Genomic DNA, 144,179 nt, shown 5'->3' on the forward strand with positions numbered 1-144,179 from the left:
CGGGAAGTCGCTACAAAACTAACATTCTTCAATTTCAGCTTACTGAATTCGTCAAATTTCTGTCTTACGTAGGCAATGTATTGGATAGAAACCTCCACATAAAGGATTGCAATCAAGCATTATTAAAAAAGAAATAACATAATACAAAACAAAAACAAGCTGTCTATCAACTGCATATGCAACCATGCATGCGTCCTAACTATTTGTTAATTACACATTAACAGGCACATATATTACAATTTATTATTTGACTTTAGCTTCAACATTGATATGTCATATGTTAATTAAATTTACAATTCACTTGGTAATGTGTCATTTTCATCATTAATTTCTTTATAATAAAAATAGAATAAAGATATGATAAGATTGAAGGTAGTTGAATCCCACTAAACCTTCTGCCCCACTTAATGATGTGTAATAACAGCTATGTTAACTAAATATAACAACTATGTTAAATAACTGATGTATTCTGGTTTGAAGTATGTGATAAGGGAGGATGTGGTACTCGTGTCCCTGTAGTTCCGGGATCAGAATAGGGCTACGGTATCCTCTGCCTGTCGTAAGAGGCGACTAAAGGGGGCTTTCGGGGTTGCGGACGACAAAAGTGGGAGCTCTAACCGCCTGGCTAGCGACCCCGGGAAGAACGATGGTATGTGTGACCTCATACCATCGTACGCTCCACACGGAGTGGCGAGCTTCATAAGCATCTGGACGAAGCCAGACGGGGCCACGCGCCAAGAGGACTCCGGTTGCGTACCTTTGGAGATCCCGGAGTTCTCTACACAGCGCTGAGGACGGTCACCGGGGGGGTTTTAGTGCGGTAAAAGTCCCACATAACCCGTCGTTGCTCCCACGGCGTTGGGTACCTTTTGAAGGTTTCCCCCTCGTCAACAAAAAAAAAATGCTCGATTACTACTTCAATATTGTAAATTACAATTTTTTTATAATAAAGCAGTAGCAGACGAGCATGCAGTCCACCTAATGGTAAGTGGCTACTGGTATGGGCGGTCCCATGGACATCTGTAATCAACCCCAAATAAGATTAGATGTACCTACCTGAGGTCGGCCACAGATGCGCCGCTACCCCTGAGGACTAAGCTGGAACGCCTCTGCAAAGTATGTCTCCCTTACCACACCCTTTAAAACGGAACACAGCTGCGGAACACTGCTGTTATTAGGCAGAAAGAGGTGTGGCGGTGGTGCCGCCGGAGTCGAACCACACAGGGTTCTACCACCTTCAAACTACATAGGTATATAAATCAAGCAAAATGCTTTCTTATCTATACTATACAAAACTATTTTCGTCACTACCGACTCATAAGGTCTGATAATTGTCTCTTAATTGCTAGGAACTAACACAATGCGTTCAGAGTGTTCATTTCTTATCTCATGCGGACAGGTATACAGATTTTGGTTCAGTAGCCTTCAAAAACATTTATGGCTATCCATCCGCCAGAATTGTGTGAGCTCTTTCTCTATTTATCAGAGATCTTAGTGAAAAGGTCACGGACCTGTGAAAAGATCCATTCTGTTTATACTTTAATGGAGTATCGCAACTTCACTAGACATCCAAAAGTTTTCCGCTATTTTCGAGATGACTGAAACATCGGAAGAAATAACAGACATGCGTATAGAATATTATTAGGTATAATTTCAGGCAGATACAGGGTATTCAAAATATTGAATGAGGCCCGGGGCGGAAAGTTGAATGAGGCCCCCAGTCTAAGAAGTTGATCTTATTTACAAGCTTTTACAAATGTCTACAAAGGTAGTTGTATATATTTGGAGGCCTTCCAGGATCAGAGGCCCGGGCCGCAAGTAGTCCGCCAATGAATCGCTTCCTGAGACAATTTTAAATTCCCATATCTTTACTCATTACCTAATGTAGAGTCGCTAGGTTCTGGTTTTAAATAACATGGTTACCAAAGTGAATTAAGAAATAGTTTTTAATTTGTTCGATCTGTTTTCTTTTGCTAATTATCTTTAATAAAATGACTGATTGTAATTATTGAGAATAATTCTAGTATATCTAAGTAAAACATAGTTGAAACGTTAGTTAAGTTATTCACCGATATTACTAAGTTAATAAGAATAGTTACTTTATCTATTATATGGTAATGTAACTAGATTCCTGTTAATTAAGTCGACGGTAATATTTCAATTGCTGTGCATTTAAGTAAGCTAGGGTCTGTAACTTGAGATCTGTACTTTTTAGATTACATACCTTTGAGATTTTTTTATTTTTTTTTATAAATCTCTCAGGTATGCAGGTTTCCTCACGATGTTTTCCTTCATCGTTTAAGCAAGTGATAATTTATTTTTAATACGCACATAATTTTGAAAAATCAGAGTATCATGCCTGGGATTTGAACCTCGGACCATTCGATCTAGAGGCCCAGTTTTTTAACCACTAGGCTATCAGTGCTTGCATACAGTACCTACTTATATTTTATTATTTAAGTATGAAAAATAAATCCCCGTAATAAACATTTGCGGTCTAATTATATTTTTTTGTATTGTACAGAATTAAGTTTTAATAACGTCAATGAAGCATGACTTCTGACGCGCGTAGTGTTGGAAAAGTTTATGGTAAGGTATGTCATATCCGCGTAAATTTTACAATTTTTGAGCTCTAAAATACCACGTGCAAAAAATATTTTTAACACATTTTATTACGATTGGAGTAATTTACTGGATGGTATGTAATCACTGCACACAAGACAGAACAAAGATTCTACCTGATGTTTAAAATGTAGTAGAAAAGAAGTGTAGTCATAGACACGTTGCTAGTTTTGAGAATGAAGATGATCGACTGATATGTGAGTTAGCTTGCAACCACACCCCTCTACCGAAACGCAAGACATACTTCATGCTGGGGGGTTATTACATCTCTTAAAACAATATTATTTTAATCATACTTTTACTTTTTTTGCAGGAAATTTAACTTTTTAAGCAAAATATGACAATTTCAGTTGGTTTTATACAATGGATAAGTGAAAAATTAATAAGGGTTTAAGTTTCACGATTTCATATCTCTTTAACTCCATCCCAGAGGTTGTCTGGAAGAAATCGCTTCCAAGCGATAAGGCCGCCTTTTGTATACTATCTTATTTATTGTTTTATATGTATCCTTAAATGTGGTGTACAAATAAAGTGTATTTGTTGTTGTTGTTTGTTGAACTTTGTATGACGGAATATTTTACTGTTTTAAGGAGGAAATAAAACTTTCCTGAACTATGATGGTTTGGTGGTGGTATTTTCCTACCGAACCATAGCGGTTCCACTGCGTTTATAAATGCACAGTATATTCATTTATTTAGGTATATAAAAACAATAAATCGACCTATTAATTTTGAAAAAAATATTATGGTTCAACATTCCTTTAGCTAGGCATTTGTGGGTATATTATTACAGTTAGATATAGAAATACTATGTACAATACTACAAATCACTTAAAAGCTTGTAGAAATATGAATATTTAATTCTAATAAATCAATATGCAGCCCTACGTATTAAATTATATGTTGCTAAGGTCTAAGTAGGTAATTGTACTTAGCTTAGAATGCTGATTGGGTATAACAAATGCGGTATGCACCTGCGACATTCGAATGACAATAAGCTATTGTGGAGGCGTCAATTACATACAACACAAATAAATAAAGTAATTTTGAAATCAGAAAAAGACGTTTGTGTATTTAAAACTCCGCCAAAGATCGTAGTTTTTTAGGGTTCCGTACCCAAATGGTAAAAACGGAACCCTATTACTAAGACTTCGCTGTCTGTCCGTCTGTCATCGGGCTCTATCTCTAGAACCGTAATAGATAGACACTTGAAATTTTGACAGAGGATGTATAACGGTGACCGCTATAACAACAAATACTAACAAGAAAAAATGTGGACAAACCGCTTTTTCTCGACTTTTTCGCTTTATCTATTGAACCGTAATAGTTAAACAGTTCAATTTTTTAATGTATTTATTTTAGTGGCTGCTATAATAAAAAATACTAAAAATAAAAAAAATAGAAATGTTGGTGGTACGGACCCCTCCGTGTTGTTTGACTTGCACTTGGCCAATTAGTCGTGTTTATAGGATTGTAGTGGTAAACGAGCTTTAAGTTCACCTGCCTGCAAGTGGTCACTGCCGCTCTTTAACTGTGACTAAATATAGGCTTGTTTTATACATAGGGTTTTATCTGAAACCGCCCATAGACGCGCTATTTCTCCCTAAGATAATCGTTCCATGTATAAATGAGCAGATATCCACATCCTTCTGTATGTGGACACCTGCGTTATTTTGCGTTTCACTTTCTAGTGAAACGCAGAATACTAGAAATAAATAAGTGGCGGATATACCTTAATATATTTATTTTTTTATTTTTATAAATTTATTTTTGTAAAAATATATCAACAGAGGTGCCTTGTTCAAATACTCTTATGAGTGTTTCAATTTCTAAATTCCAGGACATTTTGCATGTTTTCAAGTTTTATAGGTTTCTATTTAGGTTTCTGTTTAGTCGAAACTAGCTCAACAGCAAAAGGGCTTGTTCTGGTTTTGGTATTAGCTGAAAAACCAGGTACAGTCGGTCACTAGTCACTACTGAATAATAAAGCCTGCGACAGTCGAGAACCACCTGACCTGAATATTAGCGTCCATGCCTTCAAGTATACGTCACGTATTGTTCCAATTAGCCTCATTGTCTAGTTTCATGTCTACTCGTGCTTAAACGTGTGAAGGTGAGATACTATCTCCGGTGACACATACAAACTGGCAGACCAAGGCGAAGCCCGAGGAACCGACATGGCGGAATTAGGTCAGAGGACGAAGCTTATGCAGTATTAATAAGCAAAGTTTGTTAAAGATTGTACAAATATTCGTGGTTCAGTGGTACGATCGGCATATTTACTTCTGTTGACAACGACAGAGTTGAGCGCTGCTGTGTTTTGGTTTGAAGACGTGGTAAGCAAAGACAGAAGAGCCGAATAAAGGCAGCGCGGGACGCTCACAAATGAGAACGGGAGGTTAAGCCAATCTAATAGTTTTCGTCATATACAACTTAAAACTGCTGCCTTCTGCTATATGGCTGACTGAGCACTAGACAGGACATTCTGGAGTAGTAACGCAAATGTGCCCGACTTTAACACTCCGGGCAGTCCAATCCTATTTGAGAATAATTACAAGAGCCCATAGGCAAAAGTTGTTGTAATATGTATGTGTTGTAAGCTGATTATTCCTGAAAGACTCTCTTATATAATAGAAGATTCAATAACAGATCCATTATTTATTTTCTCTGACAATCCAGTCTAAGTATTCTTATTTCCTAAACAATATAATATCCTTCTTTCCTTTTATATAGTTTCACGCTAGATCGCTAAAATTAAATAGACTCTTATTAACATAAAATAATTGAAATAGTATTGTAATCAAGTATACCCTTACAATGTATATGATGCTATGTTAGTGTTCGTAATATAAACACATAAAATCTAGTCCTTCATTAAGTCGACTACAAACTAAATTAAAATTTTAATTGTTATTTATGGGTACTTAGAAAGAGTTTAATGATTTTAGGAAGATGCAAAACCTTGCAATAAAACTTATTACGCCAATTTCAGACATTCCTTTCTACATTTCGTAAATTGTTTCCTTTTTTAACAGACATTATATACAGGAAGTCATAAGGAAGTGCGTATAACTCGTGTCAATAGAGATCGTAATCCAATATGGCGGAATTCCTAGCTCGTTCTATATAATGCGTGACTGAGTTTCATATACAAAGAAGTCATTTTTTATTATATAATTTATTAAAGTAGTTATACTTTTAAGCAACAAAATAATGAACTATGTTTCTGAGTAGGTATATCTTGAAATCAAATCTATGTTATAAGAAACCTCATACATAACATTAACCAAGGTCAGATTTGCATGTGTTCTGTTCTACTGTTTATCCTAACCCAAGTAAATTATCATCTATTACGAATATTAATTATCAATGTGTCGAATGTGTGCCTTTCTTATATATATGGGAGTACGAGACGAGGATGCAGTCCACCTGATGGTAAGTGGCTACTGCCGCCCATGGACATCTGTAATCAACCCCAGATAGGATTAGATATTCTTACCTGAGGTCGACCACAGATGCGCCGCTACTCCTGAGGATTAAGCTGGAACGCCTAACCTAGGTGTGGCGGTGGTGCTGCTGGAGTCGAACCACAAAGGGTTCTACCACCTTCAAACCAAACCACCACCAAAGATCGAAATTTGATAACGTCTTGTGTGAAGAAATTGTCAAATTTCGATCAATTTCGATCTTGGATAAATTATAAATTACGCGAGTAGAACACAAAGGACATTTCGGGATAAATGTAGCCTATATTCCAGAAGGTATGTGAAGTCATCTAAAAGTATAAATCCCTTCTAAAATTCATTAACTACTTTCCAAAATAACTTTAGTTGTGTAAACCACAGACGTTAAAAATTCCAAACATTAAAAATATTTTTTGAACAATAAAGACATCTACTTTGATTTGTTTATACAATCATCATCATCATCCTAATCATCAAACCATTAATGTACCACTGCTGGGCACGGGTCTCCTCTCAAAATGAGAAGGATTAGGCCATACTCTACCGCGCTGGCCAAGTGCGTATTGGTAGACTTCACATACCTTTGAGATTTTTTTATGTAAGTCTCTCAGGTTGCAGGTTTTCTCACGATGTTTTCCTTCACCGTTTAGCAAGTGATAATTAATTTCTAATACGCACATAACTTTGAAAAATCAGAGGTGCCTGGGATTTGAACCTCGGACCCCTCGATTGAGAGGCCGAGTTTCTTAACCACTAGGCTATCACTGCCATTGTTTATACAATACCGTAATACAATTGCGATAAATTTAATATAAACGGATATAGTTTTGTAGATTTGCAATAAGATTATGTAGTTTAGTCGTGACAAAAAGACGCTGTGCCGCATACCTACTAGGATAAGTACTACGATAAAGGATCTAACTATATTTTATTATTCAGGGCAGATTCCAAGAGTATTTTTAAACGATAATAAGCAACTATAATACTGGTTCTTATGGTATTTCCTCGTTATTTACCCGACTGTGACAGCAGGAGTACCTACCTATCTTTTCCAGTTTTTTATGCAGTCAGTTACTTTATTTCTTTTAAGTAAGAAAACCTCATTCGGTAGGATTTATGACACTATATTCATAAGGACTTTTGAACTCCTACGACTTCTTAAAGTAATTAATGTTTATTTCTTTTTTTTTGTAATAATATAACACTCGTATGCAGTCCACCTAATGGTAAGTGGCTACTGCCCTTCATGGATATCTGTAATCAATCCTTGATAAGATTAGATTTATACCCGAGCGCGAGTACAGATGCTACCCCTAAAGACTAAGTTAGCGCCTTGGATAAATATGTGTCAAACTGAAACACACCAGCGCTTAACACTTATACTTCGTTATGATATGGAAGCCTTTTGTGGTTTGACTCTGGCGGTACCACCGCCATACCTATTTCTGCGTTAAGCGCTGCTGTGTTCTGGTTTGAAGGGAGACATAGTTTTCCAAGGCGTTCCAGATTAGTCCTCAGGACAGCGGCGCATATGTAGCCGACCTCAGGTAAGAAAATCAAATCATATCTGGAGTTCATTACAGATGCCCATGGGCGGTAGTAATCACTTACAATCAGGTGAACTGTATGCTCGTCTGCTACTCGTGTAGCAGTGGTGTCTTCGAAGTAGATCCACGAACATCATTACTTTTTTATATATATTCAACCTAACGATAAAGCAGACGGGCTACCTGATGGAAAGCAGTCACCGTCGCCTATGGAAATTTGCAACACCAGAGGAGTCGCCAATGCATTGCCGGCTTTGAAGGAGAGTTCTTTTTACACCCCTCTTGAAGAGCCCCATGTCATAGTCCTGATTCTCAATAGTAGTCCCTATTGAGAATTTATAAAATGACTAACAAACAATTACGGTCTCGAAGAAAAAGGTACTAAATAACCTAAAGTATGTTAAACAATAAAACAATTGCTAAAAAATCCCGAACTTTAAGCAGGTTACGGGCAGTGTGACTGTAGGTCAGGTTCACGCACGCTCGCCCTTGACATTTACTTCACTTCCTTGTAAGCACTTGATATTTCTTCTGAATTGTATTGGGCTTATAGACTTTAGACTTATTGCACTTTCTTAGTCATTAACCTTGTATTTCGAAAGATATCTATTTCAAATTTGCGGACCGTAACTGGAAATAGTTATTAATTACATATATTTGTTTTATTTTCTAATAACCTATCTATTTACAAACTTAAAATCTATATACATTATTAATCATACCTATTATTAATCATACATATTATTAATCATACCTAATTTATAAAAAAAAATCGTGCTTGAAGTCTGACGCCACAGTCAAGTATTTCTGTGTTAAAACAGTATTGTAAACGTATGACCAAATATTTTCCGAAGAGTTTTGCATCCTATCAACATGTCCGCTGCTGAAAATATCCTAAGGATAACCAATACCCCAAAGAATACAGAACCTCTTTTATTGAAGTCGGTTAAAAATTAGATTCTCGTACTCTTCGTATCTAGAAAAATCGGTAATCTTCTTACTGGAATAGTATACAAAATACAAACAATTTCGTTCGATTATAAATATTTTATAAATCTATACAAATAAATAAAATTTAAGAGCCTTTTTGTAATGTTAAAAATTAAAATATTAAAAAGTATAAGGGATCCAAGCAAATAAATAAAACTCATTAAATCCATTAAAATCCATGACACTCGTAATTAAAAAAGAATAATTCCATGCAAATTCATGACTACTTTAATTTTATGAAAAAACTATCGCAATATTCAATAACAGATAACGTTAAACCGTCTTTTATTATTTTTTTGACAAAGCTATTCTTGGAAATGGCTGCACCGATTTTAACTCTTACGCGGAAGTGCAAGAATCTATTTTTGTCCCCGAAAACATCTCGTATTTTCAAGTATACATCGAAAATTCGAAAAAATACTTAGTTTGGAGTGGGGCTTGCGAGCTTGTAATTACCATAGTAACCTACCATAAGAATGCGTCACTAATTCAAGCAACAAAAAACGAAACAGATCAATCGAAAAACAATCCGGAAGGCAAATTACTAGTAACTCCACTAATTATTAATTTATTTGTAGTTTATTTTTATACTGCAAACGTGGGTAGTGACTGTAACCCACAGTTATTGTTACAACAAAAAGTAGCTTAATACATAGGTTCTTTGTTTTAATCAAGTTATTCTGGATTATAAGGTTTTTTGTTTATTTTGCATATAAATAATTTTAGTACTCGCTTTAAAAACTTGATCTTATTACACGTGCCAGAGAATCAGATGAAAAAAGTTACTTAAATTTTCCACTTATTTGTCGCTTCGTAAAGCGGAATCGTAATTTTTATTTTTATTTTTTCCTTCAGTTAAAATACTTAAGAAGTATCTTAAATAAGTAATAAGGGAGGTCAGTTACGTCGCTCGATGAAAGAAATGTTGTAATACAATTAACTGTTTTCTTGTACTTAAACTTGTATCTTTATTAATAAACAATGTAAAAATCGCCCAAAAAATTGTTCAAGTAAGTGCGAAACAACAATGCACGAATTTTCCTTTTTATTATGTACACAAAAATATTACCTTAATTCTTACCGTTGTACCTAACTAATGGCCTGATAGGCGGATGCCAAGAGCACAATTTACAGCGGCGCAATTCAATGCATTTATTTTTCTAGCATTTTTATATTGCCAGACATTACTAATCTATATTGCCAGAGGACTAAATTTTTAAAACTTTGCAGTTTAAACGAACATCAAGTCACGCCAAAAGAGCTCATGCCCTTAAACTACGACGCAGCTTAAGTCTCCTGATCATAAGCTTAGATTTTTTTCTCTACGCTACTCCTGATGGTTTGTCAGGATTTAACTAAAATTTATCATCAGATCAAGAAGTTTTTATTTAAGATGTGTAATATCATTTAGTAAAATATGTAAATATTGGTAATTTATGCCTTAGGTATGTATGTATTATTATCATTAATAGAAATAAGTCGGGTTTTCCTTCCTGACGCTAAAACTCCAGAACGCACCAACCGATTTCCATGGTTTTACATTCGTTGGAAAGGTCTTGGGCTCCGTGAGGTTTATAGTAAAAAATATTCAGGAAAAAAATCAAGAGAAAAGCAGGAAAACGGAAAATCATTTTTCTCATACAGCGCCATCTCTGATACATAGCATGTACTACAACGGCGCCAGTACGTGGTGTATCCCTCACGAAAATAAGTACGTTTCATTTTAAGTAGATGGCCCCGGTGTGTGATACATTGTTTGACAGCCACTCATTGTACTCTGCTCGGTTAATTTCATGTGACATTTATTATTATGCGCATGTTCTTTCAAACGCTAAGAGTTCAATTGGAAACCATCAAATCAATCACGCGTATTGTGCAAATTTTTATTCAACTTCAACAGCAGGCATTTGTCCTTAAGGTGGTAAGTTGAACTGTGTAAATTATGTGGATCGTGCATTTGAGTTTAAATTCACCAGTCTGTCCATAGTCCAAAATGCCGAGAGGAGGACGTGCGAACATCGGCTGTAGTATTTTAATATGTTAGGCATAAATATTTTTATATTTTCTATCTAGAAGCTGTTTTCAGTTCGCATCACGCAATATCTGCAAAAAATATATATTGCCAGCACCATAGATTAGTAAAGATACTTCGCCGCCTTGAAATTGAATGACGCCGCAAATGGCTTATTATAGTAAGTTCTTTTTTTGAATTCTTGACAAATAAAAACATTTTTAGAGAAAATTTACGAATAAATAACTAATACTGCGTAATTTTCATGATAATTAAATAATTTATAATAATAATTTCAAATATTTTAAGGACACTTTAGCACGGAGACGTGGCAAAACTTTTTTACGCAACTGTTTCAATTCTCAAAACTGGGTACATTTTCTTGTTAGGAGTGAGTAATCTTTACTAATCTATGGCCAGCACAATAAAGTTATTCCCGCTTGAAAAGACTTGAAAAATAAAACATGAACCAGCCAGTCATGCATGTGTACAGCCGTAGGCTACCAGAGACAACCTTGAACCATAGACTAGGTTCAACCTTTTGTTTTTTTTTTGCAAGGCTTAGACCCATTGAAATGTGCGTCTTAACCAGTTTAGGTCTTGGTTTTTTATTGTTGGCGATCCAACTACATCACGAGACATTGTCGTTCAGCGAAGAAGCAATATCATGCATCGTGTAAACGAGACACATCGTTTGTACGATGTGTTACAATATCTAATTACTGTTGTGAAATGAAATAAAAATTTTCCTTTTCAAATATAAAACAAAAAAAAAATTTTTTCTTCATCTTATAATCCCCAAACGAAATGTTACAAAAAACGAAGCCATATCTGGTGGCGAAACGGAGTTTGCCGGGTTTGCTATTTATCATTAAAAATGCCAAATACTACATATAGGTTGTGTAAATGTTTATAATTTTAGTATCTTATGGGTCTTGATTAATCAGATAGGGCAAAGAAAAGGTAGGTAACTACTCGTACAGCGTAGACGCGTGAATTATTGGATTGGCTTTGTTTTGTCTAGTTGCTAGAATTTCAAATATAAAACGAGACAATAAGTAAAAGCTGGTTTGTTCTAGTACCACAAGATAACCTTCTCTGAGGCAAATTACGTTTACGACCGGTGAAAGGAATAGTATAAACCATGTCTTTAAATAGTAAACTTGAAAATAGCATCCAATTTGAAGAAAAAAATCAAAAGAATAATAATACACACCTCTACGTTAAGTAAGTCACTTGGCTATCTAGCCTTGGCAACAGATGCTTTCCTACCCCAGAGAATTAAGTTGGAAATCCTGAGATAAATATGTCTTACCCTTCAAAACAGAATACAGAAGCTCAGTGGCGGACTAAGCTCCCGGAGGCATGGGGCGAAAATGTTGAATGAGGCCAGGGGCGGAAAGCTGAATGAAGACCAGGGGCGGAAAGCTGAATGGAGGCCTAAGGCGGAAATTTGAATGGAGGTCCCCAATCTAAAAAAAATAATTTAATTTCACAAACTTTTACAAATTTATTATAGTGTTAGAGGGTTGACATATAAAAATCAAGAATGGGTATAAAAGGCGGTGCGAGCACGTCGGTCGGCCATTATTATTCAAGACTTTGTGCGGAGCGGACCTCTTGTCAATTTTCATTAGAAATCTATTTTTGTGTTAAATCTTTGATTGTTATTGTTTTAATTACATAATTCATATTAAATATCGTTTAGGTTATTTATCACGTGTATTTTTTTTAATAAAAACCGCTTCTGATAGCTAATATCAGAAGTGGGATAGAACACTGCTCACTTTAAACGATTGTTTATTCTTGTATGAGTGTCCGTAAAGTACAAAGTTGCGATTAATTATCATTGGTAAGATCTTTTTGTGTTGTTGTGCTTCTTTGTGTCAAGGTGTTTCGAAGCAGGTAGAAAATGGGTCGATCTCGATCTCGCGAACGACGTCATACCTCCGGCACCCGCCGCTCACGCAGCAAGCGTTCTGCGACCTATCGTTCAAGCAGTTCTAACAGGGGGTACACCCCTCCGGTAACAGGACGACATCTTACTCGTAGTCCTAGCCGTAGCCGAAGTCGTGAACGTCATGGTAGACGTCACATGCGCCGTGACCGCCGTTATCAGAGTCGCAGCAGCCGCGATCGTAGTTGGAGTCGTGACTACAGTCGGAGTCGTAGCCGCGACCATTATCGCCGTGATCGCAGCCGGCGGAATGACAATCGTGAGTTTAGTGATCGCGAATCGTGGCACACTATTATGTCTCGTCTTCAGGCTTTGGAATCACAGGCGCTTGCTCCACATTTACCAGACCAATTAGCCTCTGCTGAGCCGTCCTACGCGAACGGAACTGAACAGATTGTCGAAGCGATTCAATCCTTGAAATCGGTAAGTACGCATAGCTACTATGTGTCAAATTTTGACCCTAACATACACGACGTGGATTCGTGGTTTGAAGAAGTTGATAGGGCCAAGGTTGCAAATCGGTGGGATGAACGCGAGTGTCTTGCTCGCGTCGGTAAGTGCTTGAAAGGTGACGCAAGGTCGTGGTTGGACGAGTGGGTTACCAATGACCGTTCGTGGTCAAATTTTAAAAGGGACTTCAAATGTTTGTGCGCTAGGAGGGTGGATCGAGCAAGCATTTTATATGAGGTAATGTCTACAAATTCTAATAGTTTTCGCACCTACGCTGAATATGCACGCAGATCATTACTTCGTTTACGGATTGTTAAGGGTCTTAGTGATGACTTGGTTACTGATATTTTGTTGCGAGGTGTTATGGACCCTCAGGTTAAAGCAGCGGCTATAAACGCGAATTTAGCCCCGCAAGATCTGGTAGGTTATTTGGCTACTTTTTCGAAACCAGTAAATGTAGACGCACGTGTAATGCGCCGTCCGGTTGTGCAACATAGCAACAATAAAATGTCAGTTACCAAGCGATGGACTCAGGCCTCTGGGATCAGTGCAAAATGTTATTTATGTGGTGAGTCAGGACACAAGCAGTTGCAATGTCCTAAAAAGCCGAAACCTGCCACCACCGGGTCCGCAATTGAACCAGCTCCGAAACCGACCGCTGCTAAGGTTGATCACTCTATTCCGTGTGCCTATTGTAAAAAACTAGGTCATCACATACGCGATTGCTTTGCAAAGCACCGTTCGGGTTCAGGTAAAGTCAACTTCTGCTCGGGTGGCTCAATTCAAAAACAAAACAACGTGATTGTTGGTGTTATCAATGGGATTCCGGTTGACATACTTATAGATAGTGGTGCCATAGAGGTGTCACTTATCTCCTCAGCAGTAGTAAATCACCTTTCGTGTACCAAGAAACCCACCAGTCAACAAATAAAAGGTGTAGGTAAGTCAATTACGCATGTCAAGTTTTATGTCTCTCTCGTTGTACAACTGGAAGATATTTCACTAGATGTGGACTTTCTGGTTGTTCCTAGCGAGTGCATGAATACTCCTGTCATTATTGGCACCGATGTACTGAATCGAGAGGGTGTGACTTACGTACGAACAAAGGACTCTCAGCGAATCATACGAGCCCCCGAACGCGCTGTTTTCTCTGTGGAAGGTAGTAACCAACTACGCACTTGTAACACTTCCTTAAGTGGTTCTCTCTTGGCCGATCTCAATAAGATCTTGGACGAGTTTTCTGAACACATGATTTCAGGTACGGCTACTTCCACTGTCACAACAGGTAGTATGCGTATTCGCCTGAGGGATGATACACCAGTTCATTACAGGCCATACAAGATGTCGCACGATGAAAAACTGAAGGTACGTAGAATCACACAAGATTTACTTTCGAAGGGTATCATTCGTGAGTCAGAGTCACCTTATGCAAGCCCAGTGTTACTTGTTAAGAAAAAGGATGGCTCTGACCGGATGTGTGTTGATTTCCGTGCATTAAATGCACGAACAGTGAAAGATCGATTCCCACTACCTCTCATCGATGACCACATTGACCGTTTGGGTAAGAGCACCTACTTTACGACTCTAGATATGGCGACTGGATTCCACCAAATAAAGCTTGACGAAGAATCCATACCCCTTACAGGTTTCGTGACCCCTGAGGCCCACTATGAGTATGTAAAGATGCCATATGGCCTAGCAAACGCGCCGATTGTCTATCAACGTATAATTAGTAAAACTTTGCAAAAATTTATTACTGAAGGGAAGGTCTTAGTATACATAGATGATTGTTTGATTTTATCTTCTTCGGTTAAAGAGGGATTGCAAACCCTGCGGGAAGTGCTTCAGACACTAACTAAAGCGGGGTTCTCATTAAATTTAAACAAGTGTTCGTTTTTATGCACGGAAGTAGAGTACTTGGGGCGCGTAATATCTAATTCTTGGATTGGCGGGGTATTTTCGAAAATACATTCCACGGTATTCTACCAGGACTGCTTGCATTGCGCGCCTGATTTGTAAGGACGTGCAGTTTCACTGGACCACGGAACATGAAACTGTACGTCAGGAAATTATAAAGATTTTAATTAGTGCACCGGTACTTGCGATATTTGATCCGAGTTTACCTACGGAGGTGCACACCGATGCAAGCAGCCTTGGGTTTGGCGCGATTTTACAACAGGTTCATAAGGATGGTAATCGGCGTGTGGTGGCCTATTATAGTCAGGTCACAAAAGGTGCCGAACCAAAATACCATTCTTATGAACTCGAGACTCTTGCGGTAGTGAAAGCATTGAAACATTACCGACACTACTTGATTGGTATACAGTTCCAGGTGGTGACTGATTGCAATGCCTTAAAATCCACCCAAAATAAAAAAGACTTGTTACCGCGTGTGGCAAGATGGTGGATTTACCTACAGGATTTTAATTTCACCATTCTTTACCGAAAGGGTACCATGATGCCACACGCGGACTACTTAAGTAGAAACCCATGTAATGTTAACAATATAGAACGCCCGCGTAATTGGGCTCATATTGCTCAAGCAGGTGATGAGGAGACTCAAACTATGATTCGATCGCTCGAACAAGGTGAATTGGACGCGTCAAGGTATGAAAAACATAACGACATATTGTATTACCGGTATACGCCGATTGGTGAAGAGCCGAGGCTTCTTTGCTACATACCGAAGGGTCATCGCTTGAGCCTCCTCCGTATCTTTCATGATGAGCACAGCCATATAGGTGCAGATAAGGTAGTGGACCTAATTTTAAGGCATTTTTGGTTTCCTGGTCTTAGGAAGTTTGTTTCTAAGTACACTTCTCATTGTTTAACGTGTATCGCCCACAAGCGTGTACCTCGAGCACCCTTACAGCCTATTATATCCTGGGACAAATCTGAAGTCCCCTTTGAAACCTTACATGTAGATGTCCTAGGGCCTCTTCCTGTGTCTAAGGGTTACAGGTTTGTCATGCTTGTGGTGGATGCATTTACAAAATATTGTTTGTTGACACCTTTATGTCGCCAAGATTTTGATGAGCTGAAGCGTGTATTTAAACATGTAATGTCATTGTTCGGTACACCTAAGTTAGTTGTGTCAGATAGAGGACGCATGTTCGAATCGATCGGCTTCACTTCTTGGATGAAGATCCTTGGTGTACAGCTTCACTACATTACTCCTGAGATGCATCATGCAAACGGGCAGGCAGAACGCTACATTCGTACAGTCTTGAACATGCTTCGCATCGCTGTAAACCATCGAAAGGCTGAGTGGGCCGAAGAATTGTGGCAATTACAACTTATACTAAACCTGACGAAGCAGAAAACTACGCAGACTTCTGCTTTGAACCTCTTAATTGGCCACGAAAGCGCAACTCCTACAATCCGCATGTTGGTGCGAGATGTCGCGTTGAATTCAAAAACAAGCAACCGAGAAGCGAGGCGGGAAATGCTTAGACAAAGGACGGCCGAACGGTTGAAAAAGAACCAGGTTCGTCAAGACACTGTGGTCAATGAGCACCGAAAGCCTCCTCGTGTTTTCCAGTATGGTGACATGGTGTTTGTTGTCAAGTTTGCTCAATCTCAGGGTAAACTGGATCCTGGCATGCGTGGACCTTATAGGGTGGTACAGGCCCTCCCTAACCACCGATATGAGTTAAAATTACTTGCTGGTTCTTATGGAAAGTCCACTTACGCAGCTGCCCAGTATATGGTTCCATGGAAAGGTGAATGGACCCCTGAGACATGTGAAATGTTTTTTGAAGGTGCGTGCTCACCCTTATTACCTATGTTGGTACCTTGATTTGTTCCTTAGAAAGCTTTTCGCGTTGCGAAGAGTCGTTGGGGGAGTACATACTCCTTTTCCCCCAACGTGAAAGCTTTTCGCGTTGCGAAGAGTCATCGGGGGAGTACAAACTCCTTTTCCCCCGATGTGAAAGCTTTTCGCGTGGCGAAGAGTCGTTGGGGGAGTACATACTCCTTTTCCCCCAACGTGAAAGCTTTCCGTGTTACGGAGAGTCGCTAGGGGGTTTCATGCGCCTTGCCCCCTGGTGTGAAAGCTTTTCGCGTGGCGAAGAGTCGTTGGGGGAGTACATACTCCTTTTCCCCCAACGTGAAAGCTTTCCGTGTTACGGAGAGTCGCTAGAGGGTTTCATGCGCCTTGCCCTCTGGTGTAAAGTTATTTCCTCGGTAGGGCCCATACCGAGGAACCTATGAATGGCTAGGCAGGATTTTGATAATCATGCCTATGTCACATAAGAATTTTGCATGTTTCTAGATGTTTAGCTTGGGTTTGTTACAAAAACCTTAAGTTAAACGATCTGGTCACTATTTCTTTCTTTTATTGTTTATTTGTAACAATCACTAACAAACTAATTTTGTATATCAGTGACATTGGACGCTAGAATAACTTAATCTTTGATTTCAGCATTTGATGATAACATTGATGATGAAAACTTGAATCCAAACCCAGAAGTGATTGACTCCGGTAAGGCGGGGCCATCTTCAGCACCTGACGGGACAGCCGGGCCTGTGTCGCGGCCACTTCCAACATCCTTGGAAGAAGAAGACTCCGTTGAAACAGCGGCCCCATTACTACACTCGCTGCCTCGGTTGATTCCTACATCTTCAGACGACGAAGAATAAGCCTGTCGTGACGCCAGGGTGTCAGGAGAGGCCGTGTTAGAGGGTTGACATATAAAAATCAAGAATGGGTATAAAAGGCGGTGCGAGCACGTCGGTCGGCCATTATTATTCAAGACTTTGTGCGGAGCGGACCTCTTGTCAATTTTCATTAGAAATCTATTTTTGTGTTAAATCTTTGATTGTTATTGTTTTAATTACATAATTCATATTAAATATCGTTTAGGTTATTTATCACGTGTATTTTTTTTAATAAAAACCGCTTCTGATAGCTAATAATAGATATATTTCGCCGACAAATACGTATTTTAGTAACGGTTCGATTTCGACGACGTTTTTTTCAGTGGTATATGCACAATTGATAGATTGTTTGGTTCTGACGGAAGTGTTAGCTACCCCTACGACCAAAGGCCCGGGGTGGACCACCCTTCCCCCCCCCCCCTTAGTCTATTGCAGAAGCGTTTAACTTTGCCGTTATTTGACAGAAATAAGTGTGGCGGTGGTGTACCTACCTGGAGTCGAACCAATAACACAATAAAACATAACTTTACTGCCTGCACTCTTTACTGATTTTCTATAACATACTGAATGATCGAGTTTTCTTTAAAGAATTATTTCTCTGAAGTTGTATAGAGAAACACCTAAGTATACTGTCATGAACAATAAGTGATAATTATTTATTCATGTTGCATTTTTGATTTTTGGAAACTGCGTCATTTTCCGAAAATACGTCATAAAATATGTTTCGTTAAAATGCGTTCTTTTACGGAAATATTTACTTTATCTAAATGTATTTATATAAAAATGACGTAGGCAATTATATGTAAAAGTTATTATATCATTGGATGTAGTAATCCAGAAATATCAATTATAATTTTTTTGGCCTTTCTCTTTACAAATGGTACTTTGATTCGAAACTGGTTCATTGGGTATTTACTTACATACTTGTTGATTATTTGTTAAGCATACGGAAACACGTGGTCACCTTACTTTTAGAATTTCTTTACTTATGTAGATACCTTTTTTTTTTTGTTTACGATGGGGAAACCTTCAAAAGGTAGGTGGCCGTCTTCGGCGCTTGGTGGAGGAACTCCGGGATCTCCGATGGAACACAACCGGAGTCTTCCGAGCGCGATGCCCCAATCGGGGTCTTCCCTGGGGGAGCAGTTTACGCTCCTCCCACACACCTAGTGTTTACAACGGTATGCGGCCACACACACCGTCGTCCTTCCCGGGGTTACTTGCTGGACGGTTCGAGCTCCCACTCTTGCCGCCCGCAACCCCAGAAGCCCCCTTTTAGTCGCCTCATACGACAGGCAGGGGATACCGTAGCCCTATTCTAGTCCCGAGGGACATACTTATGTAGATACCTACTCACTTTTGAGCCGTTGCAATTTACTTACTAGTTTGGAAGTCGTCGTTGGAACCGGAATGACGAAAGAGTAGGCGAAAAAGCAAGTACACTTTAAATAAGGAACAATTTAATATTTAAGTATGCACTATGCAGCCTCAAAAATACCTCGACTGGTATCTCCGAAATTTTAAGCCCTCTTATCTAAATGGACTTAAGAAGGTAGGTACATGATTTTGGATTATGGGGTGGCCTACGCCCCTTGTGGTGTAGGTACCAAGGTAGGTAAAATTCCATAGTTAAACCACAAAATAAATACAGGTTTGTGGTTAAACCCTACCCGCAAACTTGCTAATATTATAGAAATCTTTGGTTCGTACTTACCTAGTGTTGATAATGGAACTTCTAGACCTGGATCCTGTGGGTTTAAAGCTTTTTCTGACCACCAAAGCTTTGCTTGATGTATCACTGGGAACTAACTTTATACTCGTGTGGCAGAGGATGCTTCCCGTAGAACGTACCGTATAAAATGATTACAGGATACAGAGCGATGGGTGATTCGTCGCCTATTTATTTTATTATGTGGGTACTGGGAACCGACAGGAGCTTGTACAGTCACCTGAATAAGCCTCTATATGTATTTAATATACTTGTAAATATAAAAATATAATTAAGAAATATCACAATCACGCCGTAGGGTAGTTTTAAATTGTTTTTCTAGAAGACTGTTACTTAATGAAAAAAATAATACATTTTTTGTTATATCGAAGTAACAATAGGACAGACAGTTTACCTGATGGTAAGCGGTCACTGCCGTCTATGAAGATCCAATCCATAACAAATTCTCGAAAATCAGGGTTTAATCACAGCCGCGTCGGCATCCAGCTGCACTTGATCTGATCCTACATCCACACCTCTACCGCAAGGCCAAAGCTGTGTCACGCAAGAAATAGATGGTACCTACACCCCAGTGGGGATATAACGGTTCTATAATTTATAAATATGTATAAATTTATGTGAAACTTATTGACTGCTAACGGTATAGTAACATGTAGGGTGATCTGGGTGGTAGGTATTTATTATTATTGTGTGCATGTATGCACCTGGTACATACTTCCCGCACCTTTTAAAATATTACATCTTCGTACAAAATATCTATAATTGCATGTTGCATAATTTCAGGCGTTTACTTTCATAAAATTATTAGTTAATCTCTTAAGTATACTAAAATGTTAATGTTATGTTATAAGTAGTAAAGGAATTTGCAGTCGACCTGATGGTAAATGGCAACTTCAGATACGATTGGAGTCTTACCTACTTGAAGTTCATTTCATAACAGATGCGTTGTTACCTCTAGGGACAAATTAGGACGCCTTCCAGGCCTTCACCTGTATTTTCCTCACAACACTTTTTGGGAGCCAGTTCATCCCTTTATCCTCCCCTCCCATCCTCTGTGGTGTTTCCGACGGCGTATCTTTCGGGTCCGGTGGGTTCTTCTAGGTGTCGTTGCTCCCGGAGGCGTGGTGTATTGGCGCGGGGGCCAGGGAGACCCGGTGAAACGGTTTTTTCGCTGGCCGCCCGCCGGTTAGTTGGGGACCCGAACCCGGGTAACACTTAATTAACCTCTGGCCCGGGAGGCTGTCCCGCCAACCGGTGAAAAATCCCGTTGCACGATTGTTCTGCCGGAGTAAGAGACAGGAGTGGAGCCGGTCAATCGTGCACGAGGGGGACCGGGGGCCCTTCCGTCCCCCGCGCCAGCATCCCACATTACCACTGAGAGTACGGCGCTACGAGACCCGCACCTTGTCCCGTGGGGCGTCGAAGCAGCATCGCAAATCCTTTCTAATTCCTCCTCTTTTTTTAACCACCATCATGAAAAGGCATAATAAGAGAAAAGTGTACTCAGCGGCAACCTCCTCCACACTTACTGTGGACATGTGCAACATCAGGGGGCTTCATTCCAATCTTGATGCCGTCCATCACCACCTTGAGACGGCAAAGCCGGCTTTCCTCTTTTTGACGGAGACGCAGATATCACCCTCGGGCGATACATCGTATTTAGATTACCCCGGCTACAGTTTAGAACATGTCTTTAGGCGTCGAGCCGGGGTATGTGTGTATGTTCGGAGTGATATCTGCTGCCGCCGTCTCAGCTGCCTTGAAGACAAGGACCTATCCTTGTTGTGGGTGCGCGTGGATATTGGGGGGCAGACCCGCGTCTACGCGTGCCTATATAGGTCCTACAGCGGAGATGTTGAGACAACTCGACTATTCGAGCACGTCCAGTGGGGGACTGACAAAATGCTGCAGCAGTGTCCTTCGGCGGAGTTGGTGATTCTGGGAGACTTTAATGCCCACCATATTGAATGGCTAAGCTCCCGAATCTCGGACTTCGCCGGAAGAACTGCGTATGACTTCTCCTTGGCATATGGGCTAACCCAGGTCGTACCCGGTCATACTAGGGTACCTGATATAGAGACCCATACTGCGTCTTTGCTGGACCTTCTGCTGACCAACCATCCCGATGACTACCAAGTGATGGTCAAGGCTCCTCTTGGATCTTCTGACCATTGCTTGGTAAGTTCTTCTGTGCCCTTGTCGCGTCCCACGGGGGCTCGACCTCCGGGGAAGCGACAAGTTTGGCACTACAGTTCAGCAGATTGGGACGGGTTCCGGGAATTCCTGGCCTCGTACCCGTGGAGACAGATATGCTTCGTCTCGGGTGATCCTAGCACGTGCGCTGACTCTGTGGCCGACGTCATACGACAGGGCATGGAATGCTTCATTCCAAACTCTGTCGTGTCTGTCGGCGGGCGGAGTCAGCCCTGGTTTGATAGGCCTTGCGCTAAGGCATCACGTCATAAGCAAGAGGTCTACCAAGCTTGGGCATCAGCGCACGCGTGCAAGGATCCTAAGACCTCCGAGCTACGAACCGCACTTAACGCTGCCTCCCGTTCAGCAAAGAAATATATGGCCAAGGCGAAGTCTAGGCACATTGGCAGAATTGGCGAGCGACTACTTGGTTACCCCTCCGGGAGTCGAGCCTTCTGGTCGCTGGCCAAAGCTGTCGAGGGTAATTTCTGTCGCTCCTCACTACCGCCCCTGCGGAAATCAGACGATTCTCTGGCCCACACGGCAAAGGGGAAAGCCGATCTTCTGGGCACCCTCTTTGCCTCAAACTCGACTCTCGATGACAAGGGGGCCACACCGCCGACCATCCCGCGGTGTGAGGGCTCTATGCCTAATATACGCTTTACGCAGAAAGCTGTCAGGCGAGCTCTATTGTCCCTTGATGTCAAGAAGTCGAGTGGGCCGGATGAAATCCCCGCAGTGGTGCTGAGGACGTGTGCTCCCGAGTTGACTCCCGTCTTAACGCGCTTATTCTCACTTTCCTATACCACAGGTCAAGTACCGTCTTCGTGGAAGGTAGCCCTCGTTCACCCGATTCCCAAGAAGGGTGACCGCAGAGACCCGGCTAATTACAGGCCTATTGCGATAACCTCCCTGCTCTTAAAGGTAATGGAGCGTGTGGTTAATACCCAGCTTCTGAGGTACCTCGAGGATCGCCAGCTGATCAGCGATCACCAATATGGTTTCCGCAAGGGCCGCTCAGCTGGTGATCTTCTGGTGTACCTCACACACCGGTGGGCGCAAGCCGTTGAGAGCAATGGTGAGTCGTTGGCGGTTAGCCTGGATATCGCAAAGGCCTTTGACCGGGTCTGGCATAGGGCCCTTCTCGCGAAGCTTCCATCTTACGGTCTTCCCGAGAGGTTGTGCCCATGGACAGCCAGTTTTCTGTCTGAGCGGCAAATCAAAGTCGTAGTTGACGGGTGCTGCTCAGACACAAAGCTTGTTAACGCCGGCGTCCCTCAGGGCTCTGTCCTCTCTCCCACACTATTCATTCTGCATATCAATGACATGTTGCAAAAAACTGGCAGCATTCATTGCTATGCAGATGATAGTACGGGAGATGCTGTGTACACAGGCCGTGCAAATACTTCTCGGACTCTCGTGGAGGAAAGTAGAAACCGACTTGTGTCTGAAATCGAGGACTCTCTGGAGCAAGTCTCGACATGGGGTCGACTTAACCTTGTTGAGTTCAATCCTACGAAGACACAAGTCTGCGCATTTACCGCTAAAAAAACCCCATTCGTCATAGCGCCACGGTTCCAAGGAATTCCACTCACCATTAATAAAAGTATAGGGATCCTAGGAGTTGACATATCGTGTGATGTGCAGTACCGGGGTCATTTGGACGTTAAGGCGAAGTTGGCGTCAAGAAAGCTGGGCGTCTTGAACAGAGCGAAGCAGTACTTCACTGCGGGGCAACTGCTTCTGCTTTATAAGGCGCAAGTAAGACCCCACATGGAGTACTGCTCACATCTCTGGGCAGGGGCGCCCCAATACCAACTTAACCCACTTGACTCCGTGCAGAAACGCGCAATACGAATCGTCAACGATCCGAGGATCTCCGATCGGCTAGAACCTTTAAGTTTACGGAGGGACATAGGTTCCCTCTGCGTGTTCTACCGGCTTTATAATGGTGAGTGTTCCGAGGAACTATTTGACCTGGTGCCTACGTCACCATTCCTCCATCGCACCACTCGCCGAAGGATGAAGTTCCATCCACACCAACTGGACTCGTGGCGGTCCTCCACGGTTCGGTTTGCACGGACGTTCTTGCCACGGACGTGTAAGATGTGGAATGAGCTTCCTCCCGAGGTATTCCCGGAGCGCTATGACATGGGGCTCTTCAAAAAAGGTGCAAAAAGAGCTCTCCTTCAAAGCCGGCGATGCATTGGCGATTCCTCTGGTGTTGCAAATGTCCATAGGCGACGTTAACTACTTTCCATCAGATAGCACGTCTGCTTTATCGTCAGGTTCAACTATAAAAAAAAAAAAAAAAAAAAACACCCTTAAAACAAGAACACAGCAGCGCTAACATTTAGTAATAGGCGTGGTGTGGTGCCTCCCGAGTCGAACCTCGAAGGGTTCCATAAACATTAAACAGTCAAACAAAAAAACATGAAATATACATCAAAATAATTGATATATTTTTTAAATTTTATTATACAAATGTACTTCAATATAAATGTCACTTAACATCCAATAAAGGTTAAGAAATCTCTACGAAAATTGAACCCACGTCCCAATTGAAAGCAATTGACTTTGACCTCGCGATATTTTGGTCTTAAATTACCCACTTATATGATAACCGCGATTTGTTATTAATCGCCCTGGTAAGTGCCTTTATTCTATTCGTTAGGACCAGTGTCAAGATCATGATATATTGCTGTAACGAAGTATCTTCCCATCATGCACATAAATACTTTTTTTTTGTAAAATAAAAGTAGCAAATGCACATTCAGTCCACCTAATGGAAAGAGGTTACCGCATAGATGATACACTGAAGGTGGTAGAACCCTTTGTGGTTCGACTCCGGCGGCACCACCGCCACACCTATTTCTGCCTCATAACAGCAGGGTTAAGCGCTGCTGTGTTCCGGTTTGAAGGGTGTGGTAAGGGCGACATACTTTTCCGAGGCGTTCCAGCTTAGTCCTCAGGGGTAGCGGCGTATCTGGGGCCGACCTCAGGTAGGAATATCTAATCCTATCTGGGGTTGATTACGGATGTCCATGGGCGGCAGTAGCCACTTACCATCAGGTGGATTGCATGCTCGTCTGCTACTCCTATATTATATATAAAAAAATAAAAAAAACACATGGATTACCACCTCGAGAGACCCAATACTTGTGAAAACTGAAAATCCATAAGTTATAATAATTTTTTTGGGGTAATTTGTTCAACTATTTTTTTATATGACAATAGCTTAAAAATATTGGGAATGTGACAAAAATAAACATAAATAAAAATCAAAGAATATTTAATTTATAAATACTTTTTATCTTTTCATATTACATTGTGATACCTATTTAAAACATTTCCTGATAATAAACTTAAATAGGTGCGAGTGAACCTTTTTTCTATATATTGTAATATTTATTCCACCCGCGTTGAGTGCCAAAAATCATTTCACTTAACTATTTAAAACAAACACAATCGCCGTTTTCACGGATAAAAATCATCGAATTCATCGAATAGTTTATTTATTTTATAAATGTTCTTTAAAATTGTAGGAAACTCACGACCAAATAATACAGTTCGATGCACACGGAGCAACATTCTCAAATATTTTGACAGCTGTCAAATATCATAGATTCCACTGATCGTGCCGATCGACCAAGCGTAAATTATTAGTTGTTGTAAATGGCATTCCACTTAAGACCGGCGACGACTGTCTGATGGTTACTTTCAACTTTTCAAATAGTTGTAGGACACAGGTTCCGCTTATCCTATTGATCGATTGAACTGTAGATTTTGACATATGTTGCAAATGGCACTCCACTTAAAACTGGCTACGACCTTCGTTTAAATTTTACACAGAGTATTTCCATTTACCACCAGGTACGTCGTGGTGGTAGAAGTTACATTCTAGTTTATTGGCGCACGCCTTGCCGTACCGACAGGGCTTCGGGTGGTAGTAGTGACAAGCGGGGTTCGAACAACTTGGGTAGAACTTGCATATGTTTGTGAAAGCAGCTGCCGATATTGACTTATAGTTCGCTGCTGGCACTACGTGGGATGCTGTGAACAAATAAACGTATTTTAAAGATCTAAGGAGTCATCTAGGAGTCTACTTTTGGTGATTCGGGCATTATAGGATTATATAGTCTTCAAGAGATTGTTAGCAGCAATATAAATATAGTTAAACCCGAAGACGATATACCGCGCCACACGCACACCGGACTTACAATCTGCGACATGAGGCGAGGAGGGGTTTTTTTTTTATCCATTTCGTCAATTTATTAATAGTCTACAACCGTACGTCCCGCTGTTAAAGCGTAACAACGTTGTTAAGCCGTAACAGGGCCGCGGGCGCCAGCGCGTGCGAGTAGGGGCAGGCGCGGCGGGTGCGGGCGGCGCCGCCCCGGCCGGCGGGGCGCCGCGCCCTGCAGCGTGCGGCACTCACCCACGACGGGCAGGCTGGGCGCGCCGGGCGCCGCGGCGGGCGCCAGCGCGTGCGAGTAGGGGCAGGCGCGGCGGGTGCGGGCGGCGCCGCCCCGGCCGGCGGGGCGCCGCGCCCTGCAGCGTGCGGCACTCACCCACGACGGGCAGGCTGGGCGCGCCGGGCGCCGCGGCGGGCGCCAGCGCGTGCGAGTAGGGGCAGGCGCGGCGGGTGCGGGCGGCGCCGCCCCGGCCGGCGGGGCGCCGCGCCCTGCAGCGTGCGGCACTCACCCACGACGGGCAGGCTGGGCGCGCCGGGCGCCGCGGCGGGCGCCAGCGCGTGCGAGTAGGGGCAGGCGCGGCGGGTGCGGGCGGCGCCGCCCCGGCCGGCGGGGCGCCGCGCCCTGCAGCGTGCGGCACTCACCCACGACGGGCAGGCTGGGCGCGCCGGGCGCCGCGGCGGGCGCCAGCGCGTGCGAGTAGGGGCAGGCGCGGCGGGTGCGGGCGGCGCCGCCCCGGCCGGCGGGGCGCCGCGCCCTGCAGCGTGCGGCACTCACCCACGACGGGCAGGCTGGGCGCGCCGGGCGCCGCGGCGGGCGCCAGCGCGTGCGAGTAGGGGCAGGCGCGGCGGGTGCAGGCGGCCGCGAACTTGCAGCGCGGGTGGGCGAACGCGCACGACGCGCCGTAGCGGCACAGCGGGAACGCGCGGCACCACATCACCTTGCTCGCTTGGGATACTGAAAAGACAATGGCCTTTTTTATATACTGAAAGAGTGCACTCTCGCTGATACTAAGCTGATAGTTGATCCCTTTAATCAACTTTATATAGAACAGTGATTCCATGATGTGTTCGTCGATACGTTCTAAGATTTTTAATTGATAAAACTACAATAATATAGTCAAAAGCTACCAAGAAAAAAATCGATTGACGAAGAAAACACAAAATATTTTTAACTATTATCGCATAGAATACAAACAGTATAGTTACTATTATTTATTTACAAATTAAGCAAGCATAAACTTACATGGTGGTAGAGTATCATATTTGTGAGTATTTGAAGCTGTAGTTAAAACCACGTGGCTATCGCTACTAGCACTCAGTGTCCTCTCTCTCACTCTATCTACTTCTTTCTCTTTCTTATGTACATCGAATATAATGGGCGAAGCTTTTCTCTTTTTAACTGGAGGGGAATTCTTTTGATCATTTTGAGATGTAGGCGTTTCTAGTGAAGCATCACTCTTTCGTTTTTCTAGTACTGGTTTATTTACTACTGGCTTATCTATAGGAAGATCATCTTTCCGTTTCTCTGGTTTTTCTAAGGATACATCACTCTTCCGTTTTTCAAGAACCGGCTTATCTATAGAACCGTCACTTTTCCGTTTTTCGAGAACCGGTTTATCTATAGAACCGTCACTTTTCCGTTTTTCCAGAACCGGTTTATCTATAGAGCCGTCACTTTTCCGTTTTTCGAGAACCGGTTTATCTATAGAAGCTTCACTTTTCCGTTTTTCTAGAATGCGTTTCTTACCATCTTCCTTAGCATGTTCTTTACGATTTTCGTTTTTCTCATCAGATGTTTGTATCTGACTTAAAATAGGCGGAACTGTAGTTTTTTCTTCACTAACCTTCCCAACTTTGGTCCCATCATTATCAACATTTATCACTACTGTTTGTGGTGGGTTTTCGTTCTTGCTTTTTTCTATTTTATCAGTTTCTTTAGTTTTATTAACTACTTCATCATCATCATTCAATAGTCCTTCAGTCATAAGTTTCTTAGCTAGAAATGCGTTCGGATGATAACCATCCATTGTGACTATGAATTGTGTTTTCTTATCCTTATCAACTGTAGTGTTGTGAATGTTACTAAAATTAGAAAAAAATATATATGTCAGATTTATGCACGATAAAAAATTTGTTATTTATTTTTTTAATTACAGAAACATGGTCCAAGAAGAACCTTGAAAGTGTGGAAAACAGTTAAAATAATGAAAATTCTATTAGACAAGATATTACATAACTAATACATGTTGAGATTTTGTCACAAACAAAAAAAAAGAATGATCACTTGATAAAACTTACATTGTTTCAACATAGACAGTGTCATCTCTACGTATTAATGTTCTGCTGGGCACATATTCAGTGTTTTGGATAACTTTAGTTATTGCTATCGGCGTGTACTCTTCTTTATCTGTACTGGCCGTCCTAAAAAAGGAAATGTAAATTAGCTATTGCTACCAATTCTACTGTTGTTAGGAGGATTACTGTAATTTTAAGACATGGCAAATGGACATGATGACAAATTTTGAAATCCCCTTACCACACCCTTTAAACCAGAATACAGCACCACATAATGCTGCTGTTATGAGGCAGAAATAGGTGACCCCGATGTCGAACCACTAAGGTTTCTACCACCTTCCAGTTTTTTCTATAACCTACAAAAAAGTGACTAACTATATGAAAAATGTAACTAAACTTACTTGGGACTCTTATCCTCGATTTCGCTGTCCAAATCCTCCCCCAAGCTGATGTTGTCGGAGATGCTGTCCGCCGGAGTGGAGTTAGGAGTGTCGTTGCAAGGCACTTGTATGACGATCTTCTTCGGGTCAACACAACGCCGCATCGGCAGGACCAGGGCTCGTTTGACCTTCTGTGGCTCTGGGTCTACTTTAGGTGGAATCTGAGAAACAGAAATATCAGGAATTAAAATATGAGTTTTTTATATATTTATTTTGCATTATACCACTTTTTTAATTGATTGGCTGCGACGTCGTTAGTAGCTTAATTAGTCGTTTAATAAACAGCCTAGTCTGTTGACTAAACGGCACCGTTATAGTAGCTTCTTCAATGAAATTCAGCCGTAGCGTCTAATTCAACATGTACTGAATTGTCTAGCTGATGATGCTAAAGTCACTCGTACAAAAGCGACTATGTTACGAAAAAGTTGAAACACCAAGATCTCTTTTCTAAGAAGAAAATATCAAAGAGACTAGATGTCTGGCGCGGACTATACAAACTTACACTGAGCAGGCTCTTGTGCGCGTCGGCCACGGCGCGCAGCAGCAGGCTGGAGGCGGGCGCGGACACGCGCGGGCGCGGCCGCACGCGCACCACGCTCGCGCACGTCACGCGCGGGGCGCGCCGCTCCAGCACCGACACTCTGCGGATTGGCAACAAAATCATACTTAATACATAGATTACTGAAGATTACTCACACCTAACAAGAAAATGTAAACAGTTTTGACAATTGATGTTGTCACTGTCATCTATTTTTATGTCTGAAAAATATTAAATAAATGTAGTTTTTAGATAATTTACGTATGAAAAGATATTTTTCCGCACTTTTTCTTCGATTTCGTGTTTTTGCACCACTTAACTGCGCATGTTGACAACCATTCAATGGCTGACTAAATTGTCGGCCGTTTTCTGAAACGTTAGTCGGAGAGAATGACGTCATTAAGCTAGCGTGTCACCGTATTGCTTGAACTCTTTAATGGAATGTCCGAGTGTGACGTCACCAGCGGGCGCCATCACGCCCGAGAGGGTTTTTGAGCTTAATTTAAAATTAATATAAAAAATGCAGTTATTTTCGTTAATAACTAAACTTTTTGAAGATCATTTCTTACTTCATGTCTGTAATCAAATTCAGGTTGGCCCTATTTCCTATGTGGGATTAATAGTAGACATTCATGGGCCACAGTATCAACGTAATATTAACACAATTTTTATTACGCGCACAAACCTAGAAGTAAGCCTCCTGGAATTATTTTCAGATTTCTCACTATCATCAGAAGTAGATTTTTTTCTACGCGGTTCTGTGTTTACTTGTTGACTGCCCAAACGGCTCTTAGCAGATTTCAATTGAGGGCGCACTGGCTCTTTTTCTGGTGTAAATCTGGAAATCACAACTAAAAGATGAATCAATTTTCAAGAGAATACAAATGCATATACGGCATTTTTCATACTATCAAGATAATGTAAGGGGGCACTCTCAATATATCTTACATAATCAGTGTCGAGTGCTTCAGTTTTCTAATTTAAAGGATGTGGTAAAGGTACACTTTCATGGCATTTTAATTTAGTCTTCACTAATACATACCCTCGAACATATTTTGGTTGGATTACAGATGTCGGCATTAGCCACTTACGATCAGGTGGGCTACACACTCAATGTCATTGAAAAAATTAATAAATAATTAGTGGAATAGTACATCCCTATTGAGATATTCAAAGCAATGGGCGAATACGGAGTTGAAATACTGCATGTTATCTGCAATCGCGTCTGGGAGACAGAAAAATGGCCACAGGACTGGGCACACTCTGTATTTATACCACTGCACAAGAAGGGATCTACAAAAAAATGTAGCAACTACAGACTCATAGCCTTGATTTCGCACGCTAGCAAAGTACTCCTACATGTCATTAACACCAGACTACAACCTTTTTTGAATCCCGAGATAGCTCAGGAGCAGGCAGGATTCATCAAGGGTCGAGGTACAAGGGAACAGATTTTAATACTCAGACAACTAATTGAAAAGTCTAGAGAGTTTAACACCCCACTCTACATCTGTTTTGTCGACTTTCACAAGGCATTCGACACAGTGAAATGGCATAAGCTATGGGATGTACTCAGCCACATGGGAGTACCTAATCACTTAGTTCGCCTCATACGCCGACTTTACGAGGAGGGAACTGCGACTGTGCGAATAGATGACATCGACTCGGAAAACTTTCAGACACATGCTGGTGTTCGGCAGGGATGCGTACTCTCCCCACTCCTATTCAACATCTATACAGAGTGTATCATGAGAATTGTCTTGGAGCAATGGAACAAAGGCGTGTCAGTAGGAGGTAGAAAGACGTCTAACTTGAGGTATGCTGACGACACGACTCTCCTCGCACAAACAAAAGAAGATATGGAACAGCTCTTGACACGTTTAGAGACCACAAGCCGCTCTTTCGGACTCGAAATCAACAGAGACAAAACCAAAATGATGATCGTGGACCGAGCTGAACTAAATCAACCTGAAATCGATATGATTGGCAACTGTGAAGTTGTTCAAAGCTACGTGTACCTTGGCTCCACGATCACAAACACTGGGGGATGTGAGGACGAGATACGAAGGAGATGTGCTATCACAAGAACTGCCGTAGACAAACTCAAAAGAATATGGTGCAACCGCAATATCACCAAAGCCACAAAAGTACGCCTTATGAGAAGTTTGGTCTTCCCAATATTTCTGTATGGTGCAGAAACTTGGACGGTTCGCCTCAAAGACCGACGTAAAATTGATGCACTTGAGATGTGGTGCTGGCGGAGATTGCTGCGAATCCCTTGGACAGCGTTTCGAACCAATGTTTCGATCTTGGAGGAACTTAACATTAAAGAGAGGCTATCGTCGACAGTACAAAAACGAATCCTCAAATACTTCGGACACGTTGTCCGAAATCAAAACTCCATGGAACGGCTCGTTGTCCAAGGGCACATGGAAGGCAAGCGGTCACGCGGACGATCTCCTACGCGTTGGACCGACTTAATAAAAAGTACCACACAAGCCTCCATCATCCAATGTTGCCGCAACGCCGAAGACCGCAACAAGTGGAGGCGCATCGCAAGGGTGGCATCGTCCAGAACTGATGCAACATCGTGAAACCACGACCGCTCTGTCAAGAGTGAACGACTAAAGAGAGAGTGGAATAGTTACAATACATGCTACTGATATATCTCTAATATTGTAGCAAATTTACACTCTACTTAATATTGTATTAAATATGTTGCTCTAGCCAACAGTAAAGATTAGCAGTAAGTAATAAATTATATTTTTACAAATACGAAATTATTTTTTTCTTACTACCTTAAATGAGGTAATTAACAACCTTTCAGGACTCTTTTCTGCTAATTCTGTTGTTTTCCCACTCTTCTCTTTATACTCAATTGCCTCTCGCTTCTGTGTGGGAGCTCCAAGTCTTTCTCTTATAGGTCTTTTTGGGAGATTTAGTTCTATATGAGGGAGTGGCTCAGGGATGTTTTTTGGGGCCTCTTTTCTTTGGGAGAGAGGTGATAAGGAAGGGGATAGTGATGGGGAACGAGATTCCCGTGTGCGTAAGGGAGGGGTAACGGTGGGTAAGGGTTGAGGAGTTTCCTGCAATAAATTCATGCTTTAATATATTGATTATATGTTATAATTGGTTTTAAAAACATAATCTTCATACTAACTTCTAATTATATTAAATATTTTGTTACAAAATACAGATATTGAAGATACTGATTGATTGAAGATATTTACTAGTTTAATACACAATGTTAAATAAGGCTCAATTAATAACTGTAATTGATGAAAACATTTTTATCTTTATTTTATTATTTTTATTTTATTAATAAGGTTTTGTCCACAAATTGTGTGTTGTATGTAAGTTTTAGTAAAATATTTACCTTAAACCCATCTTCAGGAAAATCATTTATCAGTTCATCAGCTTCAGTACGAATATTCAAAAAGTCCTCATCATCCGTGGAATCTAATTGGTCAGCCAACTTTTGTTTTAAGCCCTCTATTTTCAATTCAATTTTATTCACCTCTTTAATTTTATCTTCTCTTGCTAGTGCTTCAACATTATCAGCTGCTGATGTCACAGTTTCTATAGTGTCTGGAGTATTCAATTCTGTGAGGTCATCTGAAGTTTGTGATGGTATAGATGCTGGATCAATTATAGGTATGATTGGTCGCTTTGTCTCTATAATTGGCTTCTGTTCCTCGATTTTTGGCTCATTCTTATGCGTCTCTAAAATAATACCATGGTTTTTGAGGATCTGACCAGCAAACACATCTGTGATTGATGGTTCTGATTCCTTTTCTATATTCATGAGCAATGGAGGGATGTTAGGACGAATCATTTCATGTTTGCTTTTCTTTTTACTTTTCTTTTTCTCATCTTTCTTTTTGTGAACTTTCTCTTTGGCTTTCTTTTTAGACTTTTTGGAGCTATCACTCTTTTTTGACTTCTCTTTTTTTTCCTTAGACTTCCTTTCTTTTGATGTTGATCTTTCTTTTGCTACTACTTCACTTTCTGTAGTCTCTGTAATTTGAAAAGTGTATGTTAGTTGATATCAAGACTTATTTTAGAAAATCAGTATTAAATATTTCAATCAAAAATGCTTTTCAATCTGAATTTAATGACGGCACATTCATTTCTTTACTTTTTTTGTTACTGTTTCACCTAACGATTAGGCAGATGTGCTACCTGATGGAAAGTAGTGAACGACGCTTATGGACATTTGCAATACCAGAACCCTCGTCAATGCATCGCCGGGTTACCATTATGATACTAAATAACAAATACTAATTATGCTTCCATACTTATAGGCGCAGCAACAGTTACTTCCTGAAGCTTCTTCAGTACTTGATGGAGCCAGTTTACAAACAGCTCAGTATTGTCACCTAGGAACAGTTGCAAATCATCTTCCATTTGTGATCTGGTGCGTTTGTTTGCGACCATCACCATCACATAATCTGGGAGTTCATCATCTGTAACATATTCAATGGTACCGATCCTCATCAAGTCATTACTCTACCTCTCTTGGGCATAGGTCTCCTCTCAGATTGAGAGGGATTAGGTTACAGTCTGCCGTGCAGTCCAAGTGCAGATTATAAAACTATTTCAGTTTTGTATTAGGGTATTTCTATGTTGTTATCAATTGAAAATATATACATGTCCAAACTTATGTAAGACACCTATAGTTTTACAGTTAAAATGAATTTCATGCGTCCTTTGTAAATTTGAAATTCCAAAAAAGAATCCATCCACCCCTGCCACTACCAAGCATTACGTACAGAAAATGTTGAATCTAGATACAAGAAAATAACTTACCAACGTAACAACCCAGTTCTGTTAGTTTAGCCTTGATGGCTGACTGAAAAAAATAATATTATCCAATAAATAAGAGTGTTTAGAAGCTTCTTACACAACTTAAATGTTACACAGTTGAATGAACAAAACAATGTTCACACCAAATTTTGTTATATCATGGTTAAACCTACATTTCAGATAAGTTTAAAATTTTGAAATAATGCATAATACTGAAATTCAACAATAAAAACAAGGCTATCTAAATTATATTGTCACAAAAGGGCGTCTTTGCGTGTTAGACTTTTAGCCTTTCCTGTGACTATACAATCGCTGAAAGGTATTGAAAATAAAAAATGCTACTGAGAAAACTTGATGTGAAATAGACTGTGATGTTCTATTCATAATTTTTTTGATTTCCATGACTGAAGGTACATATCCGTGCAGCTAATGGTACCTCCATGAACTGCAAGGAGTAGGGTCACTGGTTGCGGATACCCACCTAATATAAAATTGTATATTGTAAAGCAGGGCATGATAGGGAGAACTCAGGAAGAGGCAATGACTGCCAACCAAATAAATGACTGTCATTTGATTATATGTCAAACTAACAAACTGTTTTATGATTGTGCGCAAGTATTAAAGTAATAAGTGACTTGAAATTGCCATGTAAATGAATGTGTTTGGATGGCAATTACTTCAGTGCCGTTTATGTACTTCAGAGGGATTTTTTGAAGTAGATCTTAGGAGTATTAAAAAGGTTTGAATACTGTAGGAATATTTTGACTTAAAAGCATTTGACAGTCAGTTTGTCCACATTTCTATAACTTGACCAAGCTGTACTCAGTATGCATCTTAAATATCGTAAATATTACAGTTTACTTATACCCAGCGATGAAATAATTATTTTGTGTAGCTAAATACGGATACCGTTGATAATATAATTAACCATTTTTATCGTCAATATGGTATTTGGTTGCAAGTTCCTCATACAATTATGTAGGTTTTATTGACGTGCAAAAAGAAAAATTCTGAGAAATAGCCGATTTGAGTGTTATTTTAAGATATTTACCCGCATCTTCTGGCCAATTTCGCTGCCGACAACATCCATTTTGTACGATTACAACTATGGACCTTAGTACACTTAAACTTACTCCACACTTTTTAAACACTAAAACAAAACTCTCTGGGTTTATAATATTCCAATATAAAATATAATTAAGCACGCAATCATCACAAATAAAAACTAAAAACAATCTCCATATTTCTAATCCTACCTCATGTCAAATTAAATTAAAATTAAATTGTCGTCTGTTTTTGAAGTTTGGCAGTCATATTATTTTCTTAATTTCATCTCTGTTTTATGTAGCATCCAGGGTTTTAAGGAACATTTTCGATAATAATGTTGCCATTTATAAATAAATGTGTATATTTTATAAATGACATATAATGTCATGTTGCCTCATTATACTTAATATTTTAAAATTCTGAATTTATGAATTGTATGTTCAATTTTATAATTTAATCATAACAATAACTTTATTTTTTTTGTTCGGGCATATTGTCAGCAGCAACCCACCATATTTATTTTTCTCCAAAGTCCTCAAGAATAGCTCCGATTTTGATATTAGGTTTTCAAGGTGTAGTATCCGTTATTAATAATAAAAAGGACTAACTGTTTCATAACAGTCATATTAAGTGACTTTGCATTCTATATTTAACCATACTATTAATTTAGGTATCCTTACAAGACATTCTAATTTAGTTACCTGGTAACATCAGTGATTACGTATTACCAGCTGTAGGGGTGATACTCTGGTTTGCCTTCGTTACAAAAGTCTCGATATCGGGTAAACAAAAATAAAATCACACCTAAAAGGGTAGGTAGGTACTTCATTTTATTTTTTCAAACAATGTTTACAATAGCCATTAACAATTTTATTTAAAACAAAAATAAATAACGTGATAACTTAAATTTCATATTTAACCGTTCCTTAATTTTACTTTACATTTTATTTTTAAAACTTAAAATTAATATGGCATTATAATTAAATTCCATTACATTTTGCTAACTTCTATGATATAAGTAGAATTCATTTATTCATAATATAAAATTACAATACTGATATTTCAATTGACAGACAAGATTGAGCATTTTTACAGAAAAATAATCATAGTCTTTGGTCAAAATTTTAATATTATACACAGATACATAGACAAAAATTGGAATGTTCTTTATTATGTATTTTTTACATTTTATTAACATACTGGAATGTAACACATGAGTATGGATTTCATACAAAGATATTACAAAAATGCACAACCATTTAAGGTTTATAAAAATACAACCAAGAAAAATCTACCTACTATTGTAAAAAAAGTTCGTAATATCAGATCGAACAGTACAAATACTATACTTAAGTGGTATAAAATAGTTTAAATATGCACCATATTTACATGAATTATTATAAATACCTGCCGCTCGTTAGTAGGACGGATGAAGATCATAAAAACTTCTAGACATTATTAAAATTTTATACGTAAAACTATTTGATCATTTTTGAGTAGCATTTGGTAAGAAAAGCGTATTTAAATTCTTGTTTGGCTTCAATAATTTCATAAGAAGGCCACAAAGCATTTTATAATTAAAATTTCTACATACGCGAAAATCACGTATGGCATCACTTGATTCGTTCCGAAAATTATAATTAATTTATAATTATTTAAATATATTCTTTATACCTTAATAACTTGGCGCTGCACTTATCATATTAACAATATTTGTAAAGTTATTATTTTTTTTATCAATCAAATAAGTAAGTAGTAGAACAAAACCAATGCGAGTTATAATATTTTTACAACCATGAAGTCTTTCTTTGTAGTGAATAAAGACACACTACATATATTAAAAACAGATAATACAACTTGTTACATTAAAAAAATATACACACGTGCAAATCGTTATTATATTTTTATGCAAATACGCTTTGTAAATAAATTAAATAAAATATTCTTTGGAACGCCTTACTATCGAGCGACAGGCCGCTATGTTTTCTTGCCTATCCGCTTATCATAGCAATCAATTTCGAATCTCGTTGATTTCACTAAGTTCCTTTGCGATCCCGTAGCGATTTTGGTCCCGTAGGATACGCTGGGGCGTTGAGCATAGGACCCTGGCCCAATGCTGACCCCGCTAGGGTCCCCCAGGGGCCGGTCTACCTTCCGGGGGCGGTGGAGATCGGCCCCCGAGGGTCTGCCCTCGACTCCCCCAGTGAAACTTGGCTGAGCGCCGTTCGTGTGTTGCTGTAACTGTACCCGTGACGCTCGTTCCATTTCTCTAAAAAGAATTTGGGACTAGTTATTGGCGTTATAACAGGGTTTATGTATTAAACTATGGGGTAAACCATTTGTTAATTACCAAACTTTATGACCGCTCTACCATATAATACTAATTAGCAGGGCCGGATTTAAGGGAGGGCAACCGGGGCGGCAGCCCCGGGGCCCCCACAAAAGAGGGGCCCCCACAATAGAGACATCGGATTTTTTTTTTAATTTCGACTAGTAAACAATAGTAAAAAAAAATATATATCTTTTTCTTTGATATTTTTTTTCGCTGTTTTACCTTTATCTACAGTACTTTGTACAAACATGAATACTAGAAGAATCTACCTTCGTTTCACAATAAAATATTTATTGCAAAACTCAACTGAAAAAATTGGTTATTTTATTCGGAAAATAATTTGGGGCCAGAGGGCCTCCACTCCTTTGTTGCCCCAAGGCCTCTAGACCTCTAAATCCGGCCCTGGTAATTAGGTACATCGCTGATTGTATTGTCTCTTTAAATTATAAGATGCTATAATATAGGTACTAATCCGTATGGCCATAAAGTTTAGTTAAATTGTTAATTCATAAAAGGAAAATTAGGTACGATTCGAAATTATAACCAAAGCATAGTAGCGGTTAATATTATTGATGCGTTTCAATTTTGGTCATTTTAGAAGCTTTTGTTTATTATTAAGTTGTTCATGCAATTGTAGCGTACTATGCAGGCACAGGAAGATGGATGAATTTAAATCTAATGTTTACGAAGAAAAGTGATACCACTAGTGATAGATTTTTTATTCAAACTCAAATGAAAGGCTGTGTAACACGCTGTTTATAAAAAATATAGATTTCGTTGCAATAATTAGCCGATCTAAACCTTCTTATTGTAATAAATCATCCTATATAACTTTAACTTTAGCTTTCTTTGTAAATTTTAAATAACAAAAAACACATTATAACCCAACCTAACGTAACTCAACAATCTTATAACTTAACCATTAGCAATACAATTTCATTATTATTGGTACCACATATTTTAATTATATTGATACGTAACAACAGTTAACAAAACAGCGTGTAACATTCCCAAAATGAATGATACCTTCAAGTTCGTATATACGAGGCGAGTACGGTACGATCTTTCTTGCATGCGGTGGATGGATACGCACCGCTGGTGAGCCCGGAGAGGCGCGCCAGGGGGCAGCACAGTGCCGCGGCGTACGCGGCGCGGTACTGAGCGTTCATTATCACGTAGATTATTGGGTTTACGCACGCGCTCGCGTATAGTAGCAGGTAGCCTGCTATGTGGAATACTGAAATTGAAAATAAATATGAGGTTTTTAAAATATATATTTTTAAATAATATAGGGGTAGCAGACGAGTACGCAGTCCACGTGATGGTAAGTGGCTACTGCCGTTCATGGACATCTGCAATCAATCCCAGATCGGATTAGATTTCTACCTGATGTCGATCACAGATGCGCCGCTAACCCTGAGGTCTAAGCTAGAACACCGCGGAACAGTATATCTATCATACCACATCAGGACACAGACAGACATGCTGTTATTAGGCAGAAATAGGTGTGTCGGAGGTGCCCCTCCAGTCGAAACACAAAGTGTTCTACCACCTTCAAACGTATATTGGTTTGTATGTTACAAAAAATCGCTGAAGACAAAAGTGGTTGGGAAGTCGTATCAAACAATCTTATAATTATCTCATCCCCTAATTGGTTTTCCAAAAGTAGTAAAACAGGTGTTCTATTATTTCTATCCACAAAGCTGAATACAACTCTTCATAGTGTTCTAATGTCAAATATAGAAAATATATAGAAGTAGCAAAGGAGCATGCAGTCCACATGATTTCGGTGGCAGAGAGGATGCCGGTTGACTTACATACGAAACAACCGTCTCAGACTTCGGAAGTGGCAACGCAAGTGATCGGCTCCACGTAAAACACTGTTTTGATAATGTAACTTACCGCTACTCGTCAACAATGGCGCTGCTGAATCACGCTATCGAAGTTTTCTAAACATCTTGCATATATACAAGCTCCGAACTGAGACTGTTGGAGCACGGCCGCTCCCCGGGCATGATCACCCGGCGGGAGGTCTCTCTTTGCCAAAATATATTATATACAGTTCGTAAAACATTAGTGGGCGACATTGACCACTTACTATCTGCTGGACTCCATGCTCGTTTGCTACTTAAATCTTATAAAAAATCTTACCTGGGAATTGCACATGGCTATCAGCAACCTTCGCGATCGTAATCGGCAGGTAACAGACTAAGAAGGAGAGGAAGATGGCCAGAACCATCTTCGTGATTCTCCACTCATTCCGCCGTGCTTTAGTATCTCTCGTGTCTTTTACTGTGGACCTCTTGTCACTGCCGTTGTTGAGGGTACCAGGTCCCGTGTGCTGTGAGCGTTGGTGTTCACGCATCCGTAGTTCTGAACTGAAAAGGAAATCATTGTTAGCAGGTTGTAAAATTTTAGGAGTCTATTTAATATTCCTTTCGTTTCGTTATTCGTTGGTCGTTAAGCTAAAATAACAAAGAAAGAAACAAGTCTGCAAAAATTAGGTAAATGCATTTTTTGCAATATTCTCGATGAACTCCTTCATTTGATGCCTATAATGCAGTTATGAAAACTTTTTTTTTTCAATTCAAGTAATGGCATCATACAGCTGCCATATTGCATGTGACGTCACAAAAACTAAATAACACCTATTTTGTAATGTTTTAATATTAAAAATAATTATTATTTCAGTGATAATGTTCAGGCTCCGATTAATAATCTTTCTAATTAATTTCGCCCGATAATTGTATGCGATTCTATACTCTTTATATATCGATTATTTCCTGTTTATAAATATTGGTATGTTTTTCAATGCTATGTAACAGATATAATCGATTCGTTACATAAATTTTATGATATTTATTGTTGTAGCGATAAGGTCTTCAATTATGTTATAACTGTAATTTATACACTAGGTACCAATATAAATTGTTAGCGTTATAACTCATTTATTGAAATTAATTAATAACAGAACATAGCACTATAGTATAAGTAATATAACGACAAAATCGTATTCACATTATGAATCTATTTTCGTCCCACTGCTGGGCACAGACCTTTCAGATGACCAAGTTTGGATTGGTAACTTCATATATCTTTGATAATTTAGTATTAAATATCTTTCACGATCAGTTTTCGTCCTAATGATTTTCAATACCGTCACAGCATGATACTTAATCTTAGGGCACATAATTTCTAAAAATCAGAAATGACTTAGATTTGAACCCTGGACCTCTGAAGTAAGAAGCCGAAGTCTACTATAAGTACTTATATATTTAAATATAAATCCTACTTTATCAATTACTCAAAGCCCCATAGATAAGTGAGTGCTATGAGAGGATATACCCATAAATAAGTTCATGTTTTATGACACCACAGAGAGTCGTTAATAAAATATAAACCTCAAGACATTACTTGTCTTGTTCCGGCACCATAAAGATAAGGCTTTTAAGGGTATGAAAACAGTTGTACTTTTATATACTTATGTGTATTGTAGGTATATTTGAAACGCATATAACCTCATGGCTTGTCGGTAACTACATATATCGTAATATTTTTTAAAGTTGATGAATATGCAAGCAACCAATAAGCGGCGATAACCTAGTGATGGAAATTCAACCTCTCAATCGAGGGATTTGGGGTTAGAATCTCTGGTATCACTTCCGATTTTTCAAAATTTTGTGCATTGGAGTAATCAATAATCACTTGCTATATTTGTGAAGGAAACCATCGTAAGGAAACCTGAAGTCCCGAGAGGAAACACGTGCTCAACAGTTAGACAGTAATGGTTTGACCACAGGAAACGTAGCCGCGTATTAAAGGTAGAACTCTCAATGGTTCGATTCCGAGGGCACCGACGCCACATCTATTTCTGCCTAATAACAGCAGTGTTAAGCGCTGCTGTGTTCTGGTTTGAAGTGTGTGGTAAGGGAGACATACTTTTCCGAGGCGTTACAGCTTAGTCCTCAGAGATAGCGCATCAGTGGTCGACCTCGGATTGGATTCTAATTTTGTCTAGGATTGATTATAGATGTCCATGAACAGCTGTAGCCTCTTACCATCAGGTAGACTGCATGATCGTTTGCTACTCTTATATAATAAATAAAGCCGCGTTTGGAGCTTGAATTGGCCAAATTTAGACTTTGATGTCAGACTATTAATAAATTTTGATTATTTAATAAGAAAATGTTTACCTGTGCACAACCCAGAATATCCTAGCATAGCAGATGAAGATGAGCATCGCGGGGACGATGAAAGCGATGACGAACAGTGCTGTTTTGGATGATCGGCCGTTCGCGTCCGGTATGATGGAACAAGTGCCCAATTCCGCGTCATAGTCGAATGTTCCTGAAAATTATATCAAAAATAGATTTATAAAAAATACGAAAACTATTATAAAATACGTAAAGGAGTTTTACATTCATCTTATATATTAAATTCTCGTGTCACAATGTTAGTTACCGTACTCCTCCGAAACGGCTTTACCGATTTTCACCAAATTTTATATGCATATTCAGTAGGTCTGAGAATCGGCTACTATCTATTTTTCATACCCCTACGTGATAAGGATTGTTTACTCATAACATTTTTTTATGTAAAGGCCTAGGTTGAATTCCTGACCAAAAAATGTTGGTAGGTATATGATGAATATCTTATGGCCCAACCATTTCTGTATAGACATAATAAATTTGAGTCTGTTGTTCATTTTGTTAATAGTTCAAAATCGTAAATACAAAATCGCGGTTCTGTGCTATCTCTATCTCTGAATATAAAATTCATATCTCTATCTCAGAGATAGTTCTGATAGATAGACTGTTACCACAATAAAAATACTCGATAGGCAAGCTAGCATACTGTGAATCTTAAATATATGCCACACACAATTATAAAAAGCAAATATATTAATACAAGTTCAAAGTTCAGAACAAATATTAAAATAAATTATTTGAATCTGCCCGGCGCCTTACTCTAGAATCTGTGACCCGCAGATAGGCATGATGACTAATAAACCATAAGGTTTGTGTATAAACAATCATAAAGTTTTATACCATTGCTATAAGTTCTATGCGTCTAAAGCCAAAAAGGTTCGAGATAATTTCTCCAAAATAAAAAGGAACGAAAACAAAAACTTCCTTGTTCATAAAGTTGCCTAATCTTTTGGTCTAGAGACATGAGGGACCGTTGTTTGATGATTTGTCTTCAGGGATTATTATCAGAAAAATGCCTAAGTTTGGAACCACTTGCTCTCGAAATAAGCGTTATTTGTAACAAAGTGACTAGGAATAAAGGATTTTTGGATCACATTATTTATAGAAATAGCATTATTACTTAATTCAATACTAGTAAATAATGGGACCGGTAATTGCATATCATGCGCACTTTTGTGTACCCATAAGATGACATACTCGTAATAAAAAATAGCCATATTTTTTTGTTATTTATACTTAAGTTTTGATTAGGTTAAAGTAGGTATGTTTTAGTAGGCCACCAAATTTTAGCTTTTCTTGTCGTGCGTGGGCATAAACACATACGCGTCTCGTGACACACACACATGAAATAACTCGCTGTAATCTCTTTGAGATCTGTTTGCGTCTGGGTAGGAAACGAAAGGATGCAATTGACACGCGTGCGAGCGTAACCACCGGGTCAGGAAAAGGAACGCTTTCTTTTTTGGTTGCTTTTCCTGGCGTGCGTGTTAACGCCCGCACGCATCTTACCCGAACCGTGTTACTTGCATCCTATTGATTCATATCCACGTGCGAGCGTAACCACCGCGACAGGAAAAGATCCGCTTTCTTTTCTTGGTCGCTTTTCCTGGCGTGCGTGGTAACGCCCGCACGCATTTTGCCCACACGCGTGTTCCTTGCATCCTATCGTTTCATATCCAAGTGCGGGCGTCAAACACACGCGACAGGAAAAGCGACCAAAAAAGAAAACGGATCTTACCCGTACGCGTTTCACTTGCACCCTATCGTTTTATATCCACACGAACACTCGTCGCGAAGTGACCGCGTTGAGTAAATTAATTCATGAAATTCATTTTAACGCGAGCGAGTCTTATCTTTATTAAGTAGTAAGTAGTTAGAAAACGTAGGCCCCAGTTTATAACAATGTGTTAGAAGTGAAGATTAGCCTTTAGGTACCAATTTAATTGTTGGCTCGGTATTTTAATTGTTGAAGCTAGATAGCTAGTTGGGAGACCTCGACTATTCGTCTGCAAAGTTTTATTGGTGTTTAACTCGAGCCAAATTAATTATAAACTATGAACAGTATTCGAATTGCTATTTATGTTAAATATGTATTAAACAAGCCTTAATTGCAAATCCTTTTACGAAGTTGTTGAATTTTAGAGGATAAACATTTTAGATAAACAAAAATAATGACATTCTGTTAAAGTAAATATCAAGATGATTTAAATGTATCTACTCTTATGTTTTTGATAAAATTGTTTTGACTTTAGACTTGTCGTGGTTTGAGTCTATAATTATTTGTTTTTGTTTTTTGAACTATCACAGAATTACCTATTCTAGGAAAGGGCTCGAACACAAAACTGCGATGCGACGCGATGCGAATTCGCAACGCAGAAAATTGCGATGCGAATTGCTGCGATGTGATATCGTGCGGCGTAGCGTCTCTCAGGGAGACCAACAACAACAACCACTGTGCGATGCGAATCAATTCGCAAGTTCTAGCACATTATTTAATTAAATTAACGCAATTAAAGGTAGCATAGTAGCCCTTTGTGGAGGCACCACTGTCACACCCATTCATGCGTAATACCAACAGTGTTAAGCGCTGCTGTGTTCTTTTCTGACGGGTGTAGCAAGGGATACTACACACTGGACGTAGCTATGCATCTGTGGCGTACCTCAGGTAGCAATCTTATCTGGGATTGATTATAAATGTCCGTGGACGACAGTCGCCACTTACTGATGGACTGTTTTATAGCATAATAAATCTATATCATAAATAGAGTTCTTACCCCATACTCCAACGAGGGTAGGTATCTGCATGCCGTATGAGAACATCCAGGAGAATACGATCATGAGGGCGATGTTGTGTTTTCTGTAAACCCGCGAGTACCAGCTGTGGTGAGCTATCATTATATATCTGGAATAAAAAGTAAATAAATATTAGAGGAGTGTATTAAAGAATGCATTAAGTTTAATTTCTTTGGTGTGGTTACGAATAAAATATATTTGGTAATAATTGTAACTATGTAACACTCGATTTTTACAGCCATACACTTAATGGAAACATTTTTGTATTGGTAACATTTGCAAATAATTGTAAAAGCATACGGTTACCTCTGTGGTTCTATATGAACTTTGTATGAAAAAGAAAAAATATTAGATTTCATACAAAATTATCATTAGGAGATATAACGCAAAAAATTAAATCTCAACAATTTGCATGAGTGGTAAAAAGACTCTACCACTATATGTATTGTAAAGAAAATAGAAACAATGTAATTTTAGGAGTCTTTTTATACGTATTTGTTATACGTATTATTAGTATTGAAACATTTATAGCGTAAAATAGTTACAGATACATTATAGTTTTTGTTACGAAGACCTAACAACTTTTCCCTGCCCACAAATCAAGTATAGCACCTGAACCAAATTTATCTTTCGCATCAAACCTACGTCACTCGGGCGGTTAAGCTCTGTAATTTATCGTAGCAAGTGTCCTACAAAAGTTGTGAGATGGATGGAACGTGGACAGTCTGTGCGTGTGTGTCTATTCACATGTAACCACAATCAAAGAAACTACATAGTTGAGTAGAACTGACATGAGCGGACAAAAATTTGTATCAAAATGTTTTATTCAAATACCACATATTTGATGAAGATCCTCAATCATATATTGGAGTTTTTATTAGTTTTCATATATGAAATGCATGCCAATATTTTATTGATAACTAGAATAAAGATGCAAAAAGCTCGTATTCAAAGACGGCGATGCATGGGCCACTCATCTGGTGTTGCAAAAGTGAGGAGATGGTGAGGCGGACTGGATACTCGTAAGCTACTCTCATATTATAAAAAAAGTAAGCTTAAGTACCAAGCGAGTACTTATCAGAACGAATAATACATATATTGAATTATGAATCAGATATTCGTTAACAAGAGAACCCCACTTGTTTTACATAATATGATGCTTGATTCCATTATATGGAACTGGTGACCCGTGAAGCTTGTTAGTCGAAACCAAACATGATTGAGATGAGATTTGGAGAGCTTATGCCCGTACTTTGCCTATCAATATTCGCGATAATCAAGGATTAATTATTTGGTAGAGCGGCTAATCCCTTGTTTGTTTTTCGTCTATATTGATGTAATTATTCTATTCTTATTATATAGTAATAATTTATTATTTTGGTGATCGTCAATCCGTTACTTTCCCATTACTGGGTACGAGTCTCCCCTTAGAGGGAGGGAGCAGTTTTAGACCATAGTCTACTTTGTTCATGTGCGAATTGTTTTACTCTTTTAGACATAAGAGTTGTGTAGAACTCTTAGATGTGCAGATTTCTTCGATTTTTTTACATTTCTTTAAACAAGTGATCCTAATGCCAACGTATCCGGAAAATCAGAAGTGTGTGCCAAGAATTCGAACCTTGGAAGCCCTCTATTGATAGGTTATGCCTACCTATATATAATGCCTACCTAATATAACAGTCACAAGTTATTATGAATTTTGCTAATCACATCGCAATAATCATAAAATTTAAGTTGTCATACACGGTTTCATTGTTTTTGGCATTTAAATTAATTGGGATATAATCTATCTTCATAAATTAAGTTCTATAATACCGTAGACAGATAAAATAGATCTTTATCCCAATTAATCAAGTTAAACTGTCTCAAATTATAACATAAATCATATTGCGTAGATTTATTTCTATTGCTGAGTTAAATTTATGTTAATTTACGTGAGAAATGTCGCGTGAATTCAACATTAAGTAATGTAATTTACTATTACAAGGAATGTTAAATGTGATTTAAGCAAATTTAGCACAAAATAATAGCTATATTATACGTTTTACTCCAGTTAAGAAAGTTACTGTGTGCATTGCAGGCATTTTCTACCGCTCTGGGCAATTACCCAGAATGCCTATCGGACTCTACGCACATTTTGCATAGGTCTCTGCACAACTAGTAAGTATTTGACTAAGTAACTTTTAAACGCACAAATATCGAAAGTTCTATATGGTTTCCAGATAAACTACGCGTATTCTGATTCTAATTAATCGTAATCTAATTTTTCTTTCGCTGCGTCTCGACTTTTTCAGCATTAAAACCTCTATAAGAAATGCAACATAATCACCGTAAACACTGCCATGGTAATGACTCATTCTTAATGCAAATCCTCAATCAACCATTCAACCTCACAAACCATCAAAACCTCAAGTCGAAACTAACGAAGTCGCGGAAGGAAGGTACTTAGTAATAAGTGGTACAATTTATTCATTGTTGCCTCTGAGATTGTGGTAAGTGTAAGAAGAGTAGGAAGTAGGGAATGAAGTGTAGGAAATATTTTATGTCTGTTTTTATTTTTATTATATAGAAGTGAGAAGTAGTAAATGGGGATGCAGTTCACATGATGGTAAGTTACCAGATAAGATTGGATATCTACCTGAGGCCGAGATTGCCTCAAACGTAAGTCAGGCGGTTTTCACATCCTTCTACTGCAATGCAGAACTGCTTATCGCTAGAAATGGGTGTGGCTGTGGTACCTCTCGGCGCAACGGTACCACGTACACAAAAACACATTTATTGCTAACTTATTGTGAAGCCCTAGTCACCAGTATGCTTGGTATTTCCACTAACTACACAAATTATCACCTTATGAATTAATACACAAAGTACAAAATCACGTTTCATTCATACATATTAACCATAAGTTCTCTATTTAAGTATAATTGGCATTGAATTAACATAATAACAAACTTAATAATTCAAATGATGTTCAATATGCGTTCTGTCATTATTATGCGCGCTTTACGTAACCGATGTCACGTTCTTACGTCGCTGATAGAATTTTTAATTGCTCTATTGGAAATTACTCGCATTATGGAATGAATCATAATCGCTTCGCTGACGTTATTGTATGGAATTTGTTTAAAAAGTTAAATATCTTGTAATAATGTAAATCCCTAGTAGTAAATTGAAGGAGAGCTATTTGTGGTTCTACTTTAAAGGCACCTCTGTCACACCTAGATATTTCTGCCTAACAGTAGTATTAATTGCTTGTGTTCAGGCTTGAAGGGAGTCATAACTACTTTTGCTATGAGTTAAAAATTTGTGTAGAAAATATGGAAGTAGTCCTGTCTAGTGTCTACATATCGGATTTACACAGAGAGGCTTTGAGTTTCGATCTCCGGCCAAGTAGAAATCAGGCTAAATGTTTACAAGTCTTAGTTTGTGTCAACCCACAACCATAGAAATCATATTGTGTTTTATGGATAGAAAGCAGCAAGGATTGTTATGAATTAATCACATAATAGACACGATCATAGTCAACACTACCGTATTTAGGTATGACTAACGGCATATTTGTAATGACCGATATAGCACGTTTTGCACTTTATTCAATATTCATTCTACACTGAATGTATACCTAAGGGATTTCTAACATACGATACACGAACCTCTACACTTTCACCCGACTGCGGCAATGTTTTTCGAAGCAAGATTATTTATATACGTATTTATATAAGTATCTAAGTTTCTTTGTTTGGCACGCCCTAAACCCAAACAGGTTGACAAAATATAACAAATGAGGAGTCATTGGATTAGTCTAAATTTGGGAGAGGCAAAGGATACATTTTCTTTTTTCCGTTCATTTTTTTTAGCACTCGAATTTTTAGCCGTTTTCTCACAGTAACATTTTTCTAGCGCATATGTATGTATGTGTGTATGTATGTATGTGTGTATGTGTGTATGTATGTATGTCTAATTCTTTGACACGCCCTGCAGTTTAAACAGTTTGACGGATTTTAGTATATAAGGTGTTGTTTGATTATTATATTTATAGCTTATGTTATTTCCACATTTTTAACACAGGAAGGTAAAAGGAACACGGTTTAGTTGTATAGTTGATGTTTACCTTGAATTGATATTAATAAAACTTTACAGTATTATCCTGTTGAGGTTCGGACGATATCTGCATAATGAATTAATATTGAATGTCAGATAGCATTGTACTTATATTGAATTGAATGATTAAACTAAAACACAGTAAGCGAAGTTTACGTTGCAAAATATCTTAGTTTTTTTTTTAAATAAGTGTGAGTTTTTCAAATGGCCTTTTAGGTCCAAATCCCAAAGTATACAAATTGTGAAAAATGCTGAAAGGAGTTTCGAGGGCCATTTTGATAAAAACTAAAATTGCTAAATCTGATTTTTAAAAATCTATTTTAACACACTTATTTAACACACACTATAGTATTCACCGGATAGTGTCTTTTATAAGGATCAAATTATAATGATAATGATAAATGATAATGATAAATGACAATGTAAACATTTTATTTGAGTAAAAGTGTTGCAGATATATTGAGCATCTCTTTGCACGTAATTTGTAGTCCTAATTGAAATATATTTGCAAGATACAAAGGTCTTGGCGAAAGTTTCGAAAAATCGGACCCCTGATGGAGAAGCCGAGTTGCCAATTAGACCATCACTGTTTTTATTGTCTATTGTACTGTGTTTACCCAAGGGACTCACCTGTTCAAAGTAATGAGAGCGATACTCAGCAGGGACACGCCAACGTTCCCGTACCGCAAGAACGGTACCAGCTTGCACAGGACGTCGCCATGGGACCACGTCCTGGTCCAGAAACCGGATATGGCGAATGGCAGCACCACGGCGCAGAAGAGAAAGTCGGCTATGCAGAGACTGGAATTATAAATTATGGTTAATTGTAACCTACTTAAGTAATGTTAATTTAGATTATGGAAAGGTGTTCAAATTAAGTCTGTCCTGAGAAGAACCGCTATAGCGAGTATATTATCTTACTAACCTAATTAATTAATGTTAATTTAGAGTAAAGAAACTTGTAACTGAGGATGGTCCGGACAAGAAAAACTACACCGAGTATCTAAAGTTTCGGTAGAAGACGCTTTCTACACTCACAGCCCCACACTAGGATTTTCTGTGTCGTGGATGACATTGACACACACATAGATGAATATACAAACACCCAGACCCTGAACAGAAATCTAAATTTGTCATTGAGTTATCTGTCTGGACAGGGATCGAACCTGGGTCCCTCTGCGCGTCAGACCGGTATGGTGACTGCTCCACGAGGCAAATATCTAAGTGGGGTGGCATCTCATTCGGAGTAGCAACGCATCCAGAATCCGCTTTATTGAGTTGATTATAGATGATCATCGGCGGCAAAGACCATTTACCGCCACATGGACGGTATGATCGTTCGCCACTTTAATCATTTAAGGTAAAAATGATATAGCATTTTACTACGTACTTGAGGAGTTTAACATTTACATAAAAGGAATTAAAATAATGGACGTAAATGTAAATATCATGAAGTTATTTATATGTAAATTCGAGTTCGATATATTTTAAAGTATGTAAAATAGCCTACTTAACACAATAACGTTTTAGTAAAAAGATCCAGGAAAGTATTACCTACTAATTCCGTCACTTGAAGACAACATGATTTTTTGCCGGAATGTCGCCATATACCTACGGTAAATTATGAATGAAAATTTTGCGTACGTTTCAGAATGTAATTTACAGTAAACGAAAATTGTATGTAGATTTTGAACTTTCTACAGTGTAGAAAGGTTATGAGTGTAAAATCTACATTCATAGCCTCACTTAGTACCCCATACATAGGTAGGTTAGTACCACATAACATCCTACAAGAAATATCTATATTTTAGAAGTTTCTCTTACTATTGCATAGAAATTAAGGTGATGGGTTTACTTTGCGCGCATTAATTAGTTAATTAAAATTGGAAAAAATTAGGTATTATTGTCGAATGAAAAATATTTTCTTAGCATTCATAAACAAATTATCTTATATACAAATGTTCATAAAATCGTTTACAATTTGCCTTTTAATGTAGGTACATATTTTTATTTGCTTTTGTTTCATATTCAGATAATCTACGTGCTAATTAAGCCGTAAAATAATTATTTGCAATCTAAATATATATAACTCAAAGGTGACTGACTGACGTAGTGATCTATCAACGTACAGACCAAACCAATTGACGGATCGGGCTGAAATTTGGCATGCAGGTAGATTTTATGACGTAGGCATCTGCTTAGAAAGTATTTTGATCAATTCTACCCCCAAGGGGATAAAATAGGGGATGAAAATATTACTTCGTAACGCGAGCGAAGCTGCGGGCAAAAGCTCGTAATAAATGAAATTATAAATTTTGTCGATTGAATTAGCATATCTGTACAAACTGTTTATTTATATATGTATTACTAAGGTTACGAGTTATCATATAGACCGTAAGTCAGGTACATAAATAAATGTTTATTTTACAACTTTGATTAAATATATCTTAAGTACTTTTAATGTTAGAATAATATTTTAATTAAACATAATAACTCATAAAATGAAACTAGAAATAGACAATGTAACATAAACTTAATATAAACGGTGTTTGTTTATTGCCAAACATAATTTTCAAAGGTTGTTAACTTTATGTCTTCTATTTGAAATCTAATCAAACTTTCACAATAAAGTGAAACATCGTAATTTTAAATTAAATTGCATACAGTTTTACACGTTCACGTTGTAAAATATAGTGCTTTATGCAAGTAACGCAGGAAAGTAGTGTAAGTGTCTCTGCGTTATTACTTTCAAAGTAGAACACACGTAGAAATAAAAACACAAAAAGAAAAAGAAACGTTATTAAAAAAATCACTGTTGTTATAAGGCAGAAATATGAAAAAGTTAAGTATTGTTATATATTTAAAACGATTTCATTGAGATTATTAGAGAGTTAAAACATAATAACTTATATGAAAAGCTAGTTAAATGATATGGTCAAAATACATGGACAAAAATGGTCATGGACAAGTTAAAAAAACATGTTTTTTTTTTTTTCTAAAAAGATTTTCATGTCGAATTCGGTTACGTAGTATTATTAATATTAATAGTTGGTAACATTATACCTATTGATTAGTTTTTTTTTCTTAACGAGGAGGAAACCTTCAAAGGGTACCCGACGACGTGGGAGCGACGCCGCGTTATGTGGGATTTTTACCGCACTAAAACCCCCCCCGGTGGCCGTCCTCAACGCTTGTTGGAGAACTCCGGGATCTCCGACGGAACGCAACCGGAGTCCTCCCACACCATCTGATGTTCACGACGGTTGGTAACATTATACCTACCTTAGTGCGAAATTAATACTCAAACTACCAATCTAGTACTGGCAATCCAGTATATTGTATAATAGCATACAAATGTGTAAATAAATATGTACATAATATCCAAGCCATCAGCACAGTAACATGTGCGTGCTACATTGCAGTGCATTGAGATGTAATGAATAAATTAGTCAAAGCGCGAACTCAATGACGACTGCCTACGTCTATTCAGCTTATTCTACGTGATTGGATCGGGAATTTGTTGTGTGGGATGTAAGTTGAATAGTCACTGTTGAATTGTTTGTATTTGAAGATATTGTCTGTTATAGCAACTGTTTGATAACTTTTCGAATGATACAATCCGAACGCTAATTTTATTGTTCGTCATATAAAGTCCACAAATACATATGAGGTCATCTATACTTCTATAGTAATATTATAAAGAGGTAAACTTTGTTTGTTTGTTTGATTGTAATGAATAGGCTCAAAAACTACTGAACCGATTTTAAAAATTCTTTCACCATTCGAAATCTACATTATCCACGAGTAACATAGGCTATATTTTATATTTAATTTTGAGGCGGTACACAATTTGCCGGGTCAGCTAGTCAATGATAAGAACATAAATATAATAAGGGATAAATTATTTATATTACTTCATAACGTTGGATAGAAAATATTTTAATAGTCATTCAAATAACGTCAAAAATAAATGAAACCATGCACACCTGTGCGAGTTGGTCTACAATTTACTTAATCTGCCTAGCGTAAAATTTATATGGATAACTTTATTGGTTCTCGAGTGAAATCCTTTCATGTGGGCATTTTGTTTTAAATTTGCTATCGTTTAAATAAGTACTATATAAACCTTTATGCTTAATGAGAAACATATTACAGTGATGAGAGATCGAAAATCAATCACATTGGTCAAATAAAACTTTTACCATTGGGATTTTGTTAAAAGTTGGTGTATTTATTATAACTGGGAAACCTATTACAGTCATGAATATAATTTTAAAATTTATTTGGCCAGATATTTTTTTATCTTTCAGCAATAAACCTGTTATCATTATTTATTATAGCTTCAAAATCACCCTTCAAAACTGCTTACGTATTCTTATACTTAGCAAATTAATTCAAGGAAAATACCGCTCACCTAATGATGAATGCTGCAGCAACGTTCCTGACTTTAGGGCACTTGAGGAGAGCAACCACGGTAAGGAGGTTGCCGAAGAGGCCTATGACCATTATGAAGCCAGTGACTATCGCTGCGAAGGTCAGTAGACTAGGTGAAAACCTGTGGAAGAATATAATATTAGAGAGCTTGGAAGAAATAGAAGATCTTGAATTAAATTGATCTGATATCATTTCATGACAGCAAAACTTCTGTGTTTAGAAGTACAGTAAAGATAAAATAATGGATTAGTTTGGTCACAATCTAATCCATTATTGTATCATAGCACAAACAAACAAAACAAGATACCTATTTGAAACTGATCAAAGGCGATTTACGTTCTGTAAAACTTTAATTTGGAGATCTAAACTAAGTTGTAATGCTGGCAAAGTTAATAATGAATAATGTTCTGTTCCTTATTATGTTATGCTAAGTACTTTTTGTGAAGAATTTTATAGCATCAGAAACGAGGTAGGTACTTTCAAAGAAATTTACTTTTAGACGAAATGTATAACAACAGTAACGGTAGGTGCACTGTAATTCCAAAGTAATCTTGAAAGATATACAAGCGATGGGTCCATCCTGTCTGTATGCCAAATATCTTTTGTCCAGGACAGTAAAACTAGAACACTAACTTTTAGGGGTAACCTTAGAGCAGCAGTAACGAAGTGTACTATAATTCAAACGAAAATCTGTAGAGAAATTTCTTCCCACGCGTTTCTAAGCAGACGTCCGGTCCAAGCCCGGTCCGTACCGGATACCTTTTGTCCAGGACAGTATTCAGGTTCGAGAGCTCCAGTTTCAATACCGTTTTAAAACAACATAATACCGTACTCACAATGACCAGGAACCCTTGTGGCAGATGTAGAATTAATTGGAGCGCAAAGTTCGTCAACCAAAACCTTGTACAATACATTTCAGCTTTGTACACGGGAATAAATTTATATTAAGATGAATGTGGTGATGATTTTCTAAGAAAATTCTCTCTCGTTTGTTTGTTTGGTTTCAATGGGCTTTCATGTGTGACTGACAATGATTTCAGGGAAGCAAAAATCCCTTTTATTTCCTTTATTATTGAATTAATTTGAATGGTTAAAGCTGTATGGTTCGTTAGTCTTTTTGTTGGTCCAATTCTATTATTTTTAAATGAACTTAAAAAAGGAGGAGGTTCTCAATTCGACTGCTTTTTATTTTACGCGATCTCTTTGTTGACCCTCTACTGATTTCAATGATTATTGCTTTTTAATGAAAAACCCGCCCATAGGCATGGCATAGTGAATAGGACATACTCGTACTTAAAACCACCTTTTCAATTTCATACTTAAGCTCTTTTTTTGTTTAGCTCGTCGTTTATGTAAGGTTTTAGGTTTCTTATGTGGTGCATGTAACCTTATTGTAATTTTCATAATTGTTTTTTTTTTAGGAAAACGTTTCGGAATAATTTCCACGTATAAAACACTTACATTGACAATTCACTGGGGCGGACACTTGATGTGATTTCATCGGTACCGTTGTCGCTCGCCATTTTCCGATATCTGAAACAAGGGAGTGCAAGATCAATAAACCAGTACCCTTACCAGGAGTTTTTACGTTTCGATAAATATGACTGGTTTGGTATTTGTTTACGTATGGTACACGTAGGGTACAGTTTACTTTTGTAATTAAAAAGTAAAACATTGAAATGTTACTGTTACACTGTAGTGCAGTTTTCCTTTTAGACTAAAAGAGGCTTAGGCCATAGTCTGCTACGCTGACCAAGTGCGGGTCGTAGACTTCGAAAATCTTCGAGACTTTTTGAATAGCTTTTATTTTTGGTTGTTTTGCGAAGATTTACTTTATTGTTAAATCAAGTGACAATTCATTTCTAGTTCGCACAACATTTTTGAAAAAATTGCGATATGTGCCTGGGTATCGAACCTCAGACCTCCTTGAGAGGCCGCGTAAAAACAACTAGACTATCAATGTTTCTACAAAAATTCACTTAGAATATAGAGTACATACTATTTATGTTAAATGTTCATAACATTTGTATGAACTTTAAAGATAATTATTGCCAATTACAGCCAAATTATTTATACTGTCTGGCCGGAGATCAAACCTGGAACCGTACATCTCAGATCAGTATGCCGAACGCTGTACCACGCGGTTCGTCAAGCTAATAAACAGAAGAATAAGCATTACGTCACAGAGGTTACCGGAACAATTTACCGTAACCTCTACAATTGGGAATGGGACATGTCGGTTTAGTGACTCATGCGGCAAGGATGTCACGGATTAGTCTTTTGTTTCTTGGACGTCTTTAGACTGTTATTATGTAATTGCAAAAAATATGTATGCATTTATCTCGAAACTGTCCAGCCTTAGAAAGAACTACACTTAACTTAGTAACTAAACTTTTTATTAACCAACTTTAAAAAGAAGGTTCTTTATTCGACTACTGTGTATGTATATGTATATGAATGTCCGCGATTTTTTAAGAAACTACAGAATCTATTTGGATGGGATTTTGGTTTATATTAAGTAATTGCTTATAGGCAATTATTATAAATTACGAAACGGTTTCAAAACAAACATATTATTTAATTAGCGATAACTTTTTAATTTTTAGGTTAGTTCTTCAAAAATCTAGAGTTTGCGGGGAAAACTTGAAACCGCGCACAAGGAATTCTTTGACGTCTCTAATAGAAAATTACGTCTATTTTATTAAAACCATTTCGATTTTGAGATGTAATTATTGTCTTTGTTTAAGTTATATCGATCTTTTTGTCTTTGAACTAAAGTTAGAAAGATGTAAAATCTAAGTTTCAACTCTAGAAATAATTGGTAACTTAGAAATAAGATCACCTATGGTTTTAAGTTCTTATATGTAAATATTGCTTTATTACTAGTCTATTTATATATTTGCGTGTGAAGATTTATAAAATGAAATGAAGCGTTAAACTCGCCTCCACGCATACTCGCGTGTTTTGTATGCAAATATTCTTATGAGCAATCGTATCGTAAGTTATTACGGCATTTCCTGTTCGGTGAAAGTGTTTAGCGTGATAAATTAGTCAAAGACCGGAAAATAAACATGTTTTTTGTGTGGTTTCGCTTATTTTCCATTAAATGGTTGGCTGGTTCCCATGGCTTATACGATTCGCTCGTGTGGCTGGCGTGTCATGTGAATGGAGGCGATAGACTTTACCTACTCTTGCGTATATTTTCTTAATGTGGCGGAGGCCGGACCATACTCCCATTTAAAGGGGTTCGCGCCCCTACACGATCGACCACCTGGGGGGCGCCCGCTCCCGCGGGAACTCCCTGGACTGGCGACCTCCGACCATCAGGAGGCCGATCGTCCGCTCGGTATGACGACGCAATAAGTACCGAATCACCCCCTCAACAGGGAGATGATAGATATTTTTAATATTTGTTCATTATTCTATTATGTTTTAAATAACATTATATTATTATGAATAAATATCAAGAATCCGGGGGGTATTCACCACCTGAGAATCTGCCCGGGCAAAGAGGGTATCCTCGAGACCCGAAATTCCATGCCCACCGCCCTTATATTAGCATTGCCTTAGCATATGAGAGACCCGGAGGGTATGACGTCCCACTACTGACTTAATGTGTTGACAGTATTTTTGGAGTATTACGCGTAAGAATTATGGGTCATGTGAATTATCCATCTGTCTTAAGATATCGTGCCAGAGGCCATTGACTATTAAAAGTCTAATAATAACGAAAATTATCTAACTAAAGACATATTTATCTGACTACGGCATGTGATGTAGCCGAACCCAAAATATTTTTCATTGCACAGCATAGAACTAATTTTGATTTACATGAATAGCATCATTGGCCAATCAAGAGTTACAAAAATGACCAATTGAATCGACTGTATTTATACCATGATTCCTAAAATGAGTGACGCACCTTACCATGAGGTCATGCCGCTCCTGCGCTGCGCAGCCGAGCGTGAACCCACACAGAACCCACGTTACGTTCGAATGAGTATTGTAATCACAAAAAATGCTTCCAAATTACATTATGGTATGGTACGAAATATTTTTTGTAGTCCAAAATAATTGACTCCGCCACAATATAGGTATCCGCTTGACGAATTCCTTCCGCGTCCTTTACGTGGTTTAAAATGAAGCGCATAATGTTTTGCTGAAAGGAGCCAAGTTGCTAAGAGATAGATAAACGATGATATCTCCGGAGACTAACCACGATGGGTTCAAACTTACTTTTTTATAAGGCTGAAGTAGCAAATGAGCACACGATTAATCTGATGGTAAATGGTTCCCACCCATTCAAATCAAATCAAAGGTGTGTCGTTGATACCACCCCTTTCAAATCTTACTAATTCTACGATTCTCGAATATTATCAAATATGTAAAAAAATACCACAGTTTCCAAGTAAAAGATAAATCTCAAATGAAAGAATGTAATAAGTGTATATTAATTGTTTTGTTACGTACGTTTGATCACTCAACAATAGTAAAGTAAACTTAGTTAGCTAAGTAATTACATGTAACTTGTATTGTATTAGTTCTGATTTCTTAGTTGTCTAGTAAAAGTAATGTTGATCGGGGTATAGCAAAATATATGTAACTTGTGGAAACATGTATTCGGACATTTGAAACTAGGCATTGTCGTTTGTAGTTTTATTTGAAAACAGTTAATCGATATTACAAGTAGGTTAGCATACCGATAACTGTTTTCTTATAACAGAGCCACAGTTTGTATCCGATGTCGACTTGGTAGTTTTATTTACAAACGATAGGCATTTGTTTGTATTATTAAATTTTATTCACTTCGTCTCTTTCTTATATCAACGAGTGCTTAAAGTAGAACAGAGACGTAGTGTATGTGATACGAGCTTTTGCCCGCGGCTTCGCCCGTGTTGCGAAGTAATATTTTCATTCCCTATTTTATCCCCTTGGGGGTAGAATTGATCAAAATCCTTTCTTAGCGGATGCCTACGTCATAACATCTACCTGCATGGCAAATTTTAGCCCGATCGGTCCAGTGGTTTGGGCTGTGCGTTGATAGATCACTATGTCAGTCAGTCACCTTTGAGTTATATATATTTAGATTGATGATAACGGGTTTAATTTTGCCTTTGAGTATTTCTCTTCAGATATTTGTGGATTAGTTGGTTTTGTTGTAATAGTCGTCTATCACCCGTTATTAATACTCTGCCCGCTATTAATTCAAATTATCAACAAATCAAATGTAAACTGATAATGAAATGTCAAGTATACATTTTTATTATGAAGAAATTGTCAATGACAAATTTTGGCATGCAAAATATTGGATAGTTTCATTATTAATAACGGACATAACGGAATTATCAATATGATATATACGAACTATTGGAACTTGTAACACGATGTCGTAAACAAAGTTTGATTAATTACATATCCAGAAGCCTACGGCATGAAACCATAGATTACTTAGCTAAGTATAAGTTAAATATTGAACAAGATCGCAAACAAAGTTATAAGTACTTACGGTGATTGTGGTGTGTGGATACTTGTAATACGATTATCGGAACTTCACGAACTTGGCTGCCATGCAAACATAACTTTGGGATTTCCTATTAATAGATAATAATAATATTCTTAATTGTACCCGATTTTTATTTTTGTGTATCTACTATACACAAAAATAAAACCTTACAATTTAGGACGATACAAAAGGCAGCCTTATCGCTAACACAGCGATTTCTTCCAGGCAACCTTAGGGTGAGGAGTTAAAGAGGGGATGAATTAAAAGAATAGGTAGGGTGCAAATAAATGATAGTTTAAAGATTACTTAATACATAAAGTCAAATGTAAATTTGAAATATAATTATTATAAACAAATAATAAACAAAAGGGGAAGAAACTATAGATTAAAATTAAAAACAAAGATAACACAGTTTAAAAAGATTGAAAGATAGATAGCTATAACATTGAATTATATAATTATCTATTTTTGTATTTGTATGTAAATATCATTATATAATAGTATAGGATCCTGCTCAGACTGCAGGACAAGGGTTCCCTCACAAAGTGAGAGGGATTTAGGTTTAGTCCACTCACCAAGCGGATTACTAGCTTTCATCCGCCTTTGAAAACTTATTTTTCTAACATTCATGCGTGTAGGCTACATTTCCTTGCGACGAATTCTTTCGAGCTAGAATTTTTACAAAAAAAAACAAGCTGCTTAAAAATAACTACCATGTAACAAAAGGTTGTATGTAGCAAAATTGAGAAAAATCTAACGGGATCTTAAACATGATAAATCCGTCAAACCGTTTGCGTTGTAGAATGTTCCGAAAATGAAACATACATGCTCTAAAATCATTAACCGCAGTATTGTAAAAATCAGAAGTACGTGTCAAGGAATCGAACCTTAGATTCCGGCTTCTTGGGTTACCGATCTTCAAACCACTAGACTATGACTATAATTTACGTATATGTTAACTAATTAAGATTTTCCGGTCGACATGTTTGAAGACAATAGGTCTTTTGTGTTCGGTAAGCCAGATTGATTGATTATTATGGATATTGGTTGTTATCCTAATTACACCACACAGATACTTAATGTATGTTACTATAAAGTATAATAACATGGTTATTAATTAATATTAGTTCCTTCTTGGGAAGCTTACAATTAACCGACAGGGCTTAAACATAGGTATTGAATATAAGAAAAGCTTTTGAAGGTAGCCCTTTGTGGTTAAAATCCGGGTACACCAGCGCCAGATATTTCTCTGCCTATTTACAACAGCAGTGTTCACTGTTGAGCGCCGCTGTGTTCCTGTTTAAAGGATGTGGTATGGAAGACATATCGTACATATGTCTGAGGTGTAGTTTTCATGGAGCAACGCATCTGTGGCCGACCTACGTTGTCTGAGGGTGATGACGAATTTCCATAGGCGGCAGTAGGTACCCACTTACCATCAGGTACTATATGTTTTGTCTCTGTACTCCCGGGACTAGAATAGGGCTACGGTATCTCCTGCCTGTCGTAAGAGGCGACTAAAAGAGGGCAAGAGTGGGAGCTCGAACCGTCCAGCGAGCAAACGCGGGAAGGACGGCGGTAAGTGTGGTCGCATACCGTCGTAAACACCAGATGGTGTGGGAGGAGCGAAAAGTGCTCACCCAGGGCTGGGCTCGATCGGGTATCGCGCTTGGAGGACTCACGTTATATTCCATTGCAAAACATATTAATTGGGTAATAAACAATACAATAAAATAACAAAAGTGTGTGTTAGAACAAGCTTATTAACAGCAAAAGCCGAAGTCGAGTTAAAAATACGGGTCTGCTAATTTAAAGCCAGCTTGTTAGTAGTAATTGAGACCACTTAGCGGCTGTGTCGTTGAGCGCCACAACTTCGAACTTAAGGGCTATATAATTGCAGTTTATTTATCTATAATAAAATGTTACTTTGAAAAGGGTCAGTTCAGCTTAATTATTTTCTTTGTTAGGATGACAAATTTTTGCAATGGAATGATTTTTTTGCTTTCCTGCTTGAGGGTGTTTCGAATGTACGAGTATTTTTACACTGCTGTGCAAGATAAGATAATGTTTTCATGTATGTATGTTCATTCTTTGGAATGCCCTATAGACTAAAAGGTTTAACACATTTTAACTTATGAGGCGTCGTTGGATTTGTCTTGGATCTGGCAGTAGGTATATTTTTAAGAATTATAGTTTTATATTTTATATTTTTTTGTTATTATTCTTATTTTACTTGATAGTTCGTACATTTATGCACTGCACTCCCTAACTTTTGTTATTTGATGGATTGGTCCATTTTAGCGCTACAGCGTCCAATGCTGGAACTATAAGTGATATCTCGTGTTTATTGAAAGCACTCGAAAATCGAAGTACAAAAAAATATATATTTGGTATAAGAAGTGGTACCTATTTTTAAATTGTAGCAAATTCGAAAACGGATCCGTCAAAAATATGTTGAAGGTAGGTAAAGGAAAAATTACAGGAGATGGATAACATTACATTTTATTAATTGCTTTTCTAAATTCGATCTTAACTAAGAAAATGATTATGGCAGGCATTTTTCTAGGAAATGTTTGTTTTCAATATTGGAATTCGAGAGGCTTAAAGATTGTGATTAATAAATTTCCATCATTACAGCTAATTAATTATAAGGAAACAAATATTATTCACAGCGAAATTTAAGATTTTCCTTCTAAAAATAAGGAAATTAAACGCCTTTAATCAAAAAGCATCAAAGGAAATGGAAAATAAAATATGTATTAAACTCTTAATGTACCTTTGAAGCCATTAAGGTCAGTTGATTGAAGGAAACCTTTTACTTGTAAGGTAAAAAATGAAAATATTAATCAAAATAAATAGGTAAGCGACCTAATTTCCTCTAAAACGGTAACAGTTGAACAAACAATTTATTGTTGCAAAAACAATAGAATACCGTAGAGTATTGGCACAATTTAAATATAGGACAAAATACGGGGGTTATAGGGTGCGTCTTTATTTGGACGACACGACGTGGCCCGGCACAGCGTCGACAACACGACACGGACTGTCAGTTTTAACTTTTAATCGACACCGACACGAGATGGCGTGGTTTCGTCTTTACTATTCATTTAAATAAATTTTAATTAACTAATTTTGCTTTATTTATTTAGCTAAAGATGAAGTACATCAACTAGTATCATCACATGGAAGCTTCTATGTGTACAGAACACATTGTTGTGTATATACTTAAGACATGAGCTTCTTGCCGTCGACATGTCGGCGTCGTCAACGGCAAGTCTGTGTCGTGCCCGGCTAGCGCACCGTGCAGTACAATTAAGTAGAATTATGTGACGTCGACGTCGTTGCCGTGTCGGTGTCGTGTCGTCACAATAAAGAAAAGCCCATAAATGCGGTGGGCAATACAAAGAAAACTTTGCCCTCATTTAAAACTTCGAGTATTGTCCTTTATAGGGCAGATTTCAATGGAGAAAATCGGGCATGTTTGTGAAAAGCGCAAATTTAAGTTCATAAAGTACTTTGCTGCGGTTCTTCTTCAGAAAGAATATTCAAACTTTATGAATTTTTCAACTTTGCATTGTAAAAATTCGAAAGTATTTCAAAATTACGTTTGGTGTACGAAAACTTAATGTAAAATAGAATTATGAGGCGTTCCAACTTAGTATTTAGAAGTCAACGCATCTGTTCAAATGCATGGAGGGCTGCTCTCCTATTTATAGCGCTGCACATGTCTATGGGCGGCAGTGACCATTCAACATACATCATTATGATTTTGACTTAAAACTGGAAAGATAGTCACTGTAATAATATTTTGTATAAATCAAAAAAACCCGCTTGGCGGAGTGGATACCGATCTGACGCGCACCGGATTCGAAACCCAGCCATCATCTGAATGATGAATTAGGAGATCTATTCGGGCTCTGGGTGTTTGTGTATTTGTCTTTTTGTGTGTTTAAGGCACCCACGACACAGGGAATATTAGTGTGGGGCTGTGGTTTTAGAAAGCGTATTTTTAATCATGAATTTAATCTATTTCTTTTTACTGTTGTCTAACAGTTAATTTACGTGGACGAAAAATATATGTACTAGACGGTTCATAAAACTAAACCTCATAGGTATTTCATACCAACACAATGATTTCTTTGATCCCAACGCTTTTCACTAAAAACAAACAAGTAACGAAAAAATTAGAGCCCAGTAACTAACTGTCTGAGTAACCATAGCTTCAACGGCCAAGTGCGAATCGGACTCGCACACGAAGGGTTCCGTAAAATAAAATAAAGTTAACCGTTCGACCCTAGACACCGTTTGTTACATATACCTAATATTAATATATACAATAGTAGATTTTTTTGTATTTGTAAATGTAGTTTCATTTACTGTTTCCATATTTTTTCCATGACATATGCTGCATGAAATTGCTTCTTGTTAAAAATATTTATTATTTCTACACAAATGGCAGGAATAACATATTTTTAAGGATCCAAGACCTGTCTTAAGATTCATTAGTGCTGCCAGCACGGTGTTATGACACCATACAAATTTGCACAATCTCTTTTTACTTATAATTTTAAGTTAACGGAAAGTATACTATAGATTTTGACTATAGATTCCCTTGTAAAGTCTTAAAATATGCCAAAATATGCAACATAATCAGTCGTATCTATTGCGTATTACAAATATAGTTCGTTTAACGTTTGAAATACACTATAGACCACGGAACAACTAAAACTACTATAGACTATACCAAAGACTAGGGAAATTTGATATAAATTTCAACGGATTGCTGAGAAAAGGGATCTTGATAGAACGATAGACAGATGACAACAAAGTGATCTGACGGTTCCTTTTCCCTTTTGAGGTACGGAACCCTGGAAATAGCAATAAAGGATTTCTTTGTTCTTAGCAATTGCGAAAATGGCGACCGAAATTAAGGGAGTTTTTCAATGTTCCAAAGGGGTCGTTTAGGGTGTAGTCACCTGGTATCGGAGGGCCAATTAGAGGAACCAAGTTTAGCGACTAATATTGAAGGTAATGGAGATCAATGAGCTGTATCCCATTTAGCTCTAGATAGAGTATTTCGGTATGTTCAATATCAAGATACGATCGGATAATTAAGGATTCTTAATTAAATAAGTTATATGTATGTGGAATTGTATAGCTTACTGTTCTTACACCCGCACCCTAGGATTCTCCCGCACTCTAATAGTAAATACAAAGACGATTACTCACAATAGAAATTAGAATTGATAATTTAGACGTTTGTATGACCGGGGATCGAATTCGGAACCTATTGTGTGTCAGACTCTGGAAGAAGACTGTTGTTGTACAATGACTAATAGACGCTGAAGGATAGATGTAACGCTTTTATACCTACAAATGAAATTACATTTCAAAATGTATTTTACACACTTCTACGTTTATATGTAGGTGACCTATCGTGAAGTAATCATACATGAAAAATTTAAATAATGGTTAAAATTATGTTCTACTTTATTTTCCTTAAGGTAAAACAATTACATTTTAACCACATTTGGTAAAACCCGAACATAATCATTGTGGTAATGATATTATTATGTTGGTACTCTTTAAATGGCTGCGATTAGTCAGTGCATTCGTTTACGATTTAATTCTAGGAAGACTGCTTTAGGCATCGGTTTTAGGCCAATTCTATGTTAGATGTCCTAAAATTGATGTACCTAACTAACTACGAGTAAGTCTATTATTTTTCCCCCCTTTGTGCCTTGGTTCGCTTGCGACTAAATGAAATATAAGCTCAAAGGACCTTTATATATTATACTGGTTATAGCAATAATAAAATTATTTAAAATGCACAATGCATTTCAAACATTATCTTTACGACGTTTAGCCAAAATAATCAACATGACATATTTTAGTACAACGTACTCGTAAGAGTTCGTACTTAAAATACATAAAAAAATTGTTGTTGTTATTTGTTTCTCATTATTGTCGCGAAAGTTGTATTTCTAATAGAAAAAGATTGGATGTTTTAGAATAAAAAAGCAAAAAATATATAGAATAAATTGATTATTCGTGAACATGTATGTATATCGTAAGAGAAAAAATATTTTCAATTTAAACTTTAACGACACATAACTACAAAGGTTAAAATTTGCAAATGTCTAGTATCTGTATTTGATTTATTATGCCAAGGGCTGCAGTGATCTAGAACTGAATGGAATGCATGTCCAAATTTGACTTATAATACGAGTATTATGATCTTGCTTAATATTACAGGTAATGGCTTGGAATTCCATCTTGATTTATAGCATTTGACAACTGCCATATTTCATACAATAACCGTGTAGTTCAAATTAATTTTAACTAATTTCACGCTATGTTTACGATGTTTGTAGTAGGTACATGTAAATAATATACTTTGTATTTAAATATAAATAAATACGTAAAAGTAAAATAAATAGATTGTTAAAGCAACTGTTGTTAACAATTATTAGAAAGATCAATTTTAACTAATTTAATACTTTTAACGAAGTTTGCATTATTTACTTTGTATTTCAACGTAAATGAATAGGTATAAAGTAAAACTAAAAAGAATTATTAACATTTCTTAGAAATTTCATCTCGAGGCCGAGTAGAGTCAATTATTTTGACATTTCCTAAATTAATCCAATTGGATGACTCGATCAAATTACAAGGATTACGAATAAACAATTAACAATTCAATCTGACTGAATCATATGAATACCTATATTGTACGTGAATTTTTTTCGTCCTTATTCATCCAAATCCAAAAGTTAAAATGTTGTCAAATAGCGCATTTGACTACATTTTAACTTTTGTATAATGATATAAGCTTCTTGTTATGTAAAATTCGATATTTTTAGGAAGGGGTATGAAACATGAAATAGCTTAGATAAATATAATTCAACGTTTATGAAGGGAAGAGATATTTTTCTATTTGTAAAAAATCCACCATTCTCGATCTTCGTGGCGTAACTTACCTACTTACAAACGTACAGGCATCTGATTATATACACAAAAGCAATTTAGAAATGTTAAGAAGTGAAGGGAATAAAAAACAAAAAAATGAATTGAGAACTAAAATGTGCATTGAGATGTATACAACTAGATGCTTCGAAAAAAGCTTTAAAATCATTAACAAAATGGATATGTATTAATTAAAATACACAAGAATATGAATTGACAAATATCCATACTTACTAATACCAATATAAAGTTATATTTTGATGTAATTCCATACAGTTCCATACAATACGTCGCCCACGTTCCCAATTGTCTGAATCACATTCAGACGACCGTTAATATTCGTTCATATGACTGATGGAGAGCGATGCACCGACAATTAACTAATTTAACACGACAAACGTTAAGTGGATAAAGCTCATTGTCTTAAATAGAGGAAGCGCCCACGAATGGTTCGTGTCCTTTTAAGTAATAAATGTTGATACCGACCGCGTTTGTAACGTTACGTTATCGTGTTATAATCTTTTTTACCCATGGTAATGTTTTCGTTTGTTTTGAGCAGGGTAAAGTTTTTCGAGCGTACGTATGTCTCATTACCCAGGGTAATGTTTACGTTTGTTCTGCGCAGGGTGATATTTCGACGGTATGTTCGTCTCTCATGCTTTGGCGCGCTTTGCAACCAAACGGCTTGACAGATTTCAGCAAGTGAGATGTCGAAGGAGTCGTCTAGACTGTGGACGTAACAAAAATAATCTTATATATAAAATCTTATACATAAAATTCTCGTGTCACAAGTTAGTTACCGTTCTCCTCCGAAACGGCTTTACCGATTTTCACCAAATTTGACCATTTTTTTAATTATATGGCAACACAACGTTTGCCAGGTCAGCTAGTATTTTTATAATAATACTCTAGTTTTACGAATTTTACTCATGGCTTGCATGGACAAAACAGCATTGTAAAAGTTCGGAAATTGATCAAATATTTCTACAAGTCTATTATATACTGATAATACGAATATTACTTATGTAGAGATGTTATAATGTCAGGTATATAATGAGTGTCAATCCTTATAAACATACAGTATTAGAACAGTACCCTTACCAGGACTTTTTACGTTTCGACAAATATGACTGTTTTGGTATTTGTTCACGTATTGGCCCATACGATTTAGTTACTAGTTCTAGTTCCCTAGTTCTGACAGGATCCGCTAGGGGCACTGATTGGATTTGTATGGGCAAATACGTAAACAAATACCAAAACAGTCATATTTCTCGAAACGTAAAAACTCCTGGTAAGGGTACAGACTCCGGAGTTTCATTACATATCCTAATACACACCTCACATGGCGACCCTGCTAAAGTGCAGTAGTCAGCCCCCGCGCTCGTAACATTCCTTTATCCATATATGTGCCGGACGCTGCACGCTGGATGCTTGTATACGAATATTATTTTTTAATTAAAATAAATATAAATGACCAAACAAAACCATCTAAAAGGTGTGCCGAAATAAAGACAAGAATAAAAATATATATTTTTACGTGCTATAATAATATTTGTGTGCTGAAATCATAGATTAGTAAAGATACTTCGCCGCCTTGAAATTGAATGAAGCCACAAACGGCTTATTATAGTAAGTTCTTTTTTTGAATTTTTGACAAATAAAAACATATTTAGAGAAAATTTACGAATAAAAAATTAACACTGCGTAATTTACATAATAAATAAATAATTTATAATAATAATTTCAAATATTTTAGGGACATTTTAGCACGGAGACGTGACAAAACTTTTTTACGCAACTACTTCAATTCTCAAAACTGGGTACATTTTCTTGTTAGGAGTGAGTAATCTTTACTAATCTATGGCTGAAATATATAAATTGCTGATCGTCTTTCTGAATTGTTAATGTAATTGATGTCAAGCGTAAATAAACATGCGCTAACAAAATTCAAGTTCAATTAATTGTTGAATTAACTCATTCGATCTTATGAATGAATTTATTATTCAATGAATTCGTTTTTAGTGCTCGACGGCGCTTTTATGCTTGTAAAATATTGCAAGTCAGGTCAGCTAGACTGAACTTATCTGTAATCTTAGCTTTTATTAATTGCTTTTGAGATATTGAAATTAAATGTTTTTGATGTGAAACATCTATAGCCGCACGTAAAACAGATTTCTGGCGTGGCGACGCATGCCGATGACGCATGCGCATATACGATGGTATATATATACAGTCTATATGCAGCAGTGTGCACGGTGTGGCGACGCGTCGCCATGCGCAATAACTATTACCGAAGTCACTGATTAAACGAATTAAGTAGTCACGATTTGAAATAAATTCGTAAATTTTTGTATTTAATGAAAATAATGTTTATTCAATAAATAGTCATCGTTATCTGGAAAAAAAATCGTAATATTTTATTTTATCATTATGACATATTTAGTTCCTATCACAATATGTTCTTTTCTGCATATTACTTTTACAAAATAATGTCGATGTTTCACATCTGCCAGGCGTCCCGTGACGGCTCACATTTTTTTCATTCATTGTAATGTCTAGTATATTTTATTAGAGAACTAAAGATGCATGCACTGTTGTTAATGTTGTGTAAAGATCAGACACTTGTAATATACGGGGTACTATTTAGACCTCCACTAGACTTAATACGATTGTGTGAAAACCATACCAATCAGATGTGCTAACGGTCTGCCTTTAACCATTTGAAGAAAAACAGGAATGCTTAACACTAGATTAAATCTGCACTAGAATCATCTTTGTCGCGACTACCACAGCCTAAAACAACACCAAGATATAGAACAGAATCAGATATCCTCATTCTTTAATGGTCGGAAAATCTTCGGACAATTGTGACTTATCTCGCTAGGTCAACTGACGGAATGCTGTTAGCATTATAAAGACATTAACAATGATATGAAAGAAAGAAACAAAGAAAGTAGCAAACATAGACCTGCTAAGTTTCTTGTCGAATCTTGTAAGTGGAGATGTGGATCCGATCCGTTAATAATGTAACAAAAATATTGTATTTGCCAATTTGTAACTGTAAGCCTAGACAAAAATAATTATTTTTGGGAACTACATGAAACTAGTTCTAAAATGAAATAACAGCTGTTCCCAAACTGCTGCACTAGTTGAAATTAATTCTATCACTAAAATGACAGCTGTTTCCAACCCATAACAATAAAGAAATCAAATCAAATACCCCATAGATTGTACTATAGCCGTGATTTTTCAATAAAACGTAACGACCGCCACGGAAGCGGGGGGACTAAATTTTACAGTCTCAATGAGTGAACTCAATTAATTTATTGGAAAGGAAAATTTTATGACTTCCGTTGGGAATTGGAAATTTGAATTCGATGTAAATTAATTTTCGTGTTTATTTCCGTTACACGCATTTCTATCACACAAAATTTCAGGCCGTTGTAAATTCCTATTTTTATATGGAAGTAGTAAAAGAACTGGAAGTTTACTTAATATTCATATATATTATTGCACGTCATGTGTTATATAATCAAAATTTAACAGTATTGGATTCCAAGTTAGGCGGTAGAACCATTTTTGGTTCGACTCCGGCGGCACCACCGCCACACCTATTTCTGCCTAATAACAGCAGTGTTAAGCGCTGCTGTGTTCCGTTTTGCCCTTCAAAACGGAACACAGCAGCGCTTAAAACTGGTGGTAAGGGACGTGGTAAGGGAGACATACTTTTCCAAGGCGTTCCAGCTTAGTCCTCACGGATAGCGGCGCATCTGTGGCCGACCTCAGGTAGGGTTTATCTAATCCTATCTGGGGTTGATTACAGATGTCCATGGGCGGCAGTAGCCACTTACCATCAGGTGGACTGCATGCTCGTCTGCTACTCCCATATTATAAAAAAAAGACTTTAGAACTCTTTGCGGTTCGACTACGGCGCCCTCATGAAAGAGGTAGGAAATAGGTTTTATTTTCTACCTCTTTCCTAGTACAATGACCTCTAGTTCTAGATAATAAACTAAAATAAATTTTCTTTATAAACTAAAACTATTTTTCTTTATAAAGATTACCAAAATTCACAGGCCTAGACCGTAATTATCTCTGTCAACCTTTTGCCTACCGATTCATACTTAAGTTAATTAAAGCATTTATTTTAATGTTTCAGCTATCGAAACTTTATAACTTTATTGTGAAGAGGGTTAATTGAAAAGATTAATAACTTAACGGCCACTTAGACGAAGTTATTGTAAACAGATTTAGGGTCAAGAAACTTTGTGATAGCACCCCAATTTAATGTTAGGTTATTGTCAATTTATTGTTACGTAATTGTTACCTAAAAAGCATTGATTAGTGGTTAAGAAACTCGGCCTCTTGATCGAGGTTTCCGAGGTTCAAATCCCAGTCACGAACATCTGATTTTTCAAAGTTATGTGCGTATTAGATATTAATTATCATTTTAAACGGTGAAGGATAACATCACGAGGAAACATGCATACCTGAGAAGTCTTAAAAAAGTTTTCAAAGGTATGTGAAGACTACCGTTGCGCACTTGGCCAGCGCGGTGGACTATGGTCAATCCCTCTCATTCTACTCGTACTCGTATGAGGAGACCCGCGCCTAGCAGTGGGACAGTAATGGTTGATGATGAATTGTTACCTACCGATTACCGATTAAGGTTGAAAGCCCGTTGTTACGTAAGCGATAGTTATGTCTACAATCTTGTCGCTTTAGACTAGTAGTTGTTGGGCAGTTGCTTAAGCCGCTGTTACTTGGGCAACCAATTTATTGTTTGAGCGTTACTAACGTTACATTTTTGATTTTATTTAATAAATCTGTAAAAATGCACAAACTACAATAAAATCTCCGAATAACTCTTCGGAGTTGCGTTAATCCATTACTGAATCGTTATAGCTAATAATAATATACCGACTAGTTAACCTACGGCACAAGCTTCTGATTTTACATCAAAATTTTCAAATTTTCAAGGTCTGATGGAACTCCATAAACCGGTATAATGTTCAAGTTCTAATAGGGTTGAGGTACATGGGGCAAATAGCTTGGAAAGCTAATGGAGCTGTCTTCATGGACGTTTTCAGTATTAAGACTAATTTTATCAGTTTACAAGAAATTTTCTCAGAGAAAAGAAAATGCCGGTAAAAGGTTTGCATTGTTATTTTTTGTTATTACCTATTATAGACATGATATTTTCGATTTTATAAAGATGGAGGCTATGATTAGGTTAAAATAATTATAAGGCATAGTGTAGTATAAAAAAATATACGCGTCGAATAGAAAACTTCTCTTCGGAAAGTTGGTAAAAAATAAATAAAAATGTCCGTGGTAACAAAAATAGGCACACATCACTGATTTCAAATTAATGACGATATACTTTAAAGGTAAATACAAATATCGTCAGAGATTTCTTTAAAAATAGTACTAAGAGGTGTTTGGAGTCTACCAATCCTTATTTAGTAAACATGGTAGAATATGATTTAAGCTTTTAGGGACAGAAGACTCGTGCCCAGTGGGACAATAAAGGTTTACCTTTTATAAGAGTAACCCGTAAAATAGAAATATTAATAGTAAAATCCCACAAAGAGTTTGTATTTAAAAATTAATCTACGTCTTATCAAAAAAAGGCATAAGAAAAAACATCGGCCAACTTATAACATCAAAGCGAGTGAGATAATGAACGATACATCGCCGCTGTAGCAATTTTTCAGTTCAAAGAAAAAACCCAAAATAGCCCAAGTATTTGGGTTTGGAGAGCGCTCCGGTGACAACGTTTGATACAGTTTATTTAAATAACACGTTTAAGAGCACGTGTTTCATTTCATATTAAATTTTATTATAGTATCCGTAGTATGTAATGTACAGTCAGCACCAAAAGATGAAAAGATTTCGATTTCCGAAATCAGTCGTAATCGTTGTTAAGTGACTTATGCATCCTACGGTGTACATGCATTTTCGAAGTCTCGTTCTGTTCATCTGCTTTTCGTGCTGACTATATTTCCTGCTTAACTATGTTTTATTCTTATTATTATTAGAAATATGGTAGTCCTCGTAATGATTCGACTCCAGTGGCACCATTGTCACACCTATTTCTGCCTAAAACAACAGTGTGAAACATATTTTTCCGAGGCATTCCAGCTTAGTCGGCAGTAGGGTGGCAGTAAACATTTATTATCAAGTGGACTCCTTGCTACTTCAATATATAAAAAATACGTATCAACTCCTCTGTGTATATAAACACACTAGCTGACCCGGCAAGCTTTGTACCGCCTCAAAATCTATTTATCAAATATATTTCATATATAATATAGCCTATGTTACTCGTGGATAATGTAGCTTTCGAATGGTGAAAGAATTTTTAAAATCAGTCCAGTAGTTTTGAGCCTATTCATTACAATCAAACAAACAAACAAAGTTTTCCTCTTTATAATATTAGTATAGAAGTATAGATTAACGATAGAACTCTGTTAGACAAATCGACTCCTGCGCTATTTAGAATTCCTTGTACATGTGGAACAGGTGTCCCTTGGCCATTAGCCAGGTGTATACATGTCCCTTTGCTATTTCTATCACGTAATCTATACTACTTATTAGCGGTACTTTATTAGTGTTAAGAAAATATAAGCTACTTTGTACAAATAAGACATAAGATCATAATAATGACTCATAGTTGTAATGAGATTTGTATGGAGATTCAACAAAAAGTTCCGTATTACTCACCGTTGTAGAACAGTAAAAAAAGTTGTCCCAGTTAAAATAATAAATACAAATTGTTTAAGTAGTAATGGCAGGACCAATAAGATTCCATTGGATAGGCCATACCTATTTTTATAGTAAAATAGTTCTACTTTTGGGTGACAAAGTGTGAATGCCGGCTGTCTCGTTATAAGGAATTGCAATTTTGTATGGCCGTTTGCCAAAAAAAACTGTTTACAATGCCACTAAAGTGCTGTGTATATAATAAGGCGTATAGATTCGTTAATATCTCAAATGAAGTCAGAAGTTTTTGCGATTAGGTAATTTATTGCCATAATTTAATTTGAGCACTTGCTCATAATTCATAAACATTGCTCCACGCTTCATCAGCTGTGATGCCGTTAGATCATGATTAATAGAGATAAACTTTTTTAAGGCAAAATGTATAAATGTATGTATATGACTTGATCCTTTAGTGTTAGTTACCGAGTCATTACGTAAAAATTTTCACGTAACTACTCCCACTACTAAATACGCGAAAGTAACTGAAACAAAACAACTAATAGATGCCACTAATCAATCGCCTCACAGCCTACAATTGGAAACCACAAGGTTTCAAGTTCGCTACAAGTTATGCACGTGAGTGACTCACGGAGAATGTGTTGACTCAGGTATGAATCAGTATCGTTGTGCCAATCGGTAACGCGGATATTGAAACGTAAATGTAGAAGATGTTTTTAAGTTCTTTTTAATAATAGTGAAGTATCAAACATATAAGCAATCCATCTGGTGGCTACTGCTATGGACATTTGCTATCCATCTCAAATAAGATAAGTCCTATCTGAGGCTACAGATGCGTTGTGATTCATGACTAAGTTGGAACTAAGTTGCCTCGGATAAGTATGCCTCGCTTACCACATCCATCAAAGCGGAACACAGCAGCGCTTATTAGGCAGTACATGTAAGATTAAAGTATTGTAACAATGGAAGACCAACGCGTACGTACGGCTTTTCATTAAACGTGCATTTATATCAACAGACAATGCATATGTCGGATAGGCCGGAGCAAGTGATGGAAAGTGATCGCGTTTTGTGCGTAGTCATCATATCAAATATAAATAGAGATTTTTTTATAAAACAAGCCGTGACTACAGGGGATAGTGTTTTTCGAGTGTACATTTTACGTCCTACAAAACTTTTAACGGATTTTAACAAACGAGGCATCGTTGAATTAATCTTAATTGTGAGAGTGACATAGGTTATATTTTTAAGCAGTCGGGATTTGGTTTGTACAAGAATTCTTTAGTGAATGTGTGGCTTTTAAATTTGCGATAACATATGCGTGGAAGCACAGAAATGGAATAAAAATGCCTGGATGTAAATGATTATTTCAATGGATTGTACGTGTTGGTCATACACAAAGGTTGCATCAAGGTGTGCGAGTGTGTAATAAGATAATGTGATTTTAATCATCTGTTGTCAGTCATCATGTTCTGAATGAAGTACATCAACTGACCTTATGCTCCCTTGATTGATATAATTATTAAGAAAGTATTATAACTGGTTATGTTATGAATTCCCATCCGAATATCGGTTGGGTTGGACTAATAGTCCTCGCTTTATCCTCTGGATATCGCAAGAGGCGATTTATTTTAGGAGAAAAGTAGCCGAGATATATTATCTACTGTGATAATAACAACAATAAGTTATTTATGATTAAAATTATGTTAAAAAGGAAGTATGGAAGTGAAACTTTGGCGTTTAGCAATTGATGTGGACTGTTGTATGTAACTTGTTAAGTCGAGACTCGAGGAGCTTCTTCAAACCATATATGGGGTTGGAAGGTTATCAAAGGGGCAAAACCTTTTACCAGTTGGACTGATGACCTAAAGAGGACGGCGCAGATTAAGGGAGGCCCTTATCCAGCAGTGGGTTTTCAATGGCTGACGGATGGATGGAAGTGTCACTATAGTTACCTCAATCTATAGCACCTACCTAACGGCAGTGATAGCCTAGAACGGCAGTGATAGCCTAGTGGTTAAAAAACTCGTCCTCTCGATCGAGGGGTCCGAGGTTCAAATCCCAGGCAAGGACCTCTTATTTTTCTGAATCATGTGCGTATTATAAATTAATTATCACTTGCTACGGTGAAAGAAAACATCGTGAGGAAACCTGCATTCCTGAGCGATTTATAAAGAAAAAAAAATCTCAAAGGTATGTGAAGTCTACCAATACGCACTTGGTCAGCGCGGTGGACTATGGCCTAATCCTTCCCATTCTGCCCGAGAAGAGACCCGTGCCCAGCAGTGGGACAGTAATGGGTTGATATTGATGATAGTACCTACATCTAAGAGAAGGAATCTTGAAAAAAGGGGCATCACACATTTAGTTTGCAGAACCATTTTGCTGATAACAAGACAAGGCGCTACTATTTACTTTAAGCGACTTAAGGAAATATGTAAGCAATGCACGTAACAGTGGGTCAAGAGAACGATGTTTCAATGTCGGTAGGTAAATGACTTAACAAGGTTGTATAGCGTTTGATAGCGAAACGGAAATACGTCTTTCTTGCATTTAAATGTAGATAATTTGATTTTTTTAAAGGACATGAAAATAGAAGAGTAAAAAGGCGTTGTAGAAGGAATAAAAGTTGTGCGCAGTTGACAAATTATACCTAGTGAATTTTTCAAATGGGCCTTCAGGGCCAAATTCGAAACTATAGGGAATAGCGAAAAATGCTGAAAGGAGTTATGAGGCCGATTTTGATAAAACCTAAAATTTCATCATTCGTTTTTTTAATATCTTATGCCCTATTGGGATTCATACGAGTTCATTTTGAAAAATAAAGTCACATCCAATATTATTACGTCATCGGATAGTGTCTCTTATCCTGATAAGTGACACTATCCGATCAGTTGATCCTGATCAAACTGTATATGAATTGTTGAATATGTTGATAAGTCGACCTACATATACAAATATACTTGCACATATTTGCATATTTTTTAATCATAATAAGCTTTGGGATTGTTTTATTTATAGGGTGAACAAATAGGTAAGTTAACGGGTTTTATTACCACACACAGGTAACTTGTAATTTTTTAAATAACTCTCTCACCAAAAAGTACACATAGCTGCAATCAAAAGTCTGTATTTTCGACTTTTTAAGTTATTCACGTCTGGTATGGATGTTTTTTTCTTTGCCTAGATTTTGTAGTAATCTGATATTAAGTCGGGAGTGATCTACGATGTAATAAGCTTGTTTGAAAGACTCGTCTTCATTGATCAGTCTCAGGAAATTACTGTCAGAAAATATAGACTCAAGCAGTGAGTTCTTTTCTTTATTAAATTTGAAGGAAATTGTTTTATCCATGCATAAGAGCCTTAGACATGCTACTATAACTATCAGTTATCGACTATTTAGCTGTTTTTAGTAAGATAGAAATATCAATCAAATGTTTCACCCCCCAGAAGTTTGAGCATCGGTTGCAGCTACTTGTGTGACGATGGTCGATTCGGCAAAATGAAAAAGAAACAAATTCAAAATTTATAGTCGCTAAAAAGTGAGTTTTAGATATTGTAAGCTAACGCAGTAAGTTGTCATAACGTGATGCCAGCATCAGTGTTGTTACAGCAAAATCCATCCGAAGGTGTAGTGGGCGTCAACCATCGCTTAGACAAGGCCCAACCGTGGCACCGCGCATAGATAATACTTTGATCGGGTTCATTAAGAGATCCCACGTAGAATCTTCCGTACGTATACGTAGCGCCAAATAAGTTTATACAAAATGAACAGTACGGCATTCTGGATTTATTTTAACACTAAAAATATGTATACAGATTATTCCTTCCTTCCATCCTTTTTATTCAGTTCCCTATGCCTGTAAGTCGGAGGAAAAACCATCTCTATTGAAGGGAAGTAATTAAAGTTTATAGAGTCAATCAGGGAAAGGAGTTAAACATTCGATCTATTTTCGTCCACTTTATTTGTACTAAAACTGCAGTAAACTTGCTTTTACCTTCTTTTATGGATACATTATAGTGTGAGTACCGAATATTTTTGGCGTTTTATTTATTTATTTATTTATTCGGGACTACCAACATAAGATACAGCAGTGACTATCATATACAGTACAATCATATCTATTATCTTATTGGGTAACTGTTCTTACTATGACAGGTAATCACAACATGCGTTGAATGTATATACATACTTAAAATTACTATTAAACTATTAAACTATGTAGCTATAACTAATAACATTAAAATAAAAATAAATATAAATATAGGTACGTCAAAAATTTGGAACTTTTTTGAGCTTGGCTAAATAGGTGGAGAAACCATCGTGGTGTACATCGAGGTCTAAGATCTTCGTAGCTAGTTTATTATACAGACGGGCCACGCGGACCATCGGTGCATAACGACCGAGATTAGACCTGAACTGCTTAATGTGGAATAAACTGCATGGTTTTCTGGGTATCCTGGCGGGAACGTTGTATTGCAATCTTTTTAAAAGTGACGGACAATCGATAGCACCATTTATCAACTTATACAAGAATAGTAAATCTAATTGAGCTCGTCGTGTTGATAACTCCTGCAGATTAAAATATTTTAGTCTCTCTTTATATGTTTTTATAATTCTTGGTACTTTAAAACGGTATGTCAAGATACGAGAAAATTTCTATTGAACCCGTTCGATTCTATTTCCGTATATATTATACGGACGCGTTGACGACAGGAATAGCATTTATAGAATAGGTAGACACTCTACCTAATATACAGAGGTATATAATATATATATTCCGACATCCTGTAACGATGTATTCACGCTTTTTGAAGCAACGTACATCTGAGGAACAAATAAATCATGTAGAGACTCTAAACGTATCCAACATAAAACCAATTTTGAACTCTACATCCCTTCAAATTTGAATCAAACTGCTATTAATAAATTCTGTAGAGGAATGGGATGTTCCTCGTAAAGCATAGCTTCCGTATGTAGAGACGCTCAATATATGCGCTCAATGAAACTCTCTATTTATGATGATAGAGTCGCTTATAGAGTATGCGTTGCAGAGGAACCGAGATGAGGAATTTCATCCGCATCATAATGACGGATTAGCGGTGTGAAAACGGCGGTTAGTAGAGCATCACTTGCTCTATCAGCATTGATAATCACATATTTATGTGATTGTTAGAGATAAACAATAAATCTTAAATTATACGTTGAAAATCTTCCATCATAAAAATACCTGTCTTTAAATTAAGTACTAGTTTATTAAGCTATTGTTGATAAAGATTCCTGACGCTATGTGATGGGGTTTATAATTTTGATTAAAGTTACAAAATATTTCATCATCAGTCATCAGTTTGCAGGTTTCCTCACGATGTTTTCCTTTGCCGTTTTAGAAAGTAATAATTAATTTCTAATACGCACATAATTTCGAAAAATTGGAGGTGCGTGCCTGGGATTTGAACCTCGGACTTCTCGATCGAGAGGCCGAGTTTCTTAACCCCTAGGCTAAATATTTAGTTACATGTAATTATTAAATTTTCATTATGCATACTTATTGCGCTATTTAATCTGCACGGTCTTAAAGGTCATTTTATAGGCATAAAAATACTAGTAACTATCGATCGTATACCTGAAAAATATCCAAAAATTTAAAACAAATATTCTACCTAGCTCGCCATAAGCAACTAGGTCTGAGGAGTAAAGTGAGTGAGGCGATGATGGTATTACAATCGAGTTAGGACTGCTACCATCTTCTACACTAATATTATAAAGAGGAAAACTTTATTTTTTTGTTTGGTTGTAATGAATAGGCTCAAAAATTACTGGACCGATTTTAAAAATTCTTTCACCATTCGAAAGCTACATTATCTACGAGTAACATAGGCTATATTTTATATGAAATATATTTGTTAATGGTTTTTGAGTCGGTACAAAGTTTGCCGGGTCAGCTAGTCCATTATAAAAATTTATTCGAATTAAAGAAAACTTGTGATAATGCGGGTCGATACACGGGTTTACATTAACATTATCGATTTATCTTATCGATTATTCAAACACTCATATTTAGGGCTGACACACAAACCCGCGTTAGAAAATCGCAAGCGTAAATAAGCGTATAAAATAGTGTCGCAAAATAAAATCAGTAATCGTCTTGCTTCCACTACAGTCGAAGTCGTAAACAGTGACGTATACAACAAATTTGAGGAATTGTTAAGAAAAAGGAACATTAAAATTATTCGTCATGACACGTCACTTTCCTAGAAATTAACTGTGAAATAATCAACAAATACCCGATATGTATGACGTCACATCTCGGAAATGCGCACACGAATCACTTCCGAGATTTAGCGACGCGTGAAACGTGCTCGCAGATTTAGGTGACGCATTCGTACGAGATTGTGCATCTACCCTTACACCTTTCTAAACTTTCACACCTATCTGTTCTAATTTTTGTTCACACTACTAATTGATTCAATGCGATTATGAGAACGATGATTTCAATTGAAATTGTACAACAAAAAATACATGTATCTACTACTACTTATTTTTGTTTTGAAGTGTTATAAAAAGTGGAGTGAAAAGTACTTAATAACGAAGTTAAGTACAATATTCAAATTATCGTTCTATTTACATAGTTCAACTATATAAATTCTTGGAGTTATTAGCGTAAATATTATTGATTTGTAAATCCTATTATTGATTTACTATTAACAAGAATATTTACATTGTGAACCGGTCAAAGTCCGAAGGATTAATTAATTCAAAATCTCATAGTGATTCAATCATTAAGAGAATATAATAACTGTTTATTGTTTATGGCACGTGTGTGTACCTACATTGCTCGATTATTTTCTTGTCATGTCTTGTCATGTTAGTTACGGCTGAAAATAGAACTAAAGGGGGTTACCATTTTTATACCCAAATATAGTCCGCGTAAAACTGCTAGTCCGCTTTGAATACAGAAATGAATCGCGTCGCCATAGCAAATTGTATGACTACACCTGCTCGCAATAACTTCAGAGCGGACTAGCAGTTTGCCACGGAATATATTTAGAAATAACTTCCGTATATTAAAACGCAATGGAATAAATTTAAAATTTTTACACAAACTTGTATTTCTTAACATATATTACACACCACAACATATATAACATATTTATACACTTCCTACCTCAAAAATGTCTCGGTGAAGTATTGTTGGGGTTGGTAGCACCTTTGTGTGACCCGCTGTTAGGAACTGGTCCCTTCTCACGACTGGGATAGGCCTGAAGCTTACTTCACCACGCTGCACCAATGCGTATTGGTTGAGGTACAATAATCCTATTTTTTTCTAACCGGCCATAAGGCCTACGATTAAGCCTAAAAACTGCTGTCCGTTTTTTGTTATTGAAAGGGAGGGAATTTTGTTAACTGCTGCCCTATGATAGCAATCGGGACCATTTGATTAGTTTAAAGTGTCCTTCAAGGCACGGAAGCGCTAAACAAATTTGAGAAAGTTAGCTAGGGTTTTTCTATACACCCTATTCGTATTATGCCTGTACCTAGGTAGGTTCAATGTAATACGATATAAATGCTTTAATAAGGTTAAGTACTAATGACCTATGCGATCTAGCACTATTCGCTACATGTGTGAACCCAGATTAAATTTTAATGCACGAGGCACGGTGATGCGATGAATTGAATTATCCTGTTACCCACACCTGTCCCAAGGGAACCGTACAGAAGGTCAAATATATGATCATAATATATCCTGCCACCAGGCTTGGTGAGGCGCAGTTACTGACGTAATTTGTAATGCAGTTTGATGTACAAATGGATTGAAGCGGCTATTAGTAATTTTAAATAAGGTAACTACCAAACGGATAGGAATTTTTGATGAAAAACGGCGGAAACTTATTTGTAGTTCTTTTTTTACTATGTGTGTCCATAGCATCCGTACAGGGAATTCTGGTGTGGGGTTGTGAGTGTAAAAAGCGTTTAAAATTGTCAAACCATTTCTTTCCCATTGCTGGGGTTGTCTCCTTACAAAATGTAAGGAATTAGCCCGAAGTACGCTACGATGACCATTCCGGCATTGGTAGATTTCACACACATGAGAATTTTATTTAAAGAACTCTACGTTTTGAACCCAATTTGCATTAAAGTGTAACAGCCTTAATCTTCCTAAGGCTGTTACACTTAATTACTTTAAGATCCCTGATGTATTTTATACTAAAACCTTCCTTGTAAGATAAGCTTCGAAATAACCAAAACTTCGTTCAAATTGCATCATTAGTTTCTGAGAAAATAGGGCACACACAAGTTTACATACATACATAACAGTCGAAAACATAGCCTCCTTTTTAGAAGTCGGTTAAAACGATATTTTTTTTATATTTTGTTATCAAATATAAATATAAAATCACATAAGCTAGGTATACGATAACTACACAATAATGTATTAGTAAAAAAGCTTAGATGAGTAAAATACATAGATTGATCACTCCTAACAAGAAAATGTAACCGGTTATAGAATTGAAAATGTTACTTGCACAAATTAAGAGTATTGACGACGTAGGATTAGTTATTTATACGTAAAATTTCTATAAAAATTATTTATATTTGGCAAGAATTAAAAAAATAAATGATATAATCATTCTTTTGTGGCATTCAATTTCAAGGCGGTGAGGTATCTTTCTATTTTACTCATCAAAGGTAGAAAGTGAAAAATCGTAGAAAATCGTAAACATTGTGAATGTAGAAAGTGTTCCAGTTTTTGCGAACGTAAACGCTAAGTAAACCTACTACGTAGTAAAAACATATAAAAAAGATTTCGCGTGCGGCTTTATGTCACGGATTTGTACGTTATGGCACAAAATTGTATATGATTTCCTACAAAGCCTTTAAGTCAACTATGAAATTGCTATCAAATATTGTTTTGGTTCTCTTTTATCAATTGTAGACGTAGCAAAGGATTGCGAAGTCGACTTAATACTGTAGATATAACTCCAGATAGAAATAATCTTCCTGACATTTTAGTTCTATTTGACAATGATGCGTTGCTACTTACTAACCTTGAGGACTAAGTTGTAACGTCTCGTATAAATGCCTCCTGTAAGGAAGACGAAATCACATGCCTATAAGCACAACGGCAACGTTTATGATAGGAAAAACACACAGAAATATTTCATGTAGTATACAGAACTTTTAATTCATACTTTAATCGTAATACAAGTAAAAAGAACTAAATCAAATGACCCTTGAATTTTTAACTCTCCCCCAATTCCCGTTGGTACAAATAAACCTGAAATAGGTACGGACAAAATGCTAGACTAACCTAAAAATAGACACTTACAAAGCGTGAACCGACCTACATTCGTCGGTATATGTCCCAGATGTCCTGTCGCCTTATGGCATTAATGGTACAATTACGCAATACAGCGGACATTTAGAACAAGGATTAGGTACTTGTTCCACTGATGACGAGACGCGATGAGCTATTGATATCCTGAAAGACGAATTGAAAGAATCAGCCGCTGTAATACTTTTAATTGTTAGTAGCCCAACTGATACAACCAACTTCATATACTTACGTAGATTTAAAGTCATTAATATGTCAACCACACAAGCGATGCTACTTCTGGGGTCTCAAATATTATACCGGACAAATAAAAGGACACGATAAAAAGGCTCCAAAAAGGAATCTGCTTTACTCTTCGATACAGATCGCAGCAACGCTACTGCTATTTTAAGCCGAAAATAGTGTAATGTGCCAGTAATGGCATCACATCGAATCAAAGGGCTCTCCACTTCAAATATGACAGTAAAATAGCAGCAGGACCGTCCACAACTTTCTATTGTCTGAATTTTCTTCATGAGGTCTGTTAAGTCTATGAGTCTACGTAAATTCTTCGTGTTAGGTAGTCTCATAACATCCCATTTTGAAAAGAGACTTGTCCCATTCTTATTAAATTCAGAAATTTGTTCATCGTATCTCTAAGAATACGACAAGTCCCAAAAGAATGATTAAGACCGGGTATACAACATCAGTTCCTCTCGTTACCGTCGTTAAAAATGTTCAATTGATTAAAGCTTTAGCCCGAGGGCTCCAAACCGCAATGCTCAAAGCAAACTCGCTTTTCGCTGCAATCCTTATCTCAAATTAGCAGCTCTAAATAAGCCGAAATTTGCAATTATGCTTGTTTGTTTGTTATATGTGTGTTTCGTGGCCCTTCCTTACAAAACGGTGACCGAAATAAGCAATGATTGTTTGACAACATAAGTTAACAATAAAACACAAGGAGGAACCACTAGAAGTGAATATTTCAAATAAATGAAGAAATATTATGAAAACGAAAAATTCGATTGCTTAACAATATAGACAATGTTGTTTCCACAATTTATACGGATCCAATGACGCGTCATATGTTAAAATCCGTCAAGCGCTATGACATGGGGCTCCTCAAAAAAGGTGTAAAAAGAGCTCTCCTCCAAAGCCGGCGATGCATTGGCGACTCCTCTGGTGTTGCAAATGTCCATAGGGGACGGTGACTGCTTTCCATCAGGTAGCCCGTCTGCTTCATCGTTTAGGTATAATTATAAAAAAGCCGTCTGTGTTGCAGGGCGTGTGCACAATGAGACATACATAAAACCGAAGAAATACATACAGTGCCGTCGTAGGAACAAATGATTTGCGGTTCCGCCATCACGCACGGTGGCGCACTCACACTCGCCTGTTTCTTGCGTTATCCAGGTCAGCATGAGATTTTACGTTTTGACAAAAATGACTATTTTTGTATTTGTTTACGTATTTGCCCATACATTTCCAATCAGTGCCCCTACCGGACTATATCAGAACTGATTGGAAAAATATGGGAAATACGTAAACGAATACTAAAACACTTTTTATGTCAAAACGTTAAAACTCATACTAAGGGTACTGGATACAAACCCTGAATGCGATTAGTTTGCGGATGAATGGACGAAATTATTGTCAGTGTGCCTGCGATACTGCGAGCGAGATGTATCACTGGCTTGTTAATTAATGTAATTGGTTTTGCACCGTATTCGTTAAAGTAAAATAAAATAATAAAAATAAAAATATAATCCTCCGTAGTAAACACACTATATAGTTACATTATAATACATGTGCTACATATTTCTTGTGTACGACGGCCTTTAGCTGTCCACTGGTCCACATTTTACATTGTCGGATAAAACCAATCAACATGTCGCGGAAAGATCTCTATGAATTGCATAATTATTCACATGAGTCAATTTTAATTTATTGCTACATCCGTAAGATGCGTAAGAAACTAAGGATGTATGGACTGGAAGGTGGATGTAGTTTAAATTTGAGGTAAGGATAAACCAATTTAACGTTTGATTAAAAACAATTGACATTTATTTGGAACGAATTACCATTATTGCTTATTGTGTTTAAATGGCATGAATTGATTTAAATTTTAGAATTATATATACAGTAATAATACAGATAAAGTTATAAAAATAAACCTTTTTATACGTTCATAAGCTTACTGCCTGGCCCAGGGCTTGCCGCCTCAAACTTAAAGAACAAGTATAGAAATGTATGAAGCATAAATCGCGTCGCTTGTCGCTAATCCTAACGCTGTTTGTCCACCGCCACCGTCACCGAGACGATACCGATTATTAATGACGGCGCCGAAGTAGGGTACATACATTTACTATAGCCGCTTGTCCACCGCTCGTCCGTCACCCGAGCACCGTCATCGCGGCCGCCGATATTTCGAGTAAATCGGCGTGACCGCTAGAACGGCACCGAGATTTTGACGGGCCGATGTGCCGGCAATATAAAACACATAGGAACTTGCACACACTGCGTGCGTGATAGCTGGAACAAAATAAGCCGCCGATATCGGTCGCGGTAGACAAACTATCGCCGTCATGACATATTAAAATCGGCCCAAAATAATCTCGTTCTCGCTATCGGCTCGGTGACGGTGCGGTGGACAAACGACCTAAGTCTGTGCAGTGTAGTACAAGTTTTACTGATGTATGTGTAATTTACACATATAAAAAAGGATTATACGCTCACAGTCAGTCTAAAAATAATGTTTGATTGTGTTGTATAATTTGAGGAAGTAAGAATTCTTGATCATTTTCTTTTCAGTTATTTTGTTGTTGGTAAAACCGTTTGTGGTGCGACTCCGAAGGCACCACAACAAAAATAACAATAACATTGGTGTTAGCACAGATATGTACGGGTTTGAAGGGCGTGGTAACGAAAATATACTTATCCGAGGAATTCCACCTACTAATCAACCTACTTAGATAATAATAACTGTGACGGACTGCTGATTAAAGATTAAATGCGGCTTTAAAATACATATAAAGTAGCCATTGCTAACTATGCCCTAATACGAGTAATAATGTCGTACCGGTAAAATGTCAAAGTGTATATATATATATATATATAAATTATATAATTATATATACATATATCTACTATATACTATATGTATCTACTATATTATATTAAAATAATTCGTAACTACATATTTTGAATTTGATTTTTTTATGTTATCGAATAAAATATTTGCACTCTTTTTACTTGCACACTAAAACGATAACACAGACGGCAGTAAGCTGAAAATAATCACATATTTTACAATACTTACGTAAATACAATAAATTTACTACTACAGCTGTGCATTGTACAATTATCTCCCATTTGTGCCCAAGGCATGCGTGACCGCTCGGTGCAATGACAATTAAACCTTATTGGACGTTTATGGGGTTTCATAATGCGGGTCACATAACAAAGTTGAAATAATTGAAATGTTATTTGTAAATGCATTGAGAATTGTATTTATCCAATTACACCCAAAACTAATAAGGCGTTTGAAGGGTTGTGTTCAGTGGTTTGATTTTTATCAGTTCAGTGAACGTAATGCATAAATTGGGACTGCTTTTGAAAATTAAATATTATTTATAATGGTGAACCATTATGGCCATTGCTGGACACAGAGCGTAGAGGGAGAGGAGCCAATGATTCTATCCAAATGCATATTGCTGGAGGTACTTTTATTAAACGTTTTGTTAAATTCTTAGACATGAAGGTATTGTCGTAATATTTTTCTTTTTGACACATTGTCATTAAGATTACAAATAAGTATGTAATGACATCTGTAATCAACCCTAGATAACATCAGTATCCCGAGCGAATCCCACACACGCCTTGCTATCCCGATGATTAAGCTGGAAATCCGGATAAGTATATTTCCGTTACCACGCCCTTCAAATCCGTACATATCTGCGCTAACACCACTGTTATTGTTGTTGTGGTGCCTTCGGAGTCGCACCACAAACGGTTTACCACCTACAAAATAACTAAAAAAAATCAAGAATTCTTACTTATCCTCAAATTATACAACACAATCAAAATATATTTTTAATAAAAGATATATAAGAATGTGATCGCCTACTTAAAACATCCAAATACAAAGTACCTACCCATATCTTATTTACTTGAGTAATTACGATCGGTAGAAGAAGCTAAATCTCGTTCCAAAACGATTAATCACTCTTTTATCTTAGAGGCCATCTTGACAACAGCAAAAAGTGTAAATCTTAATTACTGATCTCGGTAAAGAAGCAAAAAGTAATAAGCCCAAAATGTAATAATTTATTTTTAAAAGGCAATAAATGTGATAAGAAAAAATTCTAATAGACTATCTTTAACAAGTAATTAATTTAAAAAATCAAAAACCCGACTGCACCAAAAAGGCTGAATTAGAATTTCCAAAAGCAGTGAAATAGGCATTTCATTATTTTTATCCAACAAGCCTGATACAAAATTTCACAGTGTTTGCTTCAAAATTGACGAATGTTCAAATGAACTTTTAACCCTTATTTTACCCTCTACGAGGTTGATTTTTCGGAGGGGGGTAAATAAGTGCGTCCTTGTTCCTATCCAGAAAGTCAAATACAAAATTTTATAGTAGTTGCTCCAAAATTAAAGGATTTCAAAAAAACTGTTTTCCCCTATTTTACCCTTTTAAGGGTAGAATTTCCAAAAGGCCTTTCTTAGTACTTATTCACGCTATATGGAGAACCTATGTGCAAAATTTCAGAACTGTAAGGTCCTTGGTTTAGGCTGTACGTTGATTTCTGAAAACTGAAAAAGTCATTTAGTTAGTCAGTCAGTCAGTCACTTTGCTGTTTTATATATATACAATTATGTTTTTATAATCTCCGTTTAATTTCCTTTCATTTGGTACCCTACTCGATAAGTTCGGTTAATTTATTTTTTTAAATGTGTTACTATTTCGCGCCAAAAATCCGCCATTTTGATTTTTTTTTACTAACACCTATCTAAGGACACTCGGGTCATTAAGACAAATATAATGACACCTTAACTGTTGAAATTCATCCAGCCGTTTGTTAGATCGGATCAAATAAAGAAAGACAAACATACAAGATACGCGCGAAAAACATAACCCTTCCTTGGCAGTCGGGTAAAAATATGAAGAAAATAAAATGGAAACGTCTTTACCTAATTTCAAGATAAATGCTTTTGATGTGAAACATCTATAGCCGCACGTAAAACCGATTTCTGGCGTGGCGACGCATGCCGTATATATATACAGTCTATATGCAGTAGTGTGTACGGTGTGGCGACGCGTCGCCATGCGCAGAAAAAGTGTAATATTTTATTTTATCATTATGATATATTTAGTTCCTATCACAATATGTTCTTTTCTGCATATTACTTTTACAAAATAATCTCGATGTTTCACATCTGCCAGGCGTCCCGTGACGGCTCACATTGTTTTTTCTAAAAGCACATTGTATTTATTTAGCTTCCCGTGAAAATACTATGCCGAAGAGCTGTCTAATGACAGCAATGTTAAGCGCTTTGAAGGGTGTGGCAAAGGATATGGATATAAAGTATCGAGTACCAATAAACAACAACAACAATTTTGTTAAAAAAAAAGTGTTGTTTATAGTGCAGAATAAAAAAATACAGAGAAACAACATTTTCTTGAAATAAATACAGAAAAGTTTAATGCACAAAGAACATTTTATTTGTTTACTCACAAAATTTTCAAAAATGAGTGTTGCCTCCCCTGGTTCTAATGACTTTACTTATCTGAGACGACCAGACTTAGTTTTCCTCAAGTAGTAAACCTCAAAACTCTGATAGGAATCCAATATTATCGGGAGTTGACGGCAGTAGCGATTTTGTATTTGCTATCAATATTACATTAAAAAAGTTGTAGTGGTGCAGAATTTGGCCTTATTAAAATTGCACATAGGAATTATATTATCAAAATAGATTTTCAAGTAACTGCGCAATCATTCGAAGCTAATAATGATTAATTAATGTTCGTTAATTAAACTACTCAGTACTCAGGTAACAAGCGATGCAGAAACATTTTAAATTAGGGATGTTACGGATATGAAATTTCGGATCTTTACATGGAATAATATTTTATCGAATTACACGGATAGTTTTAGTTACACATTACATTTTCAAGAAACTGTTAAAATAAAATTTCAATAGGTAATTATTAGAATTTATTTACAACTCCACTCATTAGTCAGTGTCTTATTCAACAGTTTTAGTCAAAAGAAGCATTCGTCTGTATCTTATTTAGACTCCACTTCTACCCGAAATCATTTGAAACAATCGAATTTCTTTTTATTTCGAATATTCAACAGCTTCCGTTACCGTTATGGAGCTCTATAACAACCCTGTTTTAAACTTGTTACGTGAACGGATAGACTCGGATGGACTCTGTTAAGCGATACATATAAATTGTAAAGGCCTCTAGTATTGCAAATGTATTTTTTATATTAAGCCAAGGATTTAGGTAGACAAGCTATCTTATCTAGGTGAAGAGTTGTCTATACATCGCCTGCAAAGCTCACTTTAGACCTCGCTGACTATATATAAAGACAAATTACAATATTTACTTTAGCAACACTATAAGAGGAAGTATAATCTAAGTGAAAATTTAATACCTACACCAGGAAAGCGTATCACATCGGAGATTGGTACATGAAAGATTAATAAAGTCGCATTTATCTTGCGAACGCACGCTACTTGTCTTGGGAATTGCCACATTAAATTTAATGTCTTCAATATGTGTGTTTATATTTTTTCTATGCAATTAACGTTGCAAGCTATTGTGCAATATAATTGTGGTCTCTGCCTTCCAAAAATTCAATCTGTCTTAATAGGCTTCGTTGCAAATGATTTAGGTACACTTGTGGTCTCTGCCGTCCAAAAATTCAATTGGCCTTAATAGGATTGTCTTTAATTTACATAACATAGAAGTAGCAGACGAGCTTGCACACCTGCGGCCATAAATACGCCGCTGCTCCTGAGGACTTAGCTGGAACGCCTCGGAAATACTTAAGGGCGTGGTAAGGGAGATATACTTATCTAGACAGGAATAGGTCGATGCTTTGTAAATCCTGTTTACTACTACAGCTACACTACTACACCTTTGAAATATACAAAAATATAACAAAAAGCCAACGTTAGGCGGTGTTCTCAGGCGGTCACCCATCCAAGTACTGACCGCGCCCGACGTTTCTTAACTTCGGTGATCGGACGAGAACGAGTGTGTTCAACGTGGTATGGATGTTGGCGAGAGAGATCTTGAAATATCCGAATCGTATCGTACGTGCGGTGACGCCATTTGATATAGAATAATATTCTTAAATTGTCTTATCAGGGGTTGAATATCTACAGGAGTCGACCGGCAGCAGTCTTGCTTATTAGATGGAACAGTTTACTTATCAGATGGAATGCACTACTTCTATATTATAAAAAAATAATGAAATATAAACACACTCGATATCATCAAGCTTATAAACTGCATATTTAAACGATACCCGTTTAACGATAGTAATGTTACATTTCGATCCACACAATTACCTCCGATATTACCAACATTCACACATGATATTGAGCGTATTGTACAATCGTTATCGGATCGCGTTAACTTACATACTTCCACGCACGTTGATACTTTGTCAGTAGTCAATGAATAAGCGAAACAGTTCTTGCTTAGTCGACTAAGTACGTACTAACTTTATGGAAACGCGTTTGAAGTTTGAATTGAATACCTTTTTTCTAATAGAAGCAGACGAGCATGCAATCCACCGGATGGTATATGATGGTATATGTAGCTAAGTACAGCTAAGTAAATGGCTACGCCGTCCACGAACATCTGTAACAATCCCAGATAAGATTAGATTCCTACCCGAGATCCACCACAGACTCTACCCCTAAGGACTAGCCTCTTCCTTTCCACACTATTCAAACCAGAAAACAGCAGTTATTAACACTGCTGTTATTAGGTACAAATAGTAGTGGCGCCGGAGTGGAACCACAAAACGTTCTACAACCTCCAGTTATGAGTGTGGAGAGCACATACTAAGCAGTTTTCATGAAACACCGTGTATGTATTCAGCATCATCGCAGCACAATAACATTCAACCCTCAAAAATCACTCCGGGAGGTCATCGTGGTTTTCGAGTTGAGCGCAAAATGTTATCCCTAGAACAAATATTTTCACTAACTCCAAGCAAATACGAAGTTTTGGAAACCATCCTATACACACAAGACTTAGCCGATTTAAATACCCATCCTCGTTACACATGTATGAAGCCGCGATTTAATCTTTCTAATAACAAACCTTAAGTTAATTTATTCGTCGTCAACCCATTACTGTCCCATTGCTGGGCAAGGGTCTCCCCGTAGAGTTAGAAGGGTTCAGGCCATAGTCTACTGCGCTCGCTAAGAGTAAGTAGACTTAAGACGCCTTTGAGAACATTTTTAGGGTTCCGTACGAAAAAAAAACAACGTGAGGAAACCTGTATACCTGAGTGATTTATATAAAAAAAAATCTCAAAAGTATGTGAAGTCTACCAATACGCACTTGGCCAGTGCGGTGGAGTATGGCCTAATCCTTCTCATTATGAGAGAAGACCCGTGCCCAGCAGTGGGACAGTAATGGGTTGCTGATGATGATGAAAAAAAAATGGAAACATTATAGGTCACAGCCAATTAGCTTTAAAAATTCTGAACCAAAAGAGTTAGAATTTGGTACTAATATGCTTTTAAAAAACTTTCAGGTTTTTGACAGGATGTTCTCCTTCAAGTAATTATTATTTTTTAATCTATACTATATTTTCTTTATTAATTGAATAGTTTCTCCAATACTAAACACTGCATTTCAATTATTCTGACTCACGATAATACTCTCATACTTACTCCATTTCTCATTAAAACTTAGCATTACTAGTTATCTGTGCAAACCACAGATCGGTGCAAACGCTGGTTTAATACTTCCTAAACGGAAAACTTCATCTCATAATTCCACGAATTGAATGACATTCGGCGAGCGATATTAAATAATGATACTATTCATTTTGTGATAAATTCAGACACGACAGATATATAGGCATAATTGTCGTCAACTTACTACCATCCCACTGCTGGACACGGGTCCGCTATCTGAGTCAGAAGGGTTTAAGCCCATAGTCCACCACGCTGGCCAAGTGCGTGTTGGTGAACCTCAAAAAAATATAGAAAGAAAACATTTACTTTTTATTTTACGTGCTATACAAGTTACAACATACAACAGACATACATACAAAAGAAAAAAATAACAGAACACAGGCTTTTGAGAACTTCTTTTTTAGAACTCTCAGGGGTGTTGGTTTCCTCGCAGTATTTTCATTCGCCGTTTAAGCAAGCGACAAATAATCTCTAATACAAAGATAACTCAAAAAATCAGAGGTATTCGTACCTTGGACCCTGATATTGAGTGGCCGAGTTTTAACTAGTAGGCTATCTTTTTTAGCCTATCTAATGCAAACAAACAGTGTTTACTATTAACGCAGCCATAACTACAAAACATATTGGTAGATGCGCCTAATATGGATTGTCTGCCATTAAATAATATCGCATTGAATGTGTTAATTATAAACAATGATATTAAATTACGTACAATGATGTAATTGTCTTAAACCGATGCCACACACAGTATGACATACGTCGCATACTTGGAAATTATTGTATAACAAAGTTTAAGGAAACAGTAAGCTATTCTGGTATAATGATGTAGTAATTCGAATATAATAAGTAGATAATAATCTTATATATAAAATTCTCGTTTCACAATGTTAGTTACTGTACTCCTACGAAACGTCTTTACCGATTTTCACCAAATTTTATATGCATATTCAGTAGGTTTGAGAATCGGCTACTATCTATTTTTCATACCCCTAAGTGATAAGGGTTGTTCATCCTTAACATTTTTTTTATTTATATGGCAACACAACGTTTGCCGGGTCAGCTAGTTACAGATAAATTGCACTAATGTTAAATAAAGTTTACCACACCCATCAAAGCGGAACAGCACCGCTTAACTGCTGTTATTAGACAGAAATAGAAATTTCATAACTTTGAGCTGTAACTGCTTATAGCTAATAAAGAAAAAATCAGTGCACCGAGACGTGAGAATGGTAACTAATATTATAAATACGAATATGGGATTGTTTGTTATAATTTTACGCCTTATCTACACACGCGATTATCATGAAACTTTGTACACACGTTGTTCAGGACTCAGAAAAGGATATAGGGTACCTTTCATCCAAAAAAAAGTACCGTACCAGGGTATAAATAAAAACCTCTGACCTCGCAAGACGCGGGTAAAATCTAGTAAGTTATAAAAATTACTTACAAATTAATTTTAAGCAAATATTTAGCATTTCAAAGTTACTAACGGTTTCCTGATAACCCATATTGACTTATGTGTTTTATCACTTATATGTCACCGTGGTCATATTAATAAGAAGCCATTTGTCACAATTAGTCACGCTTATCATCTAAGTTCACGGCCTGGAATGAGAACTTGTGTCTAAAATTGAAACAAGCTCATTTCAAAAGATCTATCTATGTTTAAGAAGTATATTTTGGTTTTTATGGTTCTTTACATAAACGGTGCCAATAACCTTCTAAGCCTCCCCTGTCCGTCCTTCTTTCACAGCGGTTTATCTTTTTAATTGTAATAAGAAGATACATACTCTTAAATCGTAATAGTTTGGCCATATTAATAAAGTACCAAATGCAGAGGTACATACTCATACAAGAAACATACTTTCAAACGTTAAATTTTATTAATGGCAATATCTAAATGTTTAGGTGGCACGGAACCCTTTATGTGCGAGTTCGGCTTGCGCATAGCCGATTTTTTAAACTTCATTATTCTTTACTTTTAGTCGGATTACTGAAGATTTATAATATTTTATTGTATTTATAATATTGTTTTACATATTACTTCTTAAACGCATACAGTTTACACGTTTTTCAAAACATATCTTAAGTTAATTTAATGTGAAAACTAAATTTCGACAAGGACAAAAAATTGAAATTTCTTAGTTAATGTACCGTTTAGTATTCAATTAATTAAATTGCGGGCGTTATTACCACAGAAATTATAATGGCTTGCTTAATGTTGTTAGTTTAAAATAGTATTCATGTCATAATATAATCCATTAACGCTTTGCTTACGTTTGCAAACGTAATTTCCTGAAAGTACATAGTAAATAAGTGTTACTCACCATATAGTAACTTAGTGGTTTGAAATTCAGCTTTTCGATTTAGAGCTCCAAGCACCTTTTATTTTTAAAATTATGTCTGAGATGTAAGGCATGCACGTCTAGTTTTACTGTGTGAAGTTATACCTATTTATATTATTATAACTTACTTTTACGTTCGGCTTACGCGCTTGGTGCTTGGCTTGGCGAAGAAAAACATCGCGAGCAAACCTACACACTATAATGTTCTGACCAAAAACTTAAACAAATGTGAAGTTTACCAATTAACATCCGCACTTGACATGTGGACTGTTCAAACTTTCATTCTTAAAAGAGACCCGTGTCCAGTGGGACATTAATAGTTCGACGACAACACGATAATTATGGCAACACCACACCGTTTCGATTAAAACACCGTTTAACTGTAAACACTGTTGAACTAAACACGCTGTAGTTATTTCAGGCATCCACTTACAGTAATTAAAGAGTTTAATCCTCTAAGTGGTGTAAGAGTAACATATGCATTGTAGGCAAGTATTATCAACATCTATATATATAAAAGAAAGTCGTGTTAGTTACTCCACTTATAACTCAAGAACGGCTGAACCGATTTAGCTGAAAATTGGTAGTGAGGTAGTTTAGAGCCAGGAGAAGGACATAGGATACTTTTTATCCCGTTCGACCGCGTTTCCTTGAAGTCATTTTAAAACTCAAGAACGGTTGAACCGATTTAGCTGAAAATTGGTAAAGAGGTAGATTAGAACCAGGAAACGGACATAGGATACTTTTTATCCCGTTCGACCGCGTTTCCGTGAAGTCATTTTATAACTCAAGAACGGCTGAACCGATTTGACTGAAAATTAATCGAGAGGTAGCTTAGAAGCAGGAAAAGGACATAGGATACTTTTTATCCCGTTCGACCGCGTTTTCGTGAAGCATTTTATAACTCAACAACGGCTGAACCGATTTAGCTGAAAATTGGTAGGGAGGTAGTTTAGAGCCAGGAGAAGGACATAGGATACTTTTTATCCCGTTCGACCGCGTTTCCTTGAAGTCATTTTATAACTCAAGAACGGTTGAACCGATTTAGCTGAAAATTGGTAAAGAGGTAGATTAGAACCAGAAAACGGACATAGGATACTTTTTATCCCGTTCGACCGCGTTTCCGTGAAGTCATTTTATAACTCAAGAACGGCTGAACCGATTTGACTGAAAATTAATCGCGAGGTAGCTTAGAAGCAGGAAAAGGACATAGGATACTTTTTATCCCGTTCGACCGCGTTTTCGTGAAGCATTTTATAACTCAACAACGGCTGAACCAATTTGACTGAAAATTGGTGGAGAGGTAGCTTAGAACCAGGAGACGGACATAGGATACTTTTTATCCTGTTCGACCGCGTTTCCGTGAATAAATAAGAGTTGAAAGTTTGTATTAAAGTCCCCCAGTTTTGATGCAAATCTATATGAAAATTGGTATTTGATAGGATTTCGATAGAAAGTAATTAAATATCTTTTTTACGATATTTGCAAAATCAACCCTTAAGTTGGTTAAGTAGGGGTTGGAATTTTATTTTAAAATCCGTTAATTTGGAAGCAAAGACTGTAAAAATTTGCATTTGGCTTTAGAAGACACTTCGTTTAGAAGTCGGCAGATTTTGAAGCAAAGTCTATGAAAATTGGAATTTAGCTTTTTGATTCAAAATAATAGAACACATTTTTCACCGTTTTTGGAAAATCAACCCTTAGGGTCGTTTAATCGGGTATGGAACTTTAATTTAATATCCGTTAATTTGGAGCACTAAGAAAATTATCATAAGACATAATGAAGCATCTGAGTCACTGTTTGTTTTTTTAGATCAACCCTTAAGACTGTTATAAACCGCCTTTCTATTTACACACCTGTTTCAGCATTTTTAGCTATTCAACAACCCGATTAGAGTACTATAAGTAAATAAACTTTCTTTAAAAAAAACCGTTATTGAAGTTATAGGTACTTCTTTTCGCGTGTTTGTAAAAAAAATAACAAAAAATACAACCGACTTCTATGTCACTACAAAGTAAAAAATAATTCGAACGAAATATATTGAGCGCCGACTTCAGAAATATGTACTAAACCAACATTTATTTGAATTATTTTTTACTATGTAGTGACATAGAAGTCGGTTGTATTTTTTGTTAAAAAATTTTTTACCCTTTTTAGTGATGACATAATAACATTTATATTAATACAATATAAAATTGTATAAACGTGATCATGAATTAAGGTACGGTCTGAATTTACATTGATTGGAACCGCCCGCTCGCAGGGCGCTGCCGCGCCCTGCCCGCTTAGTTTTATATTGTCTTATGTGTTCCAACCTAACCTAACTAAATAGTCAATGATTTGCAATTTCATTAGAACCTCCTACACCAAATATCTTCAAACACGACTCAATTATTCCCATCGGTTGAGGAGTTACATATTTTGTCTCCGAGCCACATTATCAGACCCTTAAATAGTCAATGATGAACTGACTTTGCAATTTCGTTAGAACTTACACCAAATATCTTCAAACACAACTCAAATATCCCCATCGGTTGAGGAGTTACATATTTTGTCTCCGAGCCACATTATCAGACCCTTAAATAGTCAATGATGAACTGACTTTGTAATTTCATTAGAACCTACAATAAAAAATAACACAATAAAAAAAGAATTATTAAAATCGGTTCACTAACGGCGGAGTAATTCGTGTACATACATAAAAAAAGATACCGGCCGAATTGATAACCACCGAGTAAAAAAATAACAGAGTGCAGAGAGGTAGAGTGAATTTTATTTAATTGTATTTTTTATTTTCCTGTTCTCTTGTGGCCATTTCCTAATATTTACCAGTAGTTTATGGACATAATACATAAATTACACGAGTGAAACCACGAGGTACAGATAGTCACTCATAATTAGGTGGTACGAAGTTCACCGGGTCATCTAGTAATTAATAAAGATGTCACATGCTTGCACGCAATAACGTTCGAATGCTACCAAATTAGTCCCCAGGGTCCAAGCATCTGTGACCGACCTTTAATAGCAAATATGTCCTATTAAGACAGCGGTCGAAATAGTAAAAACGCTGTGCATAGATGAAAAAACTAAATAAAATCATAAGGGGTACTTAAATACTTTTTCATATGATACGAGTAAGTTTGCTAATTTATAAGTGAAGGTTCGAATCCGGCGGCACCACCGCCATACCTATTTCTGTCTAATAACAGCAGTGTTAAACGCTGCTGCGTTCTGGTTTGACAGGTGTGGTAAGGGAGACATACTTTTAGAGGCATGCCAGTTTAATCTTCAGGGGTACCTGTTGTCGACCTCAGGTAGAAATCTCATCTTCTCTGGGGTAGATTACAGGTGTCCATGGACAGCACTAATCCTGTACTATAATAATACAAAAAAGTGAAGATATCAGATAAATGGGCTGATGTTGTCTTTTCAGTTTTCATTCTTATTCTAGTGCTGGGCACGGGTCTCCTCTCAAAGTGATAAGTGCTAAAGCGGGTTATAGTCCGCGACGCAGATTGTTTAATGATTGGCAGACTTCACGATTACAGATATCTACATTATTTTTATTGGTGGATAGATAAGTCTCACCAGTGATATAGGCCCACTGCGCTGTAGAGGTGTTTTAGCCTTCATTTAAACCTCCAGTTTCTTTACCATCTAAGACTTTTTAAAAAGGCAGGAAAGTATTGTGTATTCATCACTTACATTCATTATTATTAATAATACTATTTTTAAGACAGAAATGTATTTTTATAGAAAACACCTCGGGTAAAACAGAACATCAAAAGTTGTTAATTTTTAAAAATGGTAGATTTTTTCTGAAAGTAATCTGACTTTTCTGCTTTTAGCTTGAGGTACTTTGGAGGCAAAATATGAGGGTATTCTCGTTAATTTGCTGTTCGGACGGCTTCAAAAAGGTTCCAATTTGTAGAGTCATCAAAAAATGTTGCATATTGCTTTCATGGGTCGCAGCGCTTTATTACTGAAAGTGTAACGGGAGAATAACATCGTTTTAACGTTGCAAAATTAAACGAGTATTTTTGTTTTTTTCTTTTTTAACTTTTTATTATGAAAAAGTTGGCAAATGAGTATACAGTTTAAGTTAGTAGATCCCTATGTGGTGGGACTTTAAAGGCACCATAACCACTACAGATTCTTCTGCAATGTGTGGTAAGGAAGAGATACTTATCTGAGTCTTCAGGGGTAGCAACGCATTAGTAGCTGACCTAAAATAAGTCTCGAATCTTATCTGGCCAATATAAATGTCCATGGGCAGCACTGACCACATAACACTTGTTTAATTTTTCCATAATATTATTATTATATATAAAAACAAATTTTTCATGGCCATCGCCGCTGTTCAGCAGTTGGACTACTACATTTTTTTTTATAATATAAGAGTAGCAGACGAGCATGCAGTCCACCTGATGGTAAGTGGCTACTGCCGCCCATGGACATCTGTAATCAACCCCAGATAGGATTAGATATTCCTACCTGTGATCGGCCACAGATGCGCCGCTACCCCTGAGGACTAAGCTGGAACGCCTCGGAAAAGTCTATCTCCCTTACCACATCCAAAACTCTTAACACTATTATGTATGCCTTATTACTTCTATTACGTAAAATTAGGGGTCGCAATCCGGTATTCGAGATTTCGAAAATACCGGGATACCGGGCCAAATTTAGGTCTTATTAATACCGGTTTTAATTTCACAAAAACCGGGATATTCGGTATTTTCGGTTTTTAGTAAAATAAAACAAAATAAAGTTATAGTCATATAAATTGACTCCAATGGACTCTGGCACAATGCAAAAGTCCATATTAAACAAGCGTTACAATCGACACAACCTATGAAAATCAACAAACATTAGCATTGGATGTCAGGTGAGACTTGGCGTATTGTATAACTTCGTCGGAGAGCTAAAGAAAAGGTTCGATTTGAAATAAAAGATCTCTTAAAAAATCCGATGTATAACCCATCAATTTAAATCCAGAACATGGGCTATTGAGGATTCTAATGGTGTGAATGTGATTGTTACCGAAATTAAGGAAATCGTCAATGTATGGCAAAATACTTCATATCACTTTTCTCTAATAGTCGACCTTATACACAACATATGCCTAAAAATGATATACAAAAAGAACCATCTATGTATATTCAAAGATGAAGTACGCGCTGCTATTTAACTTATTAAAACGCGACAAAGCAATTAATATAGATGATATTCCTATTGAAGTGTTTCGATCAATGGATGAACTCGAGGTTGACATGTTGCATACCATATGTAATCGCGTCTGGGAAAATGGACAGTGACCACGACACTGGGCCCACACTATTTTCATTACACTTCATACAAAAGGGTCGACAAGGAAGTGTAGTAACTATAGTTTTATGCTATATTTCTTGAGTGTATCACAATAAAAGAAACATTTAGAGGAAGATGATATATTTTCAAAATATTTTATAACAATGACAATTATGAAAATAGGCGTCAAGAAACAACCCGCCAACACGATCTTCGCTTTAACAAGATCTGCTGTCGATAGGCTTGATAAGATTTGGAGGAACCGCAACATATCAAAAAACACCAAGACAGACGAAAATGGTTATCGCAAGGGCCGATAAGCTGGTGATCTTCTTGTGTACCTCATTTACCTTTGGGAACAAGCTGTTGAGAGCAACGGGAAGGCATTGGCCGTAAGCCTGGACATCGCTAAGGCCTTTGACCGGCTCTGGCATAGGGTCCTTCTGGCGAAGTTACCATCTTAAGGTCTTCCCGAGAGGTTGTGCACATAGACAGCCAGCTTTTTGTCTGAGCGGCATATTAAGGTCGTAGTTGACGGGTGCTGCTCAGACACGGAGCTCATCAACGCTGGCGTGCCCCAAGGGTCTGTATTATCTCCCACGCTTTTTATTCTGCATATCAATGATTTGCTGCTATTAACCGGTGGCATTCATTGCTATGCAGATCATAGCACGGAAGATGGTATGTACACAGGCCGTGCGGACACCTCTCGGACATTCGTGGAAGAAAGCAGAATCCGAGTTGTGTCTGAAATCGAGAACTCTCTGGAGCAGGTCTTGGAATGGGGTCGTCTTACCCTTGTTGAGTTCAACCCCATGAAGACACAAGTCTGCGCGTTTACCGCTAAAAAATCCCCATTCGTCATAGCGCCTAAGTTCCAAAGTACCCCGCTCACCATTGGTAAAAGTGTAGGGATTCTGGGAGTTGACATCTCGTGTGACGTGCAGTATCGGAGTCATTTGGAAGTTAAAGCCAAGTTGGCTTCAAAGAAACTGGGCGTCCTGAACAGAGCCAAGGAGTACTTCACTGGGGGCCAACTCTTTCTGCTTTATGAAGCGTAAGTGAGGCCCCACATGAAGTACTGCTCGCATCTCTGGGCAGGGGCACCACAATACCAGCTTAACCCACTTGACTCCGTACAGAAACACGCGGTGCGAATCGTCGATGACCCAGCGATCTCGATCGGTTAGAACCCTTAAGCCTGCAGAGGGACATAGGTTCCCTCTGCGAGTTCTACCGACTTTACAATGGTGAGTGTTCTGAGGAACTGTTTGATCTGGTGCCTAAGCCGCCTTTCCTTCATCGCACCTCTCGCCGAAGGATGAAGTTCCATCCACATCACCTGGACCCGTGGCGGTCCTCCACGGTTCGGTTTGATCGTTCATTTTTGCCGCGTACGTGCAAAATGTGGAATGAACTTTCTCCTGAGGTATTCCCTCAGGACTATGACATGGGGCTCTTCAAGAGGGGTGTAAAAAGAGCTCTCCTTCAAAGCCAGCGATGCATTGGCGACGCCTCTGGTGTTGCAAATGTCCATAGGCGACGGTGACTGCTTTCCATCAGGTAGCCCGTCTGCCTTATCGTTAGGTTACATATAAGACTTATGAAAAGTCTAGTTTTTCCTATCCTTCTCTACGCTGCAGAGACGTAGACGATTCGGATGCAAGATCGCCGTAAAATTGATGCCCTAGAAATACTATTCTCTGGATCTACGAGTATCTGGATTAGAATACTAAAATATTTCGGCCGCATATTTAGGGACGGGAACTCAGTAGTACGGTTGTAGTTCCGTGAAAGGTAGATGGAAAGAGGTCACGCGGCAGATCGCCTACTCGCTGAACAGACCTTATAAAATCTAGCACACAGTGTTCCCTCGTCGAGTGTTGCCGCAAGGCCAGCATAGAAGGCGGTGGCGAAGGATCGCAATAGCGTCTGTTCAAGGCAGCTGTGGATGACTGACCAGTTGTCATCATCATGCCACGACCACTCTGTCAAGAGTGCACGACTACAGAGATATTTTTTTCCAGCTTTCCACATATATTTTTATATAATTCATTTATTGATGAATTCGGAACTCATAACGTCGTTAATAAATCATAAACTTCTGTAATTAACTTGGTATTAAGTAATAGGACATATTTTCCTTCGGAATTCCACTAAATTAACATTACATAGTAAAATACTTAATAAAAATTAGTAACTTTATCTTAATCTCGAAAATATCGAAAAAACCGGAATACCGGGATTTGTCTGGGGTCAGTACCGAAAATACCGGTTTTGCTTAGATGGTCCGGTATTGCGACCCCTACGTAAAATGCTTCGTATGACCTAATTACATGAAGTACCTAAAATAGTTCAGGTCCTGATTGCAGCTAAGTTGTATGATTTCTAATTAATTGCTTCTTTGCTAACTAGCTGTTACTTTGATATTTGCTCAATTTATTCCGAATACTAATGGTGTAATTAAGGAAAACGTTTTCCCATATGTTGCGGTTGTATGACTAAAGGTCGATAACTATTTAATTGTATGTCGTTTACGATATTACATTTATAAATGAGTTTCAACGTATGTAACCCTTGGATACTTTTGGGATAAAATGTTAAGACTTATCTTAATAATGTATTCTAACTATTTATCGCAAAGTCCTGTCCAAATTGGTTCACTAATTTTCAGTAGACTATCAGATAATAAATAGTTGATATCAAATTTCTAAGTTACAAAATGTTTAAAAAAATATATAAAGGTTTATGAATAATTATTTTTTTGTAAACAACCTATATTATTGAATCCTCTAAATGTTTTTCATAAGACTATGCGTACTTTACATCAATAGATTAGAGTTCCAGTAGCACTACCATGAGTTTACAAAAGTATTACTCGCTAGCGACTGCGTAAAATAAATGTATGAAAAATTGTACAGCGCCTCTGGTGGTTACTCGTAGAACTAAAATCCGTAGTGACGTAACTCGATACGTAAAAAACCTATCGAAATCAAATCGCTAGCGAATGTCATTATGATCTATTGCCATACAAATTTGGTCCCATGAGTCATTAATTTGACAGACGTTGTCAAGAAATACCGTAACGATAGTAGTTATGTTATTCACTAGCAAAATGACAATAGTTTTCTATTTACCATTTCTATAGTGGCGTTTCTATGCCAACTCATGGTAATGCTACAGTACATTTTAGACTCCGATGCTAAGATCTCATATTTTGAGCAGCATACTAAAGTAACATAGGAAATTGTAAAAAGTATTCTACCAAAATGGACTGCATTTATAAGTCTTCACAATTCAAAGGGTACATTTTTTATTTCTATTTTGGAATGCCTTAAATACTTTGAGGTCAACCGCAGTGACCACTGATTACTAAACTTGCATTTAGATCTACTGAGCTTAGTTTTAGAAGTCCGACCTCTGCGGTCAAGAAACTGGGGTAAGTGTTCTAATCCAGTAACTTTCATATTTAAGTTTTTATACATTATTATATAATTTAACCAGTATTTTAGATGAAAGAAAACCTCAAGAACAAGCCAATATATTTGGGAACTCTCAATAAAGTTCTATTTTTTCTCTTACTCTGTAATATGACAAAAAAATATTTGATACCAATTTTTAACCGACTTCCCAAAGAGAAAGAGGTTATCTATTCGTCGCGTATATTTTATTTATAATTAACTGTATATATTATTTTGTTTGCTTGCATTTGAGGAATATTGCAGAAATTGCTAAACCAATTTTGACTTCATTTTACTTTGCTTCCTAAATTACAAGCAGCATGGCTGACTTTTAACCCTAAATTAATTTAGGGTTCCTGCCCGAAAAGAAGTTTAACCCATTTGACATTAAAGGCCATTTGATAATGAAACCCCTTAGTTTACTTCAGTAAATTCCAGATAACATAGTTATTACAGGTAATAGTAATCGATAGACTATATGACGTCATCTGCGGTTAACATGACGATAAGAGTGAGCGAATCATTAGTAAATAATTTGAAATGAAAAAAAAAAATCGTGACTCGTAAGGCAATAGTTATTTTTTTTGAAAATTTTACTGAGTTTAAGTTATATATGTGCAGAATATGTAATGAATACAACCGAGCACGTGCATCAATTGTAGACATTGATATCTTTCATGACTCGTGTCTTTAGTTTAAAATCAAACTAACAACTTATTTGCTTATTGTTTAAATTGAACTGCTATTTTAACATTTAGTCATTTTTTGGGCCCAAATCTTAATGAATTTTATTTAACATCCTATTATATTTGTCTTTTTTTTACAACAAGCAATAACATGTCTTTGGCTAATTACTAGAATGCTGTACATACGTATAATTGGCATGTATATAGGGTACATTATTACTATTGTATTTGAGTTGAAAATGTTATGTATACTATGCTGTTTGTATGTCTAAATAAATAAATAAAATCTATCATTCCTTCATCTTTCTTTTCTACGATAAAAAGTCCTTGTTTGTAGAATGTAAGTAAGGTGGACATACATAACCCAGGTATACCAACTTCGTCCTCAGGAGCAACACATCTTTGGCTGAACTCTGGTAGGACTCTGATTTTATCTGGGGTTGATTACATGTCCATGGACGCCACACTGGCCACTTACAGACTTCATGCTGGTTTACTTGTAATTATAAAAAATAAAATTAATGTAAAAAATTGCAAAGATGTGAATAAAGTTACCATGATAAAAATATTATTTATCTGTTAGTACTAGTGCATTTTACCAGCTATTCAAACGCAGGTGTGTGACCTACTTTTACATCGGAGCGTATAAACAATTTTGTGCATCATAACTTTCATACTGATGACATCAAAGCATCAAATACGACATCCAAATGAATAACTGGTTATGTGGTATCTATTTTTACAGATAACACTAAAATAACCTGTATTTTAGTGTTACGGTAAAGGTAAAGTAAGAAACGCGCGCGTAAAATTAATCATTTTTGAATTAATTCGTTTCTTACCTATACTTGTAGTTTACAAGTTTACCAAGTTTTCGAAATCCAGAATAAGAAGAAAGATATACCTAATGGAGCAAATGGGTCAATAAAAAATATGGGTAAATTTAATTTCTTTTGTGTTACCAATGGTAAATAATGAAGCATTAAATAAGTGCGAAAATTTTCGTTTAAACTATTTATACACTCAAATTTTGTTTAAGTCTCCCACTGGTGTTTTCCTTTACCAGTAGCTTCCTTTTTAATATGTTGAGAAATGGCTTCCTTTTCAATGTTTTTTATCACTTTTAAAATAGATGTATAATTTACGAACCGCTGACTTTTATGAGGACTATAGGGTTAAACCTGTGATTTGATCACAGGATGCTATGATCACAGCATCCTATGATCGTTCACAGCGTTAACAAGTTACAATTTTCTGAAAGAGTTTTAGCTTAGATTATCAATCTATCAACGGCATGGAGAAAATAAACACCCTGCTACTTAGAAGTCGGTAATTAATGATATTAGAGGTATTTCATTGTGGGCTTGAGTCTTTTTTGTAAACGAGATTCCCTTCCGAATTTATTTTTTTAGGTACTTGAAAAAAATTAGAAAAGGAGTTGATATGGGTATTTTGAGATTTAATGAAATAATCCTTATGTTTAGTAAAAACAAAACGTATGGCCATAGATGAGAGTCAATAATATGTATTGGCATATTTATTTAAAGTTTTAGTGTAGTTGGTTCTATGTCTTGCAAATAATAAAAAAATGCGGATACTTCTAAGTGTATAACGGCACCTATTTTATTCTATAATACCGCATCCAAACGCTTGCCAAACTACAACAAACCTTCTCGAATTCAAAATGTGTGGATAGAGTGTTTAAGTGGGTTTGTGTACTAAGTGATATAAAAAAATAAGGTTTTTTTTTGTAGTTTGAGGCAAGTGCCAAACGTATGGACGCATAAAATTTGCAGACTAAATGAATACGGTAGGAAACCATTGTGCAGCAAACAAGTTACGGGTTAATATGATAAGTCGCAAAAGTCGCGAAGCTAATAATATTTTTTATTTTTAATTACGTCGTTTGATGACGCAAGTAAATATTGCAGTAGATAGCGCAAAAATTGTGTCATTTATTGTGACCGCGTGCCGATAAAAATATGGTTTTACACAAAATTAGTCACAGCTAAGTTTATGCTTAATTGTATCAAAAGTTAAATGCGGATAAACCTAAATTCGTTAATTAATTTTATTTAGGTATAATAATTTAATTTATCATAACCAAGCGTAACGAAACCGTTTTATCACTGTTCGTATTATATTTTTGTGAATATTTCAGGAAATATTTAACAACTTGACTTGTATTCTACTAAAGTAAGTAGGTAGACGTACAGTCAAAAATGTTACAATTTTTCATTTCTCATAAGTATCTATTAAATAATAAAAATATTGGCTAATTTTTACAACTGAAGCCTAAGTTGCGGTTCAAGAATCTACATTTTTAGTATTTTCTACCTTCTATCTACCTACCCATTTTTTACATACAATCGATTCATCACAAGTACTTAATATTACCAACTTTTAGTTTATACAGAAGTATAAGTATGACTTACCAAATAATAATCCGTTTGTTGAACAATCAAATCCAAATATTATTGGAACTCCTCAGCAGTCAAGTAGCGTTTGATTTCTTTAAATGCACTTATCAAAACGTAATACAAAACTGTAGTAACAAAAATCCTTAAACAATATTGAATCGCGTCGGTCATCACAGTAAATTAAAAAAACCGTCACCGAATCATTGTTTACTTTTACGAGTAAATTCCCGCCAAAACGAAAGAAGCACACGTGTATCACGGGTAGCGGTGCCTGTCATACTGGACATCAACAATACTGACATAACGCGACGGTAGCGTACAATGCGCGCACGCATTGTCAGTTGCTACTACAGAGAGGGACAGAATGACTCATTCTTTCGCTGCGTCATTCATACTTCGCAACGACCGGTTCCGATCGCTATTACGTCACTGTAAAGCTCATATTTGCATTGAGCACCACGTGTTAATTTGTAGTAGTAACCACCCAATACTTTGAAAAAAGAACTCTGTCATAAGCCGTTTGGAATCAATTTGCTAAGCGACGCGTATTTTCCCAGTATTTCAAAATAGCATTCACAATGACCATAAAAGAATGATTCGTTTTAGTATGTGTAGGTAAGTCCATCTGTTTCGAAAATCTGTCTGCATTTCCAGTCTCTAACTAAATGTTCATAACAGTATTCACTGCTATTTGCACATTTACTGCTCGTGCAGAACTAATTTAATTATTTGCAGATCCCAATCAGAGACAGGCACGGATTAAACTGAATTATTTGCTTCGATTGAAATCGTTATATAAACAACCACAGGACGATAATTATGGAATTGTGTTATAGGAAAATTTAGTACAAATAACCCGAAAGTATCATCTGCGGTCAGATAATTAAGGATAAAGATCCTATACTATACAGTATACGTCTATACTTACTATATCACATACTATACTATAGCAAAATTTCCGTTAAATGTAACTCCTTGGGGTAAGCCCGCCTTATATGCTTATGTTTTCTTGTATCTGTATTCCTGATATATTTAACAAATGAAGAGTATTTATATTGTATTTTACCAAAAATAGCCTAGTCAAATATAACGCCACTTCTTAGAGCTTTGGGGTTACATCATGTCGGTCCTACGTAAATCAAATTTATTTAACATTCAGCAAGAATTATATCACATCTAAGTTTCTGACAGTTGCTCTGATTCGACCTTATCTTCTCGTGAACTTAAAGCCGTAAATCTTGTGGCTTAGGTAAGAATCGATACTGATTTATTACATACAAAGTTAAAATAATACTCTCTTTATCATCGTATTGCTGATCTAGCGAAGAATAAAGCGAGTAGCAGCTTTCTTGATTTAGCGATGTTTCCGCTTGATTTATTTCACCTATATTCCACTTGCGTGATTTCTTTGTTTGCAAGTTTGTTTTATTGTTTTAGTTTGTAAGTGGGTGAGGTTTGATAATAGATAACGGAAAGGAGATCAGTTTCGGTAATATGCGAAACGTGTTTATTTATTTATTTATTAAAGGTTGCCAATATTCATTACACCTTTACATTTTAAATCAAACAATACACAAAAGTCCAAGGTAAGTGCTAGAATAATTATAGGCAAAGACAGCATGAAAACAAGACATCAAATTACACAAAAATAAAGTTAAATTAATTTATATTAACATAAAATTAAATTAAAATAAAGGACAAATATAGATTGTATATGACAGTCGAACAGAAATTTTACCATGTACTCTTTTAACCCGACTGTGGAAGGTAATGTTTACGAGTTTATGTATCTATGTTTTTGTGTCTCATTCTTAGGTACGCCTTGCAGCTCAAACGGCTTGACGGATTTTGACATAATAAGGTTTTGTTACATTCGTCTAAATTGTGGGTGTGACATAGGCTATATTTCCAAACAGTCGGTTGTCTGTTTTTTTATAATTCTCTGGTACACTATTATTAATATTTAGTTCTTTGGTGAATAATTAGTCTGATTTTAACTTTTTTCATCATTCTCCATTATTTTTATTTTCCCTCAAAAGTGATAAATGCCCTGGGAACGTCAAAAAGCCACATAAAGCCACATAAATATGTAATGTAGCAAAGCGCTTTTACTTTGCACACCAATAGGGTTCCTTACGGCTCGTTTAAAATAAATGTATCATGTAGATTTTTGAAAACCAAAATCGAACAACAAGGTCTATTATTTTTAAAATTACTATTATATACAATTATACATAATATTATATTTAATAATTATATTATATTTAATATTGATAAAAAGTCTGTGACTAATCATTACTATTTTCTTGTTAAATATAATTACACTGAATTGGCTTGCAAGATCGCGTTCAAAATTTTTTTTGTATTAAAATTTGTTGTTTACAACTATACCTTACTAACATAACCGAACTTAAGTGCTAAATATTATCGCTAATATTAATGACTAGCTGACCCGGCAAACTTTGTCCTCAAAATGTATTTATCAAATATATTTCATATCATATAAAATATAGCCTATGTTACTCGTGGATAATGTAGCTTTCGAATGGTGAAAGAATTTTTAAAATCGGTTCAATAGTTTTTGAGCCTATTCATTACAATCAAACAAACAAACAAAGTTTTCCTCTTTATAATATTAGTATAGATGTATGGAAAAAATATCGATAGACTTATAATCAATCTATAACTACACTATGAGGGTTGCATAAAGCGTTACTAATTGAAGGGATCTCAACAAGCTCCTTAATTGCACTTACCCCGTTACCCACTTGATGTCAAGGATTGAATCGTGCAAACGAGGGTTGGTTAATACCTTTGATAACCCTATAAAATTAAATTAAATCATAATTTTTAAAAATTCAAAGCGGTGCAATTAAAATTACAAAGAGTGTTAGTCACGTAAGCCGTTGTGATGAGGAGAAAAGTCGAAAATTATTTTTTAACACTAAATTGTAATTGTAATTGCCCATAGTTATATTTAATCAACCCCAGATAAGATTAGAGTTACCTACCTACCTTAAGTTATTTACAGCTGCCTTGCTAGCGCTGAGGCCTAAGTTTGAACGCCCGGATAAGTATGTCTCCCTGACCAAACGGTTCTGACCAGCGGGGTTACTAGCATCTCTTAAAACAATATTATTTTAATAATATTTTTACTTTTTTTGCACGAAATTTAACTTTTTAAGCTGTTTTAAGGAGGATATAAAACTTTTCTGAACTACATATGATGGTTTTTTAAAGATTTTGGTAAGCCCCCAGAACATATTAGTGCATAACACTGTTGTTATTACGCGGAAATAGATACCCATTTACCATACGCTGGCGGTGCCTCCGGTGTCGAACCACAAAGGGTTCAACCACCTTCAAGCTTCGACAAAGTATGATGGTCATTATTAATCCAAATTTTATCTCCAGTTATCTATAAATTTGCGTGTAACAATGTTAGCCATTAAAATGTTCGTTTTGCCTTTTGAAGGAAATGAAAGCATTAATTTTCGCACGTTATCGTGGAAAGCTTTTTATAATATTTTACATAGGTACTATAATTTTTTTTCTATATAATATAGGAGTGTCAGACGAGCATGCATTCCACCTGATGGTAAGTGGCTACTGCCGCCCATGGACATCTGTAATCAACCCCAGATAGGATTAGATATTCCTACCTGAAGTCGGCCATAGGTGCACCTCTACCCCTTATGGACTAAGCTGGAACGCCTCGGAAAGTATGTCTCCCTTACCACACCCTTCAAACCGGAACACAGCCGCGCCTAACACTGTTGTTATTAGGTAGAAATAGGTGTGGCGGTGGTGCCGCCGGAGTCGAATCGCAAAGGGTTCTACCACCTTTAAATGTAATATATGTTCTTATGATTTTTCATAAGATTAAAATATATAAGTTGAAAATGAGCCTGCAGTCCAGCTGATGCCTAGTGGTTACTGCCAACCATGGACATATGGGACCAACCACATAATAATATACCTAACTGGGTTCTACTGAAACCCGATCACAACTGTGTTGCTACTCTTGAAGACTAAGATGTAAGGTAACTAAGACTAATAGTAAGTCAACCGGCATTTACCCGTTTCCACCAAAACACAGAAGTCACAGAACTGCTTCACAGTAGAAATAGGTGTGATGATGGTATCTTCTCGATCGAATCATTATTGTTCTACTGTCATCATTTTATCACGTCAATCTGATTTTATTAAATAAAGTAATGTGTTTCACAGTAAGTATTTGTAATATTAAATACGATAAACAGAGAAAAATACGTCAAAGCCCGCGTTTCACGTCTCGTCACGTATTCAACTCTCTTCATGCATGTTTTATATTGTTTTATTCACACCAAATACGTATTTATACGCTACGTTTTATATCTATGCGTTACGACGTGGTTTATCTGTCTACATGATATATAGCGAAATATTGAATGCACACGAAATTTGTCTGCAGAAAATATGAAATGAACAGATTTAAATCATTTTAAGGCCATGGAGTCGAATAGCTTAAACATGGCTTTGAGCGGAATAGAGAGCTTAGTGATAACTCTATACTTGTAAAATGCTGCTTTATTTTTATTTGAAACTTTTGTTCTGAGTGGAAGACTAAAAAGTTCGAAGGTGGTATAATTCATTATGGTTCGAAGAGCTGAAGACATCGTCGCTACACTTTCTTCCTTATAAAAGTGTTAAAAATCGCTTTGTTCTGGCTTGGAGGGCGTGATAAGGAAGAGAAACATACGAGGCGATTTAACGTAGAATCGGATTTGTTGCCGACAAGACTTTTAAATACTTCACTTCGATAAGACAAATTAAGACAATTCAAAAAGACGGACTGCATTTTAGATTGTCAATTCATTTCACTCGTCATTATAGATGTGTTACACAACAAATGTATCGTTGAATGATCGCGTGCGGATCTCCCGTCACCTTGGAGCGAAGTGCGTGCCCCCGGCGCGCTAATGCGGATGTCCGATGTTCCCGCGGTCGGCGATACCCATGCCGTATGTAGGCTACGCTAAGTAGTTAACTGATTTGTATCATAAATAAATGTGCCGTATGTGCAGCGATTGTAATTGCTTGGTTAGATTATAACCGATTTATAAAGGTAAACAATTTCGGATGCTGAGTTGGTTTGGTTGGACTTATTAGATCTTAGAAAAGGACGATTTCAATAATTAATTACAACATCAACATTAATAGTCAAGTTTGCAAGTCAAATTGTCGCTCATTAGGTAGGTTGTTATCATTAGATAGCAATAGGTTAACCTTCTCTACCGCATTATGCTCGCTAAAGAGAACGCCGAACGGGCCAGGGAGCGCGCCGAACCCGCGCGGAGAAGGAGGCGCCGAAGGGGCAGATAGCGCTCCCCGGCGCGGTGTCCCTGTAGTTCCGGGACTAGAATAGGGCTAAGGTATTCCCTGCCTGTCGTAAGAGGCGACTAAAACGGGGCTTCCGGGGTTGCTGGCAGCAAGAGTGGGAGCTCGAACCGTCCGGCAAGCAACCCCGGGAAGGACGGCGGCATGTGTGGTCGCATGCCGTCGTAAACACCAGGTGTGCGGGAGGAGCGTAAAGTGCTCCCTACGATGTAAAGGGTTTTAAAATATCGATATCAATATGTATTTTTTTTCGATATGCTTCCTAATATCGAGTCGGTAACGGTATGCTGCGGTTTTATGTCGGATTTAATATCATCGATATTATCGAATTTTCGGTATATCGTGCATCCCTAGATACACCTACAAAATATAGAAACCTTTATAAAATTTATCTCTACTTTAGCGACTGATACTTTCCATAATCTGTCCACTTTGCGTTTTCAAACAAGCGTGCACCTTTATCTGGATTTAACGTGGATTTCAAAATAATAACGTCGCTACGTCACTCTAAAGTTTTAGCTTGCTCGGCGTATTTTCGCTTGTCTGAGCGATAATTTCCTTTGTGCTACCCTAGACTATGTTTCATGCAAATGCCTATAGTTTATTTTTCAATGCCTATAGTTAAAAAAAGTCTCGGTATTTACGGTTGTTTATTTAGATTTATATTTTTAAGTCACTTGTATCTACTATTAAGTCACACCTATTTTGGACTTTGTCAGAATATTGTATCTAAAGCATAGACATTTCTAAATCAATCATGAAAAAATACGAGTAAATGTGTAAGAAAATATGTCATAGCCATGTATGGGCTACTTGCATGAAAGTAGTGATAGCCAAGTGGTATGAACATAGGCTTCACATCAGAGTCCGTAATTTCAAATCGGGCAGACCTCTAATTTTCGAATTTATGTTATTCATAAGAAATTAAAAAAAATAATATTGGTTAGAAGGTTAAAACTCGGACTGTCCCTGTAGTTCCGGGACTAGAATAGGGCTACGGTAACTCCTGCCTGTCGTTTGAAGGTGGTAGAACCCTTTGTGGTTCGACTCCGGTGGCACCACCGCCACACCTATTTCTACCTAATAACAGCAATGTTAGGCGCTGCTGTGTTCCGGTTTGAAGGGTGTGGTAAGGGAGACAGACTTTTCCGAGGCGTTCCAGCTTAGTCCTCAGGGGTAGCGGCGCATCTGTGGCCGACCTCAGGTAGGAATATCTAATCCTATCTGGGGTTGATATCAGATGTTCATGGGCGGCAGTAGCCACTTACCACCAGGTGGCCTGCATGCTCGTCTGCTACTCTTATATTATAAAAAAAAAAGAGGCGACTAAAAGGGGGCTTCCGGGGTTGCGGACGGCAAGAGTGCGAGCTCTAGCCGTCCAGTAAGCGATCCCGGGAAGGACGGTGGTATGTGTGGTCGCATAGCGTTGTGTACACCAAATGGTGCGGGAGGAGCGAAAACTGCTCCCCCAGGGCGGAGCCCGATCGGGGCATCGCGCTTGGAGGACTCCGGTTGCGTTCCGTCGGAGATCCCGGAGTTCTCCAACAAGCGTTGAGGACGGCCACCGGGAGGGTTATAGTGCGGTAAGAATCCCACATAACCCGGCGTCGCTCCCACGTCGTCGGGTACCTTTTGAAGGTTTCCCCTCGTTAAGAAAAAAAAAAAAGGTTAAAACTCGGCCTCTACATCGCGGTGACCGAAGTTCGTATTACATCTACTTGTTGCAAATTAATTATCACATTTAACGCCGTTAGTGAACTTCCTGAACGAAACTTACATGAATGAGAGGCCCTTAAAAGAAGTTGTCAAATGTGTGTGAACTCTACCAATTCGCATTTGGCTAGCGCGGTGGAAAAAAAATAAAAACAGATTAATTATTTATTCACAAGGGACTCAAAAATAATAAAATAACAGAGATTTATTAAAAAAAATAAAAAAAGACTGCTTGGAAATATAGCTTATATCACTTACACAATTTAGACGATACCAACGATTCTTATATTAAAATCCTTCAAGCCGTTTGAGCCGCAAGATACCAAAGAATGAAACACAAAAACATAGGTAAATAAGCTCATAAGCATTGCCCTCCAAAGTCAGGTTAAAAGACAACCTAAGCACCTCTAACTCCGAGAGGAGACCCGTACCCAGTAGTAGGACAGTATATGGATTGTTGATATTATAAAGGCTAATTAAATATAACTGTGACATTAGGTATGAAGAGTGCGTGTCCTTTTTAAATTTGCACAAAATAAATAACTGTCGTCATAGTAAAAATAATAATCTAAAGTGCTTACATTAAAGTTCTATGAATGACTGGTTTAATTATTCAGTTAAAACAATTAAGTAATTAGTCATTAGTAAGTCTCTGAATTAATTACTAATTAAATTCATGCAATAATGAACAGTGTTTTAAATCTAATATTTTTCTTTTAAGTAATTAGAAACTATAATTACCTACGTTCAGGGTACCAGTTTTGGAAATAAAATATCAGATTTAGTGTGTCATTAAATTTAATCTTAGTTAAATTGTTGTTTAGTTGTTTTAAGTACCGAACTAATGAAATGAATGATTTACATTTGCAGCTGTTTCTACTATTATATACAGATTTAATAAATCAAAAGTCCTTCATATACATTATTCAACTTTATACAACTTAATATACTTTGAAGGTGGTAGAACCCTTTGTGGTTTGACCACCTTCGTCCGACAGCACCTCATCTACACCTATTTTTGCCTAATAAGAGCAGTGTTAAGTGCTGCTGTGTTCTAATTTGAAGTGGGTGGTAATGGAGACATAATTTGCCAAGACGTTCGAATTTAGTTGTCAGGGGGTTGCAAAACACCTGTGAACAACCTCAGACCTCTAATCAATGAAGTTATGTGATTTTGTATGGTTGATTCTGGTTTTAAAGTTATGACACTTTTGCAACCGATTTGCAAAGTCATTGAAATTTATATTTTTCTATATTCAAAACAAATATCTAGATAAAAATGGCAGCTGTTAATACTTAGAATGAAATTGGAGCCAGCCATTTAAATTTTATATTTTCATCCAAAAAGACTTAGATCTTATTGAATTTATCGTGTTTTAAATTTGTTTTTAAGAATGATATCTCACACTTATTGAATAAGATACAGCTCTTTAGTTTGTAAACAATTTATTCCCTTGTCGGAATATAAATATTTTGTCTTGGTATGTATATTACTTTTTTCACGGCAAAGGTGTCCATTTACATGACATGTGTCGGGTCATACATTATAACGTATGAAAGGTTGTCCCGGGCTTTCGGGAATAATATTCCTTACGCATTCAGGTTCAGTGTTGCTAACAGGAAAAACTTATGTATTATAAGTGTAATATACAGGTAACAGGTTTTTTCTTCAGGCAGTGATACTGCAGAATAATTTTACAAATGGTTAAGAAACTCGGCCTCTTGATCGAAAGGTCCGAGTTTTGAATCCAGGTTCCTCTGATTTTTAAAAATTATTTATATATTACAAATTAATTATCACTTGCTTTAACAATGAAATAAAACATCGCAAGGAAACCTGCATACCTAAGAGATCTTAAAATAAAACAAAAAGTTCTCAATGGTACGTGAAGTCAACTAATACGCACTTATCCTTTTCATTCTGATCGGAGTCTCATGATCAGCAGTGAGACAGTGGGTTGATGACGTGATGACAGGTTTTCTTCCAAGAAGAAGTTTTTTTACAGCAAATTCGTTGTATCCCCGACAGCTAAATTGAAACGCTTAAGTTTGTCTACCTTTCCACTCTTTTAACCAAAACACAGAAGCGCATAACACATAAGGCAGAAACAAATGTTACGATGGTAGTTCCGAAGATACACCTTCAAGGGTTTCCCTTGTGATATGTTACACAGCACAATTTTTCTTTTATTATTTTTTGCCCTTTTGGTCTTTTATGACCACAAGTAAAAATACATGGATTTAGACTTAGATTTGAGTGACTTAGGTACCTACACCTACCGTATCAAATTGCAGTCTTATGACACAATAATCACCCCGACGTATAAAGGTTCTTCCATCTTAAAACATCATAATACATCAAATACCTAATACCTATTCATAATATTTAACGAATCGATGAACGTAAACCGGCCAATTGAAAGTATATCACTTCTTGTATTACAACATTATTTCACTACGTCTATTTCCCGATCGTGCGAATAAAACCCAATGGCAACTAACGAGGAAAATTACTCACATGTTCTCCACATATCAGCGTCGCGAGGAAAGTGGTGAATTGGTTTTATTTCGACGAAAATTTACGGTTTGTGATCGCACGGAATTTTAAATGAAAACAATTACTCAATTCACAATTTATTTTTAATTCAATAACTCCGTTTGTATCTATGTATACCATTATCCCACTTGGTTCACAAATTCCACGGGAAAATACTAAATCTATTTTTTACCTTGCCGGGGATTAAACCTGGAACTCTGCATCCCAGTCTGATACCCAGCCACGGTGCCAGGAGCGTGTTTATTATACATAATAACATTTACATAAAACTATATAATAACATTTGAATGTTTATTTATTTGTATACCATTCTTGTGTTCCCTTCTCTAAATAGTATGCTGTAAGGCAGATCTGGTACCGATAGGTAAGAGGCATTTACACGTAGTTTTCTGAAATACAAAACACGTGGCGGTAGCCAAGCTTCTATTTAGTTCTCAGGAGTAGCAAGGCATAAATTTGTGATTGGACTTAAGTAAATCGCCTATTCTACATGGACTTAGAAATGTCCACGAGGTGTGATCTGGAACACACCGCTGAGGACTAAGCTGGAATGCCTCGGAACAGAATGTCTTCCGTTCCACACCCTTTAAACCAGAAGACAGCAGCGCAACACTGCTGGTATTAGGCAGAGATAGGTGTGGCGGTGGTGCCTTCAAAATCGAATCACAAAGAGTTCTCTCTTCGTTTACAAGATATTACTTGTGACTTTCACCCGCTTACAAAGGTTAACGATCTATTGACATAAAGGCGCGTTAGATTCCCTTTGTATTCCGTATCCTAGCGGTATTTTATCACGGCAAAGGCCTCCATTTACGTATGTCAAAATAAGTTAGGCGCGCATTATCGCGGTAGGAATTTTCCTTTCAAATGCTAGGCTGAGTAATACAGGATAACTGTAATGGAAATATTTGTTAAATCTTTCAGACAGTTTTTCTGAATGGCGGAGGAATTGTTACATGTGTGGCGATATTTTTTTTATGTACCTAACTATAGTGTGGGATCTGATAAGGAACTATGAAGGGTTCTACCATCTTTCATCTTATCATTATAGAATTAAAATAGCAAACGAACAGTCGACGTGATGGTAAGTCACTGTTGTCCATAACTAAAGCTTCCTCACCGCGCTAAAATTATAGATGTATATATCTATACCTTTTTTTTTTTTTTTCTTAACGAGGGGGAATCCTTCAAAAGGTACCCGACGACGTGGGAGCGACGCCGGGTTATGTGGGATTCTTACCGCACTAAAACCCCCCCGGTGGCCGTCCTCAACGCTTGTTGGAGAACTCCGGGATCTCCGACGGAACGCAACCGAAGTCCTCCAAGCGCGATGCCCCGATCGGGCTCTGCCCTGGGGTAGCAGTTTTCGCTCCTCCCGCAGATGTATATACCTACAATGCATTGATTTATGTGCTTAATTATAATTAACTAATGTAATCTAAACTTATTAAGTCAAGTTACAGTTATGTGTACGCTAAAGGTACAATTAAACAATCTCAGACAAAAAATAAATAGATAGACTAGCCTATGGAACTAAATATAAAAGTTTAGGTATCATAATTTCAACACACGAAGTACATGGACTTACGATGCAAATTTTTAGAAACGTTTAATGATAATAACGTTTGGCAGTCAAATAAAAATGCCATCGTATGTTAATGGGAAAATATGCTTGGATGCACTCAATGAGAACCCTTTGTGGTTTGACTCCGGCGGCACCACCGCCACACCTATTTCTACCTAATAACAGCAGTCTTCGGCGCTGCTGTGTTCCGTTTTGAAGGGTGTGGTAAGGGAGACATACTTTTCCAAGGCGTTCCAGCTTAGTCCTCAGGGGTAGCGGCGCATCTGTGGCCGACCTCAGGTAGGAATATCTAATCCTATCTGGGGTTGACCCTGATGGTAAGTGGCTACTGCCGCCCATGGACATCTTTACAGATGTCCATGGGCGGCAGTAGCCACTTACCATCAGGTGGACTGCATGCTCGTCTGCTACTCCTATATTATAAAAAAAAAAAGTTTTCTTTAGACAACACGAAACGGCATGGCACCAGCGCTGGCAGCACGACGACGGCATCTATATAATTTTTGATCGATAACGACACGACATAGCAGGGATTTGACATTTAATTATTAAAATTATTTATTGAAATGTGACGAATATTGAAAATTGAAGAACAAAGGAATTGTTGGACGACATACTTATTCGAGGCGTTGCAATTTAGTCCTCAGGGGTAGCAATCTTATCCGCGTTTGATTATTTGTGTGGCAGTAGCTACTTGCCATCCGGTGGACTGTGTGATCGTTTGCTATTTCTAAATTTAAAAAAGTAACCAATTTTTACATAGTAGGATAGAATGATTTTACATAACTAGATTTTCCCTTAGATGGTAACGATGCCCTTTCAAGGGATTACATACGAGTAGTTTATCGCGAGGAAGATCTCCCGCCCACACGTACGCTGCCGTTTTGTCACCCCGTGCGGAATTGTTTCGCAAAACTTGTTCAACATATTATCTTCATTCGTCACTGTCTGTACGGATTACTACCTATATTCATTTTCTTTTTGTAGTTTATTGTTTGTGTATTATTATGATTGTAGAAGACAAAATGTATTAAATTGTGTTTGTTTTATCGCGACAAATGCGAGAATAGCTGCTTGCCAATATTATATATGGAAAAAGATAATATTTTAAGAATTTATAAAGAAAAAATATCATTGTTATAGAAATGTGTTTTTATAACATTGGAGAAACATACGACCCAGTTGCTCTTGATGGTAACCCCATTGCCACCTTTGGCAATTGTAATCTATTCCGCATAGAACAAGATCTACATAAAGAACTGAATTCGCCTCATATGTATGTCCGCCACCTTAAAAAGGTATAAGTAGTTATATTATAATAATAAATATGGCGAAAGTTAATTGATACACAGATTAGTTTGCTTAGGCTCATCTGAGTTACGATAAGCATTTAAAAGTCTGGATTCATTGCTAGTGTTCATTATTAGGCGCTATGTAACGGTTATAATATTATGTTTTCACAATATCTCCCTTGATAAAAAATATTCTCCTCCGTAGATTGTTAATACTCGTATTAATTTTAATACATACTTATGCATTAGAAATTACTGTAAAAACTAATACGGTTTTACCGAACTGTTTCTAAAGTTATGATTGCAAATATTGCATTATTAAGTAAATTACAATAATAGGTACATACATACATTAACAACCCACTAAATATAAATAACATAGTTCTTACAAAAACAAATACAATTCAAAACCAAGGCAAGTCTGTATAAAAGTAAAAATATTTCTATTTTATTTAAGCACGATATTCTCCGAGACACTTCTTCATTCAGTCAATTCGCAAATAAGCACTCCATTTGAAATAACATGGCCAAGCGCAAGCCGAACTCGCACCCGGATGGTCCCGTATTACTCAATTTTTTAACCATATTTCTTATTATTATTGGTATTTGATATCATAGCAGCTAAAGAAGTAAATTACTTGAACCGTCTACTTATGACGATTCATGAGATAGAGCCCTGCAACAGATGGACAGACAGTGAAGGCTGAGTAATAAGGTTCCGTCTTTTTTCTTCTGCGGTCGCGGGTGGCAAGACTTGGAGCTCGAACTGCACGGCAAGTGACCCCTGGAAGGAACTGGTGCGTACGGCGATACGTGTGGTCGCATACCGTCATACGCACCAGACGGTGTGGCGAGCGTCAAGCTCACCTGGGCGGAGCTTTGCATTCCTTTGGAGCCGTCTACGCAGCGCCGAGGACGGCAGCCAGGGGGGTTGTAGTGAAGTAAGAATCCCACTTAACCTTGCGTTGCTCCCACGACACCTGGTAGCTTTTGAAGGTTTTTGCCCTTTGTGTACGGAACCCTAATAAACATCGTTTAATACTAAACTATCAAGGAGCATATAATATCAAGTCGTTACTGCGTCTGTGGCGTAGACATTAATAGCATCTGGTTTATGAAAACGTTTTTATTATGAGGGCTTTATATTCAAAGGCGCATATAAAAAGCTTTTCAGTAAAGTTATTTTTTTTGTTTTTAAAATAACTTTATTTAATATAATAAAGGTACACAAACGTTATACAATAACAATAATGTTAAGTAGAACAATCTTACAATTTCTTTATTTTATACAGACTAAAGATGCCTTTTTAAAATATTTAATAATAATCAATTGTAGCTTTTTGACATAACGAAACACAATTAAATAATTCAAAAGTTATTGTGGATAGTCAGCATGCTATACACTTATTTTTACATATAACAATGTTGGTATATATTAGTACAATATACAAACAATATAATTATATTGAATAACAAAATATTTTAAATCATAATTAACATATTACTGTAAAAAAATATATAAATCAATTGAGTATGTAATTATTGTTAGAATAATAAGGGTAAGATGCAAAAACTCGAGGCACACAATGCACGAGCGGTCATGCGATAAGATGCCGACGTCATTCGCAACTAAGAAAATAGTGATGGGGCAAGCGATATCGATTGTACGTCGCCGCGTAAGATGTATTACAAACTTGAATTGATCCTATCGAAGAAATTAGTTCATTTTTACTGTATAAATTATTTTGATAAAATTTCTTGGCTAATTTAAGAACGTAGTTTTTAATTGGGAGATAATTAATATTATCATGTATTTTTTTAAGATTTGTTAAATAAGGAGTGTTAAATGATATTTTAATAGCTTTATTTTGAACGGTTTGAATTTTTTTGTAATTAGTATCGCATGTGCTACACCAGACAGGGGAAGCATACGTCAAACAGGGCCGAATTAACGTGGAGTATATTTTAAGTTTTGTATTAGAACTTAGGTTAGAACGACGATTTAATACAGGCGATAAGGCATTCATGGCTTGAATACCTTTATTTTGGAAAATTGAAGTGTTTTTAGACCAGTTAATTTTATTATCAATTGTCAATCCTAAATATTTTACCTCAGCACTCCAGGGAATACAATGATCGTTTACTTTAAGACATCTTTTTGGAGGACACCGCTTCCTGGAAAACATGATGGCTTCAGTTTTACATGTATTTAGTTTTAACTTCCATTTATTAAAATAATCCATAAGCATTTCAAGAGACCATTGAAGACGAGTAATAATGACATCAATATCACATGATGAAGTGAAACTAGCAGTATCATCGGCGAATCCTGCAAGTGCGGTATGAGGTTGCCTAGGGATATCATTGACGAATACTAAAAATAGATAAGGTCCTAAATTTGAGCCTTGCGGTACTCCTGCAGGTATACAGCGAGGCTTAGATGAGAAGGATCCAATGTGAACAGAAAAGGACCTTTCATGCAGGTAAGATTCAATTAACTTAACAAGACTTATGGGTACATTATGCATCATTAGCTTGTGAAGGAGACCATTATGCCACACCGTGTCAAACGCTTTTTCAATATCAAGTAGGATCAAGCCTGTTGATTGCCTTAAGTTCAAGTGGTGTGCAATGTGCTCAACTAGTCTTGCTAGTTGTTGAGTGGTTGAATGTGACTTCCGAAAACCAAACTGTTCAGGAATAATTTTGTGTTCAATAATTTTAGCCAATTTTGAAGATATAACAGACTCAAATAATTTACTTAATCCAGGAAGTAGACTTATAGGCCTATAACTAGTGGGGTTTGTTTCATGTTTCCCTGGCTTTTTAATACAGATAACTTTCGCAACTTTCCAACTATTCGGAAAATATGCAAACTTAAAACAATCGTTGAAGATTTTAGTTATAAAAATAATACATTTATATGGGAGATTCTTGATTAAAATATTGCTTATGTTATCTATTCCAGGAGATTTACGGCTTTTTAATTTTGATATTAATGTTTTGATGTATAAAGGAGTGACCGATTCAAACATAAAATTTTTATCGACTTGAGATAACTTTAATACGGTTTCAGCGACTGCACACTCAACATTATTTTCGCTATTCCAATTAGTGGTTAGAGTCATGTTTTCCAGAAAAGTATCAGCAAGAAGTTCACATTGCTCGTCTGTGTTAGAGGTTAGACTACCATTCTCGTATTTTAGAGGAGGAATTACTGTCGCCTTATGGTTTAGTGATTTGATAACTTTCCATAAATCAGAAGAGGGATTGTCAACCTTAGCCAACTTAGAATCCCAAGACGAATCATTGTGTTGTTTAATTTTGGCTTTAATAGTATATTGTAATGAATTTATTTGAGCACGAAGTGCATGTTTACACAAAATATCGGTTTCTCTACGTTCTAATCTACGAAGACGATTCTTCTTTTTAATTAGATGTTGAATAAATTTAGGTAGTTTGGTAACAGCAGGTGTAACAACAATTTGTGGGACGTTATTATTACGAGCAGCAATTATAGTGTCGGTTAAGAAGATAACAGAATTTTCGATTTCGTGAGGGGAATTGTGTCTTGCAGAACTAAGAAAAATATGGTTATCAATATAGGATCTATAACCAGCCCAATCAGCTTTGGCATAGTTAAATCGGAGATGCGTCTTGCGATCAAAGGCACCTCCGACACTAAAAAATACTGGCAAATGGTTGGAAGATAAACATTCAAACACACAAAGTTCATCGGCTGGTTGACAGTTTTTGCAGATAAGTATGTCCGGAGTAGAAGGCTGATGCGAGCTATTATAATGAACTAACGTCGAGGACGGGGGACTAAAAATAGCGTAATCGTTACTCAACATATGATTATAAAGGGTGTTACCACGACGATTATATGCGACACAATTCCAAAACGGGTGTTTAGAGTTAAAGTCACCCATCAAAAGAACATGATTATTAGATTTAAGGACAGCATCTAGATCACCAGTTAGTAAATCAGCATTAGGAGATTGGTATGCAGAAAATATAGAAAATTTCTTACCAGATATATTGACACTAATACCAATACATTCCAGGATGGTCGTTATTGGCTGGCATAAGAGAGTGTGTGTAATGTCGCTTTTCACTAAAATGGCTACACCTTGACCCTTCCCATCAGCTCGTCTATCACAACGATGTAGTGTATAACCTGGAGTACTTAGAGAGTGATTTGGGCTAAAGTTATTGCTACGAGAGATTGGAGAGTAAAGTTATTGCTACGGTCAAAGTACGTTTAATTTCTTGAAAATGGGGTAAAAAGATTTAGGCGCAAATTTATCTCATTCAAATATTATTTTCACAGATTTTCGTGATGAAATAGGATTAGCAAACGAATATGCAGATGATAAGTGGCTACTGACGGCGATGGACGTGAGAAAAATCCAGATAGAATTGTAGTTCTACCCGAGGTCGGCATTGGTTACTTTGCTATACGTAAGAACTAAGTTGGAACGCCTCGTATATCTTTTTCTAACCATATTTTTCTAACCAGAACACAGCAGCACTTAACAATACTATTAGGTAGGTAGGAATAAGTGTGGCAGTGGTGCCTATAGAGTTGAATCATAAAGGATTCTACCACCCACATAAATGATGCTTTTTAATACGCTTTTATTAGCTTCAGACGTATGTATGTTAGTATGTAACGGAATCTTTGAACATGATTTTAACCCCCTTCAAAACGTCGGATTGACTTGAAATTTGGCATACTTATTAAGGACCGATGACAATTCAATATTTTAAACAGTCTGACCCGTTATCCTTACTAGGATAATCAGGATCAGCGATTTTTGTTTTCCTGAGACCCGGGAGGTCTGCGTTAAGACCAATAAAGGAATCTACCAGACGCGCCGATCACCTAACCTAACCTGACCTGACCTGACCTGACCTGACCTGACCTGACCTGACCTGACCTGACCTGAACTGACCTGACCTGACCTGACCTGACCTGACCTGACCTGACCTCAACTTCGACGCGTCCATTGTTAATAGCATCATGAAGCGGTGTCTCATCATCCTTATTCATTCAGCACTTCAACATCTGCACTTCCTTTAACAAGATTTCCGCTATTTCATTGTTCCCATTTCTTGCTGCCAAATGTAAAGGCATATATGATTTCAGCTCATCGTCATAGTCACAACTTATATTATTAACTCGAGCTGTAAAATTAATTAAACTACTAACAGTTTTAAAATCTCTGCAGGCAGCAGCAACACAAAGAGAAGAAATTCTAGAATTATTTTTGATATTAACATCATCATGCTGTAATATTAAATCGATGATTGGACGACGTCCTTTTGAAATGGCTAGATGTAAAGCAGTTGACCGTTTTTCTCTTGAGTATTGCCATCAGCGCCTGTTTTTAAAAGATGCTCTAACATCCTTTTTTCGTGATTACTTTTATCCAAGATAGAGGACCTGGGATATGGTATAAATTATGAAAGAAAGCAGTTAGCATTGGCAATTCGGATGTCATTCAACAACTCCTCTGGGATTTTCACGTTAACAATAAAAATAAACACCAATGTAAAACACCACTTCATACAGCTGTGTTAAACAATGACCCAATATTCATTTTTGCACTGCTAAGCAAAGGTGCTGATGCTGATTCGAAAGATAAACTTGATAATACTCTACGTAATAATCGTTAAAATAATCGCTAAAATAATCACTAAAAAATGAAAAATAAATAATAGTTAAAAAAAACTAAAAAATACGCTTTTATAAAAAAATCGACCAAAAAATGAAAAATAAATAATAGTTTAAAAAAACTAAAAAAATACACTTTTTATAGAAAATCCAACTAAAAAATAGAAAATAATTTTTTAAAAATTTGAATTAAGAATAGTGTAAATAAGATAAAAATATTTTTTATTGTAAAAAAAGCGTGGGGTGCTTTTTAAGATATTATCAAAATGATAATCCTTCTACTCAATATCTATCAATAAAATATTTATAACTATTGACACCATGCACCCCACGCTTTTTTTACAATAAAAAATATTTTTATCTTATTTACACTATTCTTAATTCAAATTTTTAAAAAAATATTTTCTATTTTTTAGTTGGATTTTCTATAAAAAGTGTATTTTTTTAGTTTTTTTAAACTATTATTTATTTTTCATTTTTTGGTCGATTTTTTTATAAAAGCGTATTTTTTAGTTTTTTTTAACTATTATTTATTACCGCTATACTATACCTACCCTTGGTATGAGTTTTTACGTTTTTACAAAAATGACTGTATTTGTTTACGTATATCCCATATATTTCCAATCAGTTCTGATACAATCCGCTAGGGGCGCTGATTGGAAATGTATGGGAAAATACGTAAAGTTATACCAAAACAGTTATTTTTCTTAAAAATCTTAAAAACTCATAGCGGTAAAAATCATCATGTATGTAGGGGACATAGATAAGTAAAGATTACTCACAATACTCACTCCTAACAAGAAAATGTACCTAGTTTTGAGAATTGAAATAGTTGCGTAAAAAAGTTTTGCCACGTCTCCGTGCTAAAATGTCCCTAAAATATTTGAAATAATTATTTATTTATTATGTAAATTACGCAGTAGTAGTTATTTATTCGTAAATTTTCGCTAAAAATGTTTTTATTTGTCAAGAATTCAAAAAAGAACTTAGGTACTAATAAGCCGTTTGTGGCTTCATTCAATTTCAAGGCGGCGAAGTATCTTTACTAATCTATGGTAGGTGGTAGAATCCTTTATGATTCGAGTTTATAGGCATATACTAAGGGACTGTACACTTCAACTAGAAACGTGAAACAGCGGTAAATTTACATCTTGGGTCTATAAATTATTCTGGGTTTTTAGAATTAATATGGAATTTTACACATCAAATATTTGAGTTTAATGGATTTCTGCCGCATCTCAACCGCGTAATCCCAATCCTTTTCAGAAAATGTCTGGCTAAATTTATTTCAAACAATATAAATTCGTATATAATGCTCCTACATAATTTACCGCTTGAAAAGTTTAATTTGAAACTAAACTTTGTATACATAAATTAAACTAGGGATAATTTATGATCCGCAATTGAATATAGATAAGTGTTAATTTTAATAGGATTTTCTGTGTCATTTAACGTTGTCATGACGGTATTTATGGCTGGTATTAATTTTCTAAGTTAATTATTTTTTCCAAACATATTCACACTCATATGTGTTAGCGCATATTTTCGTTGACATAAGAAAGAAGGTGTAGGATGAACGTAAAGCTCTCGTAAGCGGCACTGCGCTTAGAGGACTCCAGGGGGCTTACCACGATCCTTTAAAAACCATCATAGTTCAGGGAAGTTTTATTTCCTCCTTAAAACAGTAAAATATTCCGTCATACACAGTTGAACTAGCTTAAGCCCATATTAATTTTTCGCTTATCCATTGAATAAAACCAACTGAAATGACATATTTGGCGTAAAATGTTCAATTTCCTGGAAGAAAAGTAAAAGTATGATTAAAATAATATTGTTTTAAGAGATGGTAGTAGGCCCCCAGTTGTGTTTTAATTGGTTAAGGTTAAGGACTTAACGATTAACCGTCGTAGAGTCAACTACCTCTGATGATGCTCCGTTTTGGAGCGAAAGACGTGTTGGTGGTGGTTCGAATGGTGGTGTTAATTTTTTTTTGCCTCTGCACGCATCCTTTCGCATGGGAGGGAGGGTGGTACATACTGCATGATTTAAAATATATACATATTGTTACAAAGTAAAACTACTTCCTAACTTAACACAAATAAAAACAATAAATATTTTTAACATAGTTAATATAATATAATGAACATTTCGTGGTACGGAACTCTTCATGTGCGAGTTCGACTCGTACTTGGCAAATTGTTATTAGTTCTTTTATTTCCTGCGTAAAAGTTTACTCTTAGAGCATATAAGCTATTACATGCGTGCAATAATTTATAGATAACTAGCTGACCCAGCAAACGTTGTGTTGCCATATAAATAAAAAAAATGTTTAGGGTGAACAACCCTTATCACTTACGGGTTTGAAAAATAGATAGAATATTTCAAACTGCGATGGTAGCAAAGTCTGTCGAATCTAATGTGAAACATTCCAAAATCAACAACTATTTCATCATCATCACCTTTTCCCACGGACTAAATTGTGAATATAACCATTCTCAAGTCCCCTTGAACACACACAACAAATTTCATCAAAATGAGTCCAGTCGTTTAGGAGGAGTTCAGTGACATACACACGCACATAAGAAATGTATATATAAAGATAAACGAGTAATGTTTGCATTCCATGTACAAAAAAAAATATTAAAACGTATAACTTGTTTTAATATAGAATGTATTCCATAATCGCTGTATTTCTGCTTGCCTCTTGCCTCTCACAAAAGTGTGAAACATCCAAAACGTTGTTTTAAAGTACATTTTATTGAAACAAGTATACATAAATAAACCTGCATTTTTGGACGTCATGAATAGAAGAATGGGTACATGATGTAACTAATATAAATATAAAAGAAAATTTGAATATATTACTTTGAAATCTACCAACATAACCCTGAATGTTAAATTATTTGAAATGAAGATAAATGCACCAAATATTAATGATACAAAATATTAGATACATTAAATAAAAAGCTTTCTCTAGCGATATTTACGATCAGCCTTTCCGAACATGTTAAGAAAGTGATAAATTATAAAAACGCATCCATTGTAGCACTTGTTTATTTTGAGAAAACTATAAAATCAGTAGACGGTAAAGATGTATTGCTGCACATTTGATAAATGGCCAGAGAATCTGTGCGCGGCATACGAGAAAAACTACAAATTGAATAATGTTTTTGAAGTATATTAACATGTTATTCGGAATGGACTTGCTTAACGTTTTGCTCGACTGCGAATGATTGTTTTTTGAGCGTCTCAAATGACTTGACGGATTTTAACATATGAGATGTTAGAATCGTCTAAATTGTGCGAGTGACGTGGATTATACTTATAAACAGTTCGGTTTTGTGTCTACAATATTTCTGTAATTATGTAAAATAACATACATGCGTACAGTCCAAATGGTGATAAGTGGCCTTTGCTATCCATGGATATGAGTAATCCAGTCCAAATAAGATTTACCTAATCCCTACCTAAAGAATGCCAAATAAATTCCTTTCACCCTGAGCGGAGACCCGTGTCCTCCTGTAATAGGTTGACGATAACGCCGACATTTGATTTTAATACCAAATCATCAATTTGCATTTATGTACTTATTCACTCAGAATTTTCTTCGAAAACGACCCGCAAAACCTACATTCCCGTTCATAAATATTATTGTTTACGTTTTTATTAGCGGCCATAAATTTTCAGCTTCCGAACATAATATGTTTACTTCGCAGGAATACAATAAAAAAATCATTAGCAACAATCATTCGTACGTGCGCCCCGTACGTTTTATTGCCATAATTTTTCATTTCGTTAAAATATTTGCCCACAATAAATATCATTAGGAAGTCGTTAAAGGTATGTAATGGCAACCCTGGGTGATTTACTCATGTTCCAGATTTATTTTTTCGCAAGGTTATAACACGCAGCTCCGTTCGTGACAATCCCTTATCTGTACGTACGTAAATACCTAAAACCCAAAAATATGTATTTACTGAAAATAATACACTACCAAGTTTCTGGACAAAGTAAATATTTTTTTATAAAAAGATTTTAAAAATAAGTTTTTTCAAATTATACTCAAAAATTCCTTTCATTTAATCACGGTGCATAAAATATAACTTATCCGCCATCTTTGAGGCGTTCGCCATATTGGATTAAGAACGACGCAACGTCACTAAGCTAATCATGTATGATCTTCCTTGATATTATTATTTTTATTATTATCTTCCAAACCAAAAGTGTACAAAATTAGGTAGAAGTTAACTGGTTCAAAATTTAGGTGCAAGATTTAACCCTCACGTACATACGAACTAACTGAGCAAATTAAATAAAAGCCTGTAATGAATACAAATGTTACGTAAACCATGTACCTACCATTTGGTTCGGCATTTCATAATAGCTTTCATTTTTCAATCTATGCTCTCTTATACGTACGTAAAACATAATAATTAAATAAATCAATTGTAAATAAAAAAGAAACATAAACATAAATTAATTACGAGATATTTTTTCAGGATCGTCATTAGAGAAAGTTCTAAGTTAACTGCAAAAATGTTAAGGATTCGTTCATAAAACTTAGAACTTTCATAGAGGTATACGCGGCGCCGCTAGCTAAAGTTATCATCGGAATAACTAGTTATTAGTATGAAACTTATTAACTTGTCGTATGCGGTTTCATTAGAGTACCTTAACGTGGAAATCACTTGCATTTCTCGATTTCTACACAACCTCGTTACTTATCAAGTTCTTACGTAGAACCATAGATTAGTAAAGATACTTCGCCGCCTTGAAATTGAATGAAGCCACAAACGGCTTATTATAGTAAGTTCTATTTTTGAATTCTTGACAAATAAAAACATTTTTAGAGAAAATTTACGAATAAATAACGAATACTGCGTAATTTACATAATAAATAAATAATTTATAATAATAATTTCAAATATTTTAGGGACATTTTAGCACGGAGACGTGGCAAAACTTTTTTACGCAACTATTTCTATGCTCAAAACTGGGTACATTTTTTTGTTAAGAGTGAGTAATCTTTACTAATCTATGCGTAGAACTTATAACTTATTCGCTTGCCTTTCAAACGGAAAAGAAAGTTGGCTAACATAAGTGCTCTTAAACTGAATCGTAGAACTTTTATTATAGAAGTAATGGATAGGTGTTCGTGTTAACATCTCGTAGGAAATCAGAAGTTTTAGTTAAATAATGAGGCAATAACAAAATTGCTATAGCCTTTATTGTTACCATATATTTAAGCATAAATGTGACGTATGTTTTGTTTCGACGTTACAACTATGTATTCCCAATAATACCAGTTTTCAGCGCTGCTGTGTTCTTGTTTGAAGCACAGACATCCTACAAGTACAGTACAGTATTATGAGTACGAGTAAGTATAGTATTATATTGACGTATGGTAAGATAGTATATCTATGGTTTGAAGGGTGTGGTAAGGATGACATACTCATTTGCCGCATTCCAAATTATTCCTCAAGGATAGCAACACATCTGTGGCTGACCTCAGGAATTTTATATTGTCTAAGGGTTGATTACAGATGTCAATGGGTAAGAGTAGCCTAAGAAAAACGCCTCGGATAAATATGTTTCCTTTAAGTTTAAAACAGGAACACAACATAACTTAGCACCGCATTTAGTAGACAGAAATATGTGTGGCGGTGATGCCTCCGGAGTTGAACCAAAAATGTTCTACCATCTTCAATATAATCATAATCTAATTGATTTATAATCGGAAGCGAAAAGTAGCAAAAGTATAATTAAAGACATCAAAGCACAAAGTAAATTATTTTCTTCATGATTGCAGCTTAAAAGAGAGCTTCAAAAAGTTATAAAAAAGTGTGAATTACCGCGAGAAACATTAGCAAAAAATTTGTTCAAACGAGGTTGTTCTTAATTTGCAATAATTCGCTATCATCGTCATAAAATTGCCAAAGTTTTTAACTGTTGAGAACTTTTGTATTGTTTTAAGCGCAGAAGAGTTTTCGAATGGAAAAGCGGTCAATTTCTTATTATTGAGTGAACAAGCGACTTTTAAAAGATACTCGTACATGAGTGCAGATATTCCTATAGTTAAAAAAATGATATTTAATAGTAAATGGCAGTGATAGCCTAGTGGTTAAGAAACTCGGTCGGTCGGTCGAGGTTCAAATCCCAGGCACTCCCAAACACCTCTGATTTTTTGAAATTATGTGCGTATTAGAAATTAATCACTTGCTAAAACAGTGAAAAAAAAACATCGTGAGGAAACCTGTTTATTATCAACCTTAGATGTAGAAAAAAAAAGTTTCAAAGGTATGTGAAGTCTAACAATACGTACTTTACCAGCCTAATCCTTCTCATTATGAGAGGTGACCCGTGCCCAGCAGGAGGACAATAATGGGTTGATGATGATGATGAATAATACTACAACAGCGCGTGAGTAACTAGAGTACCTATCCTTGTAACTATTATGACTAACCAATTAAACAATGCTTTTACCTATATTAGTATTCCCAATATACTTAATATGTCTCACTGTTATAGTGGTAGGTTCTATCTATCTTGTCCCTGTAGCTCCGGGAGCAGAATAGGCTACGGTATCCCCTGCCTGTCGTAAGAGGCGACTAATTGGGGGCTCCGGGGTTGCGGGCGGCGAGAGTGGGAGATCGAACCGTCTAGCAAGCGACCCCTGGAAGGACGGCGGTATGTGTGGTCGCATACCGTCGTAAGCACCAGACGGTGTGGCGAGCCCTGAAGCTCATCTGGGCAGAGCCCGAAGGGGCAATGCGTTCAGAGGACTCCGGTTGTGTTCCGTAGGAAATCCCGGAGTCTTCTTAGTAACGCTGAGGACGGCCACCGGTGGGGTTTTAGTGCGGTAAGAATCCCACATAACCCTGTGCCGCTCCCACGGCACCAGGTACCTTTTGAAGGTTTCCCTCTCGTCAACAAAAAAAAAAAAGAAAAAGTTTCTATCTATCTACATTAACACTATTTATATTTTGAAATAATTGTATTACCTGATCTTTTTTGCTAACAACAATCTTAGCTAAATTTATTATTTGTGTGAAACACAAAATATAGGTCAACCCTTGTTGTGCCATTTCTAGTTGTTATAATATTCTGGGGTCTTCAAACTTCATTATATAACAGGAAATAAGTCTGGGGAGATAACCCAGACACGCTACGTTAAACAATTTTGAATCAGATCAAGGATTTTTGTTTACGACACACTTGAGTTTGCTACGAGACCCATAAATAAAAGTTTACCTTACTGCTATTAACTTCTTCTACTATGTAGTATCTTTATGAGTAATCAAAAGTTACTATAATATTCATCTAGAAATATTACCACTCCACATATTTATGTACGCCTCAATAATTGAATTCAAATACATCAAATATTAAAAATACCCAAAAAATTGTCTCAAAGTTCAATCAGGAAATATTCATCTCATGTTAGTTTTATAATAAAATAGAACATATATGCGTGTCCTGAATTCAATCTAAACAAGCAGAAATGTAATAATTAATTTTATCGTCTATTTCTAAATCCGCGTATCTACACTAATACTATAAAGAGGAAAACTTTGTTTGTTTGTTTGGTTGTAATGAATAGGCTCAAAAACTACTGGACCGATTATAAAAATTCTTTCACCATTCGAAAGCTACATTATCCACGAGTAACATAGCCTATATATTATATGAAATATATTTGATAAATAGATTTTGAGGCGGTACAAAGTTTACAGGGTCAGCTAGTTTATAATACACTCGAAATTGTCATGGCGGTAATACATGGTACTAATAATTTTAGTTTAGTATAAATCTAGCTATGAGTGACACTGTGCAGTTCATATTAGGACCTCTTTCATGTCACACGGACCCACAGACCTGTATTAGGTTTGTGCACGGACCTATACCCGCACACGTATTCCTTGCGAATTCATTCGCTGCAGTGTGTTTGCGATTCTCAAGCGTGTGATACACAATACACATGACAGGAAAAGTATTTATGAAACAATAGGATCACTGACCTGTATTTGATTTTTACCCAATAGGATGCTAGTGATTCACAACCAGATCTGCATGCGGACACAAGTCCGCATGAAAAGAAAAGTCTCTAACTGTGGTGTAAATACAAATTTAAATGGATATACAAAAAAAATCACACATTTACCTATATTCACTACAGTACGTTATTAATACCTCGACGAATATGCCCGAAATATTAATTGTAAAGTTACAAGAACTGTTAAAGAGTTGATAATCGGGTAGGTTACCCTATTAAGATATAAAATGAAAGTAAATCGGCCACTTAATTAATCACCTTGCCGAAAACAATTCAGTCCTCAGAAATTCGAGACATCAGAAGTGAGTTAGTCAGATCAAAGTTTCTAAGTAAGTTCATTACTTTGACGGATATTGGCAAAGTTAGAAATCTGGAACGGTAGGCACATATTTGCTTAGATTATTATTAATCTTAATTCTTATTATAGAAAATAAGACTAAAATTAATCCGAGAACTTAGTATGGTTACGAAAATATATTTGTTTTTACGTAAGATATATGTTTCTAATAAAAAAAACGCTTTCTACACTCACGGCCCCACACTAGGATTCCCTGTATCGTGGGTGCCATGGACACACACAGAGATAAATACACAAACACCCAGACCCAGAAACATAACTCTAAATTCATCATTTAGAAATCTGTCTGGCCGGGGATCGAACCCGGGACCCTCTTTTTTTATAACATAGGAGTAGCAGACGAGCATGCAGTCCACCTGATGGTAAGTGGCTACTGCTGCCCATGAACATCTGTAATCAACCCCAGATAGGATTAGGGTCATAGGTACATGGGGTTGTCCACAGATGCGTTACTAAGACCTAAGCATATGTTTTAACGCCCTTGATAAATATGTCTCCCTTTTCACACCCTTCAAACCAGAACACAGCAGCGCTTATTACTGCTGTTATCAGGCAGAAATATGTGTGATGGTGTCGCCTCCGAACTTGTACCAAAAAACTTCTACCACCTTCACTTACGTGGTCAATACCTTCCGTATTATTAGGATAAATAAAACTATGCATTTTCATACAAATTACCTAATACCCGCCCACACAGTTATCGATGTGGTGTGTGTGGTGTGGTTCTAGGTGTAAATAGGTACTAAGCCTAGTTAAGTGTTCCCGTAACTATTTACGGAGCCTTTGTAGTATTTTACACTACATTACGCCAAATGATTGCTACCTCCATCGTCCACAGGCTTCGTGTTTTCAAATCTCCATATTCTGGAAAGCGACGGCGCTCAAACGAGAAATTAAACGTTGTGGTCAAAGACTAATCTTGGTAAACGACGACCTTTATTATGCATGCAAGCGTGCGTACATGCATGCATGCATGTTAAAGTTCTTGTTGTTGTTGACGCATTTACCTCTTAGGGATAAAATTGTCAGTAATATACTATTCAAAGATCAAATTACGTTTAGGATTAAATATGTACCCACCTAAAGAGAGCTAACTGTGAATATATTGATAAAGTCACATGTAAATGTATGTATTTTGTTCATTCGAAAACACAAACCTAGTGTTAAGGAAATACAATACCTATACTTTTAATTGTACCTGAGTAAAATGTTGAAATACTATTATCAAAAGATACTTATACGAATTTGGCAGGTGTGGTGCATAATAGATAAAACCTCCTTTCAGTTACAGAGGCTACCCGTGCACAGCAGTAAGACTTTGGCATTAGCCTTACCATGGGTTGACGACGAAAAAAATAACTAAAATTAAATAACCAAAACATTTTATACAAAACAATATATAACTTAAGACAAACTCATCTGTCCATACCACAATCTTGAGCAACTATAATTCTATTATATACAAGACGCACATAGCCTTTGCGTCAATGCATCCTCTTGAACATTTCATATGCTGCGAACGCGAGGATGGCCCAGCCAGCCACCATGAGAACACTCCCCATGCATCGAGTTGAGCAGCACTCCTCAGAGAAACAATTCCATCTGTGAATTATACTATTTTTATAACCAAGCTATAAAAGGACTAGTATATTTAATATATATTGAAGGTAGGAGAAGCCTATCTGAAACCTCTGATTCTGGGAGACATATTTTTTTCCAGGCGTTCCAACTAAGTTCTTAAGGCTAGTAACACATTTGTGACCAATCTCAGGTAGGACTTCAGTCTTATCATTGGTTGATTACAGATGTTCATGGGCAGCTGCAGGTACTTTTACGTGGACTGCTAAGTGAGGATTTTTGTCACGATTATCGACATGAAAGCAAAATCAAGATATGTATATTCTGTAAAAAATTCAAGCATCTATCTATTACAGTTTAAGAGATAGAGCCCTGTGACAGACGGACAGACAGCGGAGACTTAGTAACAGGGTTCCGTTTTTACCCTTTCAGTACAGAACAGTAAGTTTTACCTTAAAATTAAAAGGCTTAACATAACTCCGGTGACGGCTAAGAACCCTAAGGTCGCAACTCCAACCGCCGTCTCAAGCACCGCCCGAATAGCCGACTCTACGATCTTCAAAGTCAATTTCATGAATTCAGCAGTTATCTTGTAAAACGGCTCCATTACGGATACACATTTTCATCGTATTTTCTTCATGTTCTTCAACAAAAAGTTAAATATACATATACATAATAACAGGTTCGTTTTTTAAGTAATATTTATTTTTAAACTCTACCGCGCAGCTTTTATATCAGAGAATAAGAAGATCCCATAAAAATGCAGGCAGTTTCGCTGATAATAAACTTGCTATAGAATACGAAAAGGAAGATGCTAGCAGAAATTAATATCTTCTAAAAATAAATACAATGCATATTATGTGGTATATACTGGACATTGTACGGCAAACCAAAAACACAATAGAAAGATTTTAATAAAATGTTAGTTTCATGTTTTAAAGAGTCTGCTAAACTAGCGCGGTTGCACGGTTGAATTTGTGTTCAATAGTATGAGTAGATATAGCCTGATTCATAATTAGGTGTCCAAAATGTAAACAAACAAATGTCAAAATTAACAAGAAACAAAAACTTGAACAAACTCAACAAAAAACAAAAACTTTACAATTATTCACAATTTAACAAACGCGCTATGAAAACGATAATACATACATTCGAGTTCAATTACAATCACGAAAATGAATAACATCAGCTACGAAACTTAAAAATGAAGGCACAAGAAATGTTTTGGGTTCCGATTGTGTTACCATTATCACATTTAAATTTTCTACCATAAACCTTGTTTTTTATTATTATTACTGTATGGAACGAAATTAAGGTAATATAAATATTAGAAAATGTGAATTGATCTTAGTTTTTTTAGATTATTATTTTATTATTGTTGTATTAATTTAATATTGTCAAAAATAAGAAACTACCATTTGAAACGTGTTTTCTTGATAGGTCGACACCTTTGTTTACATTTTGGACACCTAATTATGAAGCAGACTATAGTATCAGAGACGCGCGGGTTTTTAAACATGTCGCATGTGGCGGGCGCACGGCGCGTTATACGCGGCGTATACTGTCTCTCTAAATGTAATTGAGAGCCGCTGGTTCTTATGGCGGGTCGCACACAACGGATTCCCGCCGCGTTTCCTAAACACGTTTTTTTACATATAGAACAGGCGCACGCTTCGTGCACACGCTGTAATTTAGTGGATACCGTTAGTTTTACTTCCTTTTACGTATATACGAAGAGTAAATAACGTCTATCGTTCGGGATATAGCTATTAATATGTATCTACATTATTGATGGATTAACAATTAACTTACTTATATTTACTTATTAGCCTTCAACAACCTAGGTATTATTCGTTATTCTCGTATATTAAAAAAAATAAACAATACACACAATAATCCAAAATTGACAGCATTTCTAAGAAATAATATAAAGCTTATTTTGACGGATTTGATGCTGTCATTGTGATAGAAAAATATCGCGAGAACGAAATTGAAAAAGTATGGAATCAGAACAAACCTCACGTACAAGTTTTACAACTGTTATTATTTTATTGGACTTGTCGCCGGTTCGTAAGTTCGTTGCTCGTATCGATGGCTAATGATGGAGGTAACATACTGCTACTTCTATATAATATAGGAGTGGCAGACGAGCATGCAGTTCAACCGATAGTAATTGGGTATTGCCACCAATGGACATATGTCATCAATCCCAGATGGATATTAGATTAGATATTCCTGGGAGCCTTTTTTTTTTTTTTGTCGAGGGGGAAACCTTCAAAAGGTACCCGACAACGTGGGAGCGACGCCGAGTTATGTGGGATTTTTACCGCACTAAAACCCCCCCGGTGGCCGTCCTCTGCGCTGCGTTGAGGGCTCCGGGATCTCCAAAGGAACGCAACCGGAGTCCTCTTAGCGCGTTGCCCCGTCGGGCTCCGCTCAGGTGAGCTTGACGCTCGCCACACCATCTGGCGTATACGACGGTATGCGACCACACATACCGTCGTCCTTCCCGGGGCCGCTGGCCGGGCGGTTCGAGCTCCCACTCTTGCCGCCCGCAACCCCGGAAGCCCCCTTATAGTCGCCTCTTACGACAGGCAGGAGATACCGTAGCCCTATTCTAGTCCCGGAACTACAGGGACAATTCATGGGGGCCTACCACCATCTTTTAAAAACCATCATTGTTCAGGAAAGTTTTATTTCAATATTGCATCAACATTATTTTTTTCGTACCACGACCTCCTTAAAACAATTTTGTTTTATTCCTGCCGAGTGATGTAAAAGAATGAGTAATTTGTCTATTCCTTATCCAAAAGGAAACGAGACATCAAAACTAGTGTCATCTCTTTCGTACCACGGTCTTGATTGTGTTCCATCATACGCAGTTGAACAAACTTAAACCCATATTCATATTTCGCTTAACCATTGTATAAAACCAACTGAAATTGTCATATTTTACTAAAAAAGTTATATTTCCTGCAAAAAAAGAATAATTTCGACCGACATAATACAAAACTACTTATTGTGATATTACACAAACAATCTTACTTTATCGAGGTCGGGGTATGAAATATCAATATATGATTAAAATAATAATATTATTAGAGATGGTAGTAACCCCCCTGAGGTCGGCCATACATGCGCCGCTACCCTTGTGGACAAGCTGGAACTTCTCGATACACTATATCTCCTTTACCACACCCTTCAAACCAGAACACAGCGCTCAACGCTGCTGTAATTAGGCAGAAATACGTTCTATCACCTTTAAAATATAATGCTGTCACCATCTTTAAATAAGTCGAAGTTTCCACTTGAAGTTAACATGCACTACTTCTTGAGGATCTATATATGATAAATAATTTCTAATACGCACATAACTTTGAGAAGTCGGAGGTGCCTGAGATTTGAATCTAGGAACCCTCGATCAAGAGGCCGAGGTTCTTAACCACTAGGTTCTTGGTAACCTACCAATTTTTACGTTAAGTTTGAAATTTCTATTATCTAAGCTAATTATTAAAATTGGAATTTCGCGCTGTGTAATATCATTATAACAATGAAATGAAATAAAACAAAGCAACGCTACACGGCTGTTGTAAAGCAAATATATTATGGATGTGGTAGAGCTGTCAAACCACAAACATAAGCCATTATGAATGTGAATGTTATGAATTATTTTCATATTTGCTGGAGATTCCGTATATTATTCTGAGAATAGACAACGCTTAGGGAATTTCAAGGATGATTATACTGTTCACAGAAAAACTTAAATTATTTTTTTTTCATCTTGTTTTTCGAAGGTGTAGAACCCTTTCTTCTTCGACTCCAGAGGAACCATCGCCACACCTATTCCTGCCTGATAACAGTAGAGTTAAGGGCTGCTATTTTATGTTTTTAAAAGGTGTGGTAAGGGAGACATCTGAGGCAACTTAGTCCTCAGGGGTAGATATGCATCTGCGGCCAATCTCGGGTAGAAATTTAATCTTATCTGAGGTTGATTATAGATGTCCATAGGCACTTAGGAGGCCTCCCTATCAGGGGTTGACCACAGATATCCATGGGCGGCAGCAGCCTCTTATCATCAGGTGAACTCTTTTGCCACGTCTAAAAAAATTATAAAAAATATGTATTTTAGGCGTTTCACATTTTCATTGTAATTAACAGTATCATAATAAAATTCCTTTGTTTAATTGGATATGAATGCCGAGCGAAATTCCAGGTGTTCTTCATTGAATTCCAGCCTTACAATTGAAATGAAAGAGTAGGAAATGAAACCTTTTCACGTTATTAAAATCGTTCTTATCACAGAATGTTTCTTTTGTCATACATTTAATTGAATATCTTTTAAATTAAAATATTTTCTATGTACCGGGTTATATGAGCTTACATTTGAGAACGAAATGTTATGCAATACCTATGCCTTTAGTGGCCTATTCGTGGAAGAAGATACGTTAGCTGAAACATTTAAGAGACTTGAGAATATATATTATAAAAAAATAGTTTGTTATTATAATCATCATCATTCATGCAATATATCACTTGTCATTAGATAATAATTGTCTCCTTTAATAGGGAAATATTCAGTTAATTATTCACATTGTATATAAATTATTTTTACTGACTGTGACATTTAAAAAATATTTATAATTACCGCAAAAAAAAATCATTTAAATTTGAACATACTCATATTATTTATTACAACAATACTCGTATACTTTGCAATAAAAATATGTGATCGTAATAATACAAAAATAGATTTTTAAAATTTTCTTAAAAATAAATTTTATAATTTTGATTGGTCCATTTTTTAAATAATTTAATACTAAAACTAAATTACTGAAAAATAAATGGATATGTACTGCAACATAATGACATCTCAAAAAAAATATATATTATTATTTAAAATATTATTATTACTATCTAAAAAGTAATTTAATGATATTACCGGAATCAGTCATTACATTAAGCGGATCATTCGAATGATATCATTAAAAAGTTTTAAATACGCTATTACGAAACTTGATACTTATTGTATAATTCGTCCATTTCAATGATTGTGGAATTAATGGACTTGAATAAGAAAATTAGGCCTCGGATATTAGCCATTACAATGTTAAAATGGATTTAGTTGGAAAAGGAATCCGTGAAAGAACGTAAAACAAAGAAAAACTTATTCCAATAGTCGTATAACTAGAAATAAGGAATGTAAAAGTTGGGTGTCCGTAATCGATACAAAATATTGTTAAAATTATTTAGAGGTATAACTCAAGTAATGTGTCAAATAGCAGTGATAGCCTAGTGGTTAAGAAACTCGGCCTCTCAATCGAGAGGTCCCAGGTTCAAATCCCAGGCACGCACCTCTGTTTTTTCAAAATTATGTGCGTATTAGAAATTAATTATCACTTGCTTAAACGTTGAAGGAAAACATCGTGAGGAAACCTGCATACCTGAGAGAGATTTATAAAAAAAAATCTCAAAGGTATGTGAAGTCTACCAATACGCACTTGGCCAGCGCGGTGGACTATGGCCTTCTCATTCTGAGAGGAGACCCGTGCCCAGCAGTGGGACAGTAATGGGTTGATGATGATGATGATGATGATGATAACTCCAGTGGTGACTCCACCACTTGCGCATGGTAGAGCTTAACCCATTAAAGAACGTACAACAAAGAAAAACTTATTACAATTGTCGTATAACTAGAAATAAGAAATATAAAAAGTTAGATGTCCGTTATCGATAAAAAATATTGTTAAGAATATTTGGTGGTATACTAGTCAAGTAGTGACTCCACCACTTGCGTTTGGTAGAGCTTAATATGGACATATCTTTCCACCTACACGCAAAAATTGATTTATACTACATTTATATATGACGGTGGTACCTCCCAAGTCGAACTATACGGGTTCTACCACCTTTCAAACTTCTCATTTCTTTCTTATAACACCTGTGATAAACCTGTGATAGAAGGTGGTAGAACCCTTTGTGCTTGTACTCCGGCGGCACCACCGTCACACCTATTTCTGCCTAATAACAGCATTGTTAGGCGCTGCTCTGTTCCGGTTTGAAGGGTGTGGTAAGAGACAGATTTTTTCCGAGGCGTTTCAGCTTACTCCTCGGGGGTAGCGGTGTATCTGTGGCCGACCTCAGGTAGGAATACCTAATCCTATCTGGGGTTGATTACAAATGTCCATGGGCGGCAGTAGCCACTTACCATCAGATGAACTGCATGCTCGTCTGCTACTCCTATTTTATAAAAAAAAAACTCAGTTATATTCTAATCGTATTTCAGGCGTATTTTAACAATTTGAGAAAACTTTGCTGATGTAGGTTGTACATAAACGGATGTATTTTCAAATGAAAATAAACAAACAAGTATATAGGTTTTCATTTACAACTTTCACAAGTGTTCGATCTTATCTCGTGTCTGTTACGAGGCTCTATAAATATTACTCCAACATAAATCTATTTATTTATCAACTAGCTGTTACACGCGATTTAACCTTTGACTTTATATATGCGTAGCACCTTTTTCCAGTGACTTTGCATGTACTACAAAATATTAAATGTTGAGTTTACAAAAACGCTGATATCTGTGTTCAATTATTTCTAACCAGAAAGACTCCGTTTAACAGAGTTTTCTTAAAATTGTCTGATTTTGATACAAGATTTCATCCCCAATGAAACTCCCTTAAAATAGGTATTTTAAGGGAGCTAATTTAGAGATTATTGTCAAAATTTTGCTTAAGGAGATTTACTTTGCGATAATAAATGAATTACCCAACTATTTATATAACTATAAATAATTTACGCTTAAATTTTTTGTTTTATTTTTTGTATTTTAATTAAATATCGTCATAAGATAAATCTTATGAATAAGTAGTTTTAGTAGTAAAACCTGGTAAACAGAAGAACACAACATAATTTCACTAGTAATAATTTGAAGGTGGTAGAACCCTTTGTGGCTCGACTCATACGACCTAAGGTAGGAATATCTAATCCTATCTGGGGTGTATTATAGATGTCCATGGGCGGCAGTAGCCACTTACCATCAGGTGGACTGCATGCTCGTCTGCTACTCCTATATTATAAAAAAACACGGTATAGAAACCTTCCATATATAAAATTTAAAAGTGGACACATGTACAAGTTTCAGCCGCTTACAGATTTATTATATATAAGGATGAACTGGTATCTTTCACCCTTTGACCTGTTTCGTGAAAAATGTATTAATATTTATGAAGTACGAGTATATACAAGATCCTCGATACAGTGACAGTCCAATTTCCGTCAACCCATATCTAGGATATGTTTTAAGAGGTTCATAGATTCATGTTTAGTTCTATAGCAAGCACTGTGTAAAAATATATTCAAAAACATTTTGTATTTCCATCAATTCATCACACTTTTTGAAGAATTTCTAAATAAATATATTTAATTTGTAATAGCAAAGAGGAGATTTTGCGGGCTCAAGATCTATAGAAGCAAAGGGTCGCTTGTAGTTTAAACCTTAAATTATTGATATATAACCATCATCAATATTACTCAGCCACTTTTGGGCACGAATCTCCTCTCAGGATGATAAAGATTCAGCTACCACATGGGCAAATGCTGATTGGGCTTCATATGCCTTTGAGAACCGTTTTGTATAGTTTTCTCAGGTAAGTGTTTCACTATGTTTTCCTTCGTTAAAGCTGTGCTAATTTATTGATTTCTTGGTTGCCTATCTCGAATTCAAATACGGGGTCCCCGACGTCAAAGACCGATTTTCATACCATTAGGCAATACCAACTGACTAGCATAGGTAATTCGATAAAAAAAATGTATTTTATCTTAATTAATATGCATATTTTCTTGACACCAAAACATTAAAAGCCGTTTTCAATTACTGCGGATGTCAGCCTAATCTCGATTAGCATTTAAATAAAAGCCCAACGAATAAAAATATACACAATTCTTTTAGGCTACAATGGATGTTTGGAAAACAGGCGGTTTTCGAAAAGAAGCGATTGGTGAGGATACCGATAGCTTTTAAATATTGATGTGCGTTTAATGATCTGTAAATCGCTGAGAAAACAAAGGCCCTTGAGAACAACTCTAAAAAATGCTTACAAAAATTGGTACAAAATGGATATAAATAATGTTCTCTGCATTATTTTGATGGTATTAACAATAATTTTTAATATAACAATATTTTTTTATATAATTTTTATGGAAGGTCTGGAATTGGTCAATTCTTTTTGCAGAAACTTTGATATTGTTTTAATATCGATTTTATTGCATTCTGTCAATAGTATTTCTACGGGGCGAGTAATTGATTGTATCGACAACATAAAACTATTGATCGTCTTGTTATTAATATGCTATTAATATTCGACTATAGATTAGAAACACTACTAGATAATAGAGATATTATCAACCCATTTCGTCCCACTGCTGGGCACGGGTCTCCTCTCAGAATAAGAAGGATTAGGCCATAGTCCAGTCAAGTGCGAATTAGTAGACTTCACATGTCGTTAAAGATTTTTCAGGTATGCAGGTTTCCTCGCAATGTTTATCTTTTCCATTTAAGCAAGTAATATGATATATGATACGCACATAACTGTGAAATATCAGAGGTGCGTGCCTGGGATTTGAACCCTTCGATCAAGTGGCCGAGTTTTTTAACCATTAGACTTATCTCTTTCACATATCTCTAGCTTTTTGAGACAGAAATTGAAATATATTCAGGTTCTAATAAAGACAGAAATTCAGATAAAAGTACAAAAACGAGTACCTAGCACGTTAATTTGTATCTCTGCTCTGTTTTACCTGGAAAATTCTTATAAAATATGAAATGTACAGTACTTTACATTTTAGTATGCCAGTCTGAAAGCATCAGTTGTTGTTGCAGCTAATTTATGCAAATCTCGAGTACCCATCCCACTGTCTGGGTTCTCGCGAAGAAACTTAGATTTTTAATATATTAAATACCGTCTTCTTCACTTAGTATTTGAATAAATACTGTATAAAGATCAGACGCATTACAATAATAAAGAGGATGGAAAGAATTTGGCGCTGACTTTGTTCTGAAAAGAGTAATATTACTGAAAGACTTAGAACGTTGTGTTTTCGCAATTGTATATAATTAGAGGTAAGATACAGTTTAAGGTGTGAATAACGCTTAAATTAAGAAATTTCCAAGCTTACTTTTTCTAGCTCGACTGCCATTTTGACTTAATATACAGTAGCATTACCATGAGTTGGCATAGAAACGCCACTATAGAAATGGTAAATAGAAAACTATTGTCATTTTGCTAGTGAATAACATAACTACTATCGTTACGGTATTTCTTGACAACGTCTGTCAAATTAATGACTCATGGGACCGAATTTGTATGGCAATAGATCATAATGACATTCGCTAGCGATTTGATTTCGATAGGTTTTTTTACGTATCGAGTTACGTCACTACGGATTTTAGTTCTACGAGTAACCACCAGAGGCGCTGTACAATTTTTCATACATTTATTTTACGCAGTCGCTAGCGAGTAATACTTTTGTAAACTCATGGTAGTCCTACAGGGGTACATAATGCATCTGTTGCCGATGTCAAGTAAGACTGTCTTATATGAAATTGATTGACTGCATCGAATGGACTGCATGCATGTTCTGTGACTATTTCATTATTCAATTACATACAAAATGTTTAAATTTGGTGCAATAAAGTTTTAGTACAATTTTTAATTTAAATTTTCAACTTTGGCTGAATTATTATGAGAAAACATTCTTGGGAAGAAGATTTTTGTGGCTCTATAAGCTCTCTGACATGGGTTTGCTATATAAATACAATGTGAGTAACATTACAATGCTACATTAGAAGCAATTTCCATAATGAAACAAATACTCCAATGCCTAATATTAAAAATGTGAATGTGAGTTTGTTTGTTCATTGCGAGGCTTTATCTGCATAATCCATTGTCATAAAATTTTCAACACACGTTGTAAAAAGGTTCAGAAAAGCACATAGGGTACGTTTTATCTCGAAAAACTAACTATTCACGAGGCATAGATAAATACCTTTGAAGGTGGTAGAACCCTTTGTGGTTCGACTCCGGCGGCACCACCGCCATACCTATTTCTACCTAATAACAGCAGTGTTAGGCGCTGCTGTGTTCCGGTTTAAGGGTGTGGTAAGGGAGACAGACTTTTCCGAGGCGTTCCAGCTTAGTCCTCAGGAGTAGCGGCGCATCTGTGGCCGACCTCAGGTAGGCATATCTATTTGGGGTTGATCACATATGTCCATGGGCGGTAGTAGCCACTTACCATCAGGTGGACTGCATGCTCGTCTGCTACACCTATATTATAAAAAAAAAAACTTACTGCGAGTGTACCCGCGGGCGAAAGCTGATTTTTACAATGTTGGCTGTCACCCAAGGATTAAAGTGGGTGTAAACACAACTTCGCTAACAACCTTGCGTATTTCGAAGTGGGTCAACTGGAGAGCTTAATGTTCGCTAACTATGATACATTTCGTACTATCGGCAAACTAAATTAACAAACATTTTTACCCGACTGCCAAGGAAGGGTTATGTTTTTCGCGCGTATCTTGTATGTTTGTCTTTCTTTATTTGATCCGATGTAACAAACGGCTGGATGAATTTCAACAGTTAAAGTGTCATTATATTTGTCTCAATGACCCGAGTGTCCTTAGATAGGTGTTAGTAAAAAAAAAACAAAATGGCGGATTTTTGGCGCGAAATAGTAACACATTTAAAAAAAAAAGTTAACCGAACCTATCGAGTAGGGTATCAAATGAAAGGAAATTAAACGGAGATTATAAAAACATATTTGTATATATATAAAACAGTAAGGTGACTGACTGAGTGACTAACTAAATGACTTTTTCATTTTTCAGAAATCAACGTACAGCCTAAACCAAGGACCTTACAGTTCTGAAATTTTGCACACAGGTTCTCTATATAGCTTGAATAAGTACTAAGAAAGGCTTTTTGGAAATTCTACCCTTAAGAGGGTAAAATAGGGGAAAACAGTTTTTTTGAAATCCTTTAATTTTGAAGCAACTACTATAAAATTTTGTATTTGGCTTTCTGGATAGGAATAAGGACGCACTTATTTATCCCCCTCCGAAAAATCATCCCCGTAGAGGGTAAAATAAGGGTTAAAAGTTTATTTGAACAATCGTCAATTTTGAAGCAAGCACTATGACATTTTGTATCAGGCTTGTTGGATAAAAATAATGAAATGCTACCTCTAACGAGGTAAAATAAAGACCGAAACTTTGATTTACTGAAGTTATATATTTTGTAGACCGTAAATGATGAATTTTTTCGCAAAATAGTAACACGTTTTAAAAAAGTTAACCAAACCTATCGAGTAGGGTGTCAAAATAAAGGAAATTAAGAGGAGATTACACATACATTATATACTCCTCCGAAACAGCTTCACCGATTTTCATCAAATTTTAAATACATATTCAGTAGGTCTGAGAATCGG

General features: G+C 36.6%; 2 protein-coding genes, 1 long non-coding RNA gene and 1 pseudogene across 4 annotated transcripts; all 4 read right to left on the reverse strand.

Annotated features, from left to right (window-relative positions):
• Positions 1–24,896: 24,896 nt before the first annotated feature.
• On the reverse strand, positions 24,897–35,186 carry Nab2 (Nuclear polyadenosine RNA-binding 2). The gene is made up of 12 exons (XM_073074919.1): positions 34,947–35,186; positions 33,899–33,941; positions 33,388–33,555; positions 32,466–33,106; positions 31,910–32,175; positions 29,775–29,927; positions 29,054–29,192; positions 28,513–28,712; positions 28,115–28,237; positions 27,060–27,898; positions 26,592–26,771; positions 24,897–25,674 (listed from the first exon to the last, which is right to left on the reverse strand). The coding sequence occupies exons 1-12, from the start codon at positions 34,983–34,985 to the stop codon at positions 25,466–25,468; spliced, it is 3,000 nt and encodes a 999-aa protein (XP_072931020.1). The 5' UTR covers positions 34,986–35,186; the 3' UTR covers positions 24,897–25,465.
• Positions 35,187–35,747: 561 nt separating this feature from the next.
• On the reverse strand, positions 35,748–104,814 carry LOC140743556 (G-protein coupled receptor moody). Of its 2 annotated transcripts, none has more exons than XM_073074933.1 (9): positions 104,513–104,814; positions 54,272–54,343; positions 52,791–52,931; positions 49,007–49,177; positions 44,257–44,384; positions 41,468–41,621; positions 39,426–39,652; positions 38,368–38,511; positions 35,748–37,209 (listed from the first exon to the last, which is right to left on the reverse strand). In XM_073074933.1, exons 2-9 carry the CDS (start codon positions 54,331–54,333, stop codon positions 36,920–36,922), a joined length of 1,317 nt encoding a protein of 438 aa, XP_072931034.1. In that variant the 5' UTR covers positions 54,334–54,343; positions 104,513–104,814; the 3' UTR covers positions 35,748–36,919. The 2 variants fall into 2 exon arrangements, with proteins under 2 accessions (XP_072931034.1, XP_072931042.1); XM_073074941.1 differs by having other exon boundaries at positions 37,073–37,211; positions 38,301–38,511; positions 104,513–104,812.
• LOC140744257 (uncharacterized) lies at positions 88,499–88,617 on the reverse strand (annotated as a pseudogene).
• A 27,700-nt stretch (positions 104,815–132,514) lies between the features above and the next one.
• Positions 132,515–134,645, reverse strand: LOC140757388 (uncharacterized). Its single transcript, XR_012103971.1, has 3 exons — positions 134,505–134,645; positions 133,145–133,335; positions 132,515–132,716 (listed from the first exon to the last, which is right to left on the reverse strand). It is a non-coding gene; the product is annotated as an uncharacterized LOC140757388 (long non-coding RNA).
• Between the last annotated feature and the right edge of the window lie 9,534 nt (positions 134,646–144,179).

Source organism: Epargyreus clarus, unplaced genomic scaffold (genome assembly GCF_041222505.1).
Source record: "Epargyreus clarus isolate Ecla_fem2 unplaced genomic scaffold, WU_Ecla_fem_2.2 ptg000001l, whole genome shotgun sequence".
NCBI lineage: Eukaryota > Metazoa > Arthropoda > Insecta > Lepidoptera > Hesperiidae > Epargyreus > Epargyreus clarus.

Bases quoted from the DNA above. Each gene is read 5' to 3' on its own strand.
- Nab2 (XM_073074919.1), bottom strand. From the start codon at position 34,985: ATGGATGTTGTCGGCAGCGAAATTGGCCAGAAGATGCGG. The intron at 28,713-29,053 runs GTAAGTTTGTAT...TCTGTTTCTCAG, and splicing joins CGCACAAGAGCCTGCTCAGT to ATTCCACCTAAAGTAGACCC. The intron at 28,238-28,512 runs GTAAGTTTAGTT...TTCCTTTTTTAG, and splicing joins ATCGAGGATAAGAGTCCCAA to GACGGCCAGTACAGATAAAG.
- LOC140743556 (XM_073074933.1), bottom strand. From the start codon at position 54,333: ATGGCGAGCGACAACGGTACCGATGAAATCACATCAAGTGTCCGCCCC. The intron at 44,385-49,006 runs GTGAGTCCCTTG...TTTTTATTCCAG, and splicing joins GCTCTCATTACTTTGAACAG to ATATATAATGATAGCTCACC. The intron at 38,512-39,425 runs GTAAGATTTTTT...TTTCAATTTCAG, and splicing joins TAGCCATGTGCAATTCCCAG to TATTCCACATAGCAGGCTAC.